Here is a 144,179-nt window from a genome sequence, read left to right as displayed (position 1 = left end):
ACGAAAAAAATCCAAATCCTCTCTTTTTCTTTTTATTTGTATTTTTGTCGGTGTGTCCGTCTATTCCTTCATTTGTCTATATGTCTGTTTGTTTATCTGTCATTGTGCATGTACCTACGTCTATAGGTATGTCTGTGCTGTCTGTCAGCCTATCTGTTTTTTTTTGTATGTCCTGCGACTGTTCGTCTCGCCATCCGTGCGTCTATTGTCCTTTGTGTGTGTGTGTGTGTGTGTGTGTGTGTGTGTGTGTGTGCCTGTCTGTCTGTATGTCTGTCTCTCTGTCCGCCCGTCTATATGTTTTCCCCTCTGTCCGTCTGTTCACCTGTCTGAGTGTCCGTCCATCTGGCTGTCTGTCAATCAATCAATTAGTCACACTTCGGTATTGATAATGCGAGCGCCCAGTACTATCAAACAGTAGGCCCTCTTAATGATGGGGTGAGAGAGAGAGAGAGAAGTTCACAAAATCTGAACGTTAGTTCTGGTCGGCTTTTCTGCGAAGAAAGACATAGTGACAAGAAAGACTCTCATTCGACCCTGTGACGTGTTAAGTACGACACTGAGGCAGAGAGTTTTCTTCGGCGTGCTCCTGAGTACCTTTTTCTCAATAGGGCGACAGGCGACAAACATAGCTTGCGGATTCGACAAATGCGTCGTACACTTTTCTTCAGCTCCCCCCCCCCCCCCCCCCACACACACACACACGCACACACTACAAGATACCACAAAGGAATGTGCACGATACCGCTGAAAGTATCGGTCACCAGAAAGGCCGAGTTTGTTTCCTTGTTGACGAGCAATGTACACCCTTCAGTCTGTTCACAAAACAAACCCGCGTTTGCCCGGACCTGGTGTGGGCATTGCACAGCGCAGGTACCAGATTCGCGTGAGATGTAGCGTCCGGACATGATGTCACATGGAGGGGAGTGACGTCAGAGAGGTTGGTGTATACTCTGTCTGATGGAACAAGGCGTTCTCAAACGAGATCGGAACCACCGGGACATACTACGAGCCGGTTGCCCAACAATGTCACTCTGACGACACGGGCGTCAGACACGGGACTGCATACCTTACTTTTCAAACTCGTCAATAATAGAGATCACACGAGAAGACGTTTATATATCTGTTTTCTTTTTTATTCGGAAATTTATCACCCGTACGTGCGTGCAACTACAGCCACGATTGTGTTTGTGCAAGTGTATGTGCGTGCGCATTAGATAAGTATCTTTTTCATGCGCCAACTGTTTTTTTTCGTTGTCTTGTCTAGTTGGGCTCGTGTGAGGCGTAGCTGCCCGGCTTCCGCGGTTGAGTAGCCTCTGCGGAGCCCAAGGTCAGGTGGCTCAATGGCTGTCGGGCGGCAAACAAGCGTATTAATCCCGAGGTGCACAAGCACCCACGAGATCGGGAAGGGATTGTGTAAGATCACACCTCACGCGTGTCGAATGCTCTCGTAATCTGAACTTTCAAATCCTCAAAGGGGGACGATGAAAAAAAAAGCATTTTGATTCCGATCTGCCGTGCCGGCGCAAGAACGGAGAACAGGGGTGGGGGGTAAAAAGGTCTGGAAACAAATGGCGGATGGGAGGCGTTAAATGATTATTCCGCTGTACGCTAATTTATCACCTGGTGTTTGTTTAGCCTGGACGTGCGCTACAACTCCTTTTTTTTTTTCTTTTAGTTTTTGTGATTGCGATCTGATATACTTTATATTAATGGTATGGTATGGATTTCTTTCAAGCTGTATATCCGGAAAGCTGGCTGTGGCAAAAGGCCTTCGAGTGATTAATTGGAATATTATTTTAATGTAATATAGTGTTTTGTAGTGTATAGCGAACATCTGTTATTCTGTCGTGCCAGTTCGGCGGTCTTTTTTTCGATTCATTCAACGTGTACACGATGTAATTTTGTAAAGGGTGAAAGGAAAACAAAACAAGATACCCACATACTTTCGAGGAGTATGTTCAAAGTATGATTTCCTAGGATATTTGTTTTAGTGGTATATGATATACGCGTATAGTTCTTATTCAACTGCGGTTTTATTAATGCTTTATAATGTTTATGCAGTTTGAACTTATATCTATTGTCAAAAATAAGTCAACTACGTGTTTTTGTTGTTGTTTTCGCTTCTACTGCAGGTTGAAATTTTATAAGGAAGTTTGAAAGCGTACGATGAATAAGTATAAAAAAACAAACATGAAAGACAAAGTATTTCAACTCACTATGACCTAACACAACAGAGCAAGTGACGCGATGCTTTTTCGTAGTATAGTGGCATTATACTGTGCATCTGAATGCAGAAATATAACAGACATCTTAGGTACGATAGGAGAGCATACATTTCGCTCTAAGTTGTGAACGCAACATTGTCTTAAAGGGCTGGTAGTATAAAATTTAAAACCAATTTTAGGGGAAAGGGAACCTAGAGCTGGCTAAACGTTTATTAGTCTGATTTAAAACAAAATGATGCAACATGCTTTCGCAGATCTGAAATTACCGGTTATAAAAAGTCCATCAAATGAAGTTTAAAAAAATCGACGAAGATTACTTTTTTTTAATTGCCGCACACATGTTTGCAAATTTTTTTTTTATTTACAGACAAAATCCAGGCGCAATGTAAACAAAAACAAATCTTACAACAGTGGAACGCTATATATTTTATTAGAAGTGCTCAAAGCATGAAATACTTTGCACAAAGAGATTTAGCTCAAAAACACAATTTTAAATCACCTTAAAAATTAACAAACAAAATGCCTCACATTAGAGAAGTCAAGTTTGTCTTTTATTTTTTTTCTAGATAAATGATTTCAAATCAATTTAGTTAATTACCTCTTGTAGACCAGTTTGCGTGCATTACACATAAATTATTAATGCTGTAGAAAGTTATATTTCTTATTCTTGGGGCCCTCAAAGTTACGTTAAATCGCAATCGGGAAAATTGTTGTTTGCACCTCCTCTCATACGCGATTTTTTTCTCAAGAAAACAAGGAAGTATATATTTCACAAAAACAAAGTGTGACAAGACAAGTTTTGCTCTACCGCATATACATGCATTATTGAAAACAACAAAAAAAAAGTCATGACACCCACCCCTGTGACTGTCCTTATCTGAACAACACACCCAATTTTATTTTTGATGAATATTTGCGGTGTTTCTGCAATAAATCCCAGCCAGGGGTTCGCTTCTGAAGAAATAAAAAAAAATACTGGATGTTTTAATTTTTTTTTTAAATTTACCGATTTCCGGGCAGCTCTTTCGCACGGATTTGCGCCTTAAGCCTGGAGCCTAATTCGCATGGTGCGATTTTGTTGCAATTTTGCAGTTGCGACGTCACTCGTGCGGCTAGCGTGGTAGAAGCTGCGGTGCTCACGCTCGAACTTGCAAAATCGCGAGTGAAGTCTGACTAACATGGTGCGATCTTACTTGCGATTTTTGCAGTTGCTGCGTCTCTCGTAAGGCAAAGATAACATGGTAGAGGCTGCAGTGTCCGACGTCGCAGCTGCGAAATCCCAAGCAAAATCGCATCACGTGAATCAGGCTCTAAAGCCGGGAACACATTTGCGAAAAAAAGCCGAATTTTGTGCGAAAACCGCACACGAAAATCGCGCGGCAGCTAGGCTCCTCCCATTTTCCGAAAATCGGGGGCGGTTCGAAAGATCTGCAGCGCCAGATATTTTCGCACGGCGCCTCCGAATTCGGGGCGGAAGAGCTCGGTGAGCGAAAGCCCAGAACAGGACGGAACGAAAAGATACGATCGGCTCTCAACATGGCGGCTCACGCAGTTTCGGAAGCAGCGCAGGCAACATCGTATGCCATCCCTACGTTCTCGTCTCAACTTTCGTAGAAAACCCCTTCTGTCTCTATCAAAGGGTGGTGGTACAAAGGCTCGCGTGGCATTCAACGAGGTTTTAATAGCTGAAGTTTTTAAGAGGCGCGAAATATGGGACGCCAGTTCGCCAGACTACCGCACAGCCTCCTGAAGTCGGAGCACGAAAACCGCAGTGCATTGCGATTTCCGCGCCGCGCATTCCACCTCATGTGGCTCGTCTTCCGAAAATCGCAAGCTACGATTTTCGCAGCCTCCGATTTCTCTCCGATTTTCGGTTTGTTTTTTCGCAAATGTGTTCCCGCCTTAACGCCGAGCTAGTCGGGCTTTAAGGCCTAAATCACGTGCCGCGATTTCGCTTGCGATTTCGCTGTTTCGACACCAATCATCCTCTATGTGTTTCTTAAATTTTCTCACTTTTTACAACGAAACTGTTCTGCGCTAGGATCTGGGAAAAACCGCGTCCGCGGATGTTGACAGAATGCTCCCCATTGGTCGTTGCAAGTATGAATCAATAAAAATAAAAAGAGGGGGCAATCAGCGTGAGTCAGCTAAAGCCACTTCATGATTAAAAGTAGCGCAATGTGCGTCGATATACAAGACACGTGCAACGTGCAGCCCTTGGGAAGATCATGGCAGCACAGCGCAGCACTGAGCAAGATTTCAGACACCACGTTCTTCCCAGAAGTGGCGCGCGGCGCGTGTCTCGAGCATCCCGGGGCAGAGGGGCTTTACCGCCGAGGAAGGCGCGAGGGCCGGCGCTGGCAATCGCGACGACGGATAGGCAGCTTAGGCCGCTTATCCGTCCTCTTGATTGGCCAGCACCGGCCTTCGCGCCTTCCCTGAGGAAGTGGAGGGGCGCCTCAATTGGAGTGAAGTTTGTGAATTCGGCGGTTAGAGTCAGCCGTCCTTGGCAATATTGGATAGTGAGGTCATGATCCCTTGTTATCATCTCTAGGCATCGTCCTCGAGGTCATCATACAAGTCGTCCTTGAGGTCGTCCTCTAGGCGTGGTACTCGAGGTCGTTCTAGAAGTCGTTCTTGAGGTCGTCCGAGAGGTCGTTCCAGCCGTCCTTCGAGGTCGTCCTAGAAGTCGTCGTTGAGGTCGTTCCTGAGATCGTCCTAGACGTCGTCCTCGAGGTCATTCTAGAAGTCGTCCTATAAGTAATCCTTTAGGCGTGGTCCTCGAGGTCGTCCTCGAAGTCGTCCTTGAGGTTGTCCTCCAGGCGTCGTCCTCGAGGTCGTCCTAAAAATCGTCCCTGAGGTCGTCCTAGAGAACGTCTTAAGGTCGTCGAGAGTCGTCCTCGAGGTCGTCCTCCAGTCGCCGTCATCGAGGTCGTCCTAGAAGTAATCCTTGAGGTCGTCCAAGACGTCGTCTTCCAGGCGTCGTAAAAATACCAGCTTCGCTGGTCCTCCATCTTCACGTAAAGTGAAAAAACTCTACAATGTTCTTTTCTTTCTTTTTGCCACACGAGCGACGTTGCAACTGCGAAATTGCAAGCAAAATCGCACCATGTGAATCAGGGATTGGGTCTGACAAATGAAGCCTTACGAAATCAAGCCACGAATGCGCAGGTGTGCCTCACGGCTAACTTTTACCGTCTTGTTTACATTCTACATCACGCGTACTCCCGACGACAGTTTTCCGTAACGAGATTGCCGATGCCTGTCGCAAAGAAATTCCTCCGATCACCTGACGGCCTGAAAAAAAACTGCGACTCTTCGCGCCCCTTCTTTCGTCCATACCGGAGGCAATAGCGGCTAGAGGACAAGGCCGGCACATTACGTCATTGCTGGTGGCTCCCGATCGACACGCCCCAAGCGGCAAACACGCCCAAGCATGACTGGCGTACGCCGCAAAGTGGCAGACCCGTGGGAGTGCCCGTTGCCACTTGCTATGCGGGGAGCAAGTCACCCGCCTCTTGCGCAGGGGTTGCGGTGACGTAAGTACGACGCCGTGTTCTGATTGTCTTTGATTGTAGGATAGTGGATAGACCTCCAAAGCAAGTTGCCTTTAGGTCTATCCACTATCCTTCAATCAGAGCCAATCAGAGCTCGGCATTCTGACGTCCCCACAACCCCTGCAAAAGAAGCAGACGAACGCGAGCTAAGTGGCTGCGTGGCTCCACCGGTGACGACGTTCAAATAGGAATGCGCGGAGGCCTTGTCTTCCAGTTTTCTACGGTGTTGGCCGGGGCGCGTGTCGAAATGCGTCGTCCGAAGGAACATGTGGAAGCTCGAGGGACGCAGTCTCTTTCCTTGGTCATGACCTGTTTGTTACAAACGATGGACACGTCATCTTCAAGGTCGGGGGTCAAGCAAAGTTCACGGCGTGCATTTGTTTTGACATTAATCTGATTTTCAGTGTTGACGAGGTTAGACTTGGCGAGTCGCCGGCGGCTATTCTGCGACTAAACAAAACAAAACAAAGTTTTAGAGTTCCTATCAGCCACTTGTACGACCTTGGCGCTTTTTATTCATCTTGAGAAATACGTATAAGATGTCCACGGTTTTTTTTTTTCTTTTTGTTTGACGCTATGAAATGAATCGTACGAATTGGCGCCTGCACACAGGAAGCTCAAACTTTCACTAAATATGCACTTAAGGTGATTGGTTTTCCCTTCTGAAATTTTAAGGCGTAGTTCTCTTTCTGAAAAAAGTGAGACCCACAAACTTATCCAAGTCAATTGTGAACGTGTTCGCAGACGACCGAGGGAGCGATTAATGTAACTTGGGGAGCCATCTCCCGGTGGGCGCAGCGAGCAGACGACGCACTTTGTTGGCTGATGGAACATGGTTCCATATGAAAGCGCGGTTCGGGAAATGAATGAACTGGGAGAAGTTGTAGTCTTGCACGGAGGTATGCCCGCCTTGTGTTGGTGTCTACAGTTTGTTCCGAAACTTTGGCATTCGGTTCGGACCGATAGCCCTACATTTAAGCGCTAAGTGAGTGTTCGGCGGTGCATAGTTTATTTTCGCAATTAGGACAACAAGAAGGTAATAACGTGAATGAGGTGGCGTCCGTATTCTCCGTATATGGAGCGAAGTGTAACGGAAATAGGCGGGCAGGCGAAGCAGATCTCAGACACGGAGGAGGCATTTTACCGGATGTCTCAAATAGCGGCCAGGCTCTTTAAATCGACAGGAAAATTCGGTTTCTTAACCTATCGTGCTACAATTTTGTGCAGCATTGCCCACAGATGGTGCATTTTGTTTTGTGTAAAATTTGCAAAGAGTGAACTTACCTGAGGAAAAAGTAAAAAAAGAAAAAGGGTTAACTCCTATGGAAACGCAGCGAAGCCACCGGTCTTCAAACCGTAGGGCGCCCTATTGTTTTGAAGACTGGTGGCGTCGCTCCGTTTTAATATGAGTAAAGCCTTTTTTTTTTTTTTTACTTTTTCCTCAGGCAAATTTGATCTTTGCAAATTCTATAGAAAAAGTGCACCACCTGTGGGCAACGCTGCATAAAATCGTAGCGCGATAGGTTAAGAAACCGATCTTTGCGGTTGATTTAAAGAGCCTGACCGCTATTTGAGACATCGGATATATAACTTAAAGCGCCGTTCACACTGTTGCGACCGAGTAAGACCGAGAGAGACCAGACCGGTTTTTAAGCCTCTTGCAATCCCTTCGCAACAGCTCCGCTGCTGGGCATCCGGTCCTAAGAAGTCGCAAAAAGCTTAAAAACCGGTCTGGTCTCTCTCGGTCTTACTCGGTTGCAAGAGTGTGAACGGGCCTTAACGTTCACACTCTTGCGACCGAGTAAGACCAAGAGAGACAGAACCGGTTTTTAAGCCTTTTTCTTGCGACACCTTAGGACCGGATGCGCTGCAGCGGAGCTGGTCCTAAGACATCCAAGAGGCTTAAAAACCGGTCTGGTCTCTCTCGGTCTTACTCGGTCGCAAGAGTGTGAACGGGCCTTAAGCCTAACGTAGCCGACCGAGACGACCAAGTGGTGAGCAGAAGATGAGAGCAGCGTCGGCACGTGCGCAAGGCAGTTCTTTTTCCGGCGTTGCTGAGCATTGTCTTGCCGGCCGGGCACTGAAGTATCTAAACGTTCTTGTTTCTCGGGGGCGCCCTGTACGATCTGCTTCTGGTCCGCCGACTTGCAGCCGTGTTCTCGGCTCTGTACGATTCGCTGGGAGAGCTATGTACCAAATGCCCGCGTCCGGAGCGGCGCCGCCAAAAACACCGTTCTGGGGCCCTGGTCTGGACACTTGGCGAAAAGGTCGGCGACAAGTCCGGCGGCCGTGATTGGCGGACGCCGCACTTGACCTTGGCGACGGCCAATCACCGTCGCCCAATTTCTCGCCGACTTTTTCGTTAAGTGTCAAGATTAGGGCCCCTGGAGTTCACAACCGACAAAGGCGGCGCCACTGGAGGCATACATAAACCGTGGTGTATTCATTTGTTTATTTCTTTCAATTAACCTTCAAGACCCCCTCAGGGAGGGTATTACAGACCGTTTTAACACTCGCGTTTGTACAATTAGTAAAGAAAACAAGAACAATAGGAATAAAATGACACAAGAAAGTGTACATGGTTAAACTGAAATCATTCAATAATAATAATAATTGAGGTTAATTGTGTGGATATCTGGACAGCGTGTAGTTGGTCAGCCATTTCAAAGTTGCGACGAGTCACTCGCTGTAGATGAGAAATTTAGCCAGTGCAGTAGAACCGCTAGCCTAGAGTCTTTAACGTGCACCATGCAGTGGTGATACATGACTGCGCGCGGGTACGATGCTCATTCAGCACGAAACGGACTGGGGTGGGGGAAAATCAATCAAAAACAAAACATTGTAAAGGCACTTTCGTCGTTTTGCCTCCGCTTTTTTCAACTCTGAGGCGGCTGTGAGCATGGCTCCCCTCAATCTTTCTTTGAAATTAAGAGGATCAGATATGGAAACGATGCGGTGGAAAGGCCATTCCATTATTTCGCTGCCGTGGGAAAAATGAAGCAGACGAGGTCACTGTTTTAGTTTTGGTGCGGATAATTTTAAGTGTATGACCGGTACAATACGGAGTTCGTGCAGATGGCATGATGTACGTTGAATTTGGTTAGAAATTGTAATAGAATTTGTGGAAGAGTGTTAGTGTAATATACTTTCGCCGAAGTGACAGGTTACCTAGTTGAGCATGTTCCTTTAGGCTGGTGACACTTATTTCATATGAATAGCTACACAAAAAATGAGCCTGACTCCACGATTTTTAATTGCCTCTAATTGATGACTGGGGTAATTTCGGAATGGGTACCATATAGCGGCAGTGTACTCTAGCTTGAAGAGAATTAGTGTTTAATAGACGGCAGGTCTTAAGTTTAATGGTGGAAATTTGAAGTGACGTTTTAGTTGTCTGGGGGATCGGTTAGACTCAGAGATGACATGGTTAACATGTAGAACCCAAGATAGGTTACTTGAAAAGTGCACACCTAAATATTTATAACTTAGTGATGATAGAATTAAGGTCTCATTGATAGAATAGTTGTAGGTTAGTGGGTTAGAGCGCCGATGAAAGGAAACTATTGTACACTTACTAATGTTTAATGGCATTCGCCACAAATCGCACCAGGTTCGAACACCATTGAGATCATTTTGAAGTGATTCCTGGTCACTTAGATTAGTGGCATTACGATACGCGACGCAATCGTCAGCAAATAGGCGGATGTTGCAGGAAACAGAAGGAGGAAGGTCATTAATGCAAATACAGAAAAGTTTGGCACCAAAAATGGTGCCCTAGGGACGCCGGAGGTTGCGGATGCGTAGTTAGATGAACGGTTAGTGACGTTTACGAATTGTTTGCGATCCAGCAGGAAATTACCAAATCATGTTAATATCTGCGGATCTAAGTTAAGTTGGGGAAGTTTGAGCATTTGGCGTTGGTGAGGAACCTTGTCAAATGCTTTACCAAAATCTAAGAAAATGACGTCGGTTTGGATGTTGTTATCGAGGTTCATATGCGGGTCATGAGTAAGTGTAGGAAGTGGAGATTCGCGTGAGAATTCCTTTCGGAATCCATGTTGTGACGGATGAATAAAATCATTAGTTCCAAGGGAACGCGCAACAAAAGAGTAAATATATGTTCCATAATTTTGGATGATAGGCAAGTTAGTGAAATGGGTTTCCAATCCTGTGGAACAAGGCCTACAGTGAGGGACTCAACACATATTATTGACAGCAAAGCACTGCAGATATTTTAGAGCCTTTCAGAGCCTTAGAATTAATGTGGTCATTACCCATCGAGAAGGAAAGTTTTATGGGGTCGATTACGTTAACAATACCAGGGGGAGCAAAAATAATCGAATCCATTATTGGATAGTGCCAGCTGATTATGGAGGGTAGTGTGTCAAGATTTTCTTTAGTAAATATGGAACAGAATGGCTTCGTTACGAATGGTGGCGCACTGGTTGTTATCGACACAAGCACCTGACTCATCCATTATGTCTACCGCTGCATCAGGCTTCTGGGCGTTTAGCACTTTCCAAAATTTTCTTGGGTTTTCTTTGAGCCCTAACGGAAGTGTATTCAATAAAAACTTAGTTTCGCTGATAGCATGTTTATAGTTATGACCTATTTGATAATTTGTGTTCCATATTTGCGCTGATCACGACAACCGAGCCTTTCTAAATGCACGGTTCTTTTTATTACTGTTGCGCTTTGGCTTGGCATTGTACCATGGTGAAGATAAATTACTTTTTATATTTATTGATGGTATGTATTGTTCAATGAATTGGCGCATTTAATTTGCGAATAATTCCCGGTTCTCGTCAACAGAGCGCCCATCAAATTCCTGTTCAAACAATGTAAGGAAATTACTTTATTCTGTATTAATTGCGTCGTAGCTACCTTTGTCATAGAGTTTAATTATTTTTGGCTGTCAATTGGGATTTGAAGAGGAAAGGCGAAGGTGGCGTGGATTACATTGTGATCGATGATTTTACGAAGGAATATGATAGATAGCAGGGATGGGCAGTATTTCAAATACAAGTAATTGAAATACGTATTTCAAATACTTTGTGTATTCTGCATTTGTATTTAATTGCGAATTGGGTAATGTATTTGACGTGTGTATTTAAATACTAAAACATGGGTATTTCAAATACAATTCTAATTAAATACAATTTTGTGGGCGAAAATACATCCCTCAAATTTATTGTCACTGTCCAGAGCAAGAAGAAAACTACGTTCTGCACCGAATGCAGTGTCTCTCAATCAAGCACAAGCGTTTAGTGACTGTGATTACGGTGCTAGTCCAGGGCAAGAATAGTGACGAAATCGACGTTCACAGGCAAACTGGCTAAATAAGTGCCTGTGACAACTTGTGATGCTTTCCAGCCTGATTTCCCTCCATATTTTTGCCTGGAACATTCTAAATGCGCGGGTCGTCCAGATTTTTGTAACTGGTGCGAGTTGCAACAATAAAAACTTCTCTAGCTAGTGCTGCGCGTCTTGGTCATCTCGGTTCTTTGTTGGTCTCTATACCAAAATGTAATTGACAAAAAAAGCTGCTTGAAGCTCTGCACTTCTTTCACCTATTACGTCCAAGCTGACTACATTTTTTTGTGGTTACATTTCTATTACGTTACTAGAGACTCGCACACTAACTCCCGAGTGTACAATGCAAAATTAAATGAGATACCCGGAAACCCGTTGCAGGTGCCCTGAAGTCGCTGACGCAAATTTTGAGGAATGTATTTGGAAAAGTATTTGGGAGGAGACCAAATACATTTGGTTGTATTTGTATCTTGTATTTAAATGCTTTTTTGGAAATGTAATTAGATTTGTAATTAAATACATTTTTGACGAAGTATTTTGTATTTGTATTTCGATACATATTTGCATGTATTTTGCCCATCCCTGATAGATAGCTATCAGGTGGAGGTGTCAGGATGAGGTCAAAAATGTGAGATGAATGTGTTGTGGTTCTTGTGGGCTCCTTCACGACCTGTGCGAGATGAGAAGTATGGTAAACGTCAATGAATTCAGAGAATTCGGTTCGGTTAGAGGCTGATTGTACTGATAGGTGTGACCACTGAATTCCCGGGTAGCTGTAGTCGCCGAGGAGCAGAAGCTTCGATCGAGGGTATTCATTAGTCAGAAATGAGAGACCTTCATTGACATAAGATGGAAATAAAACGTTGCTGCGAGGAGGATGGAGAGCACACCCCGACGAGGATTGTAGAGGTAGCAGAGCTGCAGCGTGCCCAAAGCATCTCCAAGGGTGATGGTACATTGATAAGATTTTAGGTAAAATGCTCCTTGACTGCTATTAACCCCCCCCCCCCCCCCCCCCCCCCGCCCCCACCTCGACCGGTTGTCTTGGAATTCCTCCGAATCGTCTACACTGGGGGAAAGCCATGTTTTAGTGAGGACGACAAGACCACAGTCGGAGGAAGAATTCAAACTGCATACTTCTTCACGTCTCGGTAGAATGCTTTGGATGTTAGTAAAAAGAACAAATAGACTAAGTGGGTTTTGTTTCGTAGTCGCTTTCGGACTAAAGGGTAGTTGATGCGCTGATATACTTTGCTATGAGTTTCAGCTTTAACTAGTGCTTCAGTAGGGACAAAAATATAGCGCGCATTGCAAATGATGAGGTGATTGTGGCGGAGTTTAAAAGACAACGATTGTGGGCGAGCAAATTATAAGAGGTGATTGCGCGCCAAACGGGTTTAAGGTGAAAATCCTCACTTACACTGTAAGCAGTGCCCCTAAATCTAGATCCTCAACCCATACCTAGCTCTCTTGTCTTAAAAGACTAAAGTTGTACAATTATTGGCCAGTTTTTTTTTTTGTTTTTTTTTCTGTGCTACATTTGCCAGTTCGATGATAACGGTCAATATAATTCAGATCGATCTGTATATCCAAATCCCGTGCGCAATGTTCGACTATCAGTTGCTCCGATTCCTTCCAGGACTCCGTTAGATGGTCTTGTAAGCCAGAAAAAATTGTAGTGCTCGTTTACTTTACGTGAAGATGGGGGACCAGAGAAACTGTTATCTTTATGACAACTTTACGACAACTATACGACATCTATTCGATTTACATATGATTGCAATAAAGACTGTACACGACTTCGTTGTTTAATTGTCTTTGTTTCATTCTTAGTGACTGAAGTGATCATTGCCTTATGGTCACTTATTTGCAAGTTCTAAATCTAATTTTTCGAGGCACACCTCGAGTACAATTTTTTTTTTTTTTCGATTGAGCCCGTCTTTTTATCAGCATCGCGGAAGCGAAAGAAAAGAAGGTAAGATCGGTGACGTTCTGCCCTCAGCCTCGTCCCAGCGCACGCTTAGCTGAGATAAGTCGGTGACCTTAGATGATAACAAGGTATGAGTACCTCACTACCAAATAATGCCAAGAAAGGTTGACTCACGCGGGTTGCCCCCTTTTTTATTTATACTTGCCACGACAAATCGGAACGAAGGAGTGTTGTTTAAACGCGAGTTTTGTTTGTTAACATCCATAGACGCATTTTTCTCCAAAAGCCTAGCACATAACAGCTTCGGTGTAAAAACGAGATTGTTTCGACGATATACGACGGCACATGTTGACGTTGCTGAAAATCGCTCTTGTCAAAACAATCTCGTTTTTACACCGAAGCTGTTATGTGCTAGGTCATATCAGCAAGTTTTTTTGCAGTCTCGGCGGTTATCGAGTTGATACTACTGACTTTGTCATAGACGGCAGGAAGGAAGGAAATTTCTTTTTCGATCCGAACCGTCCGATTAGACAGGTCGCCGACTTTCGCGACTGTTACCGATATGCTAGTTTTGACTGATTTTAGCTCCTCCATCATGGCGTCTTGTCCAGCATTAATCTTAGCCAAAACTGTACGGATTTCTTGCGAGGGTAATGCGGGGAACTGAGCAGTTGAATTGCTACGAGTCGCGCGAGTTTCCTTGTCGGGTCCCGGATCCTCCTCAAAGTCCCCGGAAAACACCAAAAGCTGATTAATAACATTAAAACATCGACTAATCATTGAAACACAGCAGCGTGGGCTTGGCAGCTGCACTAGACGGACGTTGCAATTCTTTTTGGCAAACAAGGTAGTAGTACTACGCACCTGCAGAGCAAAGACGAGGAGGTTGTGAGCGTACCGCATCAGAGCGCAGCCACCAAGCCGCTTTGGGGCACCGCCCTCCGGAAGATGTCAGGGGCCTGGCTCTCCACTGGAGCCAGATGACTTCACTGGCCCAACCTGGCCCACCAACTGGTGCACGTGACGGACTGGCTGCCCACGCTCCATTCGGTCGTGTGTGTGTGTGTGTGTGTGTGTGTTTTTGTGTGTGCACGTGTGCGTGGGTGCGTGCGTGCGTTTGTGTGCGTGCGTGCGTCCGTGCGTGCGTGCGTGCGTGCGTGCGTGCGTGCGTGCGTGCGTGCGTGAGTGCGCGCGTCTTGACTTGTCTTGTCGAGTGAAGGCGCTCATCTCTATGAAGAAGTTTAGGGAATGTGCATTCCCGTTTGCAACCTGCTCCGCGAATGGGGTTAGCGGAAGTCCTCCCTATACTTCGTTTCAACTTCCGTCCGAGCGCAGCCAAAGGCTGCAGGACGGTTCGCAACTTCGGGAAGACCATTCCTACACACCACAAAGTAGTCCGCAAAAGTTTCTTTTTAAAAATAGCTGCTGTGTTCGTAAACATTGCACAATATTCCAGCTGTGTACTGTTGAGAATGATTTGCAACTAAAGGATTTAAGTATCTGAAGTTTATGTTTTTATTAATATATGTAAATGCACGTGGTTTGGTGAAAACGCGTACATCCGCTGGAAACGCAGCGCTCGGTTTTTCTGCGTGATTTCGTTCCCGTAATGGCCGAATCATGTGCTTCGCTGCTTTCCTCGCCGAGTCGTTTCAAAACGTCCTTTAGCAAAGTCACGTTTGGGCGTCAGGCGCGAGAGGTCGTGATGAATGTCTACTTTCAAATTCGGCAGGAGACTCCGGCCACGTCGTACCGCGAATGCGTTGTAAACAAGAAAAGCGTCCGGGCCACCACAATTCACTGATACGCGGCAAAATCAGGGCCCCCTTTTACCTGCCGATCACACTGAACGCCGAGAGGCTGGTGGAAAGAACTGCGCCTCGAGCCCTGGTATATCCAGACAATACAAGGAAACATCAACGGCCGGGTCATCGAGCACCTTGCAATGTGTACTCACACCTCGAAACTATGCCGAAATGCCGAACAAGTGGAAAGCTCGGACACAGACGCCAGCTGCCAGCCTACGTACTGACATTCCCTGTGACTAAATTTCAGAATGTGAAAGGGGCACTTTTTAAACCTTGTAGGGTTCGGTGCTACTGCTCACCCGCGAGAAGGACCAGCGAGGCGGATCTCCGAAAAAACACACCTTTACTTTCTGGTGGCAGACAACCGACTGCCGAGCCCCGCGCCTCCAACGTGGCTCGCGCGCACGTTGCGCGCCGGGCGCGGAGCACACGTTCTTTTGGCCCATGATGGGCCGCAGAGCCCACAAACTCCCCCCCCCCCCCCCCCCCCCCCCCCCCCCCCCCGAGTTCGTTGGAGTTGACGGGGTGGTTAGAAGGGTTCTTCGTTTTCGTCAATGTTAATTGCGATGTCGGCCGGCGAGGGGGGGGGGGGGGGGGGGGGGGTTGGCGGAGGAGGGCGGGTCTTAGGCGCCGGACGACCGCCAGGGCCCGCTGGAGGTTGTGTTCGTCTATGGCCGCGAGGCGCAAGACGGCTGCCCTGGCGGCGGCGGCCGACTCCCGGGCCCGGTGGAGAGCGCCGGCCTGGTGGGTGCCCCTGTGGATCTCGGGCACCCCACAGAGGGGGCACAGGAGCCGGCGCTCCTCCTCATCGTAGAACTGCACCGGGTCGTTGGGATGGCGGTCAATAAGAGTGTTTCCCCGAAACGGCTCTGGGACTTCGGCCGGGGGGTCCGTGGTCAGGGGCCGGGGCTGGACCTCCCAGGGCAGGTTCGAGGTCCATGAGATGGCTAGGCCCTGGGGGCCCAGCACGGTCCAAGTTGCGGAGTTGCCCCGGCGTCGGTAGAAGGGCCGGCGGCGATGTTGTCCCGGAGCCGGAGGGCGACGGCCGTGGTGTCCCCAGGGTGGTGGTGGCGGTGGGGGGGAAGCTGAGCGTCTCCGTCGGTGGTACCGAGGCATCTTGGAGAGCAGAGAGAAACAAAAAAAAAGGGGCCCGTGAGTGGTCTTCTACCGGGGTTTCTTCTACGAGAAAGCGTTCATAACGTTGGGCGCGGCAATAGACAAGTTAAATTTGCGAGGACACTATTCGCGTCTGCGCGTCCATCACACAAAACCCCGCGGAAATTCAGTCGGGAGAGCACTAGTTCTCGCTCAAGTCTATTGCAACGCGCATCTTCTTAGATCTTCGTCTTCGTCACCAACATCAGGTATAGTCTTCGCAGAATTAGGTATAACCCGGATCGGCATCACTCTCCACCTGCGAGAGAAGTTCGTCATCCAATTCATAATACCGTTTGAGGTTGGTGACATGAACAGGTTTGGCGTGTCGACCAGACTCACAATGAACAAGCGTGTACGTAAGGCGTGAGGCCTTGTTTCGCACTCGATACGGACCATCCCACCGGTTCGCCAGGGAAGCTGTGAAACCTCTGGAGGCGTCACTAAGTGGGTGTGTCCGCCGGAGTACAAGATCTCCAACTTCTAATTGCACGTCCCGGTGGCCACGATTGTACTGCTCAGCCTGCTGAAGCCGTGCGGCGTCCAAGCTCTCCCGGGCATCACGAACGATGTCCCTGAGTCTGCGTCGTAGGCTTCCTGCAAACTGACCGTATGAGCGAGCAGCGCCACGGTTGTTGGTCGTGCAAGTGTTTTCCAGCGACAAAGTCAGCTCTCTTCCGAAATTAAGGCAAGCTGGCGTAAAACCTGTAGACCGGTTAACGGTTGTGCGTGTTGCGAACGCGAGCTCTGGGTGCTTTACGTCCCAGTCAGGGTGACGTTCGGTGTGAGCTATTAACATTGATTTCAGGTTTCGCTTCACCCGCTCTGTGATGTTTGCCTGTGGGTGATAGGGAGACGTCCGCTTGTGTTGTATGCCCAGTGCGGCACATGAGTCTCGGAACACTTTGCTGGCAAAGTAGGTAGCGTTGTCGCTAATCAATTTCGCCGGAAATCCGAAGCGTGTGAACGTCTCCATCAGACACGACCAGATTCTTTTGGACGTCAGCGACCGTAATGCAAATAGCTCCACCCACTTGCTAAAGTGATCCGTGACAACCAACGAGTACTGGTTGCCGCGCGGACTGCGTGGGAAAGGGCCCATGACTTCGACAGCAACGCATTCCCTTGGGGATCGACTCACGACTGGCTGCATGAGACCAGGGGGCTGACCACCGCGCGGTTTGGCTTTCTGACAAACCGGGCATGAACGAGCGTACCTCAGCACGTCCTGACGAATTCCTGGCCAAGTTGCAGTACGGCTTAACTTTTCAAAAGTCTTGCAGCCACTACTGTGACCAGCCAAAGCAGAGTCATGGTAGTATCTAATGAAGGACGTGCGAAGTCGGCGAGGTATCACGGCTCGAAATGGAGTATCTGTGGAGCCACCCTCCTCGTCGTCGATCTGAGGTATGTACCGGAGGAGCAGACCATCTTCGGCCAACAAGTACGAGTCAAAACCCATGTCAGCGTCTCTGTTGCCACGTTGGTCTCGTGAAGATAACCACTCAGAGACCCTGCGACAAAGTACATCGTTCTGCTGTGCAGCACGAAGCCCATCTCGGCTAATCAAAGTACCACAGCGCGAGCCAGCATCTATCGCAGCCACAACATTGGCATCCTCGAGCACGCGCTCTTCGCCGAGCGGAGCGCGCGACAAAGCGTCTGCAACTTTGTTTTGTGAGCCTGGTTTGTGCACAAAAGTGTAGTCATATTTCTGAAGCGTGAGTGCCCAGCGTGCTAATCGTCCTGCCGGATTTTGCAGCCGCTGAAGCCAAGACAAGGCGGCATTATCCGACTGGATCACAAAGCGCACGCCATCAAGATACATGTTGAATTGCTGCAGGGCGAATATGATGGCTAGGCACTCGAGCTCGCAAACATTGTAATTTCGTTGAGCTGCTGTCAACGTATGGCTAGCAAACGCTACGGGTCGTAAGACACCATCAAAGTCTTGAAGCAGCACAGCACCTAAACCGTAGCCGCTCGCATCGGTTTGCAGCACAAACGGACGGTTGAGGTCTGGGAGCTTCAAAGATGCTGTCTCAGCAATAGCTCTGGACAGTTGAAGGAAAGCATTTTGCTGTGCCGCCGTCCAACGCCATTTGACGCCTTTGCGCAGCAGTTCGTTCAGAGGCCGCGTTATCTCTGCACAGTAGGGAATAAACTGGCGGTAAAATCCAACCATGCCAAGAAATCTCTGCAAACTCTTTGCATCATGTGGGGGAGGAAACTCAGTTATGGCCCTCAGCTTGTCCTCATTAGGGCGAAGCGATCCATCGTCGATTACAAAACCGAGCAGGTTAATCTTAGATGTTGCCAGTTGCATTTTTCCCGGGTAAACTGTCAAACCAGCATTCCGCATGCGCTCGAGAATAGTCCGAAGGTGCACAAGATGTTCTTCAAACGTGCGTGAAAAGACTATACGTCATCCATATATGCCATGGCGTAGTTGTGCCGTGTGTGGGGGGGCGCGAGGCCCTGCCACGTTATTTAAAGTGAGGACATAGAACGAGACAAGCGAACGACGTCTGCCTGTGATGACGGCTTCAGAGCATTCTCTTGCACGCGCTCTCCGAGGCGCGTGCGCGTGCTGCGCCTCGAGCCATCTCTTTTATTTTCATGAGAAGAATGGATCTGTGGGTGCGTTGCACCCTACAGATATGCCCCCCCCCCCCCCCCCCCCCCCCTTAGCGAGGAGCCCCAACGAGCGATTAAAGAAAACGAAAAGAACAACGACAACACACAATTAGGGCGCTAGCTCTGGCCATGAGTTTGTCCAATGAACTTGAGCAGACTTCCTGCGAGACTTCGGACTTTCCTCGCGCGTCTCACATGTGATGAGGTTCACGGGTGCGTGCTCGAGATGGGCTGGCTTTAGACGCTCGAGAGCGATGGTGTCTCGTCGTCTATTGATCTGTACAACGAAGCCACTTGGCTTCTTTTCCAGAACCGGGAACGGTCCCATATAGTGTGGTTGGCGCACGAACACATGCGTTGCACTGTACAAGTCCTGAGAGACGTAAGGAGTCTTGTCAGACACCGCGCGCGTAGGAACTGGTCGTAGGTCTGCAAAAACCTCCTTCAGCTTTGTGGCGTAGTCTTCTGGCCTCGTGTTTGGAGACGGGTCGACCTCAAAAAAGTCCGATGGTAATCGGAGGGTCGTCCCATAGACGAGTTCAGAGGTTGCACAGCCGAGGTCCTGCTTCAACGCCGTTCGAACTCCGAGTAAGACGAGTGGAAGCTGTTGTAGCCACTCCCTGGAGTTCGCGTGGGCCATGAGCGCGGACTTGAGGTGTCGGTGGAAACGTTCCACCAGGCCGTTAGACTGCGGATGGTATGCCGTTGTCCGGGATCTTGTCATGCCTAGGATTCGGGACAACTCGGTGAACAAGTTGGATTCGAATTGACGCCCTCTGTCGGTGACGATTTCAGATGGGCATCCGAAGCGCGCCATCCAGGACGAGACGAATGCCTCGGCAACGGTGGCTGCAGTCATGTCGGGCAATGGTGTAGCTTCCGGCCACCTTGTGAAGCGGTCGATACAGGTCAGGATATATCGTTGCCCTTGAGATGTCGGAAGGGGCCCGACCAGGTCGATGTGGACCTTGTCGAAACGGGCATCTGGTGGCAGGAAGCTCGTGGATGAAGGCACGAAATGACGGTGAACCTTGGATCGTTGACATGCCAAGCAGGTCCGCACCCAGTCACGCACGTCGGACTTCAGCCGAGGCCAAACGTAGCGATTGGCCACTAGCTTCTGTGTTGCCTTCACGCCGGGATGCGACAACGAATGAATGGCATCAAAGAGCGGCCTTCGTAGCGCCATCGGAACGAATGGGCGATGCGTTCCTGTGGACGTGTCGCAGACGATGGTGATGCCTCCTGGGAACTCAACATCTTCTAGCTGGAGAGAGTTGTTTGATGTGCGGAGCTGCTGTAGCTCCTCGTCGGATGCCTGATGACGAGCCAGCAACGTGATGTCGAGTTGCGGAGCAGGCGAAGGTACGGCGTCAATTCGGCTCAGTACATCAGCGGGGACGTTTGATTTCCCTTTGATATGCCGGATGTCCGTCGTAAACTCCGACAAGAAGGCCAGCTGGCGGATCTCTCGAGGGGTATAGACAGAGCTTGAGTTGCGGATGGCGTAGGTGAGTGGTTTATGGTCCGTCCAGATGACGAAGGGGCGACCTTCGACAAAGTGTCGAAAGTGCCTGACGGCCAAGTACGCTGCGAGCAGTTCTCTTCCAAAGACGCTGTAGCGGGTCTGGGCGGGCTTTAACTTCTTGGAAAAGAAAGCTAGGGGCTGCCATTCACCGTCCACCTGTTGTTGTAGGACCGCCCCAACAGCCGTAGCTGAAGCATCTGTCATGATCGAGGTTCTGGCATCGTGTTGTGGATGTCGCAGAAGTACAGCGTCTGCAAGTACAGTCTTTACTTCGCAGAAGGCTTGCTCCGCGTCTTCACTCCAAGGCAGGTTGGTAGTGGCACGTGCAGTCTTTGCTAGTAGAAAATCAAGAGGCTGGAGTAGCCTCGCGCAGTTCGGAATGAACCGGCGGTAAAAATTTACCAGGCCGAGGAACTGGCGAAGCTTTGTGATCGAGCTAGGTCTTGGAAAGTCCCTGATCACTTGCACTTTCGACGGCAAAGGTCTGATGCCGTGTCGGTCCAGTCGATGTTTTAGAAACTCGAGTTCTGATCTCCCAAACTCACTTTTTGCGGCGTTGAGGATGATGCCGTGGTCTGAGAGTCTTTGGAAAAGAAGACGGAGGTGGTTGGTGTGCTCCTCCGTTGTCGAGCTAGCGACCAACAAGTCGTCAACGTAGGCGAATACGAAGGGAAGCCCGCGCGTGACAGCGTCGATGAATCTCTGGAATGTTTGAGCCGCATTACTGAGGCCAAAGGGCATGCGGAGAAACTCAAACAGACCAAACGGAGTTGTAATAGCTGTCTTTGGGATGTCCTCGTCAGCGACGGGGATCTGGTGGTACGCGCGGGTAAGGTCAACCTTCGAAAAAATGGTCGCGCCTTGGAGGTTGACAGTAAAGTCCTGAATGTTTGGGAGGGGGTATCTATCGGGCACTGTGCTCTTGTTCAGTGCGCGATAGTCACCACACGGTCTCCAATCTCCGTTCTTCTTGGACACCATGTGTAGGGGAGACGCCCAGCTGCTTGACGAAGGTCGGATAATTCCAAGCTCGAGAATGTGCTCAAATTCTTCGCGAGCGATGCGAAGTTTCTCTGGAGCCAGACGACGGGGTCGGAAGTGAACCGGTGCGCCCGTTGTTTCGATGTGATGGTGGACATCGTGCGAAACCGGTCTGGTCCAGTCAGGAGCTCGCGTGAGGCTTGGAAAATCCTGGAGAGGAGGTCGGAATGGCCCCTCGATGTTAGAGCAGACTGACGTAAATCCTGCGGTGTCAGTTGTTGAGACGCCTTGCACGGAGAGTCGCGTTGTGGAGTCGAGCAGACGTCTCTCCTTGACGTCTACAAGGAGGCTGTGGTGTTGTAGGAAGTCAGCGCCGATGATCGCGTTGCCTACGTCTGCGACCAGGAATACCCATCGGTAGACTCGTCTGAGGCCAAGATTTATGGTGATGGACCGTTCCTTGTAGACGGGGATCGACGAGTTGTTCACAGCCCGAAGGTAGTAGATGGGCGTCTGTGATCGATCCGCGCGTTTTGCAGGAACAGCGCTTACCTCGGCCCCAGTATCGACGAGATAACGGGTTCCCGTAGTCCTGTCGGCGATGTAAAATAGGCGACTTCCTGGGAGGTTCTGACTACTCGTAGCCTCTATCGGTTTGCTCCAGGAGCAGGGACGAAGGCAGTGCCGGGCGTCGGAGCCAAAGCGACGATGGTATACGCAGACGTCCGCTGAACTTGCGGAGCGGGAACGGTCAGCATTTCTGCAACGAGATGTTGAACGTCCACGTTGTTGTTGAGTGCGTGGACGATCTCGCCGGTGAGGTGCCGCGGTAACACTCTCTTCCAACCGCTGGCAAAGCCGCTCGAGGTTGCCGTCGAACGATGGAGTGCCTGGCGGGGCAGGCATAGCTTCACTTTCGTCTTCCGCCGCCGATGTAACGCTGGCGACGGGTGGAGTGGCAACTTCAATAACGGCGTCTGCCAGGGCTGCGAGGCCTGTGAGGTCGAGAGCCGTAGCGGTGGCCAACACCATCTGGACGTTGGTTGGGAGGCGCTGAATAAATAGCTCCCGCAGCAGAGCGTCGCCGATCGTGTTGGCGCGATCTCCAAGGAGCTGAGTCATCCGCCTTAGCAGCTGAGACGGACGTCGATCGCCGAGTTCTTCCGCCGAAAGAAGTTCTTGAAGGCGGGAGCGATCTGATGCCTCGGTTCTCTGCAGGAGAGCCGCCTTCAGCTGGTCGTAGGAAGCTGTGGCCGACGGTTGCGCAAGGATGTCGTATACTTCGTCGGCTGCTGCCAGCGACAGCGCCGAGACGACATGATGATACTTGCTCTCCTGGCTCGTCACACCGCTGAGATGAAACTGGGACTCAGCCTGCATAGTACGGCGGAAGTCGGACTGCAACCGATGAGATGGAAGCCGGGGATCCGGCCGCTGCTCTTTGGGGTTCGCCGTTGTCCATGGTCCTCGACCGGGTCACCAAATATGTGGGGGGCCGCGAGACCCTGCCACGTTATTTAAAGTGAGGACATGGACCGAGACAAGCGAACGACGTGTCAGCATGTGATGGCGGCTTCAGAGCATTCTCTTGCACGCGCTCTCCGAGGCGCGTGCGCGTGCTGCGCCTCGAGCCATCTCTTTTATTTTCATGAGAAGAATGGATCTGTGGGTGCGTTGCACCCTACACGTGCGTCTCCAAGCAACATGTCCATAAGACGCTGAAATGTGGCAGGAGAGTTGCTCAAGCCGAAAGGCATCTGCACAAACTCGTACAACCCTCTGATTGGGTTTGTGTGTGTGTTTATACAGCCTAAAACTTGGTCTGCCTCACAGGGGCGACGAGTCTCCCAGCTGTAGATGAGAAATTTAGCCAGTGCGGTACAGCCGCTAGCCTGGGGTCTTTAACGTGCATCACGCAGTAGTGATACACGACCGCACGCCGGTACGATGCTCATCCAGATCGAAACGGGCAGGGGTGGGGCTCGAACCCAGGATCCCTGGGTTCTGCAGCGCGAACTTTCGCTCCACGTGCTCCGAGCTGGTGTGCGCTAGACCACTCGGCCACCGATACCCCCCTCCAACCCTCTGTAGCATGTGAATGCTGTTTTCTCAATGTCAGCGGGTTCGACCTCTATCTAGAGGAAACCGCGACTGCAGTCAAGAGTCGTGAAAAAACTCGCGTTTCCCAAGTTGTACATGATCGACTCAATCGAGGGGTATGGGTACGCGTCACGAACGGTTACCGCATTCAGGCGTCGATAGTCGACGCAAAGCCGAGCCGTTCCATCCTTCTTGGGGGCAAGGACGATCGGGAAGGCCCAAGGGCTCTGTGACTCACGTACTGCACCCGTGTCGATCATCTCTTGGAGCGCCTTGTCCAGCCTCGCTTGTGTACGCTGATTGGTCGAGGGTTGCAGCGTAGAGGCCGTGTATTCCCGGTGTCAATTGAATGCTTTAAGACACCGGTTCTGCCGGGGTTCTCCGTGAACATCGGCGAAAACTCCTCAAAGAGTCTTTGGAGACGCCGCTTTTGCTGGTCCGTAGCAGGACACTTCTGCAAAGAATCGCTTACCGCACATGGGAGTCGCAAAGCAGGCGTTCTAACGTCAACGTTATCGACACTGACGATACAATCCTCTCGTCTAGTAAATGGGATCAGTTGCGCGTCACTACCCAACCGGTAGCCTTTGTTCGGAAAGTCCAGAACCAGGTTCTCCCCGAAAATGAAATCTCGCCCCAAAACAATCGGTACCGTGAGACCAGGTAAGCAAACGAAGCGCTGACGGCGTTTTTTCTCGTTGAACCCGATCTGTAACCTCACGGCTTGACTCGCGAGCATTTCTGGTCCTGACGCTAGCTGTAAGCGCACGTTAGTCTCGAGCTGGTTAGCTTTCTGCTCTTTGCAGCGTTCAATCAGGGAGTCCCCAATAAGCGACAGACTCGCACCGGTATCAATCAGCGCTGCCACAGCTACTCCGAGCACTGTAACTGTCATACGAGGCTCAATTAGCTCAAGGTCAGGCTGAATTCGACATACCGATGGAAGTTTTGCCGAGTTGTCCATGGTCATCGCGGCCGGCAGGCGTTCAGGGGTCAACGCCACCGGCCGTACTCGTTTCCCGAGGCTGCAGGGCTGTTGCGCAGTAGGTCGGGGCAGTCACGCCGGAAGTGGCCATGGCGACCGCAGCCGAAGCACCGCACCGAGTTGCGCCGGTCAGGGCCGTGCGTCTGGCTTGCCTGCGCTTGTCGTTGCGGCCCTTCTTGGTGTCCCTCCCCGGTTGGCATTGCGCCCCGGTTGGCCCGGGGCGCAATGCCAACCGGCGCCCCGGTTCCCCCGGTTGGCCCCGGTTCCCCGGTTCCCCGGTTCGCCCCGGTTGGCCCCGGTTCCCCCGCAATGCCAACCGGCGCCCCGGTTGGCATTGCGGGGGAAGGACCTTAAACGGCTTTCACCCTGCCGTAGTCTCGATCCAGCCGGCCGGGCACGTAGCCGGGGGTCCGAACCATCGAGTGGTCTCCCGCGCTCCCATTGCCCGAAGGCGTAGGAGTCCAGCGCACGGAGGGGACAGACCGCGCCATCCAGGGTTTGGCGCTGAGTCGGACCTCTTCTGGGCCCGGGAGCTCGCCAGGCACAGGACGGCTCAAGAGCTTCTTCAGGCGGTGGCGGGGGCCGATAGTGCAGCTCGGCCAGGAGCGTCTCTTGTATGCCGTGAGCGTCCCGGGCCAGTTGCTCCAGGGTGGAATACGTGCGGCCATGCAGGTAGGGCCGGAATCTTGGGTCGCTCTGCTGCATCACCCGAGCAACCCTGTCCGACTCCGACGTCGTTGGGCAGGCTCTTTCATAGAGCTCCTGCATCACCCGTACATATTCGACGAGGGTCTCGTCCGGGTGCTGGGTCCGGCGCTCCAGTTCTCGCTGGACTCGAGACTGGTACCCAGGTGGAAGAAACTCATCTTGAAACTTCCGCCGAAAGTCTTCCCAGGTGAGGAAGGGGGCCACGATGTGCCACCAGCGCGCGGCGCTAGCCTGGAATGCCACGGGCAGCACCCGCGCAAGGACGTACTCGTCCGAGGCTCCCGTGGCGAGCTTATAGGCCGCCAGCTCGGCCAGGAAGTCGGCCACGGACTTCCGGTCGTCGTAGCCCGTGTACAACGGGACCGGCATCTGGGGCCGTGGACCTTGCCCTTGGGGTCCGTGGTCAGCCAGGACCAGGCGTTGCGCTACCGTGTCGCAGAGGTTGGCCACCCGAGCCATCAGGGGTGCTATGTTGCGCTTTTTGCACTCCCAGGAGACTTGGAAGAGGGAAGTGACGTCAACGACACAGCAAACGCAGATTGGATGTTGACAGAAGAAAACGAAATCAACACCCAATCTGCGTTTGCTGTGTCGTTGACGTCACTTCCCTCTCCCTAGTCTCCTGGGAGTGCAAAAAGCGCAACATAGCCCCCCTGATCTCCGTCCCTCGCCTGCGTTTCCTCCGTCGTCTGCTACGGCCGGTTCAATACAGCCTCTTCCCAGCATTCCTTCTGGCACCGTAGAAGGCATCTATTTCGGCACCGCAGCCACGCACAACTTGCTTCAAGAGTGGACGAGATGCGATAGCCGATCATGTTTGACGCGTGTTGTGCGCTCGCTTGAATTGTAATCGAGAATCAACGCCGTGGATGGAGAACATTTCACAATTGTTGTAAGGCGCGGGAAAACGCGTCTCTAAAGCGGCATTTTTTTGTTTTGTTTTTACTCTGGTCGCACACACGAGCGACTAAGAAACGAGTTCGTACGTTGAAATCTACGTTGTGGTCGAAAAGTAGGTTCTCCCTGCTCCGTTTAATGTAGCGGTGGAACTGGCATGCCGTCTCGCCCTGTAGATTAAACACATTCGAAACTAGGATATCACGCTGAGAACCTTCGTTCTACTGTTACTTTCTAGTTTCTACTAAGGTGCTGGATATTTCAGAGTATAGATGGGATACAATTTTTGTGGAATTAATACATTTATAATAATAATACTTCTATTTATTCTGGCCAGTAACAGTCGAAGCCTAAGCACTGCTGCACTCGTTAGTAGTAAAACGACAATGCAAATAATTCGGAACCAACTCGCCCAAGCCTCAACTTTATACAAATATTAAAGAATAAGAAAGGTAAGAAATGCAAACAACAAAATGAAACAAAATACTCAGCAGTGACTACGTATATACATCAACCACATACATGGCGCAAGCCCTTTTTAAATCGGCACAAATCTGTATTGAAAATGTCTATATCAGATGAGCCTAGATGGTTTAAATAGTTTTGAATACGACCCTATGGTGACCTAAAGTTTATGGGGTCAACGTGGAACATGCGGTGATTTCGAACAGTTTTCCCAGGTATATGATAGTGCACAGATGAGACTAATAAAACTGTGTATACATTTAAACAAAAATACAAGGTCGCGCGAACACCGTCTTGTTGCGAGTTCGGATATCTGTAATGATCTCAGTACTTCAAGGTATACGAATGAGTCATGTGAAGATCTCAAGTGATAAATTCTAGCAAACCTTTTCGTATACGTTCTAGATTTTTTGAAGCAGTCATACTAAGGCTGTTCCAGATCACTGGAAAAAAAAATCATGTTTTTGGAGAACTATGCTCCGGTAAAGTACAAATAAAAAATATACACTCGAAAAACTTTTGCTAAATTGGAAGATTACACCGAGAAGTCTGAAACAAGAGCTCACAACATGCGACACATGCGAGTTCACAATAAGTTTAGAGTCAAGCAAAACTCCAAGGTCTTTTACATACAGTACACGGTTAATGGCCGCTCTTTCTAAGTGGTACATAAAATAAGGAGGAGTCGTCTTGCGCGTAAAAGACATGTTTTTTGTTTTTCGAAGTTAGTGTAAGACAATTGTTTAGACAGCTCTGATATATGGCGTTAACATCTTCTTGAAGTAGAATACAGTCACTTAATGCCAATATGTTTTATGTAAATTTGAGATCGTCTGCAAACTGCAAGAGACGTGAGTGATGAACGACTTCTTGGATGTCTTTGACGAATACATTAAAAACAAGAGGTCCAAGATTGGAGCCCTGGGGTACCCCAGATGGTACAGAAAAGAAGCGTGACTTTGCATGAGCATGGCTGACACTATTCGCTCTTCCAGAAAGATAACTGTCGAACCAAGAACAATAATCATCACTGAGACCGTACACAGAAAGTTTATGTAACAATAGCTTATGATTAACATGGCCGAACGCCTTACTTTCAATTAAAATATACAGCATCAGTTTGTCCTCGAGAATAGACAGTGGTGCTGACATCATTTAAAAAACACACAAGATTCGTCTTAACGTAACGACCCTTCATGAAACCGTGTTGTGTATCAGGTATTACGCGCGTGAAATGAAGTGTCAAATCCCTATGGGTTTTATTTTCGAACACCTTTGAGAAAAAAACAGTGAGCAAAGATATTTGTCTATAGTTGCGAACATTTGTTATGTTACCAGATTTGCAAAATGAATTACTAAGCCGTTTTTTCAGGCAAACGGGAAAACTGATTGCTTCAGTGACAAATTAAATATGCGTTGAAGTACCGGAGCTACAATGTCGACGCACCCCTTAACAATAAAGTTAGGTATACCATAAAGGCTCTATGACTTCTTAGATGGGAGCTCAAGAATTTCCCCTATGATGTCGTCAGGACCGATAAGAGGAGGCAGAACGTGGTCTTGAACAGCCTGTGGGACGTCCGAGCTATCAACAGTGGCCGATGAGTAGGTAGAAGAAAACAAATCAGCGAAGGGACTGCACACAGTTTTAGGATCAGTGGCATATTTTCCATCTATCTTCAGTGACGTCAGTAGCTGCCTTTTCGAAGTGCGCTTTCTAACTAAATGCCAAAAATTCTGGGGACGCTTAGAGACGTTGTTTTCAACGTTGTTTCAATGATATTTTTCTCACGGTTGTACAGAGTCTTAACAGTAGCTCCGAATACCTTGAACCTGGCATAAACTTCATCGCGAGAAAATTAAGGGGGGCGGGGGGGTATCTGCAGGATCGATGAGTTTTTTTTTTTGTTTTTTTTTTTTTTGGTATAAAGCTTTACATTTCGTTCAGCACTACCTCCGTTAAAGCAGCGGCGGCTTCGTTGACGGAATCTAAGCGAAGCACGTCATCCCAAGCGTGCGTAGCATAAAAACAGTTTATATAAGAGCCATTGGCATATATTCGAACATAGATATGTTTATGTTGCTGATAAGTGCGACTTGCACTTCAAGGTTAAGAGAAGAATGGGACATGCCACACATCAACTGGAACGACTGGACTCCTAACACCAGCAACAGTAAACGTTTCTGTGGTGGAGAAGAAACCTCGTATTTATAATTTTATTCGAACGTCCTTTACGGTGCAAGGAAGAAACAGCCTCGGGGTTAACTTAAAGCGCGTTCAATACTCGTAAACGCGTTCCCGAAGGATTAGCACATTAACGGCGTTGATTCTTGCTCGATATCCAGGCATTCGAGGGCACAGAACACGTCCAAGACGTTATGTGCGCAGTCAAAGCAAGTTTTGCTACTGGTTCAGCGTGTTCGTAAATTTTTTTCTCGCGTTGTCAAACGATTATAAAAGAAAAAAGCTGGTTGAAACACAAGGGCTTAAGTAACTCCTTCAACAAACGAAAGTGATAGAGCACAAAATTTGTCGCTTCAGAGCTGGTAGTCAGTACAGCTTCAACGACGCTATACCCGTCTGAAGAAAGCATGTAGTATAGTATGGGCCGATTGAGTGCTTCCCCTGGAAGCATTCACGGAGTGGAAAAGTGAGATGCAGAAACTTGTCATAAAGATCGACGAGCGAATTTAAGTCCCTGGAATTCCTAGGCTACCGCCACCAAAACAGGCCCGATCGTTATTTACCCTTTCATGACCAGCTGCACTTAATTGGCTGGAGGCATGAGAAAGTACGCCATTTCTTTTTTATGCAAGAAGTGACCAGCTCAGTAAACTAGCCGATTGTAGAAAACGCGAACAGTTTTGACGCTAAATTATATAAATCAAGCCGCCATTGAAAAATAAATAAATAAGAAGTAACTAATTAGACCTGGGCCGGTTTTCTCGAAGCGATGGTAAACCCATTTTGGTAAACCAAGTGCCTAGGAAGAAAAAAGTACCTAGGCACTGTAATAAACGGCTGGATATAGCAGTGGCAACCATCTTAAAAATAGCTTCCAAAATAAAATAAAAAATTAACGAAAAAAAAACGGGGGTTAGTTTTTTTTTTATTCATATAGCAGCACTGAACATCATGAACTTCGTGGTTTTGAGTGTCGGTGATGTACTTATCATAAAAAAAGTGATTTGGGAGTCTTGTTTTCTTTTAATAGGAGTAAAAGTTAAAACAAATGACAATACCAGTTCGTAAGCGAGAATATTTGCAAATACACGCTGATGGTAAGTTACCTGTACACTAAAAACAACGCGCGTGTGCAAACAGTGCTGTGTTTGAAAACCGGGCCTCAGATGGGTGCCCTTGGTATAGATGAGAAATTCAGCCAGCGCAGTACGGCCGTACAAGCATTGAGGCCACCGGGCTTTGGTTGCGCGTGGCCCAAGTGTTATCAAAGGCAAGAAGCTGGCGCTCAAGGCGAAGCGTCTGAGGGGTTCTTAACCTGTCGCCGCGACTACATCCTAGATTCTCGCTTCGCCCCTGAGCTGACAGTGCAGTGCAATGAGTTCCGCGCTCTTCCCACCAATCAACCGCTTCCCTTTCATCACGTGACCAAATACTATCTCTGTGGGAGCGTATGGGAGGGTACGTGATCACGTGGAAAAAGAAAAAATGTACGACTGGTCCAACGAGCAAGTAGCTTCTATGCCGAGCCTGTCAAGTTCGGCAGCAGCTGGAAGAAATTGATCGGATGTACTTCTCGGGCCAACCACGACAATCTCTTTTTTTTTTTATTTGACTCTCCAGGCCTAATCCTTTCAAAGATGCGAGTGGTTACGCGAGGTTGCATGTACAGGAAGGAACTGAGACTGACAATAACGTTTCTTTTAGCGTTATTACGTTTCTTTTGACGTTTCGTGGTCCTGTACCTGTTTGAGCTTGCAAGCAAGCATTCGTATGTGTGCAACGCTTTTGGCTTTCGAAGGAAGGGTTTCGGCTCTTTCGTGTGCCGTTTTTCTTCCCTGTTCAGTTCGCGCTATTTTAATCATCGTAGTTAAATGTACGGACGATTCACAAAAGAACCGGCCATGAGCGGAAAGTCGGCCAATACTGTTGCCCATTGACAGATTTGCGCCCATTTACGAGACAGGAAATAAGACGGACCTTCAAAATTATCGTGTTATATCTTTAACAACGACATGCTGCAAACTTTTAGAACGCATAATTTCTAAACATTAAAATAAATACTTAGAGGAAAATAACTTACTGTATAAACACAAGCACGGGTTTCGGCGGGGTTTATTGGCAGTCACGCAACTAATGGAGTGCGCACATGAGTTTGCATCGATTATGAAGGAACGAAGGCATGTTGACGTAATACTTATGGACTTCCCGTTTGACCGGGTAACCCATGACAAATTAGATAGAACCTTAGCCTCTTCAGGAATAAACCTGGTTTTGATATCTTGAATGCGTTCTTATTTAGAAAGATGAATGCAGTACGTTAGCTGTAATAATGTTTGTTCTCCCCCATTAGTAGTTTAGTTAGGAGTACCCAAATCGTTAGGGCAACTTTTATTCTTAATTTTTATAAACGATATCCCAACAAATTTTTCTTCGTCTGTTCATGTTAAATTGTTCGCAGACTACTGTGTGAGATTTTATAAGATGGCTACATTTCAGGACAAGAAAAGTTTCAGCCAGTCCCTGGAAGAAATCTTCTCGTGGAGTTAGAAATGGAGTATGGTAATTAATTTTGATAAAACTGTCTCTCGCACTATTCTAAATAAGAAAAAGGTATTAGACTTCCGCTATTTTATAGGCGGCGCTAAATTTAATGAAGTAGAAGTATTTAAGTGTTTAGAAGTTACCTTAGCTAACACCCTACGCTGTAATAATGATGTGAAGTACAGTTGCACAAAGGCTTATCAGACGCTAGGCGTTCTTAGAAGGCATCTTAGACATGCAATTATAGATGCTCAATTAGTTGCATATCGATGTTGTGCACGTCCAAGATTGAAACATGCAGTGCACGTATGGGACACATACAGGAAGTAGTAAATCGCGCAAATAGAAAGGATACAGAATCTAACACCTCGCTTTTTTTTTTTTTGCTGTTTTTCTGAGTACAGGTGCACATAATCGGTTACTGCAATAAGAAATGAAGTGCGGCTTATCTGCTTAAAAAAAGAAGTGTGTGGATTAAAAGAATTATAGGCTGTGGCCAACGGCTTAATTAAGATTAATCCTGAACTGTACATTTTGCCTTCATCATCCCGCTTCAAAAGGATGAGCAATACTAAAGCGATTTCACCCTACCAGTACAGAAATTATGTCTTTAAATACTCTTCTTTTTGTCTAACTATTATGGAGTGGAACGCTTTGCAAAGACAAGTTGTCAATTGTTGTAATCCTGAATTTTTTGGAGCACAGCTGAATGCATTGTTTAATTAAGTTTTGCGTGCAGAAATTTATACTTTGAGCATGAGTGAGTAGCTACAACTCACATGCGCTCGCTTCACGCGGTGAGTGCATGATTGAATGCCTTGTTTTGTGTGTGTTGTATTTTTTCTCTCCTGTGTAGACCAAAAGGTCCACAGTATTCTAAGTAAATAACTAAAAATAAAATGAAGGCGTAATATTCGGAGGACGTCACCAGCACTTAGCTAGCTCCAAGTTCCATTTTTCGGAGAAAGCAATTTCTACAATAAAAGTTGATTTTGAAAAATGTTATATTTATATCGACTAACATCTAAAATATTTTCGGTCCACCAATGCTAAAGAAAAGGTAGAGATTGGAGCACTTTCAACGCATTTTTCTCCATTTCAGTTTTTGGCATTAATTTCACTTTAGGAAAACTATCGGGTTTTTTTTATTACCTAACGTGGATTCATTTTTTACGAGTTTGTCTGGGGGGAAATTTTAAGGGGAAGATAGCTATGAGCATTTATTTTTTTGTCATTTTTTATGCTTAAGACCTAAAATTTGGACAAAGGATGGGAATCTAAAATAAAAAACAGTATCTGTGTTTATGTGTCTTTTTTGTTATGAAAGAGGGGTATAACATAGAAATGAGCTGCTGCCATGTATGAGGGGGACCCAGACCCAGTCAAGCTGCTTTTAGCAGCTTTTTGTCTGGGGACCGCTCCAGTACTTCCGGAAAAATAAAGTTTATTGTATTGTATTGTAAATATAGCCCCATACCTATCTGCTCTGAACTGTCCTAATTAAAGCAATATAACACATGAAAACTACAGATTTATAGGTAATTTTTAAACGACAGTTTTCCTACGCAGACAAGCCCACTTTCATCTTTGAACAATTTAAATCTTTTTTTGTACTTCACCCAGGTTAACAAAATCTGGCAAAAAATGTGTTTAACATCAACAGAAACAAGCCCTGTAAATGTCATTTAAATCAAACAATTACGTGGTTCATACATTCACTTTTTTTAATAATGTCACGCCTTAAAAAAGAATAAAATAAAATAAAGGAACTGACAAGGGGACATATAAAGGTGGTGACCTGGGGCTATCAGGTTGGTCTTTTGTTGGCATTCGGAGACTGTGTTTTGCTCGTGCCTTGATTCATGTCTTGTATTTGGTCGCTTGCCTGCAAGTCTGCAATCAGTTCAGCTTTGCCCTGGAGTCTGACGAGCCCTACTTCCGTAGATTGTTCCGGCGACAAACATTTTCGAAGGTTCAAAAATGTATATGAGATGTAGTGATAGATGTAATTAAATAGAATAGTAAATACTCTTGACGAAATATATTTGCAAGGTGCCGAAATACTACCAAAAATTCCGAAAATACAGTATCTTGAGTAGAGTATTTAAGATAGGCATAAGTCTGGGTAAAACCAAGTATAGAAACATGAAAAAACAATTAAGTGTGCTCTTTCCAGGTCTTGGGAAAAAAAATATGTAAAAAGTAAGGTAACTACGGCTGTGTTCCAAAATTTACTCGATCCGACTCCGGAGTAAAGTTTTCGTACCGTGGCGTTCCAAAACTTACTCGAGCTTACTCGATGACGTCACAACTCGCGTTCCGGAAGCGGGTTGTTTACTCCGGAGTAATTACTCGCGCTACCCTCCTCGATCGGGGGGTAACGTTGGATCAAATCGAGTAAATACGTCACGTGATCTGCTCGTCGTCTGCTTTCTGCGCCGACAGCCGTCAAAGCTCGCTTGCTCCGTTAATTTTGGTGGCGGACGTTCGAAATGACAAAGAATAGGTGCAGCATGTGTGGTTATTGCGATTTGCTGTTTTCAACGCCCGAATTGACTGCATTACATCCGGACCGTGCACCTTCCCCGGGAAGTTATACTTGTTATTATCAGAGTGCGAGCGTAAACAGGAGCTTCTCCGCATATCTCGTCATGGACGTTGGAGGGAATGGCGTATTCTCACGTTCAAGGCTGAAAATGTTTCACGCAGTAAATGATAAGGTAGTATTTTTGTTTCATCCAGAGTGTGTGTAATGAGAGGATAACGCTTGTAGAGCTGTGAAGACTTCGATGATTTTATTGTAATCATATTCGCGTCAAGGCGAACGTCAGTTTCATGTCATTTTTTAGAAAGCACCCTCGCGCTGTATCACTACACCGTGTGGAATCAATTTCTGCAAAACATAATCGGTGCAAATTACAATGCGTGGAATATATTCGTTTAGGGCAATCGCGCTGATTAATAAAAACACATTTTTTAACATCTAACTGTAAGGAGTAGGTAATTTTTATCTCAATATACAGCTCAAAAGGAAGGTGAGTAAAAGGAGCTGGTGGATCCACCAAAAAAGAAAACAAAACGCGTCGTCATTAATATTATCGCCTCTTCGAGTGCTTTCTTTGTGATCAAAAGGATCGTCTGCTATTTTCTGCCACCGCTGCTGTTTTCTTTTTGCCGTAGCCTAAGACGAAGCCAATCCGCGTAGTATCCAGGTTATTATCCCGGTCGTTCCAAACTCGAGTCGCGGATCGTTTACGCGCGATATCACATGGTATTTCCGTCTGACGTAGGAGGCAGGTTACTAGGGTAAAATTTGGAACACAGCCTACGTCACCCGTTACGCGAAATAAGTGACGCAAGTATGTACGTTACTCGTTACTGTTCTTAAAATGTAACGATTACGTTACTAAGTCATTGAAAAAAAGTAACACGTATGGGTAACGCCGTCACTTGTAGTGCGCTACCGCCAACACTGATGGTACCTTGAAACAAAAGTGCATTATTCAGGCTGTCCCGGCTACGATCCTATGGCACCGATCAAGCAGCCTCAAAAGCGCATCAGTACTGTAATCTGGCAATTCTTTTGTGGCAACCAGCAACACGCGATGAGAAAAGTGCAGAAAAAAAATTAAAGACGTTTACAATTCACTGTAATTTTGAATTCGAGCGCAGCTCTTGAGGAGGAGGAGGAAAGGGTACGGAGGGAGAATGGACCGGAAAAATTTCCCCGCTAAATTTCGCGGAAAAATTTCCCTGCTAAATTTAGCGGAAAAATGTATCCTCTACATGTGGCAGAAAAATTACCCCTCTAGGTTTAGCGGGAAAATTACCCCCGGTAGATTTGGCGGAAAAATTTCTCCAGTATACATTCGGCGGAAAAATTTCTCCAGTATACATTCGGCGGAAACATTTCCCCGCTAAGTTTAGCGGGAAAATTATCCCCGCTAAATTTGGCGGAAAAATGTTTCCGCCACATATGGCGGAAACATTTCACCGCTAAATATAGCGGAAAAATTTCTCCACTACATTTGGTGAAAAAATTTCCCCGCTAAGTTTAGCGGAAAAATTACCCCCGCTGAAGTTAGTGGAAAAAATTCCCCGTTCAATTTAGTGAAAAAAAAAAAAAATTCCCCGCTGGAAAAATGTTCTCGCTAAATTTTGTAAAAAACAATTTCTGTCATATTTAGGCGCCGTGTGACGTCACTCATGACCTTCATGACGTCACGTGTGACATCATTATGGGAAACGTCCCATAATGCAACGCGCGGTTACGCCAACGGCGACGGCGATGCCGCACAAGCCAAAAACGAGCGCCTACGAGTTGCGCTCTATTCTCTGTGTCACTAGTAACGTGCAGTGCAGGCGAAGGCAATGCCAGGCGAGGGAGGGGAGAAAGGTCAAGCACCAGTAAAATTGGGCAGGAGGAGAGAAACCTCCTCTCCTCTCTAACGGTTCTAGTGCTCTCCCTTTCTCCCCTCGCCCTCCATCGCCCTCCTCTCACGTCGCACCTTCCTAGTTCTCACCCTTCCTCTCTTCCACTGGCGTTGCTTGCGCCTGCACTGCACACAATTAGTGACATGAAGTATAAAACTTCGCCTTTAAGAGTGGAAGCGATATGGCGTTGTCGGGCCCCGTTCGCAGACCCTTCTCGTCTAACCCGCGCTCGTTCCCAAGCTGTGCAAGCCTGTGTGCGTGGTCTATTCGGTAGCGTCACGTGTCACGTGACATCACATGGCGTCACGTGTTTTCATTCGAATTATCCTCCAAATATGGCGAGTAGATTTCCCGCTAAATTTGGAGGGAAAAACTTCTCGCCAAATTTAGCTGGTCGATAGGGTCATGACGTCACAACCACGTGTGACGTCACGTGTGACGTCACACGTGGCTGCGCGCACTGCAATATGAGATTTGAGACACGAGCTCCCAAACGTTATCGCATTAAAAGCATGGTTTGAGATGGCCGTGGAGTACCGGTGCCAATGCCGACAAACTTGAACATGCAGGGACCCTCTTTGACGTGCTCCAGAGCAAAGAAGAGAACCGAAGCGGCGTTGTCACGGAATGGTCCGATAGCCTGTGATCCCGAGGCGCGTGTACCAGATAGACAGCCGTTACCGTGACGCAACCTATATGCCCATCACGTTTGGTGTAGCGCTAAACCCAGATCTTGATCGAAGCAATCCTCTCTGCCGCCGCTGGTTCCTATAGGATCCCGTGTCCCAATCTGCACGATTGCACCAGCACGCTCCCTCCACTTTTGTTTGCAAACAACGAGCGTATCGCGGGTGATCCGGAGAAAGTGCATAGAACAGATTCAAACTAAGTGGGCTAGGCTTTCAGGAGGGACCGACCGGGACTAAGGTGGCGATTACCTCGTGCAGATAAAATCGAAAACGAGATTAGCGGGAGTGTCGACATATTTGGCGTCTTCCGCGCCGTTTAAAGGCTCGTTTAACGTCGAGAATTTGATATCGCCCAGCTCCTGAAAAAAATTACCGCATCTCCACGTGGTGAATGATGTTGATTGAGGCGAAGCTCGGGTGGTGCTGATGATACTGATTTTGGTCATAGGTAGTGCTGATGGTGCCGTTTCGTTCATGTCAGTAGGAGAATGTGTGGTTTTCTTCTTTTTCTTTTTGTAAGAAGACAGATGGGATGACATCTCAGAGCCCCCTATTTTTTTTTCTTTTTCTTTTTTTTTCTTCTTTTTTTTTTTTTCTTGCTCTCGCTGCTAAACTTACGAGCAGGAGCTCGTCAGCTCCTGCTCGTGGTCTCACGAGCAGGGGCACGCCGGACGGCGGACGGACATACGGACATGGCTAGCCCCTAAGGAGCTTCGCCCCTAAAATTCTTCCTGCCTACATTCCCGCACATGCTCAATGCAGTAAAGGGGTTTTAGTAGATGGTGTCGATATCTCTAATAACGATTATTGATACCCCTCCTGCGCCCTTCTGCACGCACCGTATCGTTATCGGGCGTTGTTATGGAGGTTATTAGAACGGTCGACTGAAACTTCCCATGGTTAACGGGAACACGAAATCCGGAGCTTCTTCTCGCTTTACCCTCGAACGTCGAGCTTTATCACCCAAGTTTCTGCCCCTTATTATCATTCCGCTACACTAGTGTGTGTACTGTGAGGCCGTCAGCTCTGAGAGAAGAAGAAAAAGAGAACGCAAAAAAATATAGAGGATATATTGAAGTACAGACACTCTAATGACGAGACCAAAATGGTGTTATATCTCAAATATATAATTTGCGCTGGGACTTTGAATCTGGGGAAATTCACGTTCACTATCCCAGTCGAGGGGAAATTTGTGCCCCAGAATACGCCAATGATTTTTGTCAGGGGCTTGCCTTCCGCAAGGTGAACCCTGTACACAACAGCGGGTTCTTCACCAAATTCTTTGAGTAGAAGTTTCGCGCTTATGCTTCTTAATACTGTCAACACTATAGTCGATGGACAGTTCATGACGACGGAACCGATCCATTTATCATCTCGTTGTCACAGGGCAAGCTGTGAGTTGCAGTAACCCCGTTTGATGTTTGTTTGTTTGTTTTGTTTACGGTGTCGTCTTCCAGCCATAGTGAGCCAGGAAGACAGGAACTCGTCAAGTAGCAACGGCAGCTTTTTGAACAAGTTTTCTTCTTTTTGTGCAAACCAAAAAGGTATATAAAAGCATTGTTAACAAGGAACCAGAAGAAGACAGACCTTACAACAAAATGCTCAACTAAAGTGTGAATCGGTGTCGCCGTATATTAAACAACTGGCGTTTAATTTTCTTTTGCTTTGTTTCTCCGTACTCGCTTCCACCCTTCAGCTTGAAGTAGTCAACCCTGCCAGGGTTTTCCGTCCTTTACCAGCATAGCGTATGCTCCGTTGTTTCAAGCACTGTACAGATATTGACACAGTCATTACGATCAAACCAGTGCCGGTTTTTTTTGTTTTCGTCTTGAAATTTAAAGGCTACTATAAGCAGTATACTGCTGAGGAATGCACAAATTCCCTGTGTTTATTCTAAGCGGTAAGATGTAGGGCTCATCAAAACGTGACCCGAGCAAAATATGAAGAAAGAAAGCACCGAGGTTGTGTTACGGATGTCGTGACACGAACTGTTAGAAACGCCACCGCTACGAAAGTGCAAATCTGCGATAGGAATTCGAGATGGACCCATTTCTCTATCCCCGCGCATTTCTGAACTTGACATCCATGGCGGGGGCTAATCCAGCGGCTCGGTGAGCGACCTGGACGCCATCGACGGCGTCGACATGTGGGCCAGCCTCGTCAAGGACACAGTGTCACCTCGCTCCGAGGTGCTGCCCAGCATCGATCCCATCTGGAACATGTGGGCGCTCCGCTACGGCAACTACAAGTGCGTGCAGGACTCGTACGGGGGCGGTACTCCTTCGACAACTGGTACAAGGCCCCGGACGCCGGCTTGCCGCTGCCCGTCAAGAGGAGCAGGATGAGGTAGGATGGCGGATCTTACTCTACTATAGTAATGTCAATCAGTCTTTTTCGCACAGCATTCCAAGGGTCATTCGACGACTAGTGCAGGGGAAATAAAACTTGGCAGAGAATTTAGGTTTATACCGTGACACTGACACATATGACGTGAGCATGTAGAATGCCATGCTCATTGTCGCATGGAAGACTTCATTCTTCGGTAACAACGAACAACCTTCAGGATTTCCGATGCTCCGCCTTAAGTAGGAATCATGAACACTCCGAGAGTTGCACAAGGTTAGAAGAAAATACTTATTTTTTATGTTTACTTAGGCTCTTAAAGTAGGCGGGGAGATAAATCATATTTTTGTAAAGACATCAGAGCAAGAAAGCGGCAGAGCAGGTAAGAGTATCATATTTGGGTACTCAAAGTCATGAAACGAGGGACAGAAAAAAAGAACAACATGCGCTGTAGACGTCGCCATGTTTTAGGTTGAAATTATGATAAAATCAAATAGTTTTATTTGCATCATGTATATTTATATACAAATCACACTGTCGAGCCGGCCAGTCTCAAGGAAATGTGTACATGACTCGGCAGGAACACAATCCTTCATTACCCTTTTTTTATGTCGACTAGTATATGCACATATCATTCAATTCACGGGGGCAAAAATAACATCTATTTGGATTATATTTTATAACTTCAACAGTATCTTGTATCTCTGCTGGGTGTATCCGCCGTAATTATGTGTCCAATGTTCCTTTAAGACAATAGCTGATGTACAAGTCCGAGGCTACCGGGTGTGTAATGTTTTTTTGTTTTGTTTTTTCTATAGGGCTAATCGTCTTCAAGATTAAGTTCTTCAACACCAACTGCGCCGCCTCCCATGCAATCCATACCTTGGAAAGGCCCCTACCGGAACAGAACTCTGAAGGTACTGCATATCACTTGCGACAACAACAACCGAACTGCCTGCAGACCCCTGTTTGATGTCTGTCTGCTTGTTCAACATCGAGAACGACCCTTACGAGACAGACATCTCCAGACAGCATCCGGATGTAAGGTTAACATAAATAGAAAAACTGAAAACAAAAAGGGTCGTAGTTTGTGGCAGCTGTATCCTCGGTGGCTCGTTTAGACCTGTCGCGTATGAGGGTACTTGGTGAATTCGTACCAGAGCGTAAACCAAGAGTCAGCGCTATACTAGCTGACATTACAAAAGCTACTTCCTCTGCGATCCCTGCACTCTTCTAAAGCACCAATGGTTCACAGACATGTTTTCTTTTGTTTTGTTTTTTTTATAATAGGTTAGTGATGTTTCAGCCAGTACTATTTGACTTCAGTTCGAGCACCAATTTTGACAAAAGTCATCGGTGGCCTTTGTCACTAACACACTAATGATTTTTGTCATCTGTGGTACAGTTGGACCTTTGTCAGCGGTTGGAGCGTCGACCGATGACGTGCCCAAACCCGTGACGCTTTCGGAGTATAAAAATGTTGTTAGCAATATGTAGTACCTGTTTGGCATGTCCGCGAGCAATGCTTATTCTTCATTTTCTTAATAACACTAAGCCAAAACATGTATGGAACCTACAGGCCACCCCTATTGTGAAATTACGCTTTTATTACATCAATATTTCAAACTCAAACGGAGTTATTTTTTATTCAGTCCCAGGCGGAATTTACTTCTTCCTTTGTGCAAACTTTCAAAAACACTCCGGCCAACTATGCTTGATTTCGTTAAAACAGCTTTACTGGTGTACTTCTATTAAGTGCCTTGCGAAAAAACAACACCGGGAGCACCTTCTTGTGGACATTCTAATGATATAAAAATAAATAATACACATCAATATTCCTGAACTAGTTTCACCGAGCCCTTGGAGTCCACCGAGATTTTTTACGTGCAAGCCACATTTCGGTTACACGGGGCGTACCACTCAATAGCCCTTCTTCAGATCTAGCGAGCACATTGGCCGGAATTTAAACCCGCCATCTGTAGTGCAAAGGAGTCGCGAGGGACCCCCTCACCGGGTGGTCCTCATTACGGCCGCGCGGGGGTGTGGGGAAGAGGGGAAGCGGACGCACCCTGGCTGTCGTTGTTTTCTTTACTTTCGACGGGTGACCGCGGTCCTCTCGAGCAGGCACCCCGCGGCGAAGACGTTGTCTCTTCCGCGAAGGGGACGTTTTGTTTTGTGTGTGCGCGCGTTTTCTTGTGTGCTCCAGCGTCCCACAGGGTACGCTGGCGACGATCGAGTTTCGGGCCAGGAGCTCTGGTGCGGCGCCACTCTGTCTGGAACCCAAGGCTGTGCCAATGTTACGGAGCTGTCAGCCGTGGCCGTGGCCGTTGCAAACTTGATGAACGGCCGGGTCGGCCCCCAGCTGACCATTGGAGGGCTGACGCCCCGTGACTTCGAAAAAGTTTGAAACCATTGGTTAAGACTCCCCTGAGGGTGAGGGAGTGAGAGCCTTCAAAAGCCCCGGACGGGGCGAGGGAGGTCGATTTTGGACTGATTTGGAGATCTGTTAGACCTGTTCGATCCGAGTATGCCAACTTCCCCTACTTTGTACAGATGTACATAGTTTGTAAAATAAATTGGTTCGCCAAAGAACTCGCAAAGTCTCCATCGCCTCCTGAGAACTTCAAAGACCATCGGCCTGCAAAACTTGGCAGGACCAAAGTACCAACAACGAACGAACCAACATTTACTTGTAGTTTGACACTTATCCTTCGGGTTGTAGTTAAAATTGCCTAAGCAACCATTTCTTTTCTTTGAACGCGTGTTGGCAGGTTTGTTTGCTTGATCCAACTGCCTCCTTGTTCTTACCTTTCCATTTCATATATGTCACAGAGAATGAAGATACACCGACGGACAACGGTGCCGCCGCTCAGTGAACCGCCGACAAAAAAGGATGAGCCGGGTGGAGGAGGGGCATTTTAGTTGGCTAGCATTTCGGAACCCTTGCTGGACTACAAGCCTCAAAGATCACAGCTGGTTCGAGGTAAGGTCTGAGGGTATCGTCGTTCATATCGTATGATCATTTTATCGAATACAAACACGGACAATGGGCGATACGGTGAACATTCTGCTTCGATCGTAAATTTAAGTGTAACTGAGCAATCTAGAAATTTTGCTTATCTCAATAAGGACAGTAGTTCGAAGTTGCTGCTATTTGGCTTGTACCTGTATAAGAAATATGTTTAGTTTATATATAATTAAAGAGCTTATTAAAAAGAAGCTGATTACGCGACGAGCACTCTCACAAAACGTGAGGCTGAACCCGTAGCGGATACTAATGACACCTGGACCACTAAAATACGTAATGTCTGGGTACAAAAGAAGTTGAAAATACGCTCTCTAGCAGATATGTAAGCAACGCATTACTGGTAACGAGTTACTTCTACCTAATTACTTTTTTGGTAATGAGTGACGTATTTACTTACTTTTTTTAGAAAAGGAACGAGTAACGTACTTTGTTTGTTTGTTTTTCAGGCCAAGTATTGAGTAACGGTAATTCGTTACTTTTGAGGAGTAACATGTAAAACGCCTTTTAAACAACTTCGTTTCATTTCTAACCTGAGTATGTGTCTCGGCTGATTGGCAACGCGAAAAACAGCTAAACAGAATGAGAGTATAACAACGTTCATCGCTGAAGAAGACAGTCGAACTCTTCAGCTGGAAATGTCCTTCACCCAGCGAACAAAATAAGGTAGAGAGCGCGACACTGTTAACGCGAACAAGTGATCGCCGTTTTTTCCAGTTTTTCCTCTTTGAAACCAAGAGGAGAAGAAGAAGAGGTTTATTTAGAAAGACAGAGAGGTCACTCCATGCAGTTTGCATTAACCGGTTTCTCTGTGCTGGGGAAGGGGAATAGGGGATGCCAAAGAAGGGCCAAGAAGAGGAAATTAATAAAAACACATCAAAATAACGTGGAGCTCCATATCTGCTCCTTAAAGACGGCAAATAAGTTGGGTATCACGTAAGAAACGTAGTAGGTATTTGGTCGCATCAGCCAGCTTTTCTGGGCTCTCCCAAGCTCCTAAGATCTTCTGGAGAGAGAACGGTCGGGAGTCCAGCTGGGAAAGTTCTTCAGTAAGCACCTCTCTTTCCACGTCATAAATTGAGAAAGTGCATAACAGGTGGTCCAGTGACTCCACTTCTTCACATATCAAGCAGTTTGCAGAAGGTATTTTCCCAATACAGTGGAGATATTTATATGTAAATGCAACGCCCAGCCTGATTCGGTGAAGTACTGATTCAGTCTTTCTTGTAAGGTTTCTTACCAAGAGATGTCATCCAAGTTATTATTGCCACGGAAAGGGCTCATTTAGTTCTATAATGTAAGCGATAAAAGTTCGTGCTCGCTAATACTATTTTGAAGTAAAATGCGAAAATGCGGCGATGTCCTGTTCGCGCTAACAGTGTCGCGATGTGTACGTTGGTTGAACCTTTCTAAAATCGTGTACAGAGCAAATGTAAACCCGCAGGTTGCCAACATGGAAAGGTATACATCCCATTGTCAACTTGGAACTTTAGAAGCAGAGAGCACAACACTGCCATTCCTTCGAGCGCGTCGGTAGAACGACTCTTCAGCGTCGCCGGAGATGTATTTTCAATGGAAACGGGGAAAATGACTGACGATAACTTGGGAAGGCTGCTACTGCTTAAGTGCAACGACTACTGAAAAGAAAACAATAACCCACAAAAGAAAAACAGTTGTGCACTTGGCCGTCAGAGTAACAGAAAAGGACCTCATTACTTTTGAGGTAACATAACCATACTTCGTCTCACCCTATAGGATGGACTAAAGGCAAAAGCTACAGACCGCCAGATCCAATCACGAGCCACTTAGAAATTGCGCTTTGTGCTTTGATGCACGTATCAGTGCCCGCGTCTCGGATCACTGATGGGGATGGGCGGACACTGGTTCGAATCGAAATAGCACTGAGTGACTCGACGACTTTGCATTACAAAAAAGAGGCTGTTTGCAGTGTCAAAGCTATAGAAATGATGCAGTGTTTTTGGGTGCGGAGCATCATTCGTCCACCCCTAATCAATGCTAGGCATGTCATAGTGTAGCGTGGAACGTGATTGGACCTGGCTGCCCGTGGCTTTGGCCTTTAGTCCATCGTAGGATGAGACAAAGTATAGTTGTTTTTGAGAAGGGGTAACAAGTAACGTAGTTAGTTACTTTTTGAGCTAGTAGCGAGTAACGGTATTCAGTTACTTTTTTGGGTAACGCTCACATGTCTGCTTTCTAATGGCCCCACTGAAGTGGGGTCATTATATTAGTACAATTGTACTGATATAAACAGGAAAAGGCCAATTCTCACACTATAATTCACGTCTGAAGCGTGTGAGACAGTGGGAATTTCAAAACGTGTTGACGTACGTCATATCAGAAAGTGTATAGCCACCTCTTTTAGGGTTATCAGGGCAGATATTTATGAAATAAATGCGGAGCGCCAGTTCGTCTGCTTCTTTTTGCAGGGGTTGTGGAGACGTCAAAATGTCGAGCTCTGATTGGTTCTAATGAAAAAATAGTGGGTAGACGTCAAGGCAACATATTTTGAGGTCTACCCACTGTCCTTCAATCAGGGCCAATCAGAACTCGGCGTCGTTCTGACGTCACCGCAACTCCTGCGCCAGAAGCAGACGACTCGCTCCCCGCATACTCGATCATGTAATGGCGATAAAGGTCCACTCCATTCAATGCGTTGTGGCGCTGATGGGCCTCTGAGTTGCTACAGCGTTGCCTCTGAGTTGCTACAGCCATGCGCTATGCATGCCGGTCGATAGACAGGCCGTACGCATTCCAGTATTCGCGACTCCAACTAACTATAGGTTAGTTGGAGCCACTTGTTTTCCAAAATGGCGGTTATAGTGAGGGTCGGAGATGCGTGCCGCTGCTGAGCATGTCTAGTGTGCTGGCTTCGCTGAGCGACAGAAATTATTTCTGGTAATACGAGGAAACTAGGGTGTTATGAGCGCAGGTCAGCTTTTTATCCTGAAAACAGAAGAAGGCGTTTAGCATAAAACTTCATCCAGGAGGCACGTTTTAAGTCTGGAGTGAAACCGAAACTAACCTCTATTTTGGATTTAATTTCTCGATATAGGTCTTAATTTCGAAATCTTTCATAACTCAAGATATGTCTGAGATCGTAATTATTTAGTTAAAGAAGTTGTTCGCGATAAAAGGGTTGGGATAATTGGTGTTTAAATATCTAAACGCTATTAGCGCACACGTAGAGAGAGGAGAGATGCTCTTCCTGTATCTTCTCTCTTCTCTCTACGTGTGCGCTAATATTGTTTAGGAGTTTTTCGCGGATACTATATTCTGTGACATAACGTTCGGCTCAGGCAATTGAAAATATTTTGGAGATCTCAGTGTCCCTTTAAAGACCGGGTCTTTCATACACCTTAGTGGTAACAAAATATTGCAGTCCAAAAAATCAGTCCTGATATTTGTGCGTTCTTGCTGCCTTTTCTCGCTCAGATAGTTTTCATGTAAAATATTGAACTGCGGGCCTTTTAATGGGTTTTTGGGTATTTAGATGATTAATTGCTTTAACATTATTCCCAGCTCAAGAATAACAAAATAAATCCAATTTTTACAATATGTTCACAAAACGAATAAATTGAGAAAGGCCTTGTCACTACAACAACCCAAAGACATTCCGTCTTTGGGTTGTTGTAGTGACAAGGCCTTTCTCAATTTATCAGTTTATCAGTCAGACAGCTGAAATGTGTGTGTGTGTGTTTTTATAGCAACGCGGGACGCATAGGACTTTATATTGCATCCAGTGTTTGACTGTTTGTCTATCTTGATAACGATGTCAGAGTTTTTCATATGCTAAAAAGAAAAACAAAAATGATGACTTTCTGGTACTATTATGGTTAAATGGCGTATTTTTGTGATCGTGGCGTTTTTGTATTTATAATAATAATATTAAAATTCAGATGCTTTAATACGCAATTTTTCAGGCTCCAATATAATTTGCTGCTTATGATCTAATTTTGAACGCGCGAACAAGTATGACAACCAAAAGTCTGCTAATTATCATCACTGGTGCCAAATGCTGCATTTTTAATTTCCAAGTTTTAAAATAAAAATAGTCTAAATCAATCAAAACATTCTCGCTAATGTGAGAAATACATGTAAAATTACATTAATTGTGGGTAAAGCATATTTTGCTATCAAACTCTCGACTTTTGACAATCGGCAAGAGTTACGATGTAACCGCCAAAATCCTTCCAGATTAAATGCCCCAAAATAATAAAAGAGATTAAAAAAATGCCAATCTTTTCATAACATTTAGTTACTTTCATTTTAACGCACCGTCGTTTTGCCAAAATTTCAGCCTTTCCAATTCGAAGGAACGCCTACCTGCTTGCACGTCTGCCCACTGCAGCACGATGCGTTGGCGTTGGAAGCCGGTGAAACAGTTGTGAGTTTCAGTATTGCGTATAAGAGCGAACGCAAGCGCTGTGTGTTTGCGTTAGCGCGTGCGCGGAGCCCAAAATTGCGGTCTTGGATTGGCGCATGGCGATGAGGCGCATGCGCAACGTGAGGCACGCAGCTCTAACGTAAACGCACAGTGTTTTCGTTTGCAATACTAAAACGCTCTAGTAAAGTACAATCCCATACCGGCTGCAGCACTACGTTGGGACAGTGAAGGGTGTTGTTTTTGCGTTCAAAAATGACATTTCGCGAGCCAGGATCGCGAGCAGTTCCGCCGTGCCCGCTGAGCAGGAGAATCGGGGGACCCTCACTAGAGCGCTTCCCGTTTCCGCCGCGGGAGGGCGAGCGTCGAGCTGGAGACGCGGGCAAATAGGACGGCCTAATACAGGTCGTGCCGTGCCATGCGCCAGCTCAACGCATAAAGCTGGAGTATCAGCAAGCAAGCATTGGACTCAAAATGGCTTGCCCCTCTTTTTGTCCTCCACGTTTCGAACCTGCGGCGGTGTGTTGGCGTAAGCGATTTTCCAGAGGCTCGACTTACTTCAAGGAAGCGATGAAAGGTCTGTCTACTGTCCTTCTATCGGTGCTGATGAACGTTAACAAACGCGTAGCGTCTGGTTCACGCGGTTGCGTAGGTTGCCAGCAGAGCAATCTGGGAACATGCTGACAGTTACGACAGAGTCACCGGGACAATTGTTTTATCGCGCAAACCACCGACAAGATGTAATCACGGAAACCCACGAAAGACGAGGAAAAATCGCGAAAGGACCTGTTCCGGCCAGTTCAGTGTTTTTTTGTTTTTTTTTCGCTAGCTGCCGTTTGTTTTGCTAGAGCCGTGATTACGAGTTGCGTTTATAAATTTCGTACTATCGGCACAAAAAATTTTAAAAAGCGGAACAAAACAGGCATCAACATGAGCGGTCGTCCCTCTAGTTTCTGCACAGTGTACAAATCGCGTGCTACGCGGAACGCCGCTAGGGAGTCGAAACCAAAATGGCACCACCCGTCGATGCCAAACACATGCAGTGATCCGTTTTTTAATTGTTTAAAAGAAAACCAATGCCAAGGATATTCATTCCAAGCTGGGAGCATTGTTCTAAGACGACGCCCAAGTTTATGAAACTCTGGTTACATGGCGCTTACGCTTCCAGCGTGGCCAAACAAGAGGAGAGCATTACAGTGACGACGACCAGGTTATTGCTGAAGTGGAGCGATTCTGGAACACTCAGAGCGAGGAGTTTTAAAACAATGGCCTCCGGCATGTGGTCCATCGCTGTCAAAGTGGGTAACATTTGGAGGCGAACTCCTACTCGATTTTGATTGCTGAATATCTATTAATTCGTGACAACAATACAAATTTTATGAACGCCCCTCGTAGTTGCTTCGAAGCCGGCGTTCGGTGCCTACTTGGGTCCAAATCCATTCGAAACGAGTGCTGCGTTTGCGTGAGCTCGGATCCCATCGTAAGCTTCGTCCAGGAAGCGATGCCCAAGGATGGATGAATGGATAAATGGATGAATGCCAACGGCTGTGCCCTTTTAAAGGGGCGGTACCTTGCGCCACCTAGCCGAGAAACCAAAAGTATGATTTTTCCTCCCGACCAAATTATGGCAACCGCCAGTGTTGCTTCATAAACTTTTGAACATGGTCTATTGGTAGACCCTCCTGCTGCAAACCGGGGAGAATGAAGGAGCTGAAAATATCTTCAGACCTAAATGATAAGTCTGAGTTTTGGCAAAGCATGGTGAAGCGTAATGCTCAGGGCAACGACAGCGCAGACTTCAATTTTAAGTCTAAATGTTATTGTATGTTGTTTCTACATTGCGCTTTCCTTAGTTTGCGGGAAAAGTATACGGTTCAGATTTCTTATCAATTAGAGTGTTCGTTTCCCCAGATAAAAAGGGGAAAAGCCCAACCTGAAAAACTAAAAGAACCCTCTCCCCTCGCCTTTATTTCATACCTTTCTGCTGCTCAAAAAGCAATAAGATTGTCTGATCGCAAGTTAAGAACGACTTGGCGCCTATGCGACAGTCACCTGGTTTGAGAAGCTTTACGTGGCGTATTTTATAGTGCCTCCCCACGCGCATCCTTTCTCGCTCCGCGATCGCCAGTACTTACCTCCCCTATTCGAGTCCGCCTTACCTACAACCTTAACCCAACTGATAATAGGAGCTTAACGAAGCCACTCCACGCATAATTAACGGCAGAGATATACAGATTATAGCGGCCGAACACGAAGTTGGAGTGCTTTGGCGTTTTTTGACCGAACGAGCATCGACGTAATCAGCGACCAAGCTCTCTAGAAGGATAACTGTATATGATTGCGAATCGGTAGAGCGTTGGGTTGGTTTGTGGGGAGAGCTGAGATTAAAAGCAGCGAGCAGTTGACTTTTCAAAGAGCGGCTTGTGCGTGAATTACTGCTGCGTGGCTGTCTTTACTCGCTGCCTAAATGGATTCCAAGAAGAAGAAAACAAATATTTTTTTAGATTATTTATTTTTATTGGCCTTGAATGAGGAGGCATATTTCTCTATGCGCAGCGCAAGTTCGTCTGCTTCTTGGCAGGCGTCGCGGCGAAATAAAACACCGAGCTGTGATTGGCTCCAATTAGAAGTGTAGCGGGTAGACCTCAAGGCATCCATAGCATTGGGGTCTACCCACTATCTTTCCCATTAGAACCAATCAGAGCTGGGTGCGTTCTGGCGTCATTGCAACCCCTGGCAGATTAAGAAACGCGAGGCGGTGCGGGTTCCAAGCATCTCATTATTGTTCGGCAGCCAATAAGATCTCGACGTTATACGCTACGAATTCCGAAGAACCAATCGCGTAACAAGAAGGAAGCGCGAACATATTAAGCCACATCCTGCGGTTCTTAAGTTGTCGGTGACTACAAGTTTCGAGTAAGCAATCTACGGCATTCTTCATTCCGTATGCTGTGTGCGAACACTTATTTTTCTCGTGACAATAATTTGAAGTTGTAATTTTAAAGTTTCGATTTTAAAGTTTCGGTATGCCTTTGACGAAACCGCAACGCGACGAGTGATGTTTATTTCGACCGGCCCGCTCTCCTTGAAGGAGTTGCGTGGAAACCATGGTTACCAACTAATGAATCCGCCCAAACCAAACTCTTCATGTTTTCTTACGATATACTGGAAAAAAAAAATAATACGAATTTCACATTTTGGTTATTAAAACAATGTTGAAACAGATACAATAGGCCTGCTCTGAAATTCGAGCCTTTTTTTTTTTCTATTGATTGATATTTTGAATATTATGAATGATTTTGTTTTCAAGAGAATTTTCGGAGCATCTTGGAAAGAGTATTAAGGCCAAGAGATAACTAGCCACGCGCAACAAAAACTTGACCACGAGAGAAAGTGGCGACTAACGCAGCCCATCTTTGAACACAGCTGACCTTGAAAGGATAGATTAATTAATTATTGAATTAATTCATTCGTTCGTTCGTTCGTTAAATAATTAATTAATTTCTTCATTCGTTCGTTTGTTTGTTTGCTTTTTTTTACGTGCTCAATAACACCTGATGCCTTGGATGTTAAAATGCTCGGCGTACATTTTTTTTTGTCAAAAGGAGACATAAAAGTAAAAAGTAAAATGGAGTTATACGTCACGAAGCCAACGAATTTTAGTCACGTTTTTGTAAAGAAATGAACAAATCGGGATTAGCTTAATAAGCACGTGATTAGTTCATCGACGTTGGGGCCGCTAACAGCCTGCGGCTTCTTCCGTGTAACGCGAAGAGGTGAGAGCGACATTTACCACGTGATAAAACTCGCATCACGTAGTCCAGAGGTCAGGTATATATGCTATCGCACTTTGACACGCTTCATATATTCGCGTGACCAGACGCGTAGCCCGGTTCACGCACCACTTACACCGGAAACTCGGAAGACTGGAAAGGTCTTTGAGATCGAGGAAAGTGATTTTTTTGTTTTCCTTCTCCTAAGAAAACATAAAAACGGCCATCAAGTAATAAAATGAAGAAGGAAAAAAAAAAAAAAGGCGTATCAAGTCAGACAAACTAACTTTCCGGGGCGTGTTTTTTCTTCATTCTTCTATTTGTGTGTGCGCGTGTGTGTGTTTGTGTCTGTGTTTTTCAATGTGCGCGTTTGTTCTGTTACGGAGTCTGACGCTTCCGAAGAATTTCGCCGACACCGGATTACTTTAAAGATAAGGCCTCTGGCGCGGAAGGTGGAGATTCGTTTATCGCATACAAAGCGGGAAAACGGTTAGCCGAAAGGATTAAGGAGTTCGCGTGACGCCAAGTGCCGCTGGTTGCTCGAGTTCCATCGCAGTTCATGCGGGGAAATGGACTGTTGTAAAAAGTGAAGTCCTCCCACAAAGTCTGCGGTCCAAGTAATTCTGACCCTAGGAAGACCTCGTCGGTGGTCTTGGCTGACCGTTCCGTCCGTACGCGTTTATGAACAAGGCCCTTGCGTCTACTCTCCCGCAAAGCACATATACAACCAATCATCGCGTTGCGCATAAATAACATTACGAATAACTAGATTAACAACACGAGTCTCCATACAAATGCAACCTTCACAGATCTTATCTTCGCGCGAAGACGTTTTCTCTGTCCTGTAAACAGCTGGAATCACGCTGTCGATCGCGGTGATTGGCAATCGGCGTGCTTAGCGGTAAAGCGAACCCTCAGGTTTTCTTCATAAATAGTGCGGCTATTACTCGAGCAAATACGATTTACTGACCGACAGGCGGCTCTGGCGTCACGTCGACGCAGGCGCGGCGCATGCGCAAATGCTTTCACCTCACGCAAATCTGGCTTCTGCGCGCGCGCAGTGCCCACGTCGATGGTGACGTCGCGCTGATGACGTCACGGTGTTCGCGCGACGTCACGAGCATGACGGTCGTTAGCTGACGCCAAGTCGTCACGCAATACCGTGACGTCAGGTGACACTGTAATGTCACGTGACATCGTGACCTGAGGTTACACCATGACGTCATAGAGGACCTATTAAATGCTAGACATTTAAAGCGCCTTTAGGTTAAACCACAAAAAAAAAATTGGCAGTTTTTTTTGTAGGCTTACAGCTCTGTTTTTGAATACCGAATTAATATCACCGCCTTATTATTTGGAACTTTCGTGGCGTCCAACACATTCAGCATGCGTTGGTGGTGCACCGTGGCACGAACAAAGCAAATTCACATAAGAGCCCCATATCAAATCTACGTTAGCGTCGAAATGTTTCGGTGGCGCCCCCTTACGGTTGCCGTCTCTGACGTCACGACCATGATGCACCTCGCCGTGACGTCACGAGTTGTCACTCTGGCTATGCTTATCACCAGTTGCGACGACAAGTTCGACGGTGTGCTTAGAAAGCACGGGTGGAAGCTATAGGAGCACCACATTCCGAAACTAACAAACGTCGAAGTGGACGGTCTCCGACAGTGATCTTGTGCTCGTGGTTTGGCCCTATCGTTGAAAGCCACGGAAGCCGACCATGGCGACGCCGTCGGTCGCCCTCGTCGCTAATAAAGTGACTGACAGCTTAACGCAGGGCGGGGCTTATTATGATAACGAATCTTGATTCGTGGTTGGTCCTTCGACGTTCTTATCGGCTAATGCCACCGTCTCATTGGCCGCGGGGCGATATGAGATGCTCCGGGCTGACTGGCCACGTCCTCCTTTTCTTAAGTTGTCAGTGACTATGTGTAAAGAAAACCTTCAGGTAGGAAGGAGATATATGGCCTTGCGGAGGAGAGCCTTCAATGCGGTGCGACGGTGTGGCGAAACCGCGAGCAACACGAGGAAAAGACACACACGCGTGTTTAGAGTCCTTGTCATGAATTGAACACTGCCTGTTTCCTAGCTCGAGAGATTCGCGGAAACTATGAGACAACGAGAAAGTCGTACATTCGTGCAAAGCTCGCAAATCGGCGACCTTTCACGCCGCCTGTGGAAGGCAATTCATCGATCAATAATATTTAACGCGTTATGGGACAGCGACGGAGACGAGCATAGGCTTTGCCATCGGATTCGAGATTTCTTCTCTGAAAGTTGCCACTTCCGCTAAAGTCATTTCCCTTTCCCAGCGCGAGCCAACCACGTGGCTACGCGGCTAAGCTGTGTGTTACAATCGAACCCCAGTCGCCGCCATAACAAAACTGCGCAGACGAGCAGACCAATAAGATTGCCTAAGCCGCGTACATGACCAAGCCTCTACATCTGCAGAGAATCGATCCCAGCCATGGGTGGCGTTGATTCGTTTGGCTTTATTTCCGGAGTTTGTCATCGAAAACAATGATAATAAAAAAACGGGTTCTTCGATAACCATGAGCCACTCTATCCTGGTGACTGGCTACGCGAGCATTTCAAGTGAAAAATGAGTGGAAAGAATCGAAACAAATAATAAATGAAAGCTTACAACGAAACATGAGGAAATCAATGACCGATAACGTGTTTACGACGCACGACCAACGGGTTTCGAACCTGCCCCGGGGATTCACCTTCGTGGCCCCAAAGGAACTTGTGACGCAATAGCTACTGCTCGTGACGTGCTGACGTGGATACCTCACCGGGACCCTCGATGACCGAACCCTTCCACCGGAAAAGACGTAGCCCCCCCCCCCCCCCTTTTCTCAGAAAACAAAAAACAAAAGACAACAACAGAAGCATACAAAGACCGTCTATCGAAATGTTTTGGCAGCGACGACAGCCTCTCTTTCTTTTACGCAACACAACAACTACAGAAGCGAGGCATAAAAGCGCGCGCCCGATCTCGTGTGTCCAGTAGGAAACCACAAGGAGCGCGCGAACGACCACGAGGGACACCCCGATGCACCCTGTCTCCGAGAACCTGCAAGAGATCCTTCCGTTGCCGAGCGTGCTCTGAGGGCCGCAGTGGATGTCAAGAAGGGGCGGCCCCCAAGCAGCCGATTCGCATTAAGCCTGAAAACTAGGTTGGATCGTCGGCACTCGAGAGCGCGACGCGAAGAAGCGAGAAGGCCCCACGCACAGGGATTATGGGGCCTTTACTGAGGACACTCGCCGTCGCATCGTGCATGGCACTGGCAGGAACGGCACCTAACAGAGGTGAGAGTTTCACTGCATACACGCGCGGGCGCGAGTGTGCGAGGTCGTCACTACTTTATTGTGATTGTCTTTTGGGGAGATTAACCCGTCCTAACGACGAGGTGTCAATATATGTTACAGAGAGGAATTGTCAGGGATGGGTTTATCGAGCGTATTAATTGGGTGCACGTACACAAAACTCTTGTTTCGTCTAAGCGTGTTGTTGTTTGTTGTTGTAGTGATTTTGTTGTTGCTATCTGCTTCGGTGGTAACCGGTTTGTGGTTAGTTGAAAGGGTGTTGGGTAAACAAACTGTTCTGAAATAATATATTTAAGAGTCCTGATCATTGAGGCGGGTCACTGAGCTAGCTACTCTTTCAAGTAGGGCACAAATTACCGCCTTTCATGAGGAACGCTTTTTTTTTTCAATATATCGTACACGGGTAACATACTAGATCGTAAAACCTTATTTTTGCTGATTTTCTCCGGATTGGGTACGAATTTGACTTGTAGAGTTGATTGTTGAAATCAAATATGATGGCTACTGTAACTGAAAGCATGAACAGATTATAAGTTAAGACACGTTACTAAGCTCATACATGTAAATCATTATTTGCATCCCAACGTTTAAATGTTTTAAATACTCGTTTTTATTTCTGTAAATTATGAATGCAGTGTGATGCAGCAAGGTTAAAAATCAAACTAAGAACGCATGAATAATATTATCGAAACGGACCTCAGATATTTGTAAAGAGTATAAGTTATTTGGAAGTGGAAGCTGCTTGCAAATCGAAGCGTAATTTCTATTTGTTTGTTTGTTTGTTTGTTTTTTGTTTTTTTGTAATCGCTATTTGATAACCACCTGTTACGAATACCTGTTCAATTTCATGATATGGATTCTGCATTGAAGGTTTTTGTTACTCATTAGGATATTCTGTATATTTTAAAAACAATTCATCTCAACGGTTGGGAAGCTGAAATGCAATTCCCAAATTTAATTCCATGTTGCGTTGCACACAGGTATAGTGATACTACACTCCATGAATTATGAGCTCAAGAAAACGCTAGGACATTATGAACCCGACATTTACGCCCTCGGAAATTTATCTTATACTGAAGGAGTCGGAGCTGGCTGCACTTTCACACTTGCTTTTACCGTCCTTATCTTTGTGACTTGTCGAGATTTGCAATATTAAGGTTATACTCATACTTGCACTTGCGCATATATTTATATTACCTTTGTCATATTCAAATGTCTTGCCTGATCCTTATTTTATTACATAGAATTAGCTTGAGCACTTCTGTTCCGGGCAGTTTGGAAACATTGATAGATTTTACATATTTTGCTGTTTTCTGTGTGTATTTTTTTCATTGACATTTTTGTAAAGCGTGTTTGTGGTGGTTAGTGTACCAAAACAAAATAAACTAAAGAATTTTAGTTTTTATACATGGCTTGCATTGACGTCACCTCAGCCGCCATCGCTCCGGACCATGCTCTAGTGCACGTACCTTCCGCAGCATACATTTGGCGCCATCGAATTTTTTTCTTGGTAAGCCTTACCCAGAAGAACAAAATCGGTGGTGCAAAATGCATGTTGTAGAAGGTACGGGAGCAGGAATGGTACCAAGCAATGGCGGCTGGTAGGGTGCCGTATGACGTGGCGTGCAAGTCATGCATACAAACCCTTTCTCATAAAGTTCCGTGGTATGCATACCAAAGTTGGGAGCTGCTCGGCCCCCGATCCGGCCGCCGACATTCCCCGCAATTTATGTAGCAAGGCGACAAAGGTCGTGTTCTCGTAAAACATGGCATATGACAAAGAAAATCCGACAAGGGAAAGCTACTATATAACTATGACCCCTTAGTCAAACAGGTTTACTCGCGCAGGCATTCGATCTGATGCAATTTACTAATTCTTTCGTGTGTGTGTGTGTTCTGTTTAAGCTTTAAAAGATATCGGTGCATATGGTGTATACATCGAATCAATAGTCGCTGTCCAGTCTTTGGTAGCTTGAGAAACACAGGCTGGGGTCATGATGTCCACGTTTCTTGGTTCGTGACATGTTTTTGGCCTTTTTCAACGGCTGATGCTGCGGTCGCAGTGACTAGGAAACAATAATAAAATGTTCGGGATTCACCTCGCCATGCCTTTCTTAAATTGTCAGTCGGTATGTCGGAGATGAAGTACTTTTTTATATTAATTTATTACCTCCGTAAAATTTTTACCCTCTTCATCCTGACAGTTTTGGAAACGCGGCGCGTTCCTTAAAAGCAGAATGTTTCTTAATCTCACTGACAGTTTAGGATACTATTTTCCTTTCTTAAACTGCCATTAAGTGTATAGGTGATGAAGTCTATTTTTAAATCTTTTATTACATTTGTAAGATTTTTATTTACTTAATCCTGACAGTACAATAAGAAACATCCAGTGTTTCTGCGATTGTCAATGATTTGAACATACAGCGCCTTCTTTCGCTGCCTTACAAAAAAAGAAAAATGACTTTTATAGAAAAGTAAACACACATACGCTTTTAAACTGCAAGCACGAGTACTTTACTCCTCCGCAACCTGCGCATCAGGGCATGTATTTTGTATGAGGGAACGCATTTTTATATGAGAAAATAAACTGATTTGATTTTATTTTATTTGAGTGCGTTTGAGAAAAGCGGTTGACACGTGTAACTAGCTCACTCTCCCGCGAGTGCGTATGCATTTCGATGTGACGACAGGAATCTTTGGGGGGAGGGGGGATGACTTGAAGAATTGCTACCACATTTCAAAAGCTGTCTCATTAAACATCCCCCGCCGTCTCGTAGGCAAGCCGGTTCATAATGCGCTGCCCGCGCTTACCAGGGATTAGTGGATTCCGATCTGGGCCAGCGCCGTGCTCGAGGCGCTCTTGCACGAGTGATCGTTGCTGATATCTCAGCAGGACATCGATAAGGAGCAGATAGATGCGTTTGAAGCTAGATAGCGGGACTGTTATAACCGGTGAACTGCGGCTGTGTGGGTCAAGCGGTCAATGGAGAACTGTCTTGCGCGACACGTTGCACCAGAATTCCCCTTCCTGGTTTGTTGATCCGCGCATGGTTATTCAAGATTCGATTTTGTTTGTTTGTTTTTGTTTCACGTTTTAGGTTTTTTTGGGTATCTGGAGCATAGTTTAGTATTGAGAGGCATGCGTAGAACTTGTTTTTTTGAATGATTCTGAATAGTTGGTCTCGCATGAATAGAACACTCGGAAAAAAATTGACCTCATGCACTCTATAAAAACGTATGTGCGTTTACTCTCCCGTGAAGCACTTAGGCGGGCCAATCCCTGCAATCTTAGAAGTGTCAATCTCTAGGCGACCTGATAGGCTGCCTAAAGAAAAGAAGATTATAGCTTCTGGTCACGCCCTTATGTCCTTAAGCTGTTGTCGACATCTATTACATTATGTTCATGTTTTTTGTGAACAACTGTATTTCTTCCAACAATTTCATAGCTAATGAGCTTCACAGGACGAAAGAACACAAATCGATTATCATTTAGTTAAATGGCCCTCAATCAATCAGGAATTCACTTTTTTATTGTTCGGTTTTGGAGTGCATTAATATAAGCTCGTTGGCTAAGTGCTAGAATATTAAGTGGCTAAATGGGTTTTCAGCTGCCTGTCTATTACCAGTCCAACTTGTACATCGTCGCACGCAATAAAAGCGAATAGTTACAGAAAACGAGCAAGCAAATCGCCACTTCATCGCTAGGAAGTGTAAATTATAGGAACGAAGATTTATCATACAATCCCCGCTAAAAAAAAAAGTTGGGAAAGCGTCCGGCTTTAATATATCAGTGCCTTACTGGGAGCACGCGTAGGTGTATTGTTGCTTTTTTTTTTCCTAAAAGCAATGCAGTAGTTATTTTTTTTATATTTAGCAATAACTGTTAATAACTATTCCCTTGACATTCATAACCTAGCTATAAAATACGCAATGTTTTTTGTTTGTTTTTTTGTTTTTTTGTTTTTTTCTCCACTTAGTGGCAGTCGCAGAAAGAAAATTCTAAAAAAACGAACAGAATTTCCTTCCTCAACTCCCATCCAGAGCAAACGGCCACGTAATCAGGAGCAGAGTAAATGCCGCCAATATTTTCCACAAAGCCACGCACAGGAGTGGCTTTGTTGAAAAGCCGCCCAGCCACTACCTCAATGCATGTCGAGGCATTGATTGCTCGTGTTCGCTGTAGGAGCCGCATTTAATATCGTCAAAAGCGGGGATTGCAATGCTTGATGACGAAATCCCGGGGATGGCATTGTTGGCGCTGTCCCGGCAACTTCGTCCGTCAAGTTTTACGAAAGGAAGACATGGAAGAAAACGTCCGCTTTTATCCTTCGAATTCCACCGCGACAAAGACGCTTCTTGGTCAGTACCGTTGCGTTCCGGTATTCTTGGGTCAAACTAGTACCCATAAGCTTGTGTAAAGTGGGAAAAAATTGTGGAGCCCATCAAGTTCACTTGAAGATGGGGAACCAGCGAAGCAGTTATTTTTACGACAATTTTATGACAACTCTACGTCTATACTATTTACATTTGATTGCAATGAAGACACGTACGTACGCAACTTCGTTGTTTAATTGTGTTTCTTATTGACTAAAGTGATCATTGCCTTATGGTTACTTATAGGCAATTGTTCTAAACCCAATTTTTCGAGGCACACCTCGAGGACAATTTTTTTCCGATTGAGTCGAAGTGTCTTCATCAGCATCGCGGAAGCGAAAGAAAAGAAGGTGAGATCGTCGCGTTCTGCCCTCAGCCCCGTCACAGCGCAACCTTAGGTGAGATAAGTCGGTGACCGTAGACGATAACAAGGGATCAGGACCTCACTACCTAATAATGCCAAGGAAGGCCGACTCACGTGGGTTGCCCCCTCTTTTTATTCATACTTGCCACGACCAATCGGAAGGAAGGAGCGCCGTTTAAACGGGAGTTTTGTTTGTTAACATCCATGGGCGAATGTTTTTGTTTTTCCAGATCCTAGCACTATACAACTTCGCTGTAAAACATTCCAACCCAATATCGTTGCAAGGCCCCTTTAACAACAGTAGCGAGTAATGTTCATGCCTAACAGCCAGCAAATCAATCGCATTAAAACTTGGGTTTGGCCGAGTTGTTTCATACTGAACTAAAAGGTTAAATGCGCGAACAAACCGGGGACAATGAAGACACAAAGCCGACAGGACAGGCGCTAGCTCTCAACGTCAAGGGTTATAGCGCCTGTCCCGTCGTCTTCGTGTTTTTGTCGTCCTCGTTTCGTTCGCGCTTTTAACCCTTTAGTTCAGTAAATCCAAAACGTAATACAATGGAGTTGACATAGAGTTTTAGTAGATTATACCGATACCTCCGATACCCCGATAACAATACCCGGTAACGATACGACGCACGCGGAAAAGGCGGCGGCAGAGTATATCGGGTACCTTTATCGGAGTCATCGGAACGATCTATACTAAAACTCTCCAATAACTAAGCACCAGACTGGAACTTTTTGTCCAATGGCCAAAAGCAACGATGATGCCAATTTTTATTTGCAATATATTGCTCAGGTATTTCTCTATGTAAACGTAGTTCTACATCATTTTTGAATAACTTGCGTCGCTGGTTTGAGAAGCTTCTTCGTGACATTAAACTACGTCTTCGCGCTCGAAGAACATCATCCTTACGTCACGTCACTTTTGCGTACGTTTCACGTTAGCACTAGAGGGCAACACCGTAGTCACAGAAAAAGAAACGCAGGAGGTGACGAATCGCGAGCATCTTATATATTATCATACATTATATTACAGATCATCAATCAGATTGTGGCATTATCCGGTACAATTTGAAGCCGAAGCACGAATCACGAGGCAAGGTGCGTGAACAGAATAAGCCACGCTCTCCATTTTTTAAACTCGCGGTGACTGCATAGAGGGATTCCGATCGAATTGCCGAGGCACCAGGAACCAAAATACACACTAATGAACGCAAGCGATAATAAGAGGACTGGAACTCATCGGGCCTGCGTTTCTCAAGCTGTTAAAGGCCGACGCACGGCCTCGGTTTTCTGCGAGGAAGATAATCATCTTAGCGTCCTCCTCTCCCAAAGCGCGAAGAGGGCCGTGTTGGGGCAACGGCTACTTCTATAGGGAAGGCCTCAGCGCTCGCAAGTTGGAATTCAAAGATGGCGGAGAGGGAAGGCCACATGGCCCCGGCGGCCGGCGACAGGCACCGCCACAGGCCGACCTATGCTATGAAATGTGTTACATTTTAGCACGAACACTTTGTTTGAGGACATCTTTCAACGCAGTTCTTAGGGTGGATCTATCCGTTAACAACGAGTTCTCGACGTTTGTGAAGACGGACACATGTGCACGTGCCGGGATATAAATGTAGTACATTTCAGTCGAAACATTCGTGCCGTCTTCCAAGTGCTTCAACACCAAGTCGACGTGCCGTGCACGAGGTGTGTCTTTGTGTCAGGAATCCTACGTACTGGTACGCAGGATAATTTCATTCGCAGCATAGGTGACAAATGCCATAATTTCAGCTTGATTTGTGGTATAGATGCATGTAGCTCTTGACTAGAAGATTTTGAACTCCTTGCATTCACAGAGAAAATTTATTTCTGATGCTGCGTTGTCGCCCAGACTTACCTGAAACTTGACGCCACAGCATATGCCTTTGAAGATGATTATGCTTTGTACTAGGAGAGATGTTTAGAGTCTTCGTTGAACTGATGGCTGCCTAACACAGATAAGTTTATGTGTTGTGACTTGTACATAAGCAAATAAAGGGAATAAATTTTCCGCACCAATGTGTATCTATGGTGCACTTTTCAAAATACGGTGCATACATGTATAGAAAGGTGTGTGCCATCTCGTAGGAAGCAAACTAAAACGAATAACCCATGGCTCACGAGGGAGATTTTATACATCAAAAGGAAAGCCAATGGGCTAAGCGGAAAACGCGGAAACAAAATAGAATTGACTGCCTTACGTCATAAATTGAGAATAAGAATTCCAAGTATAAGTATTTCAACGTTAAAATGTCGAACTTCCTCTCTAACGATCCCCAAAAGTTTTGGAGGCATATGTCGGGTTCAAGAAATTCAGTTAACAAGATCATGCATTATGGGAGAGAAATTGTTGATAATGTTCAATCGCGAAAATATTTAACGACTACTTTGCTTTGTGTACACCGCGAGTGACAACTTCGTTCCTGAGTTCTCGATTAAACTCGCTCATGTACCTGACATACAACTATCTGAGGAGCGAATCTTCTCTGCGTTACTAAATTTGAATACAAAAAAGTCTTGCGGTCCAGACAAAATTCCTAATGTTTTTTTTAAAGGTACGCTGAGCGGTGTTCTAATTTTTTTTTTTATAATTTATAGCAGATCACTAGGGAGAGGGATGGTACCTAAACAGTAGAAAGTGGCAAAAGTTATACCCATTCATAAGAAAGGAAATAAACATGACGCATCGAATTATAGGCCCGTTTCCTTGCTCTGCTCGTGCAGCAAGGTTCTAGAGCATTTTTTATTTAGTCATCTCATGTCACAATTTTGAATCGAATAATTTTTTTATCAGAGAGCCAGCATGGTTTCCGGCGTGGCTACTCTACGGTAACTCACTTCCTTTATATAGTAAATGAGCTTGCAAAAGTCGTTGACAAGGATGGGCAAATGGATGTAGTATTCCTAGATTTCGCCAAGGCTTTTGATCGCGTGTCACACAGCAAACTATTTATCAAGCTAAGAGTGATTCTACAAAACGATAAGCTCTTGCGATGGTTAGATTCTTACTTGAGCAATCGTCATCAGTTCGTTGAAGTAGATGGGGCATGCTCCCCAATTGTATCAGTTACCTCGGGCATTCCACAAGGATTGGTGCTGGGCCTACTGCTCTTTCTTGTTTTTCTGAACGATTTGACGGTTGATGAGCGTATACACTGCCGGGTTTTTTTGCATATGACTGTGTGCTTTTTACCGAAATAGCTTCAAGCAATGTCCAACTTAATTTAATCAAGTGCCTGTGTTCAATTTCTCAATGGTGTAACGAATGGCAAATGTTGCTAAACAGCTCGAAAAGTGTACAAATGAGAGTAACGCTCAAAAGGTCACCCTTGGAATTTCACTACTGTATACAAAACTCCCCTTTACAAGTTGTGCACGAATTCAAATACTTAGGTGGCATTATCTCCTCGAACCTCAGTTGGAATAGCCACATATCCTGGACTGCTCAAAAGTTATCAGCAAAGCTATGGTCATTGAAGAGGCGGCTGAAGCACTGTACTCCTGCAACCAAGCTTGCAATCTACACGACAGTAATACGACCTGTTTTAGAATACGCAGATGTTGTTTGGGACCCTGCATCTAAACTTAATATTGATAAACTCGAGGGTGTACAGAAGAAAGCACTGCGCTTCATTTACAACGAATACAGAAGAATGAGCTCTATCACTAACTTGTACAATAGGCCGAAAATTGAGCTTTTTTCAACCGGGCGCAAAATTAATCGTCTAAAGCTTTTGTATACCTTTGTACATGACTCATCTCACCTTTCATTCGAGAGATTTATGCAATTTAACAGATCCTGTCACACACGACACAAGCACTCCAACATAATTGTGGTACCTTACAGCAGAACCCAGAGTTTAAAAAACTACTTTTTCGTACGAACCATTAACGAATAAAATAGTCTCCCTGCCAACATTACCAATGTCTCGTCCGTTCAGGAATTTGCCTCATCATTACAGCGTTGTTTCTTAATGCGCAGTCCTAGATTATTTTTCTTTCACTAGCATGTAATGTGGTTCTCTTCTTGTGTGTTGCCCTGTGTGACCTCCACTGCCTTGGCTGCCAAATGGCAGCCGGCAGTATGTGTAAATAAATAAATAAATAACCCACCCTATTACTCTCTAATCAGGCATTTTCATACTTTGGTGCAGGCATGGGGCGAATGACACAAGAATTTTCTCCTCTTAATGTTGGGGTGTAAGTTCAAAAACTTTTATTGGAAGATAAATCTCCGAACCTTGATTTGAAAGATTATGACAAGATTTCAGGTAGCTCTATAGCTGCGAAAAGGGGTAAACTCATCCTCAAAATAAATTAAAATTATTGTATAAATTGTTTGCACATACTACAACATCTTTAGTAAAAAAAACAAAAAAAAAACAAAGAAACCAACATCGGACAGCTAGTTTTTGACCACTATGTTGATTTCAGATAGGAATGCAGTTATTACATGCTTTCATTACGTCAACCGTGTTCATTCATTTCATTAGTCATATTAAAGTGTGGTGGCAGGGACAAAAGGTGCTTAATAGCACCTGACCAAGGTCCTGTGCCCCATACTAGTTTCAGAGCGGCACAACACATACAGGGTACGGAAAAAAAAGGTTGTTTGCACATTTTGTTGCAAGATATTACTTATGCTCCAATATAGAATCCCTCATTCCTTTTTTATTGTATCTATCGACTTTACTCTTTCAGCCATTTCCAGAATTTCAGGATGCATGTTTAGAAGTTGCTAAATTTGCTATGTTTGTTCGCCATAGCTCGTTCGTATTTGACCTCTAGCATATTCAACACGTCTTAAGTTGTAGTGAGTATCTCTTATGGGAAATCGGGTGTTAAATGACTCCGTGTCAGTTTTGAAATAATGAAAGATGACTTTTGTAAGGTTGAACATAATTAACTGCTGTGTAGTAAGAAAGCGATGTTTTTTTCTGTTTCTTTAATAAGCATGCAGATGTGTGCATATTAAACCAATACACTTGAGGGATTGGATCGCTTTCTTTCTGGTGCACGAGTATTTGTTCAGGACCACTTTTTGTTTTCACCCCAAACCAATGAGCACTAATGTAAGTGAGTGAACAAGGGCATAGTATAATTGGTACTTAAGTCATGTTGGTAATAAATATCTTAATTTATGTATTGGCGCCGATTAATCTGGAGAGTATTCAAGAGACCTTGGACACATAGTCGTCTAGTACAGGTGTTCATGAAATGAAATCATACACCGAGGAATTTTAAAGATTTAACCTTCGCCAGTTTGTAGGAGTTAAACTTTATATAAATGTCGTAGTTAAGCATCTTCTTTCTTGCTCTAAAAACAATATATTGAGTTTTTAATATATTCATTTCCACCTTGTTTGCAACTAATCAAAATGATAAATTATTTAAACAATCATTAGCTGTGCTTTCAGAATACTGGAGGTTACTATTTGAAAAAAAAAAAAAAAAAATCTAGTATTCTGCCTGCGACTGGAATGGTACTGTGATATGTAATGCCGTTTTCAATCGTTCTTTATTGTGAACTTTTTGGCTAGTACTCTTCACAGGTAATCCATCTTGTGGGGATAGTTATAGCATTTACAATTTCGGGCTTAAAAGTAAACCCTATCTATCTCGACACTTCGTTATACACCTACCTTCTTCTTGCATTTTACGCCAGTGACTTTATGCAACAATAATAGGCCTTTCTAAGAAAATCAGCTTGACAACCCAAATGTTATGCACAGTTGGCATGTAAGGAAATGAATACGCTTGCATGAGTAACAACTCGTCGCTATGACAGTAAATCCACCCGTGTTGCCTTCTCTTCCGCGCTCTAGAGCGGCCCCAATGGACTTTCCTTTCGGCCATGCGGAAAGAGCGCCGAGGCCTTCCTAATCTAGGAGGTGTCAGTTGGGGGCGGGGTAAAAAGTGGAGAGGATAAAGGAAAGGGAAGAGGCGGACAAAAGTGAAAAGCGCGAAGTGTATGTCGGCCTTTGAGCTGCAGTCTCACTGCCAATGCATCCTACAAAGGACAGTCTGCAAAACACTGGCTTAGGCCTGTTTTTCTTCCTTGTATGACGGTCAAGTTGGTTATACAGAAACCGTCTGCGGCCATGTTCGAATCATGTATGAAGCAAACATGTTTCGAACATGCTTGAGTCGTACCCGCAGATACTTCTGTCTTCATGTCCGCAGAGAAATATCTGTGTCTTTTATATGATCTACGAGCAGTGTGGCTACGGCTTGAGTGAGTTTAAATGTGCGATGAAGTGGCACCCCCTCACTCTCCAATCTCGTGATGTCTTGTTGCTCGTGTAGGGACCACGACCCCGCTGTACTACATGCCCCTATTTGAGACCGAGACGGAGGTGTACCCCGAGGTCCTCTACTACGGTGACGAGAACACGGTTGTACAGATCGTCGAGGGCTACGAGCTCCACCTACACCACACGGCTATCTTTCCTCCGAGGGTCCTGGTACGGACATTCAAAGACGGCGAGCCCATCGACAGAGTGGTGAGTGCGATAGGCTGGAAAGAAGAAAAAAACAATATTTTGTAAATAATTAGAACAAAAAAATGGGGGCAAGTTGATGTCATTTAGCACCTGAAGGTCTAGATGGACCTGGCGAAAACCCCAGTGCAGCAGTACTTTATGTAAGATATTAGCTTCTTCAGGGTCCTTCAGGGAGTGCTTTGTGGACATTCCTCGAGAGACTTATGTCGGGACAAGTTGATGTCATTCGATGTCTCGGATGATACTTGAAGATGAACCATCTGGAAGGCTTACAGTGACCACTGGCTTTGTGTAAAATATTAGGTTCTTCAAGGATCTTCAGGGCCTGTCTTGTGGACGCTTCTCAAGAAACCTATGTAGGGTCAAGTAGACGTCATTCGATGTCTCGGGTGATACGGGAAGATGAACCGTCTGGAATCCTTGTTACCGCCCACTTTATGTAACATAATCTTCTCCAATGTCCCTCATGACGCGTATCGTGAACGTTTTGCAACATACTCGTAATCACTGGCAGAGAATGGTATCTAAGGTACGTGATTCTTGCCTCGTGATTAGTCTTTAGGAGTACTTATAGGCTCATGCCACGACCTAATTACAGAGATAAATGGAGAGCGGCAAAATTACAAAGACAGGAGAAAATATTTCTAAGTGGCCAGTTTGAAAGATGTTTTGTTTTGCCTTGGTCCTTTCGTTGCTTTACTCCTATTCCTGTAAGTTAGCAGCACACTTTAGTTCGTCGAGCACTCTCATTGGCTGCGAGTGATTGTCAGACGCTTAAGACTCACCACAGCCTGCGTTTCTTAAGTTTTGGGTGACTATAAGCCTCGAAGAAGTTATAGGTCTCTTAGCGAAACGTCGACCTCAATTCTTAGGTTTTCGTAGGGTTTCTTTCTAAGCACTTTACACCGGGTTGATTCATAGATAGAATAGCTTCGTATTCTATTTGGTGTATAGTATCGAAAAGACCTTGTCACTGCGATTTTTATAGCGTAAAGAGCGCGTGATTTTATTTCATACTTCCCCAAAGAACTGGTCTTGTTTTCGTCGTAGATAGCACACGTTATCAACGCGTGAACAAGTCGGACGCGGTCAGCGCGCTTATTAGGAGCCATCTATGTCATGGTCGTTGGTGAGGCGCCAAGAATTATGGCGGAGTTGCGTTTTCAAAACTGTGAAACGCACTTGATCGTTGTGGCTCCTATCTTGTACGTATTAGAGTTCGTAGTCGGAAACCTTGAAGTTTTTTTTTTTTTTTTTAATATCGTAACGACGTAAGAGGCGACTTCTTTTTTATCTCTCGGAACTCGTCGAAGATGCTTTATTCATTAAAACAGAAATTTTATAACAATCCACAACTGCAGCTGAAGGTCTTCCGAAAGCTCTCTCAGGAGGCTGAGGGGGGGCCAGGGGGGGGGGGGGGGGATATTTTATACGGTAGGGATTCCTGACCCTTTAGAACGGAATTGCAGAATCAAGTTGATTGATCACCATTAGCGTCAAGGGCTCTGTAGCTTATTGTATGATATCATGCAGCGGACACGTAAAGCATAGCTATCGAAAGAAGAATCAGGGTCACATCAGTCCCACACGAACGTCTACTTTCACGCTTAGAATTTCATGAATCAATCACTGCGATTGAAGTGGGTCACCGAACGACGGCAGATCAAAGAGAAGAATGCTTTGACTCCGGTGTGATGCAACATAGGCAAAACGAACCTATGCTACGTCACAGACTCCTTGTCCCAGGTCTTCGAGCTGAATCAATCACAAACATTCACTGCTCGTGATTGATTGAACTGGTGATAAAAAACGGACAAGAGACGACGGGCGCCGTGGAGATGGCTCCATCGGTTAACAGCGTTGGCTGCTGCCGATTAAAGTGAAACTGCGTTTAGCATTTCTCACAGAGCAAGGAGGGCCGCCAATCATCACGACATTCAGAGCCCTTCCGGCGAATGACGAAGCGTAAAGCCAGGGTCGCACTGCTCATAGGTCATACAAATTAGAACAGTCTGCAAACGCGAGCCACTGCAATAATAATAATAATAGTTTCTTTTCCAGTGCCCACAAACAACCTAGCGGTCTACTGTGTGGTGCACAAACATGGGTGAAGTATTATACATATAAGACAAAATACAAATTATCAAAGAGCGAACAACAAACAAAAGCACAAAAAAAGAGAAAAAGAACTAGGGCTTCCCTTGATTTGGCCTGCTTAAGGCAATTGCATCCATTCGCGTTATTGTTGCATAAAATCCTGATGTGCACTAAAATATCAAGGTTATTTTGATGTGCAATATTAAAATCAATTTGAACCCTCAAAGGAGGTGACACAGATGATGTACAGGAGGGGTAAAAAGTTTATTTGTTCCTAATGATTCAGGGTGGAACATGGAAGTCAATAGACTGCAATAAGTCTGTTGAGTTTACATCACCATGTATAATTTTGTATAAAAACATAAAATCTCGGTACTGTCTTCTCACAGTCAGTTTATGCAATAGAAACTTGTAAAGCAATGATTCGGAGTGGTAGAAACACCCCCTTCCAATATACCTATAGTATAAACAAATCTAATCATTCGCTCCTGTACAATTTCAATCGCGATAGCTTGCGAATCAATAAGTTCCAAACCACAGAACAAAATTCTAACCGTGACCTAACCAAATGCAATAAACATGGAGGGGCAGAAAATTGGCGACATAGACGTGAAATCATACCTAATACTCTTAGCGCTGTATTTACGGTTGTAACAACATGATTATAAAAAGAAAGTGTGCTGTCAAGAAAGACGCCAAGATCTCTGATAAACGATATGGGAGGAATTGGGACGCAACCAACGGTGTGCGCAAAGGAAATTCTTTCGCGCTTTTAGATAGAACAATAGATGTAGCTTTTTGTGGGTTCAGCGATAAACAGTTTCCGATACGCCATGAAAAAACAGAATCTCCATCATCTTGAAGACTGGAACAATCAGATACTGACTGGACACTTACGAAAAGCTTAACGTCATCAGCGAAAAGAAGAATTTTGGCATCCTTAACGCAAAAAAAAAAACAATGTCATTTATAAACAAAAGAAATAACATGGGTCCTAGAATTGAGCCCTGGCACACCGGAACTCGAAATAAACTCCTCGGAGTAGCTACCGGAAACACGAACCGGATTGCGACGATGACCGAGATAGTTTGAAAACCAGGCGCAGAGGTGCGGGCTGAAGCCATGCAGGGCAAGCTTGTGTAACAATAATGTGTGATTAACCCGGTCGAAGGCTTTCGACATGTCAAAGAAAATCGCGTCAACCTTACCTCTTCCGGAAACCACTGGAGCGCAGTAATTAAAAAAAATGAGCATAAATTTTATTTACGGACCTGTCCTTCAAAAAACCATGCTGGAATTCAGATATTTTTCTGTTCAAGTAAAAGTATATCCGCTGATGCACTACTTTTTCGAAATCCGTGGTTAGAATGCCGCGTGCCCAAGTTTCCTCCTTGAACTCATTGCTATGCGGCATTTCAAGCACGGATCTCGCGGTGACTCTCGTTCAAATAGGTATGCAGACTGTTTGTTATTTTTGTATGATGTGTAAGCACTATGTTCCCAGCTTAAAGGGGCAGCAAGCGAGCGAAACTTCATGCTCATTGTTTGCGCGAAAATCATGTTTTCGAGCCCATGTTTTTTAGAGCGTTTTTAGTAGGCTGAGTATGATTGACCTTAGTTGTGTTCTGACAAAAATGAAACGAGTATGATTTTTTTAAAGTTTATGGTACAGAACAAAAGAAGGACTTAGTCACAGGCGCGTTAGCCTTCTCAGTTAATAGCTTCGTTAGTACAATAGCTTGAGCAGAGATGACATCTTCGAAATCATGCGCTAGGTGGCGCTGGTCACCGCCCGATTCGGAGGGAACAGCAGCCGTGCGTCCATCCGTCCATCCATCCATCTGCTCAAGCCCATGGCTTTGTCGGCAGTGCACTGAGTGCAGACGTTTGTGACACGAGGCACGGGTAATTACAGTAACAGCCTCCTGCGCGCCTCCATCTTTGTATGCAGTGGACTGTGGGAGGCGTTCTGAGCGTGCGCGGTAGATTTCTCCTGCAGAATATCGGCAATCCCGCATACGTCCAAAGTCCAGCAGTCCGATGACTTGGCGCTTTTAGCCATTGTGCGCCGGGAAGGTATAAACATAGCAGACTTGTATGGTACTCCTTACAAGTAATCAAATTAATGGTAACGAAATACTTGTTGGAGAAATTTTGTGATCACTCGATTACTTTTATTGGGAAGTAATCACGAGAGTAATCAGATCAATTTTAGAATTACTAAAATTACGTGCAACCGTCGCTATCTTTGCCTCCACTTCCTGGCGCTTTTTGTTGCTACGAGTTTCCTACTAAAAATTAATCGAACAGTTTCCCCGACAGGGGGATAATGTAGCAAAACTGATGTATTGAGAAGATTTCTAGTTTTTAATTAGGTTATTCTAATCCGATGTCGGACAGTACATGAATACCCATTTTTAAACCGGAGGAAAAACCTGTCGTTTTGTAAGCCTGAAGTAATAAAAAAGTAACTGTTACTTTTTTCCCGTGTAACGCCCAATTACCTTTCCTCTCAAGTATTCTAGGGATCTAATTGAATACTTTTTAACCAAGAGTAATTGGAATCGATGATTTTTTTAGTAGTGCGTACAATACTTATACATAATCAAAGACAACTCAAAAGAAACGCCGGGTTTGGCTTATTACCATCGTGCCTTCTTGTTCGTCCTTCGGCGCTCTTATCGGCTAACGTAGCGGTCTCATTGGCTGTTCAATTCAATTTTTGAATTCGATTCAATTCAATTCAGTGTTTATTTTCTCTCGTGCCTACCAAGAGCTCAAAGGGCTTTTCGGTAAAGCACCACTGTGGAGTGATTAGTATAGAAACTATAGATGATGCGGAGTGCATATAGGTGCTAGAGATTCACCCCATGCCCGCGTTTATCAAGCTGCTGTCCCACTGCGAATACATCATACAAAATACAAACTACACATGTTTATAAAAAACATCTCTGCAGACATGTTCGAAGCACACTTAATACGAGCAGACGCATTCACTTAGAACATGTGCTTGAGGTGCGTACGCAGACGATTCTGTTATCGCGTCTGCAATGGACACCCTTATCTTTTGTATCATGTATGAGCGATTTGACGGCGGCTTTAAACAGCCAGCCACTGTAGATAACTCGGGATGCTTCGAAATGGCGTTAATCACTGTATTCGGAGAGCAAGCTGCGCCTGCTTCTTGCGCAGGGGTGGCGGTGACGTCATGACAGCGCCGAGTTCTGATTGGCTTTGGAAGGGTAGTGGGTAGACCTCAAAGCTACAGGCCTTGAGGCCTACCCACTATTTTTTTTTTTTTTTTCAAGGAGCCAATAAGAGCTTGGCGTTCTGACATCACGCAGCCCCTATGCAAGAAGCAGACGAACTTGTACTCCGCATCTAGTATTGCACGGAATCTAGCTTTTTTAGAAGGCAGAGAAGTGTGCAACAGAGAGAAGAGTGCCCATTAATGCGAGCGTTCTGTGTGTCCTTCTATCCTGGGCAGATGCGCACCACCGACATTCGGAAAGAAATCTTCTGCGACGATAGCAACGGCGCCACGCTCATGATCCGGCGCAATCGAGAGTCCAATCAGACCACTGTGGTAAGTCCCTGCCCCGATCGCCCTCGAACGGGTTCTCGTCGCCATCTGCGAAGCCGCAGTTCGCCCTTCTCCGTGGCCCAGTTCGAAAGAACTGCATGGCAGCGGAGGCATGCGGCTCGGAGGCAGGCATCATCACATCCACGCGACGCGGATATCGGTCGGTCTTGTGGCGGGAAGTATACACTCTCTCCGATGCTCTAATTGCCCTTATTTTTTTTATTTTATTTTTACTTCCGTTTGTCGACTTTTGCCGAGTTTGATTTTGGGTCCGATAGGTGAGATGGAGCGAGCAAGCGCCCAAGTTGTTTTTTTTTTTTTTTTTTTTCTCTCTCTTGTCCTTCTTTCAGTTGCTTCCTCGACTTTCCCTTGTGCGGACTTTTTGTTCGTTCGACGGTAAGGTCGTGTCGGCGTGTTTGCTTTTATCTTTGCGTTTAAAGGTTACTCTTTTACTGCCTTTTTTTTAAGTCAAAATGCTGGGGCTAAGCATTGCATCGTTGTTTAGTCGATCAGGTTCCGAACGCAGTATGGCGAATTAATTCTAAATGCAGAAACTGTTTTCTTACCTCTAATATGCATTTTCATGTCAAATAAAGTTATTATTATTATAATTATTAACGAGCATGACGCATTATTATGCTCAGTGTCATAATGCAGACTCCTTTCTTATTTTTGAGCGCGTTTTTAGCTTAGTCATTCGCCGAAATTTTGCCCCTGTATAGATTGCTGCTATTGACTCTCCCAAATGCATTGCTTTGACTGTCGCCTGAGGTCCCTTTGTCCCTTCCGGAACCCGGCCATGTATATTCGTATATATATAGATATATGTATGGCTCATATTTTCAATCCAGACTGACAAGTTCCAGCTTCATAAAGGGTATGCGCAGTAAGCCAAGTCTGGTAGATTCAGTCTTAAAACACAAGCGTACGACCAGCAACGCTTCGTAATCAGCATTTTAAAAAAGTGTTTTTATGAAGGGCGTTAAAACTGCATGGTTACTGCCCACACGCAGAATACAAATTGGCTCCCTAATCAAACCTTGGTTACTGATCTGCCAATTTCTCTTTTCCTTGAGACGCCGCTATCTTAATGATTCCATTTAAATATTGTTTTTCACCAACAAAACAAAGGTTGAAAGGAGGGGACCTCGAATAAATAGGTATATAGACGTGAAATTATATTCGTTCTTCGGACTTGAGAATAAATCGACGTTGTGAGCACCTGAACGGGACGAAACTTCACAAGAATATAACAAATTTTTTGTAATGAAAGGGTTATAAAGCAGAGTTAGAACGTAAAGGGAATATAGTTTAAAAGGTGTGTCGTGTGTATATGAATTTATATTTATTTCAAAATATTTATTGAATGATATTCATTAGCACAATTATTTAATTAACTATCAATGCCGCTTCTTTTTTTTTCATTTTTTGGAGTGGGCAAAGCGTTTTATTTTTTTTCATATGTTTCGTTTGATGACATTGCGTGTTTTGTTTTCAAAGTTCAGTATATATATATATATATATATATATATATATATATATATATATATATATATATATATATATATATATATATATATATATATATATATATATATATATATATATATATATATATATATATATCAGGACTGAGTCAGTCCTGATGAAGGCCTAACTCAGGCCGAAACGTCAACCAATATGCCATAAAACTCCACTAAAAGCTTCGAAGTTATGTTTACTCTGTAACTTTTTGTGGTCCTACAAAACAGTCTACATATATTATAGACTCTTTCGAAACAGTCTCTTTCTCTATCTCTCTCTCTCTCTCTCTATATATATATATATATGCACTTATTGATGAGCTCAAATCTGTCACTGATAGTGTTCCTAACTGTTGCTAAAACTATTTCTTTATTTTTAATGCAGGAAGGTATAATTGACAACGAACTACGGATAATGCCCAACAAGGATCCAAACGCCAAGAAGAACTCCCACAAGGTGTACAGGGTCAAGGACAAGTCTTCACACGTCCTCGACTCGAGTAAGCAAAGTTGCGGACGTGGCTGATTGGCCCCGTACCCCGAACCAGAGTCGACCTACCATAAACCAACAAACTGTCGACCAACAAGTCCGCGTCGGCCCCCGTCCTCTTGTGAGCACTTGGCTTGCGCGGGAAACTACATCCGCGCCAATGGATATATCCATTGGCGCGCCGCCACCATCGCGTGACGTCATAGCATTTCATTATCGCTCGGCGACCAATAGGATCGCGGCATTGGCCGATAGGAGCGTCGAAGGACCAATCAGGGGGCGAGACGTGCAAGCACAATAAACCCCAGCGAACATTGTGTCCTTTGTATGATGTAGGAATAAGTGTGACCGCGACTTGACCATTAAAGCCACAACACGTGTCCCGCATGCATTGCTAACCATGTACAAGGTGTTCCACGTAACTAGAGTCAGGGTTTAAAAATATTTGGTGCATTTTAGGAAGACGAAACTAAACGAATAAGGTTGTTCATAGTTTGGAGCAAGTCAGGCTAATTTTATATTTTGGCCAAATAAGTAATTAATTAAGATTATTAAAGAACTTTTCAAATATTCAATTTAGAGTAAAAGTTCCAAAGAAAATGTTGTAGAGCGTCCTCGAAAATATCTAATTTAGTGTTTCTTTTTTTTCAAGAAACCTTTAACACGGTTCGTTCTGCCAAGGTTAAAAAAGTGCCCAAATTATAAAAAAATAAAAAAGGCGAATTTTTAACTGCGCCCAGTCAAGAGTGCTTTATCAGTATGCAGCATTCAGCTGCTGATAGCAAAGGCGGCGGCCTCTAAAAGGTTTTTTTTTTTTTTTAAATTCGAAATTTTCGTTTTTTGATAAAAAAAAACACCGAATTGGATGTTTCTGAGGACGCTCTACAACTTTGTCATTAGAACTTTTGCTCTAAATTGTTAATTTGTTAATTTGGCAAAATACAAAACATAGCCTCACTTGCACCAAACAATAAACAAACTTGTTTGTCTCGTTTCGTCTTCCTAAAATGCACCAAAATAATGCAGGCGTGGCTCGTTTCTTCTCCAAACGTTTTTCTGCATTCGTGGTGCGCGTTTTGTGGGTTAATGAACGTCGGTTAGTCATGCTGAGCAGTAATTAGCGAAATTAGTAAAATAGTTTCATGCTCTTGAATTGTCACAGTTAATAAGGAGCGAAGTGGCGACTGTCATGCCTTGGGTTGATGAAAGACGAGTATTAATACATTGTGTGAAATTTGCTTTAATTCGGCAAAACCTCTTTATGTAAAAAAATAAAAATATATGCAGTCATACAGCATCCTATTATACCGTATGATAGAGCGATATACACAAATATCTACAAAAATACTACTTTTATCAGTAGACTTTGTAAGCGGTTCAAAACGATCTCTCTTGTCTTGTACAGAAATTATAGACATTATACACCTAAAACATTGTCGGCTGTTGTGCGCCACATTCATTTAAATAAACTATTTTGTAGTAGTGGAATAATTAAAGACAAATGGAAGAAAATGCCATTTAGATGCCATCTGACAGGCGAAGTATGAAGAGAACCATGACATGAAGTTCGCATTCAGCATTGAAAGAAATAGCTTACAATGCGGCATATGGTTATGGTATTATGGGTTACTGGTCGTACATGTCATTTGTTGTTGTTGTTTTTGTGTTGTTTCCTGTCCTTTTTTTTGGGGGGGGGGGGGGGGGCGAATATTTTTTATATAAAAAGGATCACGCTGAGCTCTGCTTTATTGCTTATCCAGAAACAGTGCAGTGTTTTATTCGAGCATTTCACTGGAAATCTTAACATTCTTTTGAAACTTCCAACACATTTGATTAACGGTGGCGAGCTATATGGGACCTTCTTTTAGGGCTTATGGTAATTACCGATGAGAAATGGTTTTATGTAAATCAGCGTTTCCGTTTCCTTTCTATTTTCAGTCCTCACAAATAATCAGTCACTGGCTGAAGACATCAGCATAAACGAAGTGACCAAGAGAGCCATCGGTGAGTATTAGTCTGCGCATGTTCTATTGTGATCAGAAGAATTATGACGATTGAGAGGTGATTCTCAGTTATAAAATTGTGTTGGTCTACATTTCTATGTTAGCTTATGTCCGGCGCAGCAGGAGTTCTATTTTTGTTGGCTACGTCTTCGTGGTATTGAAGAAATGAGTGGAAAAGTTGGCAAACGCAAAGGTTTTTATAGTACGTCCAGGTACTGTCTCGGTAGTGTTAACTTTCACGAGAAAAAAAAAAAAAAAAGCTTACCTTACATCATCACTTCCAATCTTATGCGTGATAGATGTGTCAAATTATTTATTGTTTTCGTTGATTCAATTTAAACGTTCAATATAAAAAGCCACAAAAATATTTTCGGTTATTAAAAAATGTATTGGCTATTATAGTACATTCTCACAGTTTGATAGGAGCTTTACGTGTTAGTACCGATAATCGTTTATTATCTTAAATGCATTTGTTGTTAATGTTATCTCAGCCGCACAACTATGTTCAGATACGGCATTCGTAGCTTGCTGTCGTAACGGAGCTACAATTTGTACCACAGGAAATTTTTCAGAAATCGAACCTAGAGCTTCCACCATGATGAATACATTTTCCGCCCCTCATAATCAGTACGTCACAGCCAGAATAGAGAATTAAAAAACAAGGCTATTTAAATCTCGATTTAGGTTACGATTTAAATCACGCCAGTTCTTCTGTGATAATCTAAATCAAACGGTTTCCACAAATACAATCGGCAACATATTTTTAATTTACCGTTTTTCAATCATTGGATGCTTTAAGGCATCAAATGATAGAAAAACAGTGAATAAAAAATATGTTGCTGACTGTTTTCTATGCAACGCAATTTTATGTGCATTTGTTTTTTTATTAAATGCCAAACAAACGCACGTAGAATAAGTAAAGTAAATAGTAAAAAAGATTCATTGCAGCCCAAACATGAACAAAAAGCGGTCCTCTCCTGAGCAAATCGAAGCATTGAACTTTCTTTTTACCTTCCTTCCTTCGGCAGTTGGATAAAAAAAAAACTGTTTTTATCTACAGTGATTTAGAATCAAATTAATCTGACATAAATAAAAAAATTAAACTTTACTTTTCTAAAGACCATTTTGATCTTTTTTTTCTTTTCTTTTTTTTTTTTTGGGGGGGGGGGGGGGGCAAAAATAAGATTTTTACTCAAACGGCACCTTACCCAGCGCACAATCTTCTTTTTTTTTTAAACTTTATTATAAGAACGGCAAGAAAGCATGCACATTTAGACAATATTGAGGAGGTCTAATACTTGCGGACAACATTTTGTGGCTATGCACTCAAATCTATGGGCTCACGTGCGCTTGAGCATCTTTAGTGCACGCGCGTGCACCAAGGCAGCGCACGCGCGCTCTTCTCTTCCGAAATAGCTATCCGAGAATATGGTGCGGGTAACCGTGGTGCCGCGTAACACCAAATAGAGCTGAGTTATTTGCGGTTTAAGTGTGCCCGTGTAACAAGGCTATTAGAACGATGGCCGCAATACTTGAAACTTCTATATTTTGTTGCTGATTTTATTCCCCTCAGCAAACAAGACCATCTTCGTACGCCCGGAGGTGGTTGTCATCGTGGATTCTGCTCACGCGAGTCGCTTCAGGAGCCGGGGTGACTTGCTTCGCTACATGGGTGTCTTCATGAACGCTGTGAGTACCCTGGCCAGTGAAGCTATGCAGAGAGCAAGTCGTCTGCTTCCTGCAGAGCTCGGCGTCAGAACGACGCCATGGCTCTGAATGGCTTTGATTCGAAGGATAGCGGGTAGACCTCACTGCCTTGACGTCTACCCACTATTCTGTTTTTCAATCAGCCAATCAGAACTCGTCGTTCTGACGTCATCGCATCCCCTGCGCAAGAAGCAGACGAACTTGCACTCCGCGTAGCTTCAAGACGCTGCTGCTCGTATACATCTTAGAAAAAGCGCAGGAGGTTCGCTGCAAACACGATGACGAAGAACTATCTCCGGACATGCCTGAAGCACGTTTCAAGCATGTTTGTTACATAATTGTGTATGCTCGATACATGTTTGCAGAAATATTTTTGTATGACAATTGTGCAAGGCCGCCATCCAAGGAATAAGCACGCTTCAGACAGTGCCTACAGACTGTCTTTTGTGCGATGTATTGGCAGAGTGCGGCCACGGCGTTAGGCGCTATGAATGCCTTCGAAACTAAAACTAAGAGTGCTATACCCTACTGACCTTAGCGAGCACATGAATGGAAACTTTGTTTGAGAGAGTCATAGGGGGTTTCAGAGAATTCAAGTTATAAATGTATAGTTTAAAGAAAACTGCCCGTGCATATAGCCTTCTGCTCCCCAAAAGGCACTAGGAGAATATCGAGGCCAATATTTGTTTTCATCAAGAAAAAAAGCGTGCGATTTAACGTGAAGACTACGATTTCACATACTCATTACCATGTGAAACGTCACGTCAAAAAAAAAAATGCATTTTTATTTTCTGAGTATATTTCATGTAGCTTGACGTGATCTAGTTCGTCGGGTGCTTGCAGAAAACTACATGCGCGGGCAATTTCGAAGTGTACACTAAAAAGATCAAATCATTTCCGGCGTGGCGCACGTTTAACTCGTGTTGAAAGAGCCTGCATTCTACAATTACAATGCATACTGCGTTGGCTTATAATTTCTCATCCATAAACCAGTGTCGCCATCAACGGGCGGACCAGTCTCGCGCTGTTTACAAACTCGCATCTCATTTGCTTTTGCATTCGCGAATGGCAGCATTTGATTTTCTTGAAAACCAGTGCACCAATCGTGCTCGGGCGAGTCGGTCTCTTATAAAAACATATAATTCGCGTCCTTGCATCCTTGCTTCAGCTTCATAATCCCCCTGTGCTTGCAGGTAAACCTACGGTACTCAACAGCCGCCGGACTGGACATACAGATCAAGTTGACTGCCATTGTTATCAGCAGTGTAAGCTTTTATTACCGCCAGCGTCTAAGCGCAAAACATCGTGCGCTCTCGATTACTTTGGGTTGCCCATGTTAAAAACGATATATGCTTTCGACTACGCAGCCCGACCAGGAAACTTACTTCAAATACACGGGTAACCACGTCAATGCTGATCAGACCTTGGCTGGATTCACGCTTCGTCTGGCAACAGGATACATTCCCGGAAACTTTGACTTCGCCTACCTCCTTACAGGGTTAGTGTTTTAAACATATGTAAGCCCAGTATATTTTTGTCTTTGTTTCCATGGCCATTCGTAGTAAGGAATGATCGTTACACGAAGCTGAAGGCACTTTTCGAGCCTACTTGGAACATGTTGCCTAGAGCACTTAATTAAGCTGCACTGTTAAATAACAATTACAATGTAAATAAGTTACCATGTGCAATACGTGGATGCTTCTGAACCAATCACCCATTTTTCTTTATCACACATCTCAAGTTTCGACTGACTTCGACTTTATGTGATTCCTTGCTCGGTAAATAGCCTTAAACCTCCCTCAGAAACAAATTTGTTCAGTTTAACTTTATATTATTAAGGCCTCGAACTGGAGAATGGCGACATTAAATACGTTATGAGGGTTTATTTGAGTTGGAAATCTCCACCAACGTACGATGATCGGAAGAAAATGTTTGTAATCCAATTGTAATAGAACGATAAATAATTATTACGAGTCACATTACGCAGGGTAGTGACGCTCTCAACAGGGTGTTCCAAAAAATTACCAGGTGTTTTTTCTTGTTTTCTTTTGCCGCAAAAATTATGTACGCCAAACGCTCATTTACCGCCAAAAATGTAGCGCTTACGGTCTGAACCGGATGCCAATATTTCAGAAAATAACACTTACGTCTCATTCAAAAGTTGGTTGATTTTCTAAAAGTTTTAGTAGAAAAAAAAAAAGCTTTTTGGTCGCCATTTTCTCGTTGAAAATTTCAGAAAATTCCTTATAATTTTTGAATAAAATGGCGGTTGGCTTTGGAACTCTGGCATTTGTTTCAAACCGTTACCGCGTTCGGCAACGCGTAATTCATTTTTGCGGAAAAAAAAATACTTTTTTTATCATTGTTTAGGGGGGGGGGGGGGGGGGGGACATTGTGTATATTTATGCTCAATTCCGAATATTTTTTTAAGTTAATGATGACTTGTTACAAAAGGAAAGGTTAAAAAACAAACATAAATAAATTTCTGCATGATCACAAAATTAAAATATTAATCCTAAGCGAAAGAGATTGAAAAAAAAATATATGTCAATTCTTTCTGTTCACTTTATTCCGCATATGCAGGAGAGACATCGCCCAGGTCACCCAATCGGGTTCCGTCCACCCTGCAGTGGCGGGTACGTATGCATTTAGTCCTGCTCCTGTTTGCCTTCCATTACTGCATATACAAACTAAGACCTTAAAGAACCACTAAAATAGTGTTTTTAACAGTCTAATTGGGACACACGTGTCAACAAATTAATTTTACAAGTAATAAAAACTTTTTAGAGCACTATTGACGGTGCGAGATTTATTTTAAATCCTGGGCGCAAAGTGCATGACGTCACGAAATGGTCATACTCTCTTTCCACCTCAACGAGATGGTCACACGCCCTCTCCAATTCAATGTGATGACCAAGCCCATCCACCTCTCCTCCACACGCCCGAAATACCGAAAGAGAAAACAAGTAGGAAGCCGCTGACTTCTGACTCAATTGCGTCTCGCGCCGTCAATATTGCTCTAAAAAAATTAAGGAAAACTTTTCTCGCCTACAATTTATTTCTCGACACGCGTGTCCCACCCAGACTGTATAAAAAATGATATCTTTTCGGCGATTTTTTTAACGAATTTGGGACGTGACTCATTGTACGTTCATGCGTCTGCCTTCATTACTCGTCCTTCGTCGTACTTACGTGCTAATGGCTGTCTTTGACTACAGGGTTATGTTGAGAAAATGAAACACGGTTTTTCTACGCTTGTAAACAAACCACGCATTGCGAAAAGCTGAAATTCTGTCAGCGTGTGACCACTAGAGGTGGTGATAAGTTCGAGTACATGGCGTTATGTGGATCGAAGGATACAGAGGGAAAAACAAAATTTCTCTATTAGCCGACGTTTACCTAAGCTACATAACTACTTCTCAGAACCAGCTACGGGACTGCGTGCACAGGTTGTCAATCTACCCGATCGATCGGCTTTAACGTTCCTCCTGTTTGTTTGCACCGCAGGCGTGGCCTACATTGGCGGGGCCTGCACAGTGCAAAGAACAGGGATGGGAGAAGACGTACCTGGAACATACGATGGAGTTCACGTGGCCACTCACGAAATGGCGCATTTGTAAGTCCAATTATAGTTCATTTGTTACGGCTTATGTATATACTTTCTTTCTTACAATAACTTAAGAGCAGGCAAACTCTAGAAAACACACAAACACGGACGCACACGCTACAGATGTGGTGTGCGATGAAATAATCCAAACGCTCACCCTATAGTTAACGACAATGGGACAAAGAGTACAAAGAGTATGTGTGGTGCATCCGTCAGGACGTGGGGTTCTCGCTCCTTCCAGGATGGGCTGTGTCCACGACGGAGACCCTCCGCCGGACTACCTGTCCGACTCTCCGGGTGCCCAGGACTGCCCCTGGGACGACGGCTTCATCATGAGCTACAAGGACGGCGGGCAGAACCACTACATGTTCTCGCAGTGCTGCGTCGCTCAGATCAAACACCTCCTACAGTAAGCTCGTCACTCATGCACCGGGTCTTTTTTTTTTTTTTTTTTGAGGTATTAAACAGGACGACATGATGTCACAATGGAAGATGCATCCACGATGGTGGAGATAGAGCGAAAAGTTTCCGTACGCTCCGTTCCGGATTACGACCGACCGCAGGCAACGCAATTGCGATATGTGACGGTGCACTTTTGATGGCGCTTGATTGGCCTTTCGTTGCATCGTAGCATTGGCTACGTTCGGACTTAACGTGAGACTCGGTAAGGCGTATCATGTACCTCGATATAATCGCATCCCAGAGAATGTCTTATCTTGCCGAGTTCACATGGTACCGCATTTAAATGTGTCGATGTAGTCTATAATCCTAAAAAAAATGCAGAAAGGTAGATATTTTCTTTTCTTTTCTAATTGAAAACAGCATTGGCTCAAAGCGATGAGGTTTGGGGCTCGGTTGCTCCACTTGATATTTATAAACTTCGTCTAAATTTTCGTAAAGATACGTAGGAGATTTTAAGAGGTGTTCTACGATTACCTTATTTACAGAAATTGTAGACGCTTTTTTATATATATATACGAATGTTAAGAAATATTACGTCAATACTCGTGATTTCTTGTGACCGTCGACGTTTTATCAAATCTGCAAGTTTTCCTGGTGTGAAAAGCTCGATTCCTCAAGTTTCCATACACCGATTTTATCGCAAAATCTGCGGTAACTTACAGATCACACTCAGCGAAGGGCGAGTGAGAGGAAAATGCCACCCTTTTCATACATTCCCCGTCTATGAAAAAGGTTCATAATTCACAACGAATGCGTAAAGTCAATCCTCGGCAGAATTTGCATCGTGGTTAATAAGTTTCATCAAACTTTAATTATATCAGTGAACTTTCTTGTGTGTTGTGTTTGCTTCCTGTGCTTTTGATGTACGTGTACCTTTTGTATAGCAGTAATATTTATGATCCACCATTGCCATATAAACTGCAATTTAAGTGATGTTTCTCACTCTTTGTGCTTGTGCTTGTGCAGTCAAAATACGTCAAACAGTGACATCTGCTTTAATTGTCATAGCGGCGTTAATTCTCACGCTTCGTGTAGCGTGATTGTTATCATTTCTATGTTTTGCCCATCCTGCCTGGAGCCACACGTTCTGCAGAATGTAATCCGTCAATTATTAATCTTAAATAAAAAATTGTTTTTTTGTTTTAGACGCGGCAGTCACAACTGCCTGCTGGAGCAATACAACCGCCCGCTGAAGATGGACAAGAGGCTACCGGGAGAGCTGCTGTCTCCAGTGGACTACTGCAGGCTACGATTTCCCGAGATTCCATACGTCTGGACGGACGCGGTAAGCATCGCTTCAGACGCATTTGTAAATAATCAAAAAGTCGTGACGCTTCATACCCTCAATGTCCCAAACAGTGCGTATTGAGGTTTCATTAAAGCGTTTTTAAGATTTCTTTACATTGCACACCACCACGACTGGGCCCGTGCATATTTTACGGGCCAGACATGCGGACTTTTCTTTGAGTGAACAGCCAGCCGTTCTAACATAACGGAACAGCCCATCAATAGACCTTTTTTTTTTTAAATGCGCGCTCCATCTTGTGGCTACAACACCAATAATCCAAGGCAGCCATTGTTCGGGCACGCGCTCTGGGCATGCGTTCGGTGAGGACTCGGAACCAATCACAGCCTTCGTGCCCAGGAAATAGCGACCGCCAATGTTGCTTGATGGGGTTTTGAAAAGGGTCTCCATCGCGAACCCAGATTACAACTTTGAGTTAAGATAACGCTTTCAGTAAATGATTTTGACAACGGAATGTTCTGGATGCAAGACGCAGCGGCTGCAGTTCTAGTCTGAAAAGACGATTTCTTGCTGAACCGTACATGGCTTGTTCTGACGTCGCATCAGCTGCCATTGCGTAGTCTTGCTGCTGAGCGCGTACCTCCTGCAGTACACACATAGACCCAATATTTTGTTTTCTTTTCGGCAAGAACAAAATGCGATGACGTCAGAAACACAACAAAATATGATGACGTCACGTGTCTACCGGCGGCGCCCGTCTGCTCAACGTGCACAAATTTAAATCTGGCGCTCCACGTGAAATTACGGGACACTCTATCGGCTAAGGTCTCGTATGAACTACTGCGATTGGCCCTCTTTGGGTGTGACCGTATAACAGCAGCCCCTTGCAGCTACCTGGTTTTGGTTAAAATCCGCTTAGGGTAACGTTTTCTCCGCTACACAAAGGCTGAGTTTTCAAAGTCAGTTCACTTATTAGAGTTAGTCAGATCTTGTCCGAGAATCGGCATGCTGATTGCAACCGAATTCACTTTAATGGTGGATATTGAAAACATGTAGATTGAAATTTGAGTCGGCTGTCTAGTCGGGGCGATAGTCTTTGTGAGGCGTTCGTTTTTTGAACCGTCAGCAGCTCAATCCAGACATAGATGCACTGACCAATCCTGATCCCCTCCGATTTCAGTTATAAAGGTGTTTTTTCAAGATATTTCTGGTTTAACTTAAGGACTATTAACCATACTAACCTCTGGAATCGAAAAAGTAGCAACAACTTAGTCGCCTTCATCTCCCGCATCAAGTTGCACACTGCGATGCGCGTATGAAGTGAATTAAAGTGAATTCGCGAATGTATCCATACTATATAATGGCTCTCTATTTCTGTCACTACTTTCAGAACCCGGCGGACCTAATGCAGTGCAAGATTCGCTGCAGCTACCCAGTCAACCCCTACACAGGGCTCTACGTGTACAGGCAGGCGAACGCCCTGGATGGCACGACGTGTGCTGAAGGAAAGGTGCGTCGAATGATGCAGTTCACCCCTCTATACAGCTGCCGTATGATCTTCCAGTCCTTGTTATTAATGCGACCTTTTTTTCTTTCCCTTTCCAGAGATGCATTAATGGTGTATGCGGATGAAGGCTACTATAGATAACGTCGACAATGTGCTGCGCGAAGTTTATTTGTGTACAGTGTATAGTATTTGTTTTTATATTATTAAAGTGTTATTTAATTGTTGTTTCGAAACGCGAATAAAAGTTGTGTTTTGCTGGAAGCTTGGTCTGATATTTTTTAGCGTACCATATTTTTAAGCAGCCATTAAAGAAAGGCAGCTTACTTGGAGAACTTTAGTAGCCAAGTTCAGAACAGATATACGACGATTTAGTCAAATCTTTCGAGACGGAAGCGGTGAGGAATGCGAAAAGATAGCGTCACGTAAGAGTATATACATATCTGAGCCGCCAGCCTGTGCTCGTGTTCGGTAGAATTTGTTTAATCGATACATAACTGGAGGTTAGACTTCCGCACGGGGCATTTCGTAAAATCCAGCTAATTCACATGCGGTGAACTCTACATAAGGATACAGGTTCAGGGAGTAAAGTTCACAAATGAAGAAGAAGTTCAACACGTGTAAAACCACAACATTTCGGGTGTGCGTAGAGTTGATCGGCTCGCCACTTAAAGGGCCGCTCCAGACAGAAGTGGGGATCGTTAGTTTATTCTGAAATCCTCGTGGCAGGTGCCAGGACCTCATCGTGGAAGTGTCCACGAACTTTTAACTCGTGATTTGAAGAATAGAGCATACAAAACGCCCCTCTAAATTGCCGTATTGCAACTCACTCGATAAACGAGACGTGACAAAACAGGATCAGGATGCCGTCTCCTTCGGGCGTTCCTTCCTCCGTTCATTCCCGCCGTCCAGCATTTCGTCGTCGTGTTGCGTCGCTCAACGCACCTCAGGTGTCCGGGGAGAGCAGCTCGATGTTGGTATAGGAATCGAAAAGGCATGACGTCATGAAAAGGGGTTGTAGCATCCTGTTACGCCACAGGTTTCGTCGAGTGAAAAAAAAAAAAAAAAAAAAAAACGAATAGGTGCGTATCAATATCTGAGCTTCTCAAATTAATTTTCAAGGTGACATCTTAGTTACTTTGGTTCGATAATTTGGCAGCATAATTGAAGATACGTGAAATTGCGCGAGGCGTGAAGACCTACGATCGTTAGTTTTAGGTTGGAGAGGTCCGAGTGCTGACGACTTTCATCGAAAGGACGATAGTTTTCGAAATGCCAATACGTGCCAACAGCTTGGACAAACTGTTAGAACCTCTCGATGTGCAGTTTTCTTATTATTGCAAAGGTGCAAGCGAGCTGGACAAGAACGACGATAATAATCCCTGGACAATGGAAACAAGAGGGACAAAGGACAAACACGAATCTCCAAACACAACTAGGTGACTGGTGCGCGACTGAAAACAAATCCGCCTGGTCCTGGTATCGAACCCGGGACCTCTCCATTTCCAGTGGAACACTCTACCAACTGAGCTAACCAGGAGTTAGACGTCAATAAAGCAAATGGAATAATAAAAAAAAAAGAGTGGAAGAAAGTTAAGAGGGTGCCTGGAATCCAGTCGTTTCGCATGTGGAAATATGAAAAATCGAGTCAATAAGATTCCTTGTACGTACCACGCAGTGCAGACTCTGGGTGGAAAAAAAAAAAAACTCTGAACGTGTCGTTGGCGGCATTCAGTGGCGACGCTCACTGTTTCTCAACAAGAACGTGCTTATTCTAAATAAACAAAAGCAGGTTTTTTTGTTTTTTTTCAGTATGTGTTTTTCCATTCTTATAAGAACACATTACGACCACCCCCCCCCCCCCCCCCTTCCTCCTCGAACCCACACTCTCTTGCCCCTGCGCAAAGTCCCATATTATATTTTGACGGTGGAGGAGGCTTCCGTAATGACGCATGTTCCTAGTGATGCGTAGAGAACCAAATCAAACTATTTTGTCAATCAAACTACAAACATTCAAGTATTACAATGGAAAGGTAGCACAGTGACTATATACTCAACCAAATACAACACCCTAAGGACCAAACGCGCCGCTCAGCTAAATTTGTATTGGCAGTATGAGCCACACCAATGGTAAAAGAGCCCACGCGCTAATTATGAGATCTGGCAAGATTGTTTTGTATGAATACAAGAATATGTTAACTGTTCCTGTTACAAATGAGTCGTCCAAGATATAGACGCTTTCAGGCAGCTGTGCATGGGCGCCGCCATAACTGACCCTCAGTTTTTGTTCCCTATTATTCCGTTCGCCCCACTTCCTCATTACCACAGTAGGACCGGTTATTACCATTTTAAATGTTACTGTGTCCTTCTCCCCAGCATAGGCCCTTGTGGAGGCTCGTCAACGCCCGCTTTAGTGGCTCGGCATCTCGGTAAGACAAGAGAAGGTCGGCAATGGCGGCTCAGTATGGCGCGCGCTGAAAGCGTCTATAAGAACCGTTTTGGGCCTCTTGGCTCTTTGGCGACAGCATTAAAAACTTCCTGACTTGCGGTCGCTCCGGTCTCGCGTGTCTACTTCCCAACACCGGTGTCGAACTGCATTGGCCGGCTCTTTCGGATGTTTAGTTTCAGTACGTGGAGTATACCAAACGTACGGCAGGTGTCTACGTAACACACATCTGTGTCTATAGTGCGTCACACTGCCTTGGCGTCAATACGAGCGAATTTAAACCCTCCCATCCCCTCCCCCCCCCCCCCCCCCCAAACAAAAAAAAAAAAACGGTAATCGACTGCAACATTGACCTGGTTACACATTTATTTATTTTTATTTTAAGCAATATAATGCGACATCTTTTTGCAGATATGAAATTACCGGTTGTGAAGGATCCACCGAATAACGTTAGAAAAAAGTCGAAGATGATAATTTTGTTTTAATAAAAGCACAAAATTGGTGCTTTTATACTTCTTAGATTTCTTGAAACATTTCGGACGCGATGAAAAATATAGTTTCAGTAGTCGAACGCTATATTCTTTTTCTGAAAATGTACCAGAAATGGTGTACTCAGGACGAAAAAAAAATCAGGTTGAAGGTTTCATTTTTAATGTTCTAAAAATTCGCCGGAAAATGCGTTATTACGAAAGGGTTGCTCAAAAACCAAATTTGTCTTTCTATTTCTTTTTAAGTATATGATCAAATGAAATAAATTTGTGTAACTATAGTAGTAAAGTTTCTGTGCGTTCGGCATAAATAAAATTGTAACGTAGACTATTTTATTTTTTATTCCAGGCGCCTTCAAAGTTTCCTCAACGCTCAATTGGGAAAGTCCTGCTTCCAACCTCACTTTAGGTGTAATTTTTGCTCACAAATAAAAAAAAAAAAAAAAAAAAATTCTTGCAAAAGTAAGGTTTTTGCTGTGGTGTGGACATATTTCACTACATCGTAAAACAAGTAGATTGAAAACATAAAATAGACGTGACACCATTATGCATTGTCCGTCCTTATCTGAAAACACCCATCTCCGGAAGAAAATGAGCAAAAACGTTCGCAAATCGCCGAATGCTCCTCCCGAGAACATGGATATAACATATAGGGTGGTTTAAGTCACCAGGCTCGATCTAAAATGGACCGTGAAAATCGACGCCTACATGTAGCCCATTCCACGCCGACTTTTTCGCCAAGTGCCCGAAATACCCACGCTTTAATCCCTCGCCCGAGTGTGTACAGATAAATAAAATAAGAGCACTAGGGGCTTGCGTAGAGCAGCATTTTGAGTTTCCCGCCAAAAAATCTTACAAAACCCTCCCTTTTATGTTTTTTTTTATTTATTTTTTTCTTGTTGGTGATGATGATATTGTAACAGCCGCGCTCCGCCGCGGCGCCGCCGACCGTTCGACTGCTGAACCACAACGTCATTTCCGCGCTGCCACCGAAGGGTTGCAATCTAATCAATGAGTGAGTGAGAAAACGCTTATTTATTCATAAAAAAATATGGAGGGCGGTTACATTATGGCAGAACACTAAAATTCTGAAAATTACTAGTGCGGATACACGCCGCAGCGTGTGAAAAGGGTGGCGCTTTGATAATTAGGCGTCAAGTTTTAGCATTAAATGGGGTACGTCTCTTTCGAGGCGTAGTACAAAAAGTAAAACGGACGGTTAATTTACATTTTAATTTTATGAAAATAACAACCATTAGTTTAAGAGACCATGTAAGAATAAAATGCAAATATTTTGCTGCTTTTCCAAGAAACTAGCTCAGTCTAATCCGCAATCCACACCAAGTGACAAAGTCAAGCCGTAAACCAGTAAATTGCGCGCCAACATCCGTACTGGGTGTTAAAAGTCTCGTGTGTGCACTGTTCTCGATATTGGGGCGGTTAATTTTTGAATTTAAGTAGTTAGTCAGCAGAGTTAACCTTCAATTAGGGAATCAGCGTTCGATCGGGCGAAAAAGCGAAGAGTTGATTGCTTGACATGGCCGGGCAGTTCGGTGAAGGTAAGCGCTTATCTATCACTTGTTCGTGTTCGTGCACAGGCGTCTGTAAGAACTAAAATGCATCCACTGTACCATATCTTTTGCTACGGACTGCGCAGGCGTAAGCTATTGGTAGATCGTCATGTTTGGATTAATAAAAAAAAACATTCGCCGACAGCATTTTCTTTAATTCAGATTAGCTCTGCTATTCGATATCACATTGAAAAAAACGATGAGATATTTCACGTTAGTTTCGTGTGGGCGGTCCTGAGGCGAAGCCACCTTTCTGTGCTTTCACTCCTCTGTTGAATAGCGAAGGAGGACTTTCATTTCATTTCATTTATTTGGCTCGGGAGAGTCGGGAGTACAGCAGAAAGGCCGAAGACCCATACCAGTTGGTCTGCAAACACCCAAACTAAAGGGGGGGAGAAGGGGGGGGGGGGGGGGGAGGGGAAGCAAAAGCAACAAAATACTTTTGACAAATACAAGTTAAAGAAGTAAACAATAACAAGACAGACAACAACAACTAGATACTTGCACAAAGGCTATGTGAGCGAATGACGGAGATGGCTAGTTACTCTATGGCAGAAGTCCTTCACTTCATCTCGTGCCGTGGGTGGGCACAGGGTGGAGCTAGGTGGCAATGATCGCCAGTGCGTCACAGTCCTCACAACCAAAGACTGGCGATGCCTCTCAGTTCTGGCTAAGATAGGCTGCAATGAACCGGTCCGATTTTTCCTTAAAGGGAGCACAACGCCAAACTGGCTTGAGTTCAGAATCAAAAGGTTGGTCAGCAGTCGTAGGGAGGCCACCTCTCGCCGTAAGGCAAGCGGATTCCACCCAACAGCTTGCAGTAAATCGGCCGTTCGCATTTCACAATAATGTGCTATGCGTGTGTCGCACTGCCTAGCCAAGATGGCGTAGGCGGCCCGACGCTGGACACTCCCCAGTGCCGCTACAAGGTGTTCCTGGGGGGGCTCCGTACCGGGCAGCAATACTCCAGTTGAGGAAGCACAAGTGCAGTGAATAGATGTGGGAGGGCACAGGGTGAAGCTAGGTGGCAGTGATCGCCAGTGCGTCACAGTCCTCACAACAAAAGACTGGCGATGCATCTCAGTTCTGGCTAAGATAGGCTGCAATGAACCGGTCCGGTTTTTCCTTAAAGGGAGCACAACGCCAGACTGGCTTGAGTTCAGAATCAAAAGGTTGGTCAGCAGTCGTAGGGAGGCCACCTCTCGCCGTAAGGCAAGCGGTTTCCACCCAACAGCTTGCAGTAAATCGGCCGTTCGCATTTCACAATAACGTGCTATGCGTGTGTCGCACTGCCTAGCCAAGGTGGCGTAGGCGGCCCGACGCTGGACACTCCCCAGTGCCGCTACAAGGTGTTCCTGGTGGGGGCTCCGTACCGGGCAGCAATACTCCAGTTGAGGAAGCACAAGTGCAGTGAAGAGATGTCTTAAGCCCCCTTATAGCCGATTCACACGACGGACTGATCCGCGGACGGATTGATCACGTGACGACATATCCGCGGTTCGTCCGTCTCCCAAGCGCATCCACACGAGGGAGACGACGAGCAGACGCCAGTGAGGACAGACCGAATTTGTTCGCACCCCACAGTGCCGCGAAACTCCAACATCGCACAGTAGCACCGTTGTCCAAGAGAGAAATCGACGGTTGCTACCGCGATAAAGAATTGTACGCCGCTGCTACGTACAGATCGAGAACAAAACACCGGGACAGGCTTCGCGCGAAGCGCTACTAACTTTACTAACCCAAAGCATGACAGTGACACAGGCATGATCCTGCCCGAGAAAGCTTCGGCGTAGACGCGACGAACTTCTGGGCTCGCGGAGGGTCGTTTGGAGATGCCTTCACACATTCCGCGCTCGTGCACAACACTCAAGCACACCACATCCACAAGAGAGGGCTTGCTCGGTGAAATCCTGATTGGACGTGCAAGAATTATCGCGGCGTGCTAGACTAGTTTTGACGGGAGCTTCTTGACACGGACCCGGAGGAGCCCCGGAACCTGCGTCGCGTCAGCCGGACGAAGTTTCTGGAGTTTCTCTCACGCGTGGAACCAAGAATCGTACGACAAAATGAACCAACAAACGCACAAAACGCAACGACGCGCCATTTTTGTTGTGAACGCACAGAAGCAAAATACCAAGAAAACCATGTACCGTTGCCAGACTAAATGCTTTCCAAGTCAGTCTGCCGCCAAACGTCCGCGAGTGAAAAAGGCGCTCGACTTTATCAGTCCGCGCCTCCGCGGAGGAGGCGCGGATCGCAGGAATCGGTGACGTGCCGGTCACGTGGTACACGGTCCGCGGACGAAAATCGCGATTTGGTCCGTCGTGTGAATCGGCTATTAGCTACACGGAGACAAAATCCGAGCTGCCGACGCACCCTCGAAAGTACCTCTCCAACGTAAGCGGAGAAACATAGCTGGGCGTCCAGGGTGACACCCAACAGCTTTGCGCTTGATGTCTACCTGAGGGCAACACCATCAAGGCAAAGACTAAGAGGGGCCAGGGGTTGCCGGGCACAGGATATCATCATAGCCGAGCACTTTGCAACATTTAGAGGGAGCCTGTTCTCAGAGGATTAAGCAGACACTGCATCAAGGTCATGTTGGAGCTGCTGTTGGTGAGCAAGGGTAGAGATCGGGTGCAGAAGAGTGACATCATCTGCATAAAGCAGGGGCTTGCAGTACAGGGATGTAACAATGTCGTTGATGAAGACGTTGAAAAGTGTGGGTGGAAGCACACTGCTCTGGGGAACACCGGATAAGACCCCAACTGTATCAGACACTGCACCACGGAACACAACGCGCCGAGTTCGCTCACATAGAAAGTCTGTCAACCAGTTGAGGAGTTCACCACATACGCCAAAAGCACGAAGCTTGCTTATGAGGATCTTATGGTCTACTCTGTCGGATGCCTGCCGGAAGTCCAACTGAACAAGCGCAGAAGGGGTACAGCCATCCAGGTACTCACTGGCAGTGTTGACGAGAACAGCCAGGGCCGACTCGCAGCTCCGACCGGGCCGAAAACCATGTTGATACACAGTGAGCAGATTATGCTGTTCGAAGTGAGCAAGCAGTTTTCTGTTTATTACACGTTCCATGGCCCTGCAATCTACGGAAGTTGTGGAGATGGGGCGGTATGATGAGGCAGTGTCAGTCGGCGCCTTGCCACCTTTGTGCACAGGCGTTACCATGGCATATTTCCACTGCTGTGGCACCTTTCCCTCCGAGAGGAAGTTCCCAAAATGCTGGGTGGACGCCATCAGGTCCTGCACTTTGGGAAGCGTTGAGGCAGCGCAGTGCTTTTTTAGTGTCGTCCTCCGTGATCACTGGCCTGGCAGGTAGAATACGGTCAGATGTTTGGGCACTGGGAGTGCCGAGAGCTAGAGGCACATCTAGGTCAGCGTCGGAAGCCCGTACTGAAGAAAAATGGTCACTGAACAGCTCAGCAATAGTTTTAGGGTCACTGAGAACTGAGCCGTCCCTTTCGAACTCTGGGACAAAGGAGGACCTGCGCTGGCTCTTGACGTATGCCCAGAAAAGCTTGGGAGAGCGCGCAGCTTTCTTGGCGACCACGCACAGGTACTCCTTGTGGGCCGTATACACCAACTTTTCCAGGTCTCGTCGTGCTCTTCGTGCTGCAGCAAGGATGTCTGGACGATTTGTCTTTTTGACTTTTCTGAAGAGTTTCCTCTTTTTGTGGGAGAGGCGTATAATATCATTGGAGATCGAGGGGATCCTCCGACGGCTGGACAGATGCTTGGAAGGCACACAATCTGCCTCAATGGTGCTCATGATGTCCAGCCACATGTCGTAAGCTTCATCTACAGATGGAGTGTCGAGGACCAGACTCCAGGGTGCGAGATGTAGGAGGCTGTTCAGGTGCGATAGGTCCATACTGGAGAAGTTCCGTACCATTTTGGAATAATGGCCAGACTTTGGCAGCGTCAAAAGGCTCCAAAAGCGGATTGCGTTATGGTCGGGCCCAGCCAGGCTCGGTTGGATGGAACAGTCAGTTATGAGGGGAAGGTTGCTCACAAACACGAGATCTAAGAAGGACGCTTTGTCTGTGATCGACCTGTATGAGGGTTAGCGCACGCCTGAACAAAACCAGACGTTTCCATAACATCAAGGAGAGCATCGTCGTGCGGGCTCAGTGGGACAGGGGCAGAGAGGTCAGACCAGTCTATGTAAGCGTTAAAATCTCCAAAGACGCAGACACAGGAGTAGGCTGAAACGTCAACATGCGCCAGAGATTGCCCCAAGAGATCGTAGGAGGCAGCTTGCATGCTAGGTGGACAGTACACGCAGCAGAGCAACATCTTGCCCTTCCGATGTGTAACTTCGAGAAAGACGGCCTCAAGGTCCTCTGACCCCAGGTCGCGCCTCCGACGGCAGGGCAGTCGATGGGGCACCATTATCAATACACCACCCCCATAAGACGCACGGTCCCTCCTGTAGACGACGTGCCTGGCGGTATCGATGAGCTGACCGTCGTGGACAGTTGGGTCGAGCCACGTTTCGCAAAGACCAAGGACCGTGTCTGGACCCGCCTCGACCAACGCTTGGAAATCAAGTGTTTTGTTTTTCACTTAGCGGACGTTTGAAAACCACACTGCGATGCGGGAGCTCCCAGGTGAAGGGCCGACCGGAGCCGGCGACAAGGCGGCTGCTGGGGTGCGGAGTCCGTGGGCTGGCTGCTCGGAGCCGGAGCGAAAAGGTTGTCATCCAGGGGTGGGAGTGCACAGACTCCGCAGTACCACTCGGTGGATGAAGAGGAGAGTCTCCTGTAGGCTTTAAGTGACAGCAGCTCACACTTGCGATGGTGCCAGGAGTCGCATCCGTCGCACTGCAGCGCAGCCACATTCTCGAGGACCGGTCGGTGACAGCGGGGGCAAGTGGGCCGCGGCCCAGGATTGGGAGAAACGTCTTTGGCGAGGAGGAGGAGCAAGGTGACAGGCGCTTGCTGGAGTGAGCAGGTCGAACAAGCTCCGAGGGCAGTCATTTTTCCACTCCCAGTAGGCTTAGCTACAGTCACGGCAAAACCGGCATCACGGGGGCAGGCGACCGCGATGTGCAGCCCAAGTGGTACAGGCAGACGGGCGAGACGTTGATCAATACTCGAGATAGCAAGGCATGCCGGCGAAGGCTTGCGAGTACGAAAAGATAAAACAAAGTACGGAGACACGCAAAAACGTGCCCGCACTCTGCCATGTTGCAACAACATGGCGGAGTTATCTTTGTTGAGGAGCACGCGCTGTTGTCCCCGGCGCTGCACTGTTTTCGCAACCGCAACCGCAGTTGTGAGACCGCCCTGGGAGCACTTGTACACACAGTCAGCGCCCACCTCGACCAACATACTACCGGCGAGCTCATGCAGCTTGATCGGTTTCCTCCCTTTGACCGTCCGCTGCCCTACTTAGCAGCGTTGAGATCAAGGACATCTCCGGTGCTAGACTATCATGGCCCGGCTCTTTTTTCGGCAATAGGGCTCAGCGTGTTGTCTACCGTGCTGCAACATCTCCGAGCACAGTTGTCTTTGTTGGGGTACCCCAGGGAAGTGTCCACAGCCCGATGCTTTTCACGGTCTACATTGACAGCATCACCAAGAACCTCAGCTGCTTCCCTCTGTTGTACGCTGACGACTTGGCCCTGCTTTGACCCATTCACAGCCCTGCAGACTATGTCTCTCTCCAGACTGACCTCGACATCTGTCATCACTAGACTGAGGAACAGAACCTGCCTGTTTTAACGCCAACAAGTTCTGTGCAATGACATTTACTAGTCTCTGTCGTCTTCGCAAAGCACCCGCACTCACCCTTGGGGATCGGGATATCCGGTGTGCAACCTCAACAACTGTGGTTAATGTTGAGCTCGATGCGTAACTTGTTCACAGGACACATTCACTGAACTGTCGCCAAGTCACGCCGCATGCTTGGTTTCTTGTCACTTGCACAACATCTGGTATGCCATTCAGTGCGTTTCGGCAGCTCTACGCAATCCTAGTGTTACCCACGTTGGAATGATGTTCTGCCATCTAGCTTCTGTACAGCATTGGGCTGCATATACATTTTACAGTCACTGTGCACCCAAGACCCTGTGCCTCGTACACACAACTCGCGACCGACAGCCTGATGCACTCTGCTGCGTGGCAGTGGCTTACATCGAGGGTGCAGGCTGCCACAATCCGCCTGCTATGCCAACTCCAAGCACCGGGGTACCAGGCCCCAGTGGATGCTCAACGTTTAGACACCCGCACCGGCTGCCTTCATTTTCTCCTCACCCGAACACAGAAGCACGGCTCTTCCTGGCTGCCGCGAGCTGTCGCTTTATGTGACAGCTGCCCTCGGAGCTCACAGCAACGTTACTGAAACACTCAGTTGAGTAACTCCCATAGAGACAGCTTCGAAAAAGTGGCCCCAATCTGTCTCCGAGCACCGAGCTAATGACGAACACAACGCCATCATTTCTCCCACAGCGGCCACTCGAGGAACTGCACGTGACTTCTATTTTGGCTTTAAGAACAGATACAACGGAAGAGGTTACAAGGGTACCACCCCCGTCTCCCCGGCGGACTCGCCGCGTCGAAATATCGATTTAAAATTCACCTAGATCGGGACGCGCTACCTGAAAGCCCCGCTGAGGCATGGTTGTATAAAAACAGTATTAATTGTGCCGCAAAACCCTGCAAACTAAAATTTAAAAAAACATAACGCGCCCCTCTTTTTGTACTAAACTCCAATAAATTTCATACAAAAAGAGTCTTTTCCGTTTGTTTTTACGCAAAAACAGGCTTTCAAAAAACTCAATGTGACCACAGCACAGACAAACGATAAAGAGTGGCGCTGTTGTCGCATTTAGCTCGGTCTCGGTGGACGCCAGCGGCCCAGGTTTCGACGGCGAGTTTCCCAACTGAGTGTTTTAGTAACGTTGGCTCACAGTGACATTTCCCCCTACTCTCATAAACTAGGACTGGTCATGAAGGCTGCGCTGCCTGTGCTGAAGTCTTTGGCGTTGCCTTTGACGGACTGCAGCTGGAGCTAGCACGTGTTGTGTTCGGTGGTGGGCTTGCTAGGGATTGTGTGGTGGGTTGCCTCGACAGTGCACACCTTCGAGACACGTCTCTCCCTGCTTTCCGTTACAGGGAGAGACACGGTATAGCCTGACTTCCGCCGCCCAACCCCTTCCCCTTTTAGAGCGCAGCTCTTAGGCGCCCGTTTCCACGCTTCACGGAGTCAGCGTAACCGCCCCGCTAAATTTAGCAGGAAATCGAATTAATGTTGAGGTCACGTGACTTCAATTTTCCCGCTAAATCTAACAGAGAAACTGAATTTATTCATGGGTGATGTGACACGAAGTCATGTGATGCCATTTCCCCGCTAAATTGAGCGGGGAAACTGAATTGGTGTTGAGGTTACGTGACATCAATTTCCCCGCTAAATCTAGCGGGGAAACTTAACTTGATAAATTTAACGGGGAAATTGATGTCATGTGACCTCAACACCAATTCAGTTTCCCCGCTAAATTTAGCGGGGAAAATGATGTCACATGACCTTGTGTCACTTCACCCATGAATAAATTGAGCAGGAGGGGGGAAGGAGGGGCATACACTCCCCTCTGCACCCTCCCCTCCGTACCCCCCTTCCTTCCTCTCAAGAACTGCGCTCTAGTTTTGCAATACAGAGATTTGTAAACGTCTTCCATTCTCTTTTGTACCCTCCTTTTGTTGATGCCTATGTATGCACTTACGGGCCCCAGGTTAGGTACACAAGCCATTCCGGTATGGGCAGCTTTGTCTTTTGTGACCCCATGTGCCTGGGTGCAAATAAAGTATTATCATTATTATTATTATTATTATTTAGGACAACAGATGAATGTTAATGTATTTAAGTATGTGATCGTACCAGCCACCTTCTGGTTTGGAGTTTACATTACATCATTTGAGCGCCTTACAGGGGCACAAAAACGTTCCAAAAGCAGAGATAACTGCTTTTGGAACGTTTTTGTTCCACTTACACGGGGGCATCTTTTTGTACACACTGACGCTAATGAGGCGAGAGCTCGGAGAGTTGCTGTTTATTGCATACACCGTTCTAAATGTCTGGTGCGTCGGTGTCTAATACCACGGTGGGTATTAGACACCAATGAGCCAGGACGGGTGAACCCTGACTCCAGAAACTTTCTTTGGTCCCCAACGCTATTTTCGCGCCATTAAATGCATGTCCCATCGTCCAACAATGTTCATTGAGTTCAGTTTTTGTGTGCGTAGTGTGAGTGGGTTCTGCAATGTTCCTTTTGTGTTCCAACGACGCCAACTTATGTAGCGTCAGATTAGCTACACTGCACTTTACAAACCGTCCTGCTTTGGACGTCTGCATCAGTGCACTCCATCGGCTTCGTAAAAACGGTTGGAAAAGTGTAACGCGGCTTAAAGACAATTCAAACACACAAGGAATGTAAAGCCGTTCGAATTGTGTCCGACGTGCCCTGGATGTGCGGGGATAGACTCAATTGACATTCTCCTTTCCCTTGACCTAAACTACTAACCACGTTTGTTACCTTTCGCAGATGTTCGTTTGATGACGCTATCACAACGTGATAAAAGGCGTTTGTACCACAGCCCGTGTGTGTTTGATCGGGTGGCATGAACTAAAGGACAACAAATTATCAGTGTTGCGAGGCTTGGGGTGCGTCGTGAGACCAGTAATCTTGCATTGCATTGATGAAGAAGGGTAAACTTTTATCAGTTTGTCAATTTTGGTTTGAGTGACATTTTAATTGAGCGATATATCTGCTTCTGCTTTCGAATCTTGTCTTTGCAGGTGGCGGGGGATTTATGTCAACGGACTTCGGGTTTTCACAAGCCACACCACAGCGCAAAGAGAGTGTGAGTTGTGTACCCGTCGTTGTCTGTCACAGATTTTCTTGCATACGTAAGCGACTGAAGTTCTGTGACCGTCCCACAGATTGACATGCAATTTATTTCTAAGTAAAATGTGAAGTAAAGTCTGGCTTCCAGGTGCCTTCTGGTACGAAGGTGCTCACTAAATGACAACATTCTATAATTGTGTAAAGCGACAAAAAGCTGCTGCTAGTTACACTTGCTGCAGCTTTTTGCCGCAGCCACCATCTTTCTTGATGAAAGAAAAATAAAAGATTAATTGAATAAGTGAGACTGTGGAATTTGAAGCTGAACCAGAGCTGCCGCACATTTCTCAAATATCCACTTCTAGAATAGAGGACCGGGTCACGTAAACAAAGTGCAGTATGACTGAACATTTATGTGAAAAAGCTCCATACAGGCATTTTACAAAATGCTGAACGCTTCATTACAGACTGTCTTTAATAATAAGGAAAAAAGAAAGCTGTCCTCACTTATTAAAATGGTAATTTGGGCTAGCTGCTTCACTCTCACGTTGAAGGTTTTCATCCCCTTTCTTACTGTCTTTGTGTAGTTTCGGCACTTCTAACTTGAATGTGTCCACTTAATCAGTCTCTTAAACGGGTGCTGAATTGAAACTTAAGATATACCTCTCACGTTCAGAAATAAGTTAAGCGTGATCAGTTCTATCTGCTAATGACAATTGTATGCTTATATTATTTTAAACAGATGACTCTATTTATTGTTCTAAATGTTCAATTTTACCGAGCACTTTGAAATCAGCCATCTGGGAGCTTGTCGGGATATCTGTTGGCCCTGCGACTTGCCTGCGACGTCATCAGCCTTTCTAGGGTCAAGCGCGCCATAGTTATGAGCATTGACACTTAGTGGTGTCAACGCGTTACTACGGTGATATATGCTACAGCCCTTGGGCACTGTAAGCGAGGTAGACGCACTATGACAACACATAGTCCGTCGTCTGCTCTGCAACTTGCCGATATGGCGACATCGGCAACGTTGGTTTCGGGCGTAAGCAAGCTGCTCCTTAAACGGTATGACATCGTCGCGAGGCAGCTAAGGTACCTCTGTTATCTCGCACAAGGCGAGGCGCCGGCAGATTTCCTACCTCATATTGTCTAAGGTGACGGCAGGATCATGTGTGGCATAGGTAGGACGAGACAATTGCTGCTTACCTGATTTACCATTGACTAATCAAAATGACCCGACTCAGCGAGGATGCCAGCTTTACGAATAAATAAATATTACTTTGAAGGCGCCATACCAGTTGGTATCTTTCATATATTCAAGCAAGCGGGGAAGTAGGCTGAGTCCTGTGAGGCAGCACGGTAGTGGCATCACTCGAGTATTTTACGCAGCGTATCGCATCGATAGTGGTATGACTGCAGCAGCATCACGCCACCACGAAGAAACATGTACAGCACAACGATTTTGCGACATTCCTTGTCACAAAGGCGAACACTAAACAAACTATGGGAAGACGTCGGCGTAGAGAAAGCTTTCGCTGGTCTCAACGGGCGCGATTTTCCGAGCGAAGGCACAAAGCACAGAGAACACGACTGTACAATTCTCACGTCGCACAAAAGCTACCATGAAAAAATGCTTTCATTGCCACGATTTTGCAATGCGACTTGTCTCAATGGCAAACACTAAACGAATAAAGAGAAGCGCACCACTTCTGTCGGTCTCGTCCAACAAGTCTTACACGATCATCCATTTGGGGACACTTAGCACCAGGCACGTAGCCAGGGGGGAGGCCCATGGGGCCTGGGCCCCCCAAAATCTTCCGTTTTGCTGGGACCTCCTCTCCCCCCTCCCTCTCATACAGCATTTTGTCATGGGCGGGCCCCCCCCGAAACAGAATTCTGGCTACGTGCCTGCTTAGCACGTTGATGGTGACTAAGTTGTACAGTGAGACGATTGCTGAATTCTCACATCATTGCACAGAAACAACAATGCACAAAAGCGGATACCAGCACAGCTCTGCGACGTAAACCCAGGTCACTTCGACAGGTCAGCTTTATTCGGCGAGAGCGATGCTGAAGGCAGCGCATGCCATGTTGAAAAATATAGTTCATCAGCCCCTGAGCCAGTGACGTCAAAGAATGACTGGAATCGATTGGCTCGCCGAGTGAATCGAAGGTGGCGAACTGTGCTTTAGTTTTCTTCACCAAACCTTCAGCATTACGTTCTTGCATTAGTAGTCTGTACTATAGTCCGTTGCAACTCAAGGAGGTAAGGCGAGGGTAGGAGGAAGCAGACGGAATGCTGGAGAAGAGAGGGTGAAACCTCCTTCTCTCTTTAGCATTCCGTCTGCTTCTCCCTCCCCAATCCGTCCTACCCTTTCTCTACCTCCTTGAGTTGCAACAGACTATAGTTTGCATACTTCTCATATAGTGGAGCTGCCGTTGGAGGCCGATGCCGTTATGACATTCCATCGAGGCTTCATAACCAACAACCAGATGGTTTTTGGTTATCGTTTTATTCGGTTTAAAATATTTTTTGTTGCGTTTTCAGGCAAAATATTTATGTTTCTGATGTTTTATTGCTACCTACGTCATGTTGAAGCAAAGAAATGAGCTCCAGAATTTTATTTCCTTGCCCCTTTAAAGGGGCACTGCAACGATTTTTGTATTTTGCGCAAATACCGCTTAGAACGAATCCCTGACGTTAATGACCTGTGAAATACCCGTTCGTTTTTCACTACACGCAATCGAAGTCGCAGAAAAAAATAAATAAAAACGAGCAGACTTCATCCCCTCAACTCGCAGCCAGAACAAGCGGCCACGTGATCTGGAGCCGACTATATGCCGCCAATGTTGATCATAGCCATGCGCTGAGGTTGGCAAGGCACAGGACACGCGCTGAGTTCCAGGCATTGTTACGGTTCGGCTGTTGTCGTCATTGCAGCGATTGGACACACAACACTACCCGAATGCTTCTCGAGCTATAGATTATCACGAGCCCAAACCGAGTGTGCCCACGCAATGCTCGGGTCCAATCTATGAGCCGCATTCAAATATTGTCATTGGGCGGTACTGCTACCGCCGAGCTACGTAATCAGGTTTTGCGAAGGAGAGATTGAATGAAAACGCTCGGTATTGTCCTCAAAATTACAGCGCAAAAAAGAGTTTCGTGGTCAGTGGCTTTGCGTGCAAGTATCCTTGAGTCCCATTAGTGCCAGTAAGCTCGTGTAAAGTGAAAAACATTCCAATTGAATATTGTTGCACCGCCCCTTTCAAGCATGTGCGTTTGCCTTTGCCTTCATTGTGCACTTCGAATACCTTGCCATGAGCAGCAAGTGAATTTTAAAAGCTCTCTTACAGAGAAGGTACAGCCAAAGTCATGACGAAAAATGTGTAAGAAATTCCCTCGTCAGGACTGCACATGCTCCTTCTTTTCTTCGTTGTCTCCTTTTACGTGCACCGTTTTTGTGTTTTGAAAGAAATTCTCGCGTGACATCTGTGGGAAGTTGACAAAACTCGAGGGCTGGCTCGCAGAATCGTCCCGACAACGTGGTCCCCTGCACCATCGCCCAGATTCATCGGATGGGAGAGGGGGAAGATCACATGACCGTCGCCGGCCTGGAGGTGCAATATGTAAGTGGAGGTTTCTCTCTCCCAGGTCACTTTATGGGATGTCCCCCCGCAGCCGTGCACACACGTGCGCCGAGCACCTTTTAACAGAGCATGTTCACTACTGAGGTGCGAATGGATGTAGTGTTATATTCCGTTCACCTTTAAGTGGACAGGGCGGCAAAGGCTATGGTCACTGACAAGTGGAGAACAGCGGCACGCTCGTTGCCTTCTGCTATGCTTTGGCTGTGCGTGCAGGCTCGAGACTTACGAGACGCCAGAGCGCCGTCGAAAGTAGGAAGCTTGCGCCGGAGGTGGGGCAACTGAAACAGGTCCCTGCCGTTCTCTTCATATATGAGCGCTATCCAGCAGACTATGCAAGCGTGAGCCAGCAGAAGCTATCGGCTTTTAAATGTGCTTATCTAGCACAAGTGCTTGCGTTGAGAAAACGCCTTCTATGAACCTGATCTTGTGACTAGTTTCAGCTGACCTGTAAGCTTCAGAGAGGAGGAAGTGTAGTTTTATTAAGGGTAGGTGTTGTAGCTTCAGTCCGTAGCGTACACCTACGGCATGTTTATTGAGGTTTCCGATAAAGCAGAAAGAACCAGAATCACATGTGCGGCTGCATCTTATGATATAGCAGCCGCGCTATCGCGGGATTCAGTTATGTCACACTTTCCCCGAATTGCGGCACTTCAGCTCATACACGGTGCCACAAGATTCCTTTCCCTCTACCAAGTTTGAGATCTCTACAGCTTGTAGCAATTTGGAGGTCAGCTCTGTTGTGTGCTGTGTCAAAGCAGGGATTGAGAAGGGTCGTTCCCATCATCTGAGGATGGGAACGACAAAACGGTCCTGCAGTGTCACGAAACCGCCCAAACTCGCAGGAGGCTGCGAGCCTTTCTAATTAAATGCAAATGTCGCCACCATTTCCTTCTTGAGCTGTGCCCTACTGTTGTATCGGAATCGCTGAGCAACAACCATCAGCGTCGGGGCATAGTGTGCCCCGACAATTATGCCCCGACACCGACGTCCTTGAGACAGTCCTTGGGGACTGTGGCCTGCACATACTCCATCTGTTATGGCTTCACTGGGACAAACAGAGTCCTTAGCGTATGATACACCTGCTTCCCAATGGCAGTTACAAAGATGGAGACTCACGAGTCGTCCTTCACTTCCGTGACATACAACTCAAAGTCTTTGTCCCCGTCTATGGTGAACTGCTCAAACAAAGCAGAACGTATTTCCTACAGGCTTAGCCTATTTCTCATCGATGTGAAAGAAGGCTATACGGGGAGCATGTTGTCTGCTCCTTGCACAGGAGTTGCGGTGACGTCAGAAGGACGCTGAGCTCCGGCTTTGCTTGAAAGGATGGTGGGTAGACCTGAATGCTAGATGCCTTGAGGTATATCCACTATTTTTTTCAATCAAGCAATAAGAGCTCAGCTTTGTGACAAATTTCACAACCCCTGTGCAAGAAGCAGATGAACTTGCGCTCCGCATTGGGGCCGTTAAAACATTTGGTACCAAAAAACAAAAATTTTGGGGGCTTGCGTGCCATACCGACGAGGAAACCGCGTCTTGGCAAAGGGCAGAGAACCAATTCAGAACATTCAAGAATCTTTGGACCTGCGATGAATATTCCAGTTATGCAGCATTGACAATGCGACGGACCTCCATCAGATTGCAGGTGCCTCGGCTGAAATTGGGACTGTTTGACTGTAGAGAAAGGGTCACATATTGCATCCGTATTGCAAAACCCTTTCTATATATTGTCCCACGTCCCCATTTTGCCAGGTATGGTGCTGCAACTGCCGTTAATAAATAAATAAAGAGGATCTGTAGAGCAGCGCCTTGTGTCAGCACTGAAACTGGAGCGTCACTCTCAGAAACTGCAGCAGAGCACGTTGAAGTAGTCGTTCCAATTGTTGCTCGATTGGCCCATGTCCAGAAATATATTTCGAGACCACTTTCCTTTTCCAGAAATACACAAGAACTCTAGCTGTCAGTTTCTCTAGCTAATTTGGGCACAGCCAAAACATGGATGCATGCATGCATGCACGAGGCTGAATCCTTTGAATTGGGTGGTGGCTTGCACCACCTAGCCAGTGTTCAAAGCAACCAAAGGGAATCGGTGCCGCCCAGTGGATGGTAGTTAGATCGTTTTGCACGTGGTGGCAGCATTGGCTCTCTTGAAGAATCTTTTGTGTTCCTGAGTGTTTTGTGATGGGTTTTTTTTTTTTTTTTATCTATTTGTGTTTGTTTTGTTCAGTCATCTATGATATGTTATTATGTAGTTTAGTGGTTCTCAAGTGGGGGTCCGCGGACCCTTTGGGGTCCGCGAGCGCATTTTAGGGGTCCGCGAAGCCCTGCCTCATCAATAAAGCTCGGTAAGAAAAGTTGTATTTTTTCTGATCGAGGAGAAAAGTTTTTGGGCGCATTTTCTTGTGTGAATGTCAATAATAGAAGTCTACTTCACACCAGCCCTTAGTTATACCCATTTATTAAATCATTATTATATTTAACAAAAAACCTTTCCCCTCCCTTCACCACAAACGGGGTCCTCCATCATTTCCGCCGAACTACAAGGGGTCCGCGAAACATCGATGGTTGAGAACCACTGATGTAGTTCATTAAGCATCATTGTTTAATGTGGTATACATATAGAATGGCATAGTGTATTATTTTCATGTTTGCGTGCTATCTCGTATATGATGCATGTAAGAATGTTTAACACTCTTGATCATGCTGACAAGGACACAGGATATGTTGAGCAACCATACGCATAAAGTGTGTGGGTTGCACTTGCTGTTCATGTGTGGTGGGTGATGGGGGTGAGGCTGATGTGTGCGGGGCTAACTCAACCACACACCTTATGTGTGGTAGCTAGTGCAAGCTTTTTTACTTTATCGACCAACAGTTACCGGTTCCCATGCACCTGCACCGCTTAGCTGAGACGGTACAGCATCTGACCGAGCATCGCTTGATCCCAATTTCAATTCCTGTCAAGAGTACGCTTGCATTTGTGTTTTAATAATGGCTGCTATGGGCCTATGTGCTTTACACAAGGGTTGCTCAAGGTTGACTAAGACTTTCATTCCTACGGAGAAAATGTCTCAAAAGCTTGAAGCTATGTCAGCTTCTCAGTGAACTCCCCATGCGTGTCCAGACTCCGGTCGCTTTGGCAGATCCCCAGTTCCTTTGTCTTAAAAAAAACTGGACTGTGTCATTGCGGTTTCATGAACGTGTTTGTTCGGTTCATTTTGCTGTCATCCTTCACCAAACTTTTAGTGCCCTTCCCAAACCCTCATTTGTGGCACTGTTTGTTTCCCCGTGCCATGCTTGCAACCTTCTCAAATTTTGAGTCAGTTCTTTGTCTTTTATGAGAAATTTAGCTATACACGCTGCTCCACAGCTACAAACACGTTGCTCGCCGCCACGACACTTGGAACTGCTGCGCAGATGTTGAATATGTCATTCCATGTGCAGGATATCCTAGAAGGATTACGTGAATGTCCTCCGCAAATTTCTTCGTGCTACGGTTCAATTTCTTGCAGACAGAAGTCAACTTTGAATGACCCTTGTATAACTTTAGCCTATATGTAACAGTCGAAAGTAACAATTTTTCATAAAAACGACCGATATAACACATTCTGCATTAAACTCCCAGGTGACAGTGGTAGGCCTGGTGACCCATGTTGATCAGCAGTCCACCAAGGTGTCCTACACGGTGGACGACAGGACAGGTCCACCGCTGGAAGGCCACATCTTCGCCACGGAACCAGAGGTGAGCACTTCGCGTGACCCCTTCCAAAGAAAGCCCAGTGAGCTGTCGAACTCTGGCCACAGGAGCAGGCCAGGATCCTGAGCCAACTTGTGGAAGGGACGTACGTGCGCGTCGTTGGATCCGTGCGTTCGGTGGACGGCAGACGGATGCTGAAGACCTTCCGCGCGTTCGGGCTGACCGACCTCAATGAGCTCACGATGCACCTGGCGGAGGTGATCCACACTCACATGGCGCTGCTGGTTGACAGCAAGAAAGCACCCGTAAGCGGCGCTCACTTCACTCGCTTCCCACGTCTGTCAATTTCGAAGAGGCCTCTTTCGATTTCCTTTTGTGGAATTTTCGCACTTTTCAGGCGGAGGATCGAGTGGATGGTGGAGGAATGGTGAAACCGGAGCCCATGGACACGAGCACCTTTGGTGGCGGAGCGGCGAACAACAGCCTCGGTTTGGAACCGAAGCAGAACATGGCAAGTGGCTGTCTTCACGCTCTCTTGACCACATAATACAATTTTTTCTAATATTTAATAAATGCCGCTGAGCTTTCCCGACATGTACCCTTCGCGGTGGTTCTGCAAGTGCCTCCTTTCTATTTGTTTTTCTTTTTCCACATTAAGATTTTTCTCCTAAAAATTCTAGAGTCAAACGCCTTATAACAAATGTTTCTACTATGAAAACACCCGTTTAACTGAGTAAAATTAGGTCTTTTTCTGATCTCCTGTGTGCTCAATGTGTTTCTCTGACTACTGCAATAAATTCCTGCTTGACAAATGTTTTTGTTTAACAAAGCAATTGTGCAGCTCCACAAAGCAAAACTGCTCGGTATTGTGAATTTTCTAGTTTAAAAGTAATCGATTTTACGTAAATATTTGCTCTCAAGTGGCGCACATAGAGGGCAGAAATACAGCGGCGCTGGTTATCACCGCTGCCACACCGCCTCCACCATGCCCCTCCGCCGTTGCCGCACTGTACATTCTAGGTTCTGTGGATAAATAGTTTGTTAGGCCTCATTCATAAGCCGGCGTTTCGCCTTGTCCCGGCGAAAGCGCCGGGGGCGCCGTGCCGAAAACAGGACGGTGGGGGGACGGAGGAGGGCTCGAACCAGCGGCGACGGAGCTCCCGGCGGTGGCTATAGCAATAGATGGATGCTGGCGGCTGTGTCCCATTATATTGGGTGGTAGCTTGCACCACCTAGGTTAGAAATCTTTCTGCACCTTTCAAATTTCGCGTCGAACGTTTGTATTTTGTGAAACTGTATACAGTGTAGACCGCATATAACGTATGTCGTTGGAGTCGCGAAAATCCGTACTATAAGCGGTACTGCATTATAACCAAAACCTCAATTTTTTAGGCCAAAATACATGCCATGAGACAACTTACCTTTGTATAAGAATTTATTTTATGTTAGATGAAAAATAAAGCTTAGTTTGAGGAAAGTCTTTATTTCACCAGACTAGTACACTTCTCTCTCAAGTGTGTCACACATTTCGAAAGAAATGAGCGACTTTTGCCTGGCGCAGCCTTTTAATGGAGTCGCGGGTTGCGGACGGACGTTGCGAGCGTTCAGGATTGCTAACCCTAATCGCTTTTCTTCGGTGATGAAAACGCGTCGAACTTCGCATCCTTTATACAGTACGCACCAGTAATACCTTCAACTTTAGCACGGGCATGAAATGCTCCAAATAAGAAATCCGGGCGATGTTCGAAAACACAAATGCTTAGAAAGCACCACTGTAGTCGAAGTAAAAAAACACGACGACACGGGCGTTTCTGCCGTCTTGAGAGTGCCACCACGACATCGCCACACGAGTAGGTGGATCTTCCCTTCTAGTACGTGCTGGCTTATCATAGGGACACACAACGAAAATTCACAGTCAAGGATAGCGCTTTTACGCGGAATGATGAGCTTCCACCACGCCATCTACGTCGACGATCACAACCAACGCCATGTTTGCGGATAGAAGAAGCCGGCCCACGACCGGCATGCAACGTGCACAAACACTTCTTCTCGACCTGCGATTGGGCTGTCGTTACGGTTGTCTCCAACGCAGCGGAGAGACGCACGCACGTGAACGACACGTGCGTGCATCCCTCTGTTGCTATGGCAACTGAAGCCTCTCTCTTCGCTTCTCCGAGCAACCTCCTCGCCCCGCGAGTGCCGCTTGCAGCTAGCGCCGTCGTCTAGTGTCACACAGGGAAGCATGCTCGCTGCACCGGTCGGTCGGCGCGGTCCGCGGGCTGTTCCAGAAACCGCACTATAACCGGTATTTCCCTTCGCGCTCCTGCATTTTAAGTGGTATGTAATTACATAAAGTTCTATGGGAGGCGAACCGGTGGTTTAAAAGAGCCGCGTTATACCCGGTCCTGCACTATAAGCGGTTGCGTTGTAAGTGGTCTATACTGTAGCAGGTATAACCTATTATTTCGTGTGCAATTTCACACTTCCCTCGATCTCTACTACCAATCTTGTAATCCCGTATTTGTGGCTGCTTTGTGGCAGCGTCGACCACCAAATGTACCGGACTATCGGCGTCGATGGGCGCAGCCGCAACTGTTTTGTTCCTTGGAGCTTGCGTTTGGGTCGCCGATAACGATCTTGCATGTTTCAAAACATTGATTTTATTTGTCTCCACGTTTCGAAACAAAAGCGACAAGACACACCGTGAGCACGTTTCACATCAGTCACTCCTTACGCCGCATTTCGTCCCCGATCATCGACGACCGCATTTTCTTTCTTTGGCTGTTCTTCCTTAAAATCGCATTTACGTCTATCACAAAGGAACCGATGTGGTCTCACCATTTCGAGCAGCAGCTCAGCGGTAAATCCAAATCTCTGTGTGCCCGTTGTTCAAAAGCCGTAAACATCACACAATGCGCCCGTCGTCTCGCTGGCCTCCCTCCTTCCCGAAACGAGCTTTGTTGACTTCGTCGACTCGTTAGGGCACAGTACGTTCAATTCCCCCTGCCGCGGCCGTGCCCATGGTCACCCAACCTTTGAGAATCTGCCAGATTCAGCGAAAGTTTCCGATTTTGTGATTGGCCGTCCCTCGATGGGGCGGGGCGCCGGCGTTCCCGGTCTCCCGCCGGTGCCGGGGACGTTGAACATCCTCGTTCGGCCCATTTCGGGTCTGGCGGCCCGATTTCGGACGGAAACCCGTCCCAACACCCTCTCCCCCGGCGAAAAGGACGGCCGGCGTTTTCGCCGGGCCGGGCGAAAAAACGGCTGTGTCAATGAGGCCTTAGTGTGCAAGCTTCTGTCTAGATTGTGCTACATGAATATGTTGCTGCATAGGAAGCCTACATGCAGCAACATACTCCCATAGCACCATCTGGACACAGGGTTGCATGTTAAGGGGGGACACTGGCTAGAGGTCAAACTTTTGAAATACTCAAGTGATCAAAATAAAATTTTCAGGGGAGATTTAGCTTCTGATGTAGGTGTACTGTGCAAACTTTCAGCTCCCTAGGACAAATTTACATACCTGCATAAGATGATGTGTCACTTTTCATTAAGAAATCTATGATATGCAAATGAAGCTATTAAGCACCATTTTAACTGTTTGAATATAAAGTGGGGGATATGGGACCTCGGGCTATCTAGTTTTAATAACTTACATGTAAATATTTCAGGAAGAGTTATTACCTCAAAATATGAGATGCATATCTGTCCTATGTCAATTTTTGAAAACTTAGTTTTTTATCACTGAGGACTTCAACTTAAAATAGCCCGATTCCCCAGTAAATTTCAGTTCAGAAACATCTTGATTGTGGTATCAAAATACTTTTACCTTCGAACAAAAGATTCCTTCGTATGAATTTGGTAGCAAAGAGTGGAACTGAGAAAAATGCATTCGAACATTGAACTCCTTTACTTTGTTACTGCCTCACAATGTGTTGAAAATGTTTTATATCAACGTAACTATTTGGCACATGGTTATCAAATTTGGTGTAGGGGTGTATAATGAGTTTATAAAACTGAAAACCTTCAAATTGAAAAATGAATTTTTTTTTAAAAATTAAAAATTTAGGCTTGTGTCCCCCCTTAAAACATTATTTAGACCCAAAACAGAGAACACTCAGCGCTGCATATTTGGTGTCGCATGCTCCACACGGCAAACACGTAGTGTAGTTTGCTTTCATTTTGCTCACGCCTTTGATTGAATACGCACCACATTGCTCCAATACAAGTTTTTTTAATTTTTACCATTTTGTTTGGGCAATACACTCACTTGTTTTCTTATTTTGTGTGTCCTTGAACGCATTTGAAAGGACCCGCGCGAACAAGAGTATAAAAGAAAAAAAGTATCTTCATGGGCAGTCGCAACTTTTTTATGCCATCTCGACATTTGTTCTACAGACGCTCCAATCTTCATCAGGATCCAAGATTCCCGATCTCACTCGATCCGAGTCCCAAATTGTTCCGCCTTGGAGTGAAAATATGCAGCCGAGGAAACGTGATCCATGACTCTACCTATGATGCCGAAACCTAAGCGAAATCAGCAGAGCCGCACAAAAAATATTCGCCCCTCTTTTTGTGCCGGACAGATGTGGAAGAGAACCGTCAGCTCGATTGTGCACCTTTCCCCTTCCCCGCCGCGCCGCGTGCCGAGTGCGCAGCCGATTTTGCAGTGTTGCTACGAGTAGTGCTGGTGTGCCCGCTGTGCTGTTTCGAGGGCCTTCTTCCTATGGCACGTGGTGGCGCAAGCCACCGCCCAATTCAGAAAGGCCAAATCTATGCAGTCGGCAATTGCCTCTCATTTGCTGTGTGTGCAATTCATATTTTAATGAGTTAGTCAAGTTTGTTGCGTTGAAGTTTAGATGGATATTAGTCTGCAGCAAGGAGCGCCTGGTGTCTCGACTGTAGACGACAAACTTTGAAAGTGAAGGTGCTGGCGGCACGTCCGCTAGTTAGTGCCTTTAAATCGCATCACGCAGGGGAGAAAAAACAACTGCATCTTTACGTGTTGAATGATGTTGATTGGGGCGAAGCTCTGGTGGGGCTTGTCTGCGTAGACGGTGAGCCGCAGCATGCCGAGCCTTTCGTTCGTTTTCGTCCATGTCACGCTGCGGTCAAATGCTCAAATGCGCATATAACCACATTCCATACCACACATTCTCTTTCTGACATGGATGAAAACGAACGAAAGGCTCGGCATGCTGCGGCTCACAGTCTACGCAGACAAGCACCACCAGAGCTTTGCCCCAATCAACATCACTCACCATGTGGAGATGCGGTTTTTTTTTTTTTCTATATGGGAGCATGTGCTCACGAGCAGGAGCACGTGCACCCGACGGCGGATGGATATACGGACATGGCTAGCCCCTAAGGAGCTTCGCCCCTAAAAGAAAGTGGTAATCGAGCCCAAGATGCCTGGATTCTGCAGTGCGAGGTTTTGCCCCACGTGCTCCGAGCTGTGAGGTGCTAGCAGACTCGGCCGCCTTTTCCCCTTTTGATAAGTCGATTGTCGACGTAGAAGAACTTTGTTTGTGATGGTCCCTCATATTATATTTGGTGCTACACTTTTTCCTAAGACACCTCGAGTGTCGCGCAGGTACGTCAATATGCAATAGCACAACTTCGATTTCGCATGATTCATTTTTGAGGCACAATGACTACAACAAAGTTATCTATACTACGAAAGATTTCGCCGGTCCCGCAGACTTCGTCATAAAGGCGTGTGACTGTATTGACGGCAACTGCAAACCCTCATCATTTATTTCTTATTGGCTTTAAATCGGTTGTGCCTGCCCAGGCAGTACTAACCAAAAAAGTTTCTTTCTATGTCTTTTTTTTTTATTACCCCTTATTCTAAGATATGTTGCCTCAACAACTCAAAAATGTGTCGCTGTGTTTTCCAAACTGTGGGCCGCAACCCCAAGGGGGATTGTGACGGATCCAGTGTAAGGGTCGCAAAGCAGCTCGGGAACTTGGCCTCTTTGCGGTGGCGTCAACAAAAATAAAAATGTACAAGTCGCGGCTTTAAAATAGAGCCAGAGCTGCGAGTTCTGGTGTTTAAACTCTGGTCTCAGTTTGACAAACCATAGTCTAACAAACAAGCTCATGTCAGTCCTTAGGAACTGTTATTCTTGCTGGCATGCCTTATTTTCTTTTCTTTTTTGTTTGCTTGTTCCTTGTTTAGCTAATTCTACCCTTACGACTGTAAAGAAAGAAAAGGAAAAAAAAACACAATAATTTGTGTATTTTGGATTCCATGCACTGAAATCCAAAAGCTGGTTTCATTACAAAAAGCCAGGGGGTGGTAGCAATGCAAAATTTTATATTTTTAGTATCACTGGATAGCAGAGTTTGGGGAGTGCTACTAGACTGCATTGCTCATAACCATTGCTCGCAACCGCTTTCATGGCAGCTATCCTATGGTCTCTCACCTCTGTATCAATATACTTTCATGCGTAAGTATGAATTGCTCTCACGATTGCATAGTTCTGGCATGTTGCTGTTGCAGTTATATCTCATTATTTCTTTTGCTACATTATTGTGTGGCTCTCAAAAATGATCACATCACACTTATAATCATATAGGCAGCCGGCAGTGGCCAGGCGGTGCCACGAGAGTACTGCATTCAGCGCCACAAGCGGAGGCGTCTCTGTTAATGGGGCGTCCAGTTTTCCCGTCGGGCCGTTGCGAGCGGCGGCGACCCCGATATCAGCAGTCCCCGTGTGCACCTGCGTCCCTGCGTGCCATGTCCCTGGTTCTTTTATGCGGTTTTTTAAGACCGTCGGGAGCCTGGATAGGTCCAAGTGTTTTGAGAATATTCTAGAGTCGTCATTTGGACACCAGTTTGAGTTGTCTTCACTACTTGTGGCCGCCCGATCGGTCTGTGCTTCGCTCGTCTCCCAGCAAGTGACACAACACAAAGAGAAGGCAGCGAATGGGTTTATTGTACATCCCGGTTGCCCGTCTTCGAGAGCCGGCAGTCCCGACCCGCCAACCCTAGTTGTCGCCCGTCGTTCAGAGCTCACAGTCGGAGCCCGTGTCCAGGCCTGCGGATCGCCCTTCCCACGCCAGTGCTGCGTAGGCTAGCTGTTCAGGGCTATCACAGCCAGAGTCTCGCTGCGGAATCAGTCCGGGATCGTCATGGACTGGTTCCGTATGATAGTATGGTCAGGGTTCGCCGCTTCCGCCGGTCCTGATCGGAACTTCGCTGGTGGAATGCTCCCGGAATCGCCATGGGCCAGACCAGCCAGAACGGCTCTATCGTTCCTGCCCGGCCCCAGCCTCGTGCAGCACGCTTTTCCTCTTTCCTCGCCGGCTGGCCTCTGCTCGCGCCTCGCTCGGCTATCCACTCCTCCCGACGCCCGCACACACTAGAATAAAATTTGGGTAGTTAGAACCAAACTCTGCTTGCTATAGAATCGTACGCACATTGCAAAGCCTGGTGTAAAATGGTGACAGGCAACAAAGTGTATGTGTATGAAGGATATTTACGCTTCGCAAGAGATTTTTCTACAGAAAAACTTTAGCATCCTGCTTTCTGCACGCCGTCACATTTGTTACCAGACTCAGCATTAAATTTGGTTGCTGAAATAAACAAAACTTTGTGCTAAGAAAATCTACTATTTGAAAACTTGCAGGTTTGGAAGGTTTTGGCTGCGACCACTCGTTCCGAACGGCATTAGGAGTGCCGGAACGACCCGACGGGCCTTTAGCTTGAAGGCCTGATCGCCCGATTCTCGACGTCACAGCGAAGCAACAATCAGCCCGATTGTTCCTATTGTAATTCCCTAATGTGGCTGCCAAAGCGACTCAAAATACAACTTGTATAAATATGTTATTTTGCCGACCAAGTAGTCGGCAAAATGAGTTTGTCCGACCGCTTTCCAAGCCTGCACATATATTTTCGTTGACTTCCACCCCAACAGTTTCTGTAAAATTCACTTACTTGTTGCGTCGCACTGCAGTAATCCACTTCTGTCGCGGTGTCGCTTCCCAAGACCTCGAAGGAAAGCGATGAAGTTTGACGCTTGAATCACCTTCGCGACTGTGGCCATCTTTCATGCAGCAGTAGCAACGTTTATTTTTGGGGGGAACTCTAAAAGCAGGTGAGATGTCACAGGAACCCGGTGGGGTTATAGAGACGTGAAGTTAGGACTTCCTTTTACGAAAAAATGGTTCCAAAAAAGGCTCACGCCGATCCGAAATGCAACCTTCACACGTGGTTTCTGGATGCGCCCTCCCACAGCCCCCGCGACCCGCGTAGTCCTGGCCTACCCAGTTTCTTTATTTTGCAGCCGCTAGATGGCGCAACGTGTAGCACCAAACTGCATTGCAGGTTGCCTATAGCTTTTTTTTCATGCCTGCATCTCTCTCATAGCTGTACAGTCATACACATTTATAACAAAGTGGAGGGAGATCGAAAATAAATTTTTTACAAACTTCTTCGTAAAATTCAAAGCTCACAGTGACAAGAAAACGCTCCCAAAAAATACAAAAAACACTAAACTGTGATTTTTGTTTTTTATTCAGTGCTCACCCAGGAGAAGCTTCTCATTGTTGCTTGCCTCCGCTAGCAGAGGCACGCAACAGTAATTATGCTTCTGCAAATTGCAGATTACCTTAGGGTGCCTTCAGCATTTTTTTCACTGAAGAAAATGCTAAAAAGTTTTCTGTGCTGCCACACGCAGTTTCCGTGTCGGTGCCATTCGGCGCGGGAAGTGACACGAAGGTTCCTAAGCCTAACCACTTGCATGATTTTTCCGTCCGAAGGTGGAAACCACAGACCACGACATGTGTTTTTTTGTTACATAAACATATTTATTGGACAAAACATTTCGTAGGGCTGGGTAATGCCACCAGCCAAGCTTTCTTGGCCTTACACAGACGATCGCACTTGCTTCTGTAGCTTCTGCAGAAACAGCGCCACGACGCGCGCACCCGCGACCATGCTCGGTTTGTCTAGGCCGCAGGGCTACCCTGGCTGCTTCGTTGGCTCAGCTTTGTCGCTGGCTCGACCACATGGCTGGCTCGGCTGTGTAGCTAACTTGACTGTGTCGCCGGCTTGGCCGCTGAGTCGGCTTGGCCGTCTGGCAGCTTACTCGCACGTGGCACTCGTTTTCTCTTCTTACTGACCATCTCCCCTCGTAACTGACAGGGGATAAACATAATAAAGTGTGCAGGTACAATTGGAAATTGGTCAGTATAATCGGGAGGCTTTGTTACGCCCCCAGAGTTGCCAGACTTCTCGAGAACACAAAAAGGCCTTGGAATTAACCTGTCCTAGTGGTTTACCTATTACTTACCGCACATTGTTTTGCATAGACTCGTATGTGTGATTGCCAGGACCATGCCCCTGCTTCGAACTAACCGAAACTTTGAATAAACACTGAGTTACCGAGAGTCGACTGTACATCTGTATCCATATTTCTTTATATGTAGACTGGAAAATAGTTGTAATTTATTTTTATGTGCACGGCACATCGAACTCATATTTCTCATAACTGCTTTTCTACACTGTCACCATCACAGTTAAGGAGTCGCTCTACCAAAGTATCATGTTGGTCATGCAACTGGGGCAAGTATTGTATATTGAAGGCAGCGTGTCTGTATGTCCCATAACGTAACTTGCATGACCAGATTGAAACCGGTTTGTTAAAGGGGCCCTGCAATCACATTTAAGCGTCTACCTTTTTTGCGGTTTCCACGTCTCTTGGGGTTGGGGCAAGCCAGCGGGCACGGAGAGAGTAACTAAATATCAGTGCGTCATATTTTAACCGGACGACGCGGAAACCTCCTCCACCGACGAGGGCGACCCGCGGTACTGAAAGCGCGCAAAATGTGACGTCTTTGGTCCTGGGCTTGACACTGGTCAAAGCCGCTAAGAGCTTTTTTTTAGTCGAGATACAAAATATAAGTGTCGCGAACCGTTTCAGTTATGTATGAAAGTAGTTTTTGTTCACTATTTTAGGTCAGAAAAGAAACAAATGCAGTTTAGAAAGTACGGAAACGAGAAATGACCCGTCGACATACCCGCCACCAAGCAGCGGAAAAAAACGGCGCATACTAGAAAAGGCTTGTGGGATGAGGCTACGACAAACGAGGAGCGTAGAAAGGTCCCGGATGTACGTGGCGGCGCTGTGGTCGTATACCGGCTCAAGAATCCGACCGGTTCCGAGCGTTCCGAAGGCCTTCGGCGCGGGCCCTGCTGGCGATTCGGCCATTTGGCGGTGCGTCAGCACGAAGTGGCTCCCGTTCTGAACTGATCTTTACCCTGTGTTTGCTGTCGTTTGTGGCCAATGAAATGTTATGCCGAATCAGTGTTTAGTCGCGCTGCAAATGCAATACGAGCTGCCCTGGCCGCCCGCCTCAGACAGCCTATCCAACACGTGCTTTAGTGGCGCCCTCTCGAGCCGTCGACACGGAGTGCGGCAGCCGTGTGCGCTCGATGAGCTCACTACTCCTCCTCTAGTTCAAGGCTACTCAAGGCAGGACCTAAGACGTCATGAAGGAGATTATTTTTTGCTTGTTTTTGTAATTCTAATTTGCCTATAACTTTTAAAATAAAGCGAAATTTGAGAAAAGAAAAGTTGGATTAAGTTACTACGTTCAGTACGCTCAGGTTCAGTGCAAATTAAAAACCAGTCAAAAAGTCATTGCAGGGCCCCTTTAACAGAGAATCTGTTTCTAATCGGGGCAGTGGTTTTTGAAAAAGCTCGAACGTCGCAAAGATGCGTAACGTCGTGGACAGGGCAGGGCGTACATACTTTCCCCACAAAATTTAGCAGGCAGTGCTTCCATTGGAACCTTATTTAATCCCAAAACTAGGTGAAAACGGATTCTTCATTCGCAAGAGTTTGGCAGGAGCCTAAGTTTTTTGGGTTTTTTTTTATTTTTTTTTATTCAAGATGATAATGGGTGATGATGCGCATTCTTGCAGGTGTACGAACTGATTCGCGAGTGTCGCACCACAATCGGAATCAGCCTTGACGAGGTCTGTGCAAAGGTCAAGTCCCTCAGCAGAGCAGCCATCAAGTGAGTTTTGCGTTCCAAGTGGCAATACAGCGCACGCATGGGTGCCATTTCACAGCACCTCCAAGCAGGTGCGCTGGTGTTGCCTTCCGACAAACGAAAGTGGGGCACGATGCTCACATGCTGCAGTTGAAGGGACCTGTGTGTATTTCATAAAATGTTAATGGAATACTTTTGCTCAAGTACTTTCAGATAGGTGTATTATAGGGTCGGCTGCATTTTGGGGCGACTTCAGCTCAATAAGCCCCCCACCCCCGTCTTTGCCACTGGAAGGTAATGGACCATCCCGGAAATATGCAGCACCTCCCATCATTCTTTCAATGCACTACGGCAATCTGATGCATGGCTCATGAAGCAGTACCCGTAAATAGAAGGAGCAGTTCACGTTTGTTTAGCATTTTGTCGTCTTGGAACACAAAAAAAAAAAGCAGGGCGATAACACAACATGGGCACATATCGACTTTGTGGTGTTTTTGCTTTGTTTTCTTTGTGTCCTGAACTTGCAGTGGTAGGAGAGAAGGAATTAAGCCACTTCCAGGACATTCACAGCATACGAGCCGACCTGAGCACGCATCAGAACACTCCCCCAATTCCCCACACTGCGTGCAGGGTGTCTACCGACCGGGAATTGTCAGGGAATTTTAAGAGACCTGGAAAATTCAGGGAATCGTCAGGGTAATTTCCAAAAAGATTGCCGAGTCAGGGAATTTATCCCATGTTCGCCTGCTTACACTAAAAGTGGCAGGCACAGGCAGGCAGTGCCACGAGCGCAGTCAAGTGCGGCGTCGCGACCCCTAGGCGCGATGCGACCCGTGCAATTTTTCACGCGTAGCGCTTCACACAAGAGCATGTGCAAAGCTGGCGGCTCGTCGGTGCAATGTGGAATTGAGAGGCTATGTGGGATTTTCCAGAAAGGTCTATTGCACCTTTTTGCAGGGAGCCAATCATTCAGTCAATCAATTTTAGTATTTGGTTACAGATCTCACATACAGATATAGATCCTTCGATAAGATTATGTGGCTTGTGTGTGGGTCGGGACTGGGCTTAGCAGATTTATACCATTTCAGCACTCTGCTATGTCTGACCGTCGTCATTACTACTTTTCTTCTTTCCAAGTTTGGCGGGCAGGAAATGAGGATTGATTTTTAAAAGAGCCAAATCTATATTGACATAAACAGGAATGTGTGCTTATCGGACTTGCTCTGAACCCTGTGCCGCGCCTCGTGTTTATTGGTTTTTCTTGCGTAATACAGTTGAACCTCGATTTAGCGAAGTCACCGGGACCCCCTAATTATTTCGTTAAATCGGGAACTTCGTAAAGTCGAGAAAGACATTCTTCGGGATAGGCTGTGCGGGGAATCCGAATTTGTTTGTTAAATTGGGAAACTCATAAAATCGGGTTTCGTTAAATTGAGATTCAGCTGTATGACCGATTTCAGGTTAATCACCTTTTGGAAACGATCGACCCCCAGATATACTCCGAATTCCAGCCACAATTGGCTCAAGTTTCAGCTTCTGGATGTGGCTCTTTTTACGAATAAAACTCTTCAAATATAGGACATCTGCTGTACCACCTGTTTAAAGGATGTTGAAACTATGCTTCTGTACATAACCGACTCCGCACGTGAAAACTGGCCGTTCGCTATTACAAGAGAAAAGATGGTTTATTGTATGGCTTGGGACGCCAGCCAGTGTGCTTCTGACAGCAATCCGCTGTAACCGTTGAACTAGTTGCGCAACATAGTTGAGCCAGCTCAGTTTTAACAGTCGTCTATTCTGTCCTCGCAGGGACGTGGTTGAATTCCTCTCCAACGAAGGCCACATCTACACAACCATGGACGACTGTCACTACAAGGCGACCGACGGCTTCTGAACACCATTCCTCCCTTCCTTGTTAACGCGTGCACTTTGCAACATAATTTACTCCGATTGTACCCGAGGTACCAAAATAAAGATCTGTATGGGCTACACTTGCCTGTGGTAGTTGTTGCGAGAGGGCTACAAGTGCGCCATAGGTTTGAGTCGTCTTTCCTGTTGCTGTGCAGTTGCAGTCACTCGCGTCGCTGGGGGTAGTTAATAATACTACTACTACTAATAATAATATTTTTACTTGGCTCTGGAAAGCCGCGGCACCGCGGGTCTCCGGTGTTTGTGCTAGCGGATGTCCCCATTGTGCTGTATAAGGGCTTGTCCGGTGCCGTCGTCGAAACACGCAACTAAGCCGAAACATTCCATAGCCAAGTATTCTCCGGACTAAATCAAAGTAGTTGACAGTGATAACGATAATAGTCCTGGAGAAGGGGAACAAGGATGACAAAGGACAAACATAAATCTTCATAACACAACTAGGTTAGTGCCCTTTGTTCCCCTTGTTTCCAGCGATGTGTTTGCTGCGCCATTTGCACCAAACTGTGCCATAGTGGTTACCCTGCTACATCCTGTTGCCTTTTGACAAAATGTGATGAATTTGCATCAAAACATAATTTCACTTTTTTAATACTGTCTCGTAATATCTGAGGATTCGCTGCACGGCCAGTTCGTTACGGTAGACTCGTCTGAATTTTCAGAACTTTCGATCATTGCCTTAAATAATGCATTACTCGACTTGATCTTTGTATGAAACACTGACAGTACTCGGAAATCGCGCAATGTTCTCTTGTTCGTGGTCTGCTCCGGTGGGTTAGGTAGCTTTGTTGAGTGTGCTTCTCACCATGCACTGGTGCAGTACAATGAAGCGAAAACCACAGAGTGGGCCTCGTGATTTTTCGTGTCATGCTTCGCTGCAACGCAACCACATACTAGGGGGAAAAGCACTTCTCCAGATCAAGGCATTGCAAACACAAATATCAAGTATATTTTTAAAAAATTGTGTGTTTTTGTAACAATTCTATTTTGCAGTAAAAATGACGAATAAAACTGCTGCTAATAAGACTGACATTCGGATACTTTTTTTGGAAGTTCAAATTCCAAACTTAGCAAGGATACTTGAGTCTCTATAAGCTTATTTGTTGTCAACTCTCTGGTTTAGTTATTACCTTTACATAGGTTCCATCTGTGTTCCATATGCAGAGTGAATGGAGCAAATTAAAACTCAATTAGTTGGAGGAGTGAGTGAGAGTGAGATTATGTTTATTTACAGAAAGGGGACGCCGGATACCTTGACGAAAGTCATCTTATTCAGTGGAATTAGCCGGGGGAGTGGATGGAAACTTTGGCTTTTTTGGGGGGGGGGTTTGACCCTCTTAACTTTCCCCCCCCCCCCCCTCCCCCTGCCTATGCCACTGAGAGGTGATAGTAATGCTTCTCTGAGGGGGATATTGCGATAGAAAATTCTATGAAGGAGAGAGGCATGACGCTAGGCGGCGAAAGGAAAGCGAATGAAGGTTAGCCGATTGGCGTAATCCTGAAATGCTCGTATATGTTGAGCAGACATTATGAATAAAATGAAGAGCTCTGTTTTGAACGGATTCTAGATGATTTGTGAGGTATGACTGCCATGGAGACCATATAGATGAGGCCTATCCTAACTTGAGTTTTATAAGAGTAGTATACACTAGTCGTTTTATAAAGAGTAGCAAGTTTGAGGTTATGGTGCAATATCTGACAGTACGGTTATTATTAGCAATGACAGGTTATGTGAGTATTCCATGATAGGTCAGAGGTGAGATGGACACCCAGGTACTATTTATAAGATGAGCAGGCTGTTACTTGAGTGTTAGCAAGGTAATACGAAAATGATGTGGCACGTGAACTGCGGGAAAGTGACGTGGATTTACAATTATTAAAGTTTAGTGCCATTTGCCATTTTTTGCACTACTGAGATACAGACGCAAGGTCTTCCTGGAGAATTTGATGATCACGGTATTGTTGCAGATCGACCACAAATGCAGTGGCGCTTGCCGTCTTTCTGGTTTTCCCTCATCTTGGTTCTAGATGAAACGCAAGCTGCGCAGGAATAAACGTTAGTTATCAGTCACTATCATGTTTCCTGCAGCGTCGTAGCAAGTATGAAAGAATGGGTCGGTACGTGACACGATTGTCGCCAAACAGGCACACAGAAGAAGCTATAGGCAGTATTCACTGGACGCCATATTTGAGGTAACTGCTCACATCTCATGCTCGGGAGGAGTTTCCTATCGGCTGTCGGGCAATTACGAGAAAAGAAGGGAAAGAGAAACTCTCTTCTCGCCGGGATTTTCCTTTGTATGTCCCAGGCTTCCCCAGACGTCGCTATTTTCCCTCTAGAGATTAACTTTCACTCAAAATTCATACAAAAGCAGCTTTCCCCCCTCTCTCTCTTCCCCAGTGGGGAAGAGCTCAGCTATGACCGCCAGTGAATACGCCGTATTTTAGGGTGGAGTTCATTAATGTATATAAGGAGCAGAAGGGGGCCGGGTACGGCCTGGGGGATGCTTGATGTTACGGTAAAGGTGGAGCATTTTACGTTGGTAACGGAAGAATATTGCGTACGGTTAATTAGGAATTCAAAAATCCATTTGACAACACTGGAGTGAATATTAAAGGGGCCCTGCAAGGACTTTTTTAGAGGTTTTTAATTTGCACCCAACCTGAGCGCACTGAACGTAGTAACTTAATGAAACTTTTCTTTTATCGAATTTCGCTTTATGTTAAAAGTTATAGGCAAATTAAGATGACAAAAACAGCAAAAAATAACCTCCTTCATGACGTCCTTTGTTGCTTGAGTGGCCGTGAACTACAGGAGGGGTAGTGAGCTCAGCCGCTGCCGCACTCCGTGTCGACGGCTCGAGAGGGCGCCACTAAAGCATGTTGTGGATAGACTGTATGAAGTGGGCAGCCAGGGCGGCTCGCATTGCATTTGCTGCGCGATTAAGCACTAATTCGGCATGACACTTCATTGGCCACAAACAACAGCAAACACGGGGTGAAGATCAGTTCAGAAGGGGAGTCACTTCGCGCTGCCATAACGCCAAAGGGCCAAAGCCGCTCGCCGAAGGCCTTCGGAACGCTCAGAACCGGTCGGATCCTCGACTGCAGCGCCGCCGCGTACATCCGGGACCTTTCTACGCTCGCCGCCCGTCGGTGCTTGATCCCACTACACCTTTCTAGGATGCGCCGTCTTTTCCACCGCTTGGTGGCGGGTATGTCGACGGGTCATTTCTTGTTTCCGTACTTTATAAACTGCATTTGTTTCTTTTCTGATCTAAAAGGCTGAACAAGAACTACTTATATAAATAATTGAAACGGCTCGCGCCACTTATACTTTGTATTTCGACTCAAAATAAGCTTTTAGCGGCTCCGACCAGTAGTAAGCCCCAGGACCAAAGACGTCACATTTCGCGCGCTTTCGGCGACGCGGGTCGCCCCCGTAGGTGGAGGAGCTTTCCACGTCGCCGGTTAAAATACGACGCACTGATATTTAGTTACTATTGCCGTGCCCGCTGGCTTGCCCGAACCCCAAGAGACGTGGAAACCGCAAAAAAGGTAGACGCTTAAATATGATTGCAGGGCCCCTTTAAAGGGGCCCTGCCCTGCAACGAAATTGGAAATATTCCCGTCGTGTTCAAATTAAGTTGAATATGATCCACAATATCCGTAAATGACAATCGCACGTTTGTATTTTGAGCATGGTGGCTGTATTTTTCGTTATAAACGGCCCACTCTAACAAGCGCTCGGAGAAGGCCCAGCGGAGATCACGTGACATCTAACGCAATGGTGACGTTGGTCGTCTCAGGACGAGCAAAGCTACGGCGAGGCAGACGTCGAGAGGATGGCCTAGTCGTTCCAGCCACCGAAGCGGCTGCTTTTGTACGAATTTTGAGTGACGGGTTAATCTTCTATAATCTTGTAGGGGGACAATAGCGACTTCTGCGACACACAAAAGGCATTCTCGGGAAGAGGGGAGTTCCTCCTGCCCCTCTCCTTTCGTCCTGGCCGGAGGCGAGACAACCTCCGTCACTAGCTGTCAAGGTTCCTAAATGGGCATTACAAGCGAGGCGTTAGCGACATCCACCAGGTGCTCTTTGCTAATCGTTTAATTCGTTTTAAAATTCCTTTTCGTGACTTTTTTAACAAGATATTGGTATGTTCGATGTGATGCTGCTCCTTTGAACACACATAGACCAAAAAATGAGCGCCGAAATTTCGTTGTAGTATCCCTTTAAGGTCTACCCACTATTTTTTTTTTTTTTTCAATCGGCCAATAACAGTTTGGTGTTCCGACATCATCGCAACCCCTGTGCAGGAAGCAGACTAACTTGCGCTCTGCATAACAAACAACTCCTGTATTATTTTTTTTTTTTAACAAACAAGTATGGACTTTAAAGGGACACTGACACCCCCCAAAATTTTTTTTTAATTTTTTGCCAGGCGCTTCATTATGGTGCCGGAGGACTACCCAATTAATATTTTGCAACAGAGTAGCGTATTTTTTAAATAAAGTCAAAAGACGCAACAGCTCGAAACCGAAACCGAAACCCGACGGAGGTCGGAGAAGTGGAGAGGAGAGAGCGAGTGGCGGAAGTCACGTGTCTACACCCGACCGTGTGGTTTTTTTTTTTTTTTTTTTTTTTCTCCTTCCCGGTAGCAGACAACATGCGGCGTACGGGAACTGTTCGCCGTGGGATTCTTTTGCAGTTATGTATGTTCCGCTCGTTGTTCTGTACTCCAAGATGAGTTGTTTTGTATATTGAGGAGTTGGAGATGAGTAGTGAGTGCCCGTGGTGAATTTTGATCGGCTCCGAAAAGAATACACCCAAGATGTTGCGTGAAGAGCTGGCTCACATGTCCTGCGTCCGAAACAGAAGTGGCATTGTGCGACAGAGTTTCCGAAAGATCAACGGGATCGGGACCAATGGCTGGCTGCAATTCCTGTAGACCATTTACGGGCACCTCGGAAAGCGGACGCTACCTGATTTATATGCTCCTTGCATTTTGTGGAAAGTGATTACATTGAGTTCGCAGGTTTCAAAAAGGAAATCCCATACCATTTGATTCAGCGACGTGTCGTCCACAACATTTGTTTCTTTTTTTTTTTTGTTTCTTCAGTGATAATTTTAAAAAAAGAAAAGAAATGTAGACATCAAAAAACATTAAAAAAAAAAAAAAACAGTTCCACGGGGGATCGAATCCGGTCCTACGGCGTGTAACGCGGACGTCTTTCCCACTAAGCTACTGGCGCATATCGAAACTAGGGGGTCTCTTTCCTTTGTAATAATTCAGCCGATAAACTGTAAGTTGGAAAGTTTGCTACCGATTTTCCGTTAGCAAAAGCACTCCCGGGTCGAAGTCGGGATGCACCCCGCATTGGCGACATTCTCACCTTGTAAAGAAATCGTACGCGTGCATATTCAACTCGAAGTAGACACGTCGTGCTTGACGTTTGCGCGAGCGATATCTTCAGCCACGAGAAGGGAGCGACGGCTCGGCGACGTCTTCGTGCAAATCGGCTTGGTGGTCGGGCGTGTCGTACGGGATGAAGACCAATTCTTTTGATCAGTCCCAAATTTCTCTTTTAAAGGCAGACAAAATTCTCCGGTACCGCGAACGACAGTTCTGAAATAGAGGTCCCACGCACGTCGTCCGCTGCCATCGCGTCCCTGCGAGTCCCACGATACGCGAAACGACGCACGCACAGAATGCTTCCGGTTGTCTGTGAAACTTTTTTTTCAATGAACGTATTTGCAGCTTTTTAGAAGCCACAAAAAATGGGTTTCATATTTTTTTCTGTTTTTAATATTGAGTGTGTGCCTTCAGTGACCCACGACTTTGATTAAATTTGGTGGTCGCATCGATACCTTAGAAAACGGCCCGTGACCGCGGAAAAGAGAGTGAGCGAGACTCGAACCGGCCAGTTCTTGATCGGCGGTTTTCGGGCGGAAAGAAACCGAATTTCGAGCCGCAAATTCTGTTCTGGGTAGTTGAGCTCTCATATGTCACGTACAACTAAAAACCTCGGCTAGCATAAATACCCTGTCAGTGTCCCTTTAATTGTCAAAGACGTAGACCGTATTATCAATATTTCCGTCAAATGACGGGTTCACGGCAAAACACTTTTCCGGCGATCGGAAGCGTGGCGGCGTTGGTCCGCGGCTGCAGCGTGGCGCCAAGATAACATCACAGAACACCTATCTTAATTAAGCAATTGTTTTGAATGATCATTCGCGGAGCTTTTAAAAAGGGGCATCGATTATATTGAGAATTTTATGGTAAAATCTCCCCTTGTTTGCAGATTCGCGTAACAAAGCCACGCGCTAAGTTCTCTTCGGGAAGTTGGCGGACAAGCACGGCGCCCGCTAATCTTTCCTACTGAAAACAATGGCAGCTCCAGCGGCTGCAGCATTAATAGAATGATTCAATTCTCAATACATCTGAGTAGGCATTCAAATGTTTCCACGCATCTACTGAAGACACAGCGTATTGCTTCAGTCAAGTGTATGTATGGATTTGGATGGGTGACTACGACTTCATATTCGTGCAAAGTTTAGTTCGTGCACATCTTTTAAAATAACAAGCACAAAGTTGTTTTTTGAAAGGATTTGAGTACGTCTGAAGTAGACAGGAAACGCATGCCTCGCCTGACATAGGACCAAAACAGAGACAGATCTTGTACAACGTTTCTTTTCCTCTGTTCAACAACTTTCCCCTGTGAGAATAATACATTATCTCCTTATAATGGTTATTATAACGTACACTCGGCAGCAAAAGTTTGCGGGTTTTTGAGGGAAAGGAGAGCTGGGGTGGAGGAAGGAAGCGGAATGCTGCAGAGGAGGAAACGCCCTCAGCGTTCCGTCTGCTTCGCCCTCCCCAGCCTACCTTTTTTCGACCGGACTCGAGATTGTGCAAGGCAGAAGACCCCCCTCTCCACGCCTTCGGGCGAGGGAAGCAAAGGATGGAAAGAAGGGACCAAGAGGGGCGGGCGTTGGTGGAAAGGGTAGGAGGGAGAGGAGAAAGCGGGCGAAAAGTGGAAAGCGCGAACTGGTCGTCGGTCTTTAACCTGTAACTGACTATAGTTCTGACGGCGCGAGGCCGCTCTCAAGAATCACGCTTTGAGAATGCGCTTCCTTTCGCGCAATCAGTCATGTCTTTTCCACTCGCTTCCGTCCGAAGCGCGCGACATGAAACGGTATCTAGAGCACGCGGAACGCAGAGCAGAACCCATCGCGTTGACTCAGGCAGACGTAGGGTGGACTAGTGCCACTAAATAAGCTACGCTTCAGAGTAACGACACTTCGCCATATTGTGTCTTAACATCATGGTTGCCAGTGATCTGAAGCTTTATCTGAAATCACAGGAAACGCTTTTCCGCCCTCCACAAATAATTAAACTGCTCGCGACAAAGCAAAGCAATATTACATGACCTTCCTAACACCGAATCTAATGCTGAGGAAGACGCACTTTTGAATCATGACGATCGACAGTTGCGTCTGCTCTGCATACGAGCCAAAATGGCGGCGACCACAACACTGTCGGGGAACGGAGTGCCGATACTCTAAGCGCAGCTCATTTAGTGACTCTAGAGTGGACCACCCGTCCCGCGGGACTGCATCGCATTGAGGGCTCTCGTCCCGCAAGATATGCCAAAATCTTTCAAATGTCCCACATTTCATACTGTCGTACAATTCACTGTGCACCTCATGACGCTGAAGAACAACGGGGAACGGGAAACGGGGAGACCGCTGGTAATCGTGTGAATCGCGATGGTACGCCATTTTCTATTCAAACATTGCGGGAAGCGACCGTCGTCCTTGCAGGAGGTGCGACGCGTATGCGCCGTTGTGCCTCTCCCCTCGAAAAAATATGAAAATAAATTGTCCGTCTAATGTTAAAAAAATTAATTATTGTAATTATGTTTAAATAAGGCTGTGTCAATGCGCGAAGTTGCTATGGATTTTTTTTCTTGTTAACCTGGCCACACAAAACAAAAAGCTTGCAACTGGCAACGGTTGAAAACAAGCGGGTTCTAAATTTGTGTAGGAGCATGTGAGTAATAGTAAGAATCGACCGGAAATTTTAAGCCAGGAAAGACTTACTGTTCCTTCTTTCCTTTAATGCATTGAGTTCTGCTGCAGTTGATTTCTATGTTTCCTATGTAGACAGTCTTAAAAAGGTTGCAATTTTAATGTTGAAAGGATTTGCGGTGTGTATTTTTTATATTGTGTATCTCAGCACAAGTGACTAAAAACGCGTCACCTTGCCCCAAAAAACTGCTATGCCGCTGCATAATTGCAAAAAAAAAAAAAAATATTCGCAGATTTTTAACCGCGTTTGACGGCTACGGGAACTACGGTAACAAATTTAGTCTCTGGGGGTTACGCGGAAGTCAACAAAACCTGTCCCCCAACCCTGCTAGATTACGTGTCAGCACATCCATCGAGCCAGTACATCCATCGAGCCATTACATCCATCAATGGATGTAATGGCTCGGTGGATGTACGGGCTCGATGGATGTATTGACATGCGTATGGATGTAGCTGCTCGAGGGATGTAGTTGCTCGTTGGATGTAGTTGCTCGCTGGATGTAGTGGCTCGGTGGATGTAATTGCTCGCCGTTCCTGTTATCATGCCTAGCGTGCCATTACATCCATCGTGCTATACTTCGTTTCAGCTTCTGTCCGAGCGCGGCCGACGTTATGAGCCGAAGGGCCAATCAAACAGCGAAGATGCACAACGTCATGGTGTGCTCTCTGCAGTTTATAGGACAAGCCGGTATTCGCCGTCTCTCTGTGCGCGCTCCTCCGCCCACTAGTCCTATCAAGCGCAGAGAGCACGCCATGACGCTGCGCTTTTTGCGCTCTTTGATTGGCCCTTCGGCTCATAACATCGGCCGCGCTCGGACCAAAGCTGAAACGAAGTATAGTACATCCATAGAAGCCAAGATGGCCGCCGTGGGGCCGCAATTATATTTAAGCTGATTACTTTGTTTGCGGTATTCATATTCTCATTGGTTCGGAGCCTCAGCAAACAAGGGGTAAGCCACAGAACATTAGTGAATCACAACTGAACTCAACGGGGCATTCAAACTTTTTCTTTTCTTGTCGAAATGCGAATTAAAAAGTAAGATTATGTGTACCGTCCTAATACCCTATTAAAGTAGTTTACTGTAGAAGATTTAATTTTCGCGATGACCTAATATTCGCGAGGACCTGAATTTCACGATTTGATCAAATTCGCGAAAAATTGGTCACGCGAATAAGTCACCCCATGAATACGAATACATTGCGTATATCTCCCTTTCACGAAATGTTCTGCCCGCGAAATTTCCGAAACCGGCACTTCGCGAAATGTCGAGCCCGCGAAATTAAACTCGTTTCTATTGAGTTAATTATGAGAGTTAAAGAGCAGTAACTAATGTTTCATACATGTGGAAACAACAAACAAGGAAAATAACGCCTTGTCATTAGGATCGGCTCCCAAGGGCGGAAGTGGTGGCGCATGCGCAAAGCGGGCATACGACGGCCACGTCGGGCCCAAACACTTTCGAGACGGGTTCGCGCACTGTTTTCATATGGCATGACACCCATACTCCCTCTTGATAATTTGGAGTTCGAGCTCCGTTAAATCCGGTAAATTCATCAGGACTGGGGGAGGCTCGTGCGGCTTCGGTGAGGCCGAGGGCCGCACAAGGTGCATGACGCACAACGGGTAATTTTACTTGCTTTTGTGCATTATTCATTTTTTTCGGCGTATAACTCCTGAAATAATGTGAACTATTGAAAAATATATGGCTCGTTTGCTGCTGCGTTCACTGAGGTCGGGCTCAGGGCAAGATGATAGGCATGCTAAGCGGATTCGCTCTTTGATCTTTTGCCTTGCAGGCACTTTATGGTGAAATTGCGTCACGCGAACCATGTTTACAAATGTACAGATAGCAGAAAAACCTTCCAGGCTTGAGTATGGAAAACTCCGAACATATTCAGGATTGCCAAATTCGCTGGGTTAAGGCTACACCGCTCGCCACATCAGTATATCTCGTGTTGGCCCGTTATTATGATGATGCGTTTCGCCACCTCTCGTGACGATGCGACTACTTGCAACCAGGTACTACAGTGAGACAAGACCGATTTTTAAGCCTCTTGCGACGGCGGAGGACCAGATGCGCTGCCGCGGAGCAGGTCTTACGCCGTCTTTTCTCTCTCGGTCGTACTCGGTTGCAAGTGTCTGAACAGCGCTTAAAAGAGTCGGTTCAAACATTTGCGTTTGACTGCGTTACGACTGGTTACAACCAATGGATGATCCTCACGACGAGGCAATGGGCAGTCAACGCAGTCAAAGCAAATGTCTCAACCATCCTTAAGAGAATTACACTAACCCTTTCGCAATTGCTGCTCGCACCGGCACAAGCGGTCGCAAAGAGTCGTTCATAAGCAAACGCAAATGTCTGAAGTAGCTTTCAAGAAAGAAAGAAACGAAATGTGTAGCGGAGAAAATTTGCGTAATTGATGCATGCAATGGCACGTTTTTGGATGAAGCTGCTTGATGGATATGATAACACGATGGATGTAATGACACGCTTTGGATGAAGTTGCTCGATGGATGTGATGGCGCAGTGGATGTAATGGCACGATGGATCCAATGGCACGTTGGATTTGGTTACACGCTGGATGAACTGGCCCGAAATGGATCTACTGGCACTATGGATGTACTGGCACTATGGATGTACTGGCACGATGGATGTAATGGCACGAGATTGGACGGATTTGCTCGATGGATGTAATGGCACGATGGATGTGCTGGCCCCAAGCCACCCTGCTACACTCGGCGTCAGCTCTGTGGCGAGCCGTCTTTTGTGTCGACGGCTCCCCGCGACGTTCGACGATGCTGATTCTTGAAAAGTCGATAATCGCGGAGGATGTGGCTGGGGTCTCTGAAGAGAGAACTCAACTTGGAAGCCAGGTGATCCCCCAGAATACGTCACTCGAAAGAAGACGTGGAGACTTGAGGGGCACTGCTACCTTCGATTTGCTCCGTGTTTTCTTTTTTTAGAACTAGTGCGCGCAAGTATGTACGGTTTTCTGTTCTTCGTTCAATAGGTGACACTGATTAATTCCCACAGCTACTTGGCCAAAGTCCGAAAATTGTTGCACTACCCCTTTAATAACGTATTTGGCATTAAAGTTCACTAGGAGTTAAAACTTTTTGAGCTAATAGCCGCGATACAATTTCCTGGGTATAGTGTGCATTCGGTCAGCCAGGACATTTAATGTGTTAGCAGAGCTACATTTCGAGGTGTGTGTGTTGATAAACTTTCTCTTAAACCTCCCCCCCCCTCACCCCCCTCGAAGTAGAACGCTCGTAAGTTTATCACGGGAGGGGAAATAAGGACAACAATTGTGCCATTGGTTGTTCTCCAAGGAAGTGGGGCAAGAAATTTTTTTAACTGTCAATTAAAGTTTGAGTAACATATGTAAATTTAAAACATTAGTGGGCTAAAAGTGAGCGTCTTCACCGTGCTTAATCGGGCACAAAAAAAAAAAAAAAAATAAGAGCACTTTAGTTAGCAGCATTGCTTGGGATGAAAAAGTCAAATTCGGGTTTTTTTACCAACGACGGGCACGTGGCATACCCCAGCGGAGGACTGAAAATTAATTTTGACCACCTGGGGATCTTGTGACGTGCAACCGATAGCTCGATTATACGGCGCCTTCTCCTCAATAAGCCTCCGTCACCGTCAGACTGCGGGCACCTCGGCCGGGATTCGAACCAGCCACCTGGAGATCGAAGACAATGTCTGACGCAGTAATTGTAATCGTCCTCGACAAATGCAAAAGCATCTTATAGAAAAAAAAAAGAAAAAAAAAGAGAATAAAAAGCTTCTATACCCGTTTTCACCTCAAGAAAAAAGCAAGTTTTGCGCATTGTTTATACGCGGTGCGAAATAGTTCTTATGAGATTTGGTTATCGCAGGGAAAAGCAATGCTTTTGGCGTTTGAAACGTGAATGTCTGGATAAGATAACATATATATAATCTAACATTCACCTACATATCTCTTAATTATCCCCATAAAGGGGGAAATTAGTAATGGTCCGCGTGGCGCCGGACTTTTTTTACTGTGGTTCCTGAGGTGAAAACGGGTTATAGTGAGACAGCCAAGCTGTACGAAAGCCCATTCAGCTCTCACGAGGCGGCGGGAGCTTCGGCGGTCCTCACTTTGGGTTGCGCCGTCATGTGACGGGTTCGTATTATAAAGTTTACGATCCCTCGTGTCGAGAACGTAGTTATCAGTTTATCGTAAAAACCCGGCAGGTAGTTTTCGAAAAAAATTGAGAAAAATGCGACACATTGTAAATTTATTTCACTACTGAGATGCAAATGCAGTTTTAAAATGTATCTCGATACAGAGATACAGATACTCGAAAGTATTTATCGCTATACTGCCTAGCCCTGAATGTAGGTTCAACTGGCGCTATTGTCTGCGCGACTTCCGGGGTGCAGATTGAAGCAGATTGGAGCAGACAACATACCAGTCTACTTTTGCAGCTCGTACATATTGTCTCTTCGCCGGAGAACAGGGATGAGCTTTGTTACTTAGGTCGTAGCGAATATTTTGTGAATTTTTTTTAACGTTGTAAAAATAAAATTACTTTGGTTACAGTATCTTTCTTATCATCAGCAGACGATGTAAAACGTTGCCATAATTCACGCCCAAACCTGTGTTCCACAGCGGATAGGTAAAGACAAGCGACGAATTTAAACAACATAACAGTTGAAAGGAATGCAGAGTATGTTCAAGGTGCGCCTAGCATATTGCTAATATGCCATCTCTGTTGCTCTACGGAAATGAGCCCTCCGTGCGATTTACGAGCCGTTAAATACACAAAAAAAAAAGTAAAGAAAAAAGTACGAAGGCCGTAATTGGTGCCTGTCTCGAATATTTCCTATGTGGGGCACCTGTTTCCTGGCTTCTCCCTATTTGCAAGGATTTCGAGCGTGCACGTGATGTTTTCAACGCCGAGCAAGTTATATTCGCGCATATGAAGGAGCAGAAAGAATAAAACGAGACTTGTTTATTGCAAATCGAACTATAATTGTTTGACCTTTATTTTGATGGTCTACGTGCACGGGGAAAGTCTCTGCGGCAGTGACGCTGCGTGGTTCTCGTCGTCTCTCTTGATTTTCCAAATGAACTTCCCTCCTTCGACACGTCTAGCTTTGCCCCCCGCAGAAAATCTCCGACGCCGTGTTTGCGCTAACTGTGTCGGACAGTGTATATAAATGCACCTAAGAAGCTATTTTAGCAGAGCGTTTATTGCCATGGATTTGAAAGAAAAACGCCGTAGATGGCCGGTATTTTCGTTTACGTGATCGAGGAATGTTTCGAGCCATTTATTACGTTCGAATTCTTCGTAAAAATTGCTGTTATAATCAAGCGCGGGGAAAAACGAATCCAGCCGTTTTTTCACGTGTGAATGCATTGCCGGAAGTCAATTGTAGACCGGCTGCCGTCTGCTCCAATTTGCAACAGCTCACTAGCGCCAGCTGAACGTCTACGCACATTATAATAACTCTATGACTCAAGCCACGCGCAAGCCAATCGCAATACCGACAGAGTTCTCGGAAGTTTTGTTTCGAGAGCAACGCTTCCGAGGCGCTTTCGCTCCTTTTCCTTTGTTAGGAATCGTGGCGCCGGACGCAATTTGAACGCTGTGTTTTTGAACCGCGGAACACTGACGGCAAACGACGACGCTACGCAGGAGCTTACGCTACGCAAGTAAGTTTGGACAATTATGTTGATTCAGTAACAATGTCATTATCATACGCCATACCAAACATGAGCAGAGAGAAGGCAGACGTTGACAGGACAGTGCATAGCATGTAAACGACGAAATCGCCTAATGTCTTCATCCCGATTTGTTGAGGAGACCACGGCAAATACGAGAAAAAAAAAGGCCGTAACGTTAATAAAAATAATGTAAAGGTGCCGCGAGCTGGACAAGAATAACAATAATAATCCCTGGAGAGGAGGAACCACGGTGACAAAGGACAATCGCAAATCTCCAAACACAGCTAAGTGACTGGTGCGCGACTGAAAAAATCCTCCTGGTCCTGGTATCGAGGATCCTCTCCATCTCCAGTGGAGCGCTCTACCAACTGAGCTAACCAGGAGTTAGACGTCAGTAGAGCAAACAGGCATTAACGTCATAAAATTAATATCAGGCCGTTCACCGTTGTTGTTGTTAGACAGGTGGCAGCTGTTCAAACCTGTTTGCTCTACTGACATTTAACTCATGCTTAGCTCAGTTGGTACAGCGCTCCGCTGAAAATGGAGAGGTCTCTGTTTCGATACCAGGACCAGGCGGATTTTTTCAGTCGGGCCACCAGTCACTTATTTGTGTTCAGAGATTTGTGTTTGTCTTTTGTCCCACTTGTCCACCTCTCCAGTGATTATTATCGTTATTAAAAGTATCCCCCACGAAGGTAGCGCAAGGAACTTCGTGTCGAAGGAGCTCACCCGAGTTCCCGGAGGTATTCACATACATAAGAGAGAAATATCCGGTGTATTTCTCCGGAGCGTGCGTCACGCGATGAAAACGTCACGTTTTTGTGACGCGAGGCTGTATCGCCCGGGTCCTCGGGCGATACAAACATTACCGGTTTGGCGGTGGATCACTTTGCTTCTAAAAAGGGGTATTCACACGAGGGAGAAATCCCGGGGATTTCTCCCCGGCACGCGCGCATCACGAGATGAAAACGTGAGGCTTTTGCACATCGCAAAGCCTGACGTTTTCGTAGAATCCCGGGGATTTCTCCCTCACGCAAGGGAGAAATCCCCGGGATTTCTCCCTCGTGTGAATACCCACTGAGAAACTTGCTAAGCTTAATCGAAAACCACTAAATCAACTAATTTTCGAAAAGATACGCGGCAGGGCCATTTTAGTGCGGCGTTCCGAAAAGAACACTCAATTTGAACGCTTTTCTTTAGGGTTTCTGTTTCCTGTCGGAGCGCATCTTAGCGCCAGTGGTCCTACTTCACAGCGGTCGAGACGCGCACCGCACATGCGAGATGCTTCCCTCCATCCTACGAGGGAGGCGAGGCGGTAGCTTCGTTTTCGTGCCTCGTCCACCGGGGAGCAAGACCTCTGGCGCTAAGACGTGCTCCGATAAGAAACCGAAACCCAGAAACGCGTTCGAAGCAAGCGGTTTTTTTTTTTTTCGTAGCGCCGTAATATACTGCCGTTGCCTTGTATATTTTTAAAATGAGTTGATTTACTGGCTTTCGATGAGGATTAGCGAGCTCATTAAAGTAATTAAAGTTATTAAGTAATAAAAATATGAATTATTATATTTTAGTTAATTATTTAGCTGATTAGTGTTTGTGTTTTGCAATCCCTGACGTCCGTCGTGGTTGGCAATATGTTCCCGAAGAAAGCTTTTTTTTCTAAGTTTTTGTTGGAGCACTTGGTATAATATGGCTATATGGGACCTTGCCCAATTTCTGTACGTGTTCGTTCAAAGCAAACTGATCTGCCGCCAAACCGTTGATTGTATCCTAGCGATCATCCCCAACGCTGCCTCCTCCGCGGAGCTAACGTCTCTCCGCCACGCCGGAAAAGCGCCTGACGCCTTTTCAAGTGCCGTCTGCTCCGCGGAGAAACCCGTCGGATTTCTTCCGTGTGTGAATACCGGTTTAAGAACCCTCAGATTAGCGGTCGTACCGGTGTGGGTAAATTTCTCGTCTTCATCATCATCATCGTAAACTTTATTAATTGATAAAGTGAAAGGACCTTGCGGTCTCTGGTCGGTGCCCTTAGTCCAGGGCTCCGTTGGCCGCCCAGATTCGGCGGACTCGCTCAACCAGTCGCTGCTGGTCATCGAGCTCTGTGCCGGAAAGGGCCGCCTCCCAGGAGGAAAAGGTGGGGGAAGGAATGGGGGTGATACCCTCACCGAGGGGGTGACGGCATTCCCAGATGGAGTGGTACAGGTTAGGGTGATCGCTACAGTGTGAACCAGTGTCCTCCATACACCGGAAGATCAGTCTCCCGTTGTCTAAACATCAAACGTAATTAGTTTTCTTTATTAATAATATTTTTTTCTTCTAGGTTTCAGCATGAAAAGACTTGCCGTGCAATGGTTCATTGCCCTAAACGTTGTCTTTGTCCAGTCTGTCAGTGGTAAGTACAGAGTGCCCAATGTATTTTTAACGCGATAGCGTTTAGGAACTATTGTTACCGAAAAGCCGGCGTCGGTGTCGACATCGACATCGGTGGGACGGGAAAATCCTGATTGGTTGATAGGGTCATGACGTCACAGCCGCGTGACCTCGCGCGGGAATTTCAAACAGCCCGCAACGCGCACGTGACGTCACACGTGGTATGAGAGCTATGAAAACATGACATTCGATGAGAATTAAAGGTCGCCGCATGACTCAAATGATTTCACTTTATAAACTAATTCATTTGCCGTAAAGAAAAACATTTAAAGAATTGTAGGCGGAGGCGGTCTTTTTCAGCACTTCTTCATCTGTACTGGTAGGTATTAGACTGTATGGCCTTGATGAAAAGTGGGTGGAAGTTGTTTTTTTTTCTCTTGCTATCCTACGTAGAGGACACCAAGCAGCACTGGAGTTAATACGTCGATCAATTTCTCATAGAATTCTGCGCCGAGTCCGTAGGGACCAGGAGTCTTATTCATGGGAAGTGAGTTTATGGCACATCGAACTTCTTTAACGGTTAACGCTCCATCTATCAAAGTTCTTTCTTCTTCTGAAAGGACCGGCTAAGTTGGACAGCAATTATTTCATACCTTTTGTATCCCCATCTGGTATCACTTGGCCAAAAAGGTTCCTGTAGTGATTTCGGAACAGGTTTAGAATCCCAGGTCCATCGAACACAATGGTGCCGTTGTTATCAATTGCTAGAATTCGTTTTGACAGGGCATATATTGTCTCATCATTTAGCGATCGTCCTGTTAGGGGTTCATTGAGCGTAAACCGCTCTGTTCGTGAACAGATAACTGCTCCTCTATACTTGTCCGCATCATATCGTTGTAACTGTGCTTTGGCTATGTGAATTTCCTCCGTCTAAGTCCCAGGGCTAAAAGATTCAAGTTCGTACAAGGTTGCCAGGATGTTGAATAAATTTCGTCTCTCATCTTTCCGTTCAAACGCCAGAAGATTCGAATATTCAATGGTCCAAATCTTGACGTTCCATTTAAACATATCCCACTTCGCAAATACGCAGTGTGGGGAGGTGCAAAATACCTGAAAGCAGACAAAAGATACGTTCAGTGAACCCCTTTTCAGAAAGGAGAGTGACATTAAATTTCCACAAACCCCATTCGGAACGAAATGATGACCGCTGTTTTTCTTCAGTGCAAATTGATACCAGGCAGTGATCAGAGAAAAAAATCAGTTTCACATTATAGTCACTGATTTGAGCGAACAAATCACCGCACATATAAATCCTGTCAAGGCTAGCATGTGATGAGTTTTGAAAGTGTGTGTAATGTAGATCTCTATATTTGACATTACCGATGTCTATTAGAATTCACTCATTGATTAATAATTCTAGTTTGGTTGCGCTCGAACCATTTCTAGACGTTGGTTGCGAACAATCTCGATTGCTGCACACACAGTTAAGTCACCAAGAAGGACAATATTCTGTCTGTAGTCAAATAATGAGATACAAATGAAAAGGAAATCTTCCTAGCCGACATTGCATTAGGGGCATAAACACAGATAAACCTCCAATCCTTATCATCTTACGTTAAGTCACACAAAAGAAAGCGCCTCTCCACTTCAATGGTCAAGGTAATTGACGAAAAACCTCTAGCTTTCATAACAGAAGGCATTCCGCTGAAGTACCGCACGCATGACTTGCGCAGATTTCGAAATCACCCACGAAAGCTTCCAATGCAATTTAGGTTTCTTGCTTTGTTGAAATTTTAGTTTCAAAGCCTAGCGGAGGACGACGTTTGTTTGCTATGACTTTATTCTCAGTCTGATCACCGACTACTATATAGGAAGGCAAATGGCGCAGCAAGAACGCAGGCAGAAACATAAAACCTGTCCGCCACTAATGCACCCATAACTTTCCGAAAAAAAAAAAGGACCACCCTCCGTGAATCGGGTTTCCTTGATATTATTGGTCATCAGATCGGATTCTTAAACCGGGGTATGACGCGTTGGCAGTGTATCATTGCCACAACGAGCAAGAGCACGTGCCAGCTGAGCTAAGAGTCGACAATATGAACGCATTGGAGTCTGCTAAAGAAGGTTACCGACTTTGAAAGCATAATGCTTTGTCGCGCACCATACGTTGTCGCTGTAACGGAGGCGTAGATTGCTTCGTATGTCACGGCTCAATGCGTCATTCTACCGAGTTACAAATTATTTTAAAAAAAGGTGGGGGTTTCTTTGGAGGAGGAGTTGCCAATGTCGTGATAGTTGATATGCAATGTGAAGTTTTGCAGCACTGTTTTGCAGCAATGTTACCAGCACGCTCTTCAGCTAATGTGGATGAAATGCTGATCTGTAAATTAAAACATAGTGATTTAAATGTTTTTGGTGGTCGCAGTCTATCAAGCTACGAACATGCCTGTTTTTTTTTTTTGTTGTTTTTTTTAGAAGATTGAGATGTAGCTTTTCATAAGTATGTGAATTATAACACGAAGGTAATTTCGGCTGGAAATTTTAACCTTCCGCATCTTAATTGAGGTTTCTTGCAACCTTCGTTAATGGGGAGAAAATACTCGAGACCACCTTTAACCATAGTCTTACCCATACGGTTAAATGTTTCACTAACCGAAACTGCTTAAAGTGTTGTTTGGGGGTTTTATGGCGCAACTACTCATTGTGCTGCACTTAATCTTAGTAAGTGATAATATTCATAAGTACGAAGTGTCTGTGTTTGACGGTTTATGTGACCATAAGATGGTTTTTCTTTTTATTAAGTATAGAAAAAAAAAACAAGACTTCCTTGCCCTGTTAGCTTTCTTACAAGGAATTTGAAAATGCTGATGATACAAGCATTATTGATAATTTAAACACACATTTTAATGAGTTTAAGTTCTTGTGTGCGGTAATGTTCAGAGTGCATGAAACAGCTTCAAGGAGACAATTTTTGATTGCCTAGGTAGATACGTGCCCCGTAGAACAAGAAAAGTGCAGATGAATAGTCCTTGGATAACAAATATTAAACGTAGGTTTTAAAGATGTGGGGAAAAGAATGTTTCACATGTAAATAAATGGCGACTAATGGCGAATTACACTGGTCGTTTGGATCACCAGCCTAAATCCAATACGGAGCATGCGGTCCATGCGGAGCCACCGCGCCACCGACTCTACCAGCGGAAGGCGGCAAGGCTCCGGAAGTGGCCGACTGTCTTCCCGGCATTCCCCGTAGCGCTGGGCTCCCGTCATTTCCGGGGGAAGTGCCTGCGTGCTCCGAGCCGCCGTCGGTCGCCCGCCTTTCCCGTCATGCTCGGCGAGGCAGGAAGTCAGCTCGGCTCCGGGAAAATCGACAGATCGAGATCTGGGCGCAACGAACCGAGATCCGGAGTCGGCGCTGCTCCAACACGACCAACGAAAGACATCCGGGTTGATCCCAAACGACCAGCGGCGGACGCGCATTCCAAAAAAGTCGATCCCGGAGCGGGCCAAAACGACGAGTGGAATTCGCCGTAAGCGGGTATCTTAAACAAATTGTGAAAGCAGCGCAGAACAAAATTACTCTTCAGTAACACTTAACAATTTCCCCAGAAATTACAAGAACGAAAAGCTTTGGCGTCAATTAAACTGAAAAAAAAAAAATGTATATATATATATATTAACAAATGAACTTTAATGAATCGGCGGTAGCAGGCAACACCACACCAGCAAATAGCTTCAACCTTTTTTTTAGTCACTGTTTACACGTAGCAAGTCGGCCAGTTCTCCATTCTGTCAAGGAAAAGAGAAATTAAACGGTTCGCTCTTATTTCTGTGAATTCTCACTTATAAAATAAAGATTGGTTTTGCTCCAAAAGTTGCGCGTGGTACGCAATTGTAAGTTGCCGCGGACAGTTCGTCCAGTTCTTTAAGTTAATCAAAACCCAAATTAATTATTTTCTCTTTCTCAATTGGTTTCAGAACGTCAACACGATTCTTGTCCAATGAACGAACATCTTGGTGATCGCTGCGCGAACCCGGACAAGCGATGCGGCCGTCAGGTAATCCCGCAAAGAAACCCAGGGTCGTGCACGGGCTGCGTTTGCGACGAAGGGTTCCTCCGCAGCGGGCATGGGACCTGCGTCTCCCGAGAGCAATGCGACCAATGCAAGGGCAGAAGACACGAGGCCTACAATCATTGTGACACGGCGTGTCCGCTCGTCTGCAACGTTACCTTCCCAGAAACGTGCAAAAGGATGTGCGTGTTACGATGTTCTTGCCTGCGGGGCTACATCAGGTAAGCTCTCTGCTTTGGGGGAATGCCTTCGACGGTCTCTCTTAGACCCTTTTCGAAATTCAGTCTGGCAACTTTGATCACCATCATCATCTCAGTGCATGGCATCTGTGCAGAACTATATAATGGCGGCCTTCTTGATGCCGATGAAGGAAGAAATTGGATGCCACCAAGCGGAGGATCTTTGAGACGTCGGAACAATACGACGCACGACGCTGTGTAACCGTTTATATCGGAGTATAGGCCCAATCAGTCTCACGGCACAAGTTTGGTCCTAGCGGCTTTTCATGTCGGAAATTTAATCGAAGGGTTTATCGGTGTCGACTTTGTACTGGTCACTTCATGTGTTCACACCATCGAAACTGAAACAGATAAGGAAATAGTTATGAGGTGATCGAAGAACCAATTCTCATCTGCCACTGATGTGCGAAAGTGGCGGTACCCAATGTACCGCCACTTCCGCACATCGTACTAGAATACCGGGTTAGTGTAGGAACCGGTGCGGACCTGCAACGGGAGATCGTGAGGCTGTGCGTGTAGACAACAATCGCGGCGCTACAGTCGTCACGATGATAGGAAGACGCTGCAGCCCGTCGACTCATCATGCCTCCGTAACCGTTCGCAAGGCGCCTATATCGTGGAGCATGCGTGGACACCCGTGACACCAGTGTCCCTGCCACCTTATTAGCGATGCGCCGGTGTCAACACCCGCAATCTTCAATGCGTCCCCCCTCCCCCCACCAAAAAAAAAAAAAGGAAGAAAAGAAAATTATTACAGGGACTATTTTCAACCACAAAAGTCAACTATAACTCTCCGAACGGCGATTCTCTTTCCAAATCTAGCGCTAGCGGTCTGAACCACATGCCAGACTTTCAGAACTCCGTTGTCTCTTAGTGATTTTTTGAACGTTTCAATGGGAAAGTGAAGCCCGTTTTCGCTCGTGTAAGGTAAATGGCGCCCATCCGGCTCCCACGTATTTCATATCTTTGTACGTCGCTAGTTGCCCATTGAAAATTTCAGAACATCACGTAACCTTTGATTAAAAATAACGGTTAGTTTTTGACAGTTTTGACATTTTGTTTGACATTTAGTTCGGACCACCCGGGCTATATTTTGGCGGAAAATGGGCGTTTGGCGATGCATATAATATATTCTTGCAACGAAAAAAAAACAAACAAAAAAAACACTAATTTTTGGGGGGTACATCTTGTGCACCTTGTGTCTTATTTCAGCCGCTCAAGTCCCAACACTACCCCGTATCTAATACCGGAGATGTACACGTTACCCCCCAAAAAAAAGTAACTAAATACCGTTACTCGTTCAAAACGTAACTGAATACGTTACTCGTTACCGATTTTAAAAAGGAACGCGTGAGTTACCTCAAAAGTAAAAAGTTACTTTTCACGTTACTTTGACGACAAAATACACAACTGTTTTTGTTTCATGGTTTATTGTTATCTTTTCAGTCGTTGTTTTTCATCAGTTATGTTTCTCCGCTTGCTTGAAACTACGTCTCCACACTCTGAAAAAAAAGCCCGTGCGTCCGCTTTCCCCCACAACCCTCGGAGAGCCAATCACGGCAACTTACGGAGGCAGCTCAGCGAATGACGATGCCGAAACATATGACCAAAAGACGCAGTCTGAGTTGTGACATTAAGCAATGCAAAACGTCACGCTTGTATTAGTTTGCTGGCCGAGAGGCAAATTAGATTTCGCTTTCTGGGCGACAAAAGACGGACCCCTGGGAGCGTAAAACGTGAGCACACACCTGCTTCGTCGACAGGTCCTGGCCGGATGACGGTCCCTGCGTGCCAATAGAAGACTGTCCTCCACTCTGCAAGGACAAGGACAGGGAGTACACCACGTGCGCGTCTTCGAGCGATCCGACCTGCTTCCGCTTCTACCCGGACGAGCCGTCGAAACCGTGCGACCTGGGTGACGGCTGCAGCTGCAAGAAGGGGCTGATGCGAAGCACGGACCGTAAGGGTGACCCCTGCATCGCCGAAGAAGCCTGTTCCTCTTTCACGCCCCCGACTGACGAGGATTCCAGCGAGGAAGACGACACCGACACGCCGTCCTCAACAAAGGCTTCCCACAGAAGAAGGAGACGGCCGTGTTGAACGGCCGCGGGCTCTGCTCCGACGGTTGAGGCATCCTAAAGCCGCGTTCTCACTGCAAATACATCGTACAAAAGACAGTCTGCAGAAACTGTCCGCTGTCTGTTTCTCCCTCGTACGACTGTCCTTCAACATTGGTCGTACAAAAATTGCCCGCAGACATGAATCGAGCAAACATACTTGGAAAATATGCTTGAGGCGCGTCCGCAGACGTTTCTGTCATAAATGTCTGCAAAAACACTCCGTGTCATTTTTTTTTTTTTTTTTTGTGTGTGTGTTTGAGCGGTATGGACTTCCATTACTAAAGCAAATAGCTGTTTCTTTTTTTTTACTTTTTTTTTTACAGGCGAGAGGAAAGGATGATAAAGAGAAAAACAATCAGTGAGAAAGAACCGTCAGGCGAATACCAGACAACAACAGGGCAACAACTTTGAACAATTGTTTTAAATCATCATTCGTGGAGCTTTGAAGCGCGGTATTGATAATCGTTCAGGGATTCACTATTTAATTCAAATTCTGCGCGCTGATTAGTAAAATGAAATAAAAAGAATATCTAAGAACTCCGGAATTATTATTATTACATAGTGTAGCAACAGCTGTTTCAGCAGTATTAAAACGATCCTAATGTCAATAAACCCAAATAGAGGTTCAAGTGTTTCTACGTCATATCCACCAATCAAAATATAGGGGAAAAAAAATCAAAACACTAGAGAGTGTTCGTATGAATGTTATTTCGAGATTCCTCCACTTTTTTTTTTTTCTTTTATTCGAAATTGTGTCGGCGGGAACAATTCGAATGCTTGCCCCAAAACACTTGCTGCAAGCTACATGACGCTACGCGAGTCCTTACGCTAGGCAGGTTTTGGGCACTTAAGAGTTCTCTTAATTCCATAACGATCTAATTTCAACAACAAGATCGTGCATACGGAAACCAGCAGCGTAGAGATGGCAGAAATAACACAGCACGGTACAACTTTTGTCTGAGATTTGAGAGATGCCCTAACATCTCCGTCGTTATTGACAGAAGAAGAAAAAAAATCACGCAAATAACAGCACAACATAGTCTTTACTTCGCTATGCAAGTAGAAGTAATTTGTCTAAAAATGTAGGCTTCGATAAAGAAAAAAAAAAAAAAAAAAGAGGAACCGTTGGGTCACTTATTCCACAACCGTGATTACGCGATCGCTGAGAAGAGACTGCTTGCTATGACTTGTGACGGCACAACCAAAATCCTTTTAGTAGCAAAAAATATATATATTAAAACATTGTTTTTTATTCTTGTTAAGAAAAAATAGTGTTCCCTTTAGCTGATTTTTATTTTTATCGTCTTTTTTTAAATTTTTGGTTACTTAATTGACACGCCGACCACACCAGCCAGCGTCTTACCATGATAACTTCGATATATCTTATGAAGTGGTTACATGCTTATCGCGCTCTGTGTTCTTTTTTTTCTTCCTACCGGTTTGCGGTCGTGTGTGGCTATCACTGTGGTCCACGCCGAAAACCCAAAGGTCAAACCGGAATGGCTAAAGGCTTTCTTTTTCTTTCTTTTTTGTCTGGAAATGTGTGCCCATATTGTGCCGCAACAACATCACATTGTCCAAATATATAACGTGTAATTTCTTCGCTTTCCTTTTTTTTTAAATTCTATCCCAGCCTTTATTGTAGCAAAATTCGCAATACTATGGCTCTTCACTTCATTAAACGTTGTCTTTGTCCGATGTTCCAACGGTAAGTTCGGAATAGCCAATTATATTTTTTATAGCAAAGTATAATTCCCCACATAATGCAGCAATAGGCTGATGTTTTTGGCTGCTATCTGACATGCGATCACCTCAATATCCATAGGCGTAGACTTCGGGGGGTATCGGGGCTCGTGCCCACCCCTCCGTCCCTCCCCCCCGGGGCCCATGCCATGATCCTTACCGAGACGATGTTTACGTGTCATGTAACGAGCTTCTAGTAGTGGCATGTAAACAAAATAACGCCCACGTTGCCTTTATAGACAAAATACCTGGGAAATGGAATCCCAGCGTGCTTTCGTTAGCTTCAATCTCCAGTTCTGGAGAAGAGGTAACGCGCAGCACCCCCCCCCCCCCCCCCCCCCCCGGAGAACGTCTCAGCCTGCACCCCCTTTTGGGATCTGCAAGGTGTACGGTATTGAGTCCTGGATCCTGGAAAAGTAGCGCCATTGCCTTCCCTGCCTGCTAGCCGGACCCGTGACGTCACAAGGGAGGCGGACCGCCCCGGTTGCACCATTTGGTGGGGTGTCCCGGCGGGATACCGCCCCGGGTGCCACTGACCGACGCCACTGAGCCGGACACAAACATACACTAATAGTGAATTCCGCTGGTAGATATAAAGCGCTTTCCACAATCCGCGAGGGAGGCACGAATCCGCTCCGTGGGGCCAGCTCCAAATCGACGAGCGGAAGATGGACTCGCATTTTTAGAGACCCGCCCGAGACGGTCGGCCGTTTAAAATGGCCGCTGCTCGAACTTGACAAGCCGACCAACGCCTGAGGCGACTGAGCTTTGCCACGGGCACTCACAACTGTCACTGTTTAGCTGCGGAAATAACGCGCTACATACGCCAGGTGCAACATCCGTACAGGGAGCCTGTGTCATGAATAGCGAAGAAGACGTCCGCGTTCGCCACCGTCTCAGACCTTCCGGCCGCCTCGAAGCGGCGGGGCACCAGCGATCGCCATCGGTGGAGCTCAGTTTGCTGGTAAGACTTGAATAAACAAAAAGAGCTAAAAAACCACCACTTGCACGCTCGTTTCCTAATCTCTTCTTGGTTTTTTGCACGAGAAAACACCGGCGGCATGCAGTGTAAAAAGGTAAACTATCATTGGCTGCAGAATGAACAGGCTTAAGCCTATCCTTGCGTCTGCCCTGCTGTCCTTCGGATTTTCGTCCGTTCTTTTTCTCGTTCTTCCTCTCACGATCACCGATTTCAGCGCTTACGATTTGCCGCGTCCCAGTCCCGGCTCTGCACCCCTGATCTATACGCGAGGCAGGAGCGTTCGAGTCGCCACGATCCCGCGTAAACAACCGACGCATCCAGAAAGATCCAACTCGACGGCCTGGCCGGCTCATTCAGACATCAGAACCTCGCATGCAAGGTACTTGGCTGATCGTTCTCAATTGCCATGGCGATTGCCATTTCGCTTCATTCAAATTTTTGAAGCTTCGAAAGGGTTGTTCTGAATTACCAGTCGCTCCAAGATCGCTATGTAAAACATCATCGTACCGGAAGCGTCCCCCGCCAATACAAACGTTTTTGACACTGTATATCCGATTCACTTGTCAATTATGCACATTCCCACAAAGGTTTACTATGATAATGTTCTTTTCGCGTATTTCAAGACCGGAAATGTATTTTTTGAACTTCCCCGAGTACCGATGTGCCGCATCTGGTGACGGAGCGAAGATGAGCGCTCGTTTCGCCGATGTGGGAACAACAAAAACCCCGGTATTAAAAAAGAAAAAAAAAATATTGATGAGGCGATTCGTCAGCGTCAAGTTTGAATCTGCTCATCAAGAATGGGGAAGTCCCAAGGAGAAACTTCTCATTCCATGAACCAAAATGGCGGCCATGCGGGAAGCTTGACGCTATACTTTCTGAGGATCCAGTAACTTTAGTTATAGGTATTTTCTTTTTAACAGCGGAGTTGTTAAGGGTTAGTTTCCCCAGTTTCGTGTCCGTCACCAAATAAATGTCGACACAAAACCCTGGACGGCTACCGCCATCTATGAGCGACGGAGGCAACCACACAACAGTCCTGCCGGTTGTCTGCTGCCGCCCTCGCTCATAGATGGCGGCAATTTTTCTAGCCTTTCCACTCTGGATTTAACCAAAGTGGAAAGGCTGAATTTCTATAGGCGTCGTCCTAAAAGTCGTACTTGAGGTCGACTGAAAGGTTGTCCTAGAAGTCATCCTTGAAGTCGTCCTAGACGTTGTTCTCGAGGTCGTCCTAGAAGTCGTCCTTGAGGTCGCCCTAGATGTTGTCCTCGAGGTCGTCCTAAAAGTCTTCCTTGAGGTCGTCCCAGAAGTCGTCCCTGAGGTTTTCCTAGGCGTCGTCCTCGAGGTCGTCCCAGAAGTTGTCCTCGAGGTCGTCCTATATGTCGCCCTTGAGGTCGTCCTAGACGCCGTTCTTGAGGTCGTCCAAGAAGTCGTCTATGAAGTCGTCCCACGTACCATAGTACAGCTTGTGGGCACCCTGGCGGCTCCCCAGCCAAGTTGCCCGACTGCGAGGCAAAGGTGCCGAAGTTTTCCCGCGTGGCGGCGACGTCACGCCAGCCACGCGCACATCGGATGCGCCGCCTTGATAAGGGAGATCAGAGGCGGCGCACGGGGAGTCGCTGCCTGGACTCCGGCAGCGCCGGTAGCAATGTTAATCGTCTTGTCCATGTCCAAGTAAATGTAGTTTCTTGTTGTTGAAACCGTTGGCTCCGTGTTATTTCTCCGGGTCGGGTATGCAGCAAGGCAAACCGACCACAATGGCGCCCAACCGTGGTATGCTACCCACTCGCGGGAATTTCACGGGGCTTGGTTTCTTCTTTCGGTAAGCTTTTTTCCCATACCCCGTGTTTCCTATCGTTGTTTCGTGCTTCCGTCACGTCCGCGTTTGTTGTATTGGCGTGTTTGTGACTGTGTCTTTGGGACTGCGGCAATCGTTTTGCGCGCTTGTGTTGGGTTTTTGGGGGCGTTTCTTTTTTTTTTTTTGTGCTTGCAGGAATGCTTACGCGACGCAGCACCCGGATGAAAGTCGGGTCCGGTACGTTCGGGTCATGCAAGAGCTCTTCAAGAGGGCGGACCCGAAGTCACCGGAGTCGGACAGAGTAGCTCGGGTCAGAAGACAGTGTCACCCCAGGTACCACGTCTACCTGATCAACCGCACCTTTGAGACCCTTGAAGAGCTAGCCCGGGGCGCCCGCCTCATCGAGGAAGCTCTTCATGCCGAGCGGAACTACGTGCCGCCGCCACCAGCCAAGTACGCGCTCGAACCGGCATGCGCATGGCGGGGCCCCGAGGCCTCCACGCAAGTGGACTGTCCGAACGAGACCTCCCTTCCCCACCACGTCAACCAGGAGAGTTGGCGTGGCATGCATGGTGAACTCCCGTGCGGGATAAGCGTATGTTCGCCTAACTCTCCCCGAGAGGTCCCCGGAGGTCACAGCGAGGCCCGTGAGGGTTTCGGGCGGGGGTCGCCACGACAGGTGGGAGGTCGTTGGCCGTGCCCTATCGCAAGCTGGGGCCCAACGGAGATCACCACCCAAGCGAACCATCTTCATCAGTCTGCTCCTGCAAGTGCTGGCGAAAACTGGCACGGTGCGGTCGCAAACCCGCAGCCCAGCAGCATTGACCCCCGCCGCAACGGAACAAGCCCTCCCCACAACAGCCAGTCGCAAGCCTGGTGGAGGCCCTCCCATAGTGGTTCCTTATCCGAT

The 144,179-nt window shown here is 46.1% G+C and overlaps 2 protein-coding genes across 2 annotated transcripts; both read left to right on the top strand.

Moving 5' to 3' along the window:
* Positions 1–38,282: 38,282 nt before the first annotated feature.
* On the top strand, positions 38,283–82,768 carry LOC8050639 (venom metalloproteinase antarease-like TtrivMP_A). The gene is made up of 14 exons (XM_042293703.1): positions 38,283–38,412; positions 64,086–64,282; positions 69,867–69,965; positions 71,871–71,985; positions 73,914–73,979; positions 75,552–75,667; positions 76,879–76,950; positions 77,053–77,183; positions 78,269–78,321; positions 79,193–79,301; positions 79,534–79,701; positions 80,901–81,039; positions 82,391–82,510; positions 82,606–82,768. Exons 1-14 carry the CDS (start codon positions 38,283–38,285, stop codon positions 82,630–82,632), a joined length of 1,542 nt encoding a protein of 513 aa, XP_042149637.1. The 3' UTR covers positions 82,633–82,768.
* Positions 82,769–86,604: 3,836 nt separating this feature from the next.
* On the top strand, positions 86,605–116,215 carry LOC8038671 (replication protein A 32 kDa subunit-A). The gene is made up of 8 exons (XM_029979740.3): positions 86,605–86,997; positions 95,827–95,891; positions 99,404–99,502; positions 103,149–103,265; positions 103,328–103,525; positions 103,618–103,731; positions 114,154–114,248; positions 116,034–116,215. Exons 1-8 carry the CDS (start codon positions 86,976–86,978, stop codon positions 116,116–116,118), a joined length of 795 nt encoding a protein of 264 aa, XP_029835600.2. The 5' UTR covers positions 86,605–86,975; the 3' UTR covers positions 116,119–116,215.
* The last annotated feature ends 27,964 nt before the right edge of the window (positions 116,216–144,179 follow it).

This window comes from Ixodes scapularis, unplaced genomic scaffold (genome assembly GCF_016920785.2).
Source record: "Ixodes scapularis isolate PalLabHiFi unplaced genomic scaffold, ASM1692078v2 PGA_scaffold4__175_contigs__length_147842914, whole genome shotgun sequence".
Taxonomy (NCBI): Eukaryota; Metazoa; Arthropoda; class Arachnida; order Ixodida; family Ixodidae; genus Ixodes; species Ixodes scapularis.
This window is presented reverse-complemented; position numbering and strand designations above follow the sequence as displayed.

Bases quoted from the DNA above. Each gene is read 5' to 3' on its own strand.
- LOC8050639 (XM_042293703.1), top strand. From the start codon at position 38,283: ATGTGGGCCAGCCTCGTCAAGGACACAGTGTCACCTCGCTCCGAGGTG. The intron at 71,986-73,913 runs GTAAGCAAAGTT...TTCTATTTTCAG, and splicing joins TTCACACGTCCTCGACTCGA to TCCTCACAAATAATCAGTCA. The intron at 78,322-79,192 runs GTACGTATGCAT...TTTGCACCGCAG, and splicing joins CGTCCACCCTGCAGTGGCGG to GCGTGGCCTACATTGGCGGG.
- LOC8038671 (XM_029979740.3), top strand. From the start codon at position 86,976: ATGGCCGGGCAGTTCGGTGAAG. The intron at 103,732-114,153 runs GCAAGTGGCTGT...GCATTCTTGCAG, and splicing joins TGGAACCGAAGCAGAACATG to GTGTACGAACTGATTCGCGA. The intron at 114,249-116,033 runs GTGAGTTTTGCG...CTGTCCTCGCAG, and splicing joins CTCAGCAGAGCAGCCATCAA to GGACGTGGTTGAATTCCTCT.